The sequence below is a fragment of the Momordica charantia genome, assembly GCF_013281855.1.
Source record: "Momordica charantia cultivar OHB3-1 chromosome 8 unlocalized genomic scaffold, Mcharantia_2.0 BLBB01000008.1, whole genome shotgun sequence".
Classification (NCBI taxonomy): domain Eukaryota; kingdom Viridiplantae; phylum Streptophyta; class Magnoliopsida; order Cucurbitales; family Cucurbitaceae; genus Momordica; species Momordica charantia.
This window is the reverse complement of record NW_028275166.1, coordinates 11,130,362-11,259,413: the sequence shown is the minus strand read 5'-3', so window position 1 is coordinate 11,259,413 and position 129,052 is coordinate 11,130,362. Positions and strand designations below refer to the sequence as shown.

At 34.6% G+C, this 129,052-nt stretch overlaps 10 protein-coding genes across 17 annotated transcripts; 4 read left to right on the top strand and 6 right to left on the bottom strand.

The window, feature by feature from the left end:
* The first annotated feature begins 19,681 nt into the window (after positions 1-19,681).
* Positions 19,682-23,949, top strand: LOC111019920 (Raffinose synthase family protein). The gene is made up of 5 exons (XM_022296440.2): positions 19,682-20,511; positions 21,155-21,765; positions 22,160-22,337; positions 22,759-23,126; positions 23,257-23,949. The coding sequence occupies exons 1-5, from the start codon at positions 19,881-19,883 to the stop codon at positions 23,818-23,820; spliced, it is 2,352 nt and encodes a 783-aa protein (XP_022152132.1). The 5' UTR covers positions 19,682-19,880; the 3' UTR covers positions 23,821-23,949.
* A 3,149-nt stretch (positions 23,950-27,098) lies between these two features.
* LOC111019938 (zinc finger (CCCH-type) family protein / RNA recognition motif (RRM)-containing protein) lies at positions 27,099-48,197 on the top strand. The gene is made up of 6 exons (XM_022296457.2): positions 27,099-27,271; positions 27,422-27,464; positions 27,827-28,679; positions 29,255-30,451; positions 30,763-31,089; positions 47,528-48,197. Exons 3-6 carry the CDS (start codon positions 27,900-27,902, stop codon positions 47,924-47,926), a joined length of 2,703 nt encoding a protein of 900 aa, XP_022152149.1. The 5' UTR covers positions 27,099-27,271; positions 27,422-27,464; positions 27,827-27,899; the 3' UTR covers positions 47,927-48,197.
* Positions 31,099-33,635, bottom strand: LOC148209504 (uncharacterized). Its single transcript, XM_088127302.1, has 2 exons — positions 33,507-33,635; positions 31,099-33,421 (listed from the first exon to the last, which is right to left on the bottom strand). The coding sequence occupies exons 1-2, from the start codon at positions 33,633-33,635 to the stop codon at positions 32,951-32,953; spliced, it is 600 nt and encodes a 199-aa protein (XP_087983428.1). The 3' UTR covers positions 31,099-32,950.
* LOC148209503 (uncharacterized) lies at positions 33,699-34,984 on the bottom strand. The gene has a single exon (XM_088127301.1). The coding sequence runs from the start codon at positions 34,962-34,964 to the stop codon at positions 33,699-33,701; it is 1,266 nt and encodes a 421-aa protein (XP_087983427.1). The 5' UTR covers positions 34,965-34,984.
* Positions 48,198-51,813: 3,616 nt separating the features above from the next.
* On the bottom strand, positions 51,814-79,218 carry RST1 (ARM repeat superfamily protein). 3 transcript variants are annotated; one of them, XM_088127525.1, is made up of 25 exons: positions 78,737-79,218; positions 78,052-78,348; positions 77,814-77,897; positions 77,340-77,619; positions 76,959-77,215; positions 76,658-76,829; positions 76,357-76,544; positions 75,251-75,351; positions 67,054-67,129; positions 66,796-66,927; positions 66,629-66,710; positions 66,446-66,518; positions 62,303-62,474; positions 61,551-61,678; positions 61,365-61,456; positions 59,166-59,251; positions 58,884-59,099; positions 58,687-58,764; positions 57,738-57,920; positions 56,429-57,328; positions 56,053-56,349; positions 54,048-54,707; positions 53,330-53,480; positions 53,060-53,178; positions 51,814-52,255 (listed from the first exon to the last, which is right to left on the bottom strand). In XM_088127525.1, the coding sequence occupies exons 1-25, from the start codon at positions 79,127-79,129 to the stop codon at positions 51,866-51,868; spliced, it is 5,607 nt and encodes a 1,868-aa protein (XP_087983651.1). In that variant the 5' UTR covers positions 79,130-79,218; the 3' UTR covers positions 51,814-51,865. The 3 variants fall into 3 exon arrangements, with proteins under 3 accessions (XP_087983651.1, XP_022152150.1, XP_087983652.1); XM_022296458.2 differs by having other exon boundaries at positions 78,052-78,336; XM_088127526.1 differs by lacking the exon at positions 78,052-78,348 and having other exon boundaries at positions 78,737-79,217.
* A 2,824-nt stretch (positions 79,219-82,042) lies between these two features.
* LOC111019958 (Transducin/WD40 repeat-like superfamily protein) lies at positions 82,043-87,941 on the top strand. Its single transcript, XM_022296483.2, has 10 exons — positions 82,043-82,253; positions 82,527-82,627; positions 82,812-82,921; positions 83,010-83,076; positions 83,490-83,589; positions 85,296-85,412; positions 85,494-85,631; positions 85,742-85,823; positions 86,115-86,164; positions 86,445-87,941. The coding sequence occupies exons 1-10, from the start codon at positions 82,185-82,187 to the stop codon at positions 86,622-86,624; spliced, it is 1,014 nt and encodes a 337-aa protein (XP_022152175.1). The 5' UTR covers positions 82,043-82,184; the 3' UTR covers positions 86,625-87,941.
* On the bottom strand, positions 86,818-87,510 carry LOC111019959 (oleosin Cor a 12-like). Its single transcript, XM_022296484.2, has one exon. The coding sequence runs from the start codon at positions 87,508-87,510 to the stop codon at positions 87,040-87,042; it is 471 nt and encodes a 156-aa protein (XP_022152176.1). The 3' UTR covers positions 86,818-87,039.
* A 12,933-nt stretch (positions 87,942-100,874) lies between the features above and the next one.
* Positions 100,875-103,742, bottom strand: LOC111019975 (LOB domain-containing protein 25-like). Of its 4 annotated transcripts, none has more exons than XM_022296508.2 (2): positions 103,522-103,742; positions 100,875-101,795 (listed from the first exon to the last, which is right to left on the bottom strand). In XM_022296508.2, the coding sequence occupies exons 1-2, from the start codon at positions 103,557-103,559 to the stop codon at positions 101,252-101,254; spliced, it is 582 nt and encodes a 193-aa protein (XP_022152200.1). In that variant the 5' UTR covers positions 103,560-103,742; the 3' UTR covers positions 100,875-101,251. The 4 variants fall into 4 exon arrangements, with proteins under 4 accessions (XP_022152200.1, XP_087982997.1, XP_087982996.1 ...); XM_088126871.1 differs by having other exon boundaries at positions 100,875-101,791; positions 103,522-103,741; XM_088126870.1 differs by lacking the exon at positions 103,522-103,742 and adding an exon at positions 101,913-102,312 and having other exon boundaries at positions 100,875-101,791.
* Positions 103,743-113,250: 9,508 nt separating this feature from the next.
* MKK3 (mitogen-activated protein kinase kinase 3) lies at positions 113,251-122,063 on the top strand. 3 transcript variants are annotated; one of them, XM_088128011.1, is made up of 11 exons: positions 113,251-113,404; positions 113,501-113,682; positions 114,185-114,415; positions 115,215-115,433; positions 115,930-116,067; positions 116,179-116,346; positions 117,995-118,108; positions 119,273-119,380; positions 120,134-120,225; positions 121,275-121,665; positions 121,763-122,063. In XM_088128011.1, the coding sequence occupies exons 2-10, from the start codon at positions 113,581-113,583 to the stop codon at positions 121,633-121,635; spliced, it is 1,533 nt and encodes a 510-aa protein (XP_087984137.1). In that variant the 5' UTR covers positions 113,251-113,404; positions 113,501-113,580; the 3' UTR covers positions 121,636-121,665; positions 121,763-122,063. The 3 variants fall into 3 exon arrangements, with proteins under 3 accessions (XP_087984137.1, XP_087984139.1, XP_087984138.1); XM_088128012.1 differs by lacking the exon at positions 113,251-113,404 and having other exon boundaries at positions 113,526-113,682; positions 114,192-114,415; XM_088128013.1 differs by lacking the exons at positions 115,930-116,067; positions 116,179-116,346.
* A 1,190-nt stretch (positions 122,064-123,253) lies between these two features.
* Positions 123,254-127,845, bottom strand: LOC111019924 (Transducin/WD40 repeat-like superfamily protein). Its single transcript, XM_022296444.2, has 16 exons — positions 127,694-127,845; positions 127,473-127,588; positions 127,277-127,385; positions 127,128-127,192; positions 126,887-126,925; positions 126,430-126,526; positions 126,220-126,316; positions 126,053-126,116; positions 125,752-125,828; positions 125,567-125,639; positions 125,366-125,445; positions 125,148-125,232; positions 124,982-125,050; positions 124,832-124,899; positions 124,698-124,746; positions 123,254-123,880 (listed from the first exon to the last, which is right to left on the bottom strand). Exons 1-16 carry the CDS (start codon positions 127,824-127,826, stop codon positions 123,548-123,550), a joined length of 1,554 nt encoding a protein of 517 aa, XP_022152136.2. The 5' UTR covers positions 127,827-127,845; the 3' UTR covers positions 123,254-123,547.
* Between the last annotated feature and the right edge of the window lie 1,207 nt (positions 127,846-129,052).

Below are 129,052 nucleotides of genomic sequence, written 5' to 3'. Positions count from 1 at the left end.
TGCTGCAAAAGTTTTTGAACTTCGCGTTGTCAAACTGCTTCCCATTATCTGTCACAATGGCTTTCGGTATACCAAAGCGACATACGATATTTGTCCATACAAAGGACGTGACTCTGGATTCCGTTATGTGGGAGAGTGCCTCGGCCTCGGCCCACTTTGTGAAGTAGTCCACAGCAACCACAGCGAACTTGGTCTGGCCTTTGCCCAAAGGGAAAACGCCAATGATATCTACGCCCCACTGCGCGAATGGCCACGGGGCCGAGATGGGGGTGAGCAGCTCGGGAGGTTGGTGGATTATGTTTCCGTAGCGTTGGCAATTGTCGCAAGTTCTAACGAACTTCTTGGCGTCCTGGCTGAGGGTCGGCCAATAGTATCCTTGTCGGATCACTTTGGCTAACAGCGACCGGGCGCCTGAGTGATTGCCGCACACTCCTTCGTGGATTTCTCTGAGGACGTATAGGCCCTCTTCAGGGGTTAGGCATTTCAATAGAGGCAGGGAAAAGCCGCGTCGGTACAACGCTCCACTTCGGACCACGAACCGAGCTGCTTGCCTTGCCAACCTTCTGCGCTCCTTGGGGTATTGTGGTGAATTGCCCCTAATAAAGTCCACAATCGGGTCCATCCATGAGGACTCTGGAGCGTCGATCTCCATCAGATCTGGCTCTGAGATCGAGGGATTATCTAAGATCTCGACGGGGACCGACCGACGTCGGTCTCTTACGCTGATGCTAACTTGGCCAAGGCGTCGGCATTAGAATTTTCTGCTCGGGGAACCCGGCTTACTTCGTAAGTTCGAAATTGGACGAGGTACGATCTGACCTTGCCCAAATACTTCTCCATTCGGGAGTCCCTGGCTTGGTACTCTTCCGTGATCTGGCTCACAACCAGCTGGGAGTCGCTGAAGATCTTAACACAAGAGGCCCCCAATGCTCTGGCGATTCGTAGACCGGCAATAAATGCTTCATACTCAGCCTCGTTATTGGAAGTCCGGAAGCCGAATCTCAAGGCATACTCAAATCGCTCGCCTTCTGGTCCGAGCAAGAGGACCCCGGCCCCGCACCCCTTCTCATTGGAGGATCCGTAGACATAGATTGTCCCCGGTAGGTCGGACTCGCCAGGCTCGGAAGGTGGTGTGAGCTCGGCTATGAAGTCTGCCACTGCTTGCCCTTTCAACGCAGCTCTAGGTTCGAACTGGATGTCGTACTCACTTAGCTCTATTGCCCACTTCATCAGGCGTCCAGAAGCTTCTGGCTTATGGAAGATGTTTTTTAGGGGCAAGTTAGTGAGCACCACCACAGTATGAGCTTGGAAGTATGGTCTAAGCCGTCGGGCCGAGGTGACTAAAGCGAGAGCCAATTTTTCCATCTGAGGGTATCTAGTCTCGGCTTCGGTCATAGCCTTGCTTGTGTAGTAGACCGGGTTTTGCCGCGCTTCCTCTTGCCTGATTAGGGCCGAGCTGACGGCACTGTCAGACACTGCTAAGTACAATTGGAGCTTGTCCCTTGGCAGGGGCTTGGCGAGCAAAGGTGTCGAACAGAAGTAGCTCTTCAATTGCTGAAATGCTTGTTCACACTCTGCTGTCCATTCAAACGGCCCTTTCTTTCGTAGGACTTTGAAGAAAGGGAGGCACTTATCTGTCGATCTTGAAACAAACCGGTTCAGGGCTGCAATCCTGCCATTGAGGCACTGAAGCTGTTTCAGCGTTTTGGGTGCCTCCATCTCGAGCACGGCTTTAATCTTTTCGGGGTTGGCTTCGATCCCCCGGTGGTTCACCATGAAGCCAAGGAACTTTCCCGAAGAGTCTCCAAAGGCACATTTAGCTGGGTTGAGCTTCATTTGGTATGTCCTTAAAACTTCGAAGGCTTCAGTCAGATCGGAAAGATGCGACTTAGACCGCTTGCTCTTGACGAACATGTCGTCCACATACACTTCCATATTCCGGCCGATCTGCTTGGCGAACATTTTGTTCACCATTCTCTGGTAGGTCGCTCCTGCGTTCTTTAAACCGAAGGGCATGACCTTGTAACAGTACAGACCTTGGTCTGTTATGAATGCGGTATGATCTTGATCTGGGACATGCATCTTGATTTGGTTGTACCCAGAGTAGGCGTCCATGAAAGTGAGCAGTTCGTGCCCGGCTGTGGCATCCACGAGCTGATCAATCCTCGGCAGTGGGAAGCAATCTTTCGGGCATGCCTTATTTAAGTTCGTAAAATCTACGCACATTCTCCACTTTCCGTTAGATTTTTTAACTAATACAACATTGGAGAGCCACTCGGGATACGAAATTTCTCTTATGCATTTAGCTTTCAGAAGTTTGCTAACTTCCTCAACAATTACATCACTCCTCTCCTTGTTTATATGTCTTCTTTTTTGTTTTACAGGTCGGAATGACGGATCTATGCTGAGGCGATGCGTCATAATCTTCGGGTCAATGTCAGGCATGTCCTCATGGGACCACGCAAAGACGTCCGAGTTGGATCTGAGGAAGTGGATTAGCTCCTCTCTGTCGGTGGCCCCCAGCTTGGTTCCTATGCTTACTTGCTTCTCGGGACTAAGCAGAGGAATAAGCTCGAGCTCCTCAGTGGGTGCGACAAACTCCCTCCTCGACAGGTCGGCCTCGAACTCGAGCGTCTCATCCCCACTAGCGAGAGTTTCGATGGCGCAGACCGATGAGCCTTTGAGCGCGGAGGCATAGCACTCCCTCGAAGCGGTCTGTTCTCCTCGGACCGTGTCCACGCCATAGGGGGTGGAATACTTCAAAACTTGATGAAGTGTCGAGGGAATGGCCCGAAATGAGTGGATGATGGGTCTCCCGAAGATGGCGTTATAGGCCGATCTACCGTCAATTACCACGAACTCGGCCATTTGGGTGACCTGAGTTTGGTCCTGCCCAAGCGTGACCGGCAAGTTGATGCAACCCTCTGGGATGACCGATTCTCCAGAGAACCCAACTAGCGATGTCGGGCTTTTCTTCAATTGCGACCTCGTCCATCCCAGGGCGAGGTAGGTCGGTAAGGACATGATGTTAGTAGATGCGCCTCCGTCTACCAGCACCCTCCTGACCACCACATGATCAATCAAGGGAGCGATCACAAATGCATCATTGTGGGGCAGGTGGACCTCCTCCAAGTCTGCACCGTCGAAGGTGATTGGACAGGTTGGCCTCTGCTCCCTGATGATGCACACCTCGCGTCTGGCTGCACGAGCTAACTCCTTTCTTTTATGTCCGGACTGACCCCCGCTTGGCCCTCCGAAAATGGTATTGATGACCGCAGGTCGGTCAGTGCGCCGAGGCGGCGTCCTCGAACGCTTCCGCTCTTCCTTTTTCTCTGCCGAGCTGGTCCTGGGCTTTCCCACAAATTTCTTGAAGTAGCCATCTTGAATTAGATCCTCAATTTGGCACTTCAACTCCCAGCAGTCCGACGTGTTATGGCCGTGCTCCCGATGGAAGCGGCAATACTTGTCCTTGCTGCACCTCTCCAGGGCTCCCCGAAGCTTCTCGGGACGTTTGAGTAGTTTTTCCATTCCAGACTCCTCGATGTTCAGGATCTCGGAAATTGGAATCGTGGTCGGGGTGAAGCGTTCGTAAGGTCGACTCCTGGTAAGTCCGTTCTCCGCCCTTCGATACTCAGCTCGGCCGCTGAAGAAGGATCCCTTGTCCTTGAACTTGGGATCTGTATTTTCTATATCTTTTCCACTTCTGCCCCGGCCGATCTTTCGTTCTGGTCGGCCGGTTTTGGTTCGGAGGAGCTCCTGTCCGTCGATGACTTTCTTCGCCCTCTGAAGCACCTCGGCGAAGGTGGCCGGGGCCTCCTCTCCAAGCTTCACAGTGAGGGCTTCGTCGGCTAGACCGGTGAGAAAATACCACATGGCCGAGTCATCGGAGCAGTGTGCGACCTTCAATTGCTCCTCCTGGAATCTGGTGACATATTCTCGCAGCGTCTCACCCTCCTTCTGTCTGATGGTGGCGAGATGGGTCGTTGTCTTTTTGTCATAATGTCGAGAAGAGAACTGGGCGAGGAACTCCCTTCTCAGCTGAGAGTAGGTCGAGATCGACCTGGCTGGCATTGCGTCTGATGCCGCTTGGAAATCCATGAGGCCTTCAAAGACCTCAACATAATCCTTGGGGTCCTTCGACCCATCATAAGGCTTCACGGTAGGAGCTTTGAACTTCGGAGGGATCGGTGCTTCCAAAACGTCCGAGGTGAAGGGCGATTCTCCCAAGTCGCCATCGTTCAGTGGACCATCTTTCTGCTCACATTTGGCCTTTAAGGCCTCCACCTGGGCGTCGAGCTGGCCCCTCAGCTGGTCGAACTCCTCCCTTGTAATCACTCCTGCAGGAGTTGCTGGGTTGCGAGAGGATTCAGCCTGCTGGTTGGAGCTCCTGTGTGAGCGGGATGGTGACTGTCCTTTTCGGAGAGATGAGCCTCTCCTCGGGATGTTCCTCCTCGAGTAGGCCGAGGTGGGAACCCCTTTGCTTGTGTATGTCAACGCGCGTCACTCGGTTCTCAGATCGGGACCCTGCGCCTGCAGCTAATATCATTTCGTTATACATTTCCTCCATGGACCGCATTTGCGTGCGCATTGCCTCCATTTCTCTCTAGAGTACGTCCAATTTCTCACTTGTCGGGGCCGGGGCTGGACCCCGGGCGCCCTTCTTAGAGGTTCCACCTCGGCCACGGGTGGCTTTGGATGTCCTTGGGGGGTGCGCAGGTGGTAGAACAGGCGCGGTGATTCGTGCCGACCTGCGGAGGGGTTCTGTTGCTAGACCGTCGTGACCTTGCCCCTCTACCACTGCTGCTCCGACCTCCCTCTGGTGGGCATCGCTGGCAGCTAGTCTTCGATCTGCCGTATTGGTCGAATTTGCGGGTTGAACCATTTTCGCTTGCGTGTTGGTTTAAAAGAATTGGGATGACTTAGATTGTCGTCCCCACAGACGGCGCCAGATGTTTATGCAAGGATATGCACAACAGTGTATTTCTGAGTGCAGCTCGAACTCGGCCTCCGGACCGATCTGAATACTTGGGCGGACCTGCACAAAAAGGTGAGCACTCCGACGATCAAGTCAATATAGGTCGGATTCCCAGTTTAGTTCGAGGTCAGAAATCATCGTACCTGATCGTGGAGTGAGGTCCTCTACTTATGGGTGGTAGTCCCGCTAATCTCGCGACGGTTACACCCGGTAATCTCAGGACCGTCGGTTACACCCGGTAGTCTCGGGACCGACGGTTACACCTGATAATCACGCCGCTGACAGTAGCTCACATCGGCCCCCACCGAGCTTCCCGGTAGATCGGACCTCGGCCAGGTTCACCTCGGCTCTCATACTTAGCATCTGTCAACGCTAGTGGTGGTGATCTCGGCGGTCCGAGCTGGGCATGACTCATGAGTCATCTTGGAGCACTAATAGGGGTCCTCCACGTGTCCAGGGTATAATCTTCCCCAAACACATGCTATCAAGAGAAGAAAAAATAAATGAACTTTTCTTATTGGATAACTTTTTCTTCCTCTAAATTTGCACCGATTCACTTTAATTATTATATCATATAAGCTTATTATCAAGTAGTTTCAACATTACCAAAAATGTGGGAGACTAAATTAAAATTTTTTAAACCATAAGGACTAAAATATATCTTTAACTGCCAAAATTAGTATAATTCAATGACAATTGATATATATTTTCGACCAAAAGGTTATAAGTCAAATTCTCACCTCTATATATTGTACTAAAAAATACGTATATTTAACCAAAATAATATATCGAAGAAGAACATACCATTTATTTATTTAAAATATAATACTAAATTGTATACGGCTGAATTAGTTGGGATATTATATATTTATTATCAAATGCTCAAACCTCCACCTTCATATTGTTGATTGTAAAATAAAAGTTTCTATTTTTTTCCCTCTAAATTTCGGTAAAAAGTATGAGCCACCGACACATATATCAGGAAAGTAACTTCATTCATGCAAAATGGAGTCTTAAGGGAACTCAAAAAGCCATATTTTATTAATATTTTTCTTTTGTTTTATATTTTTAAAGAATAAGCTTATAAATATTAGTTACACGTGTGTATATTTATTTTTTTGTTGTTTAATTTTAAAATCATTTTCAAATACTCCAAATTTTGAAAATTTAAACGTAGTTCTAAGAGAAGTAAAAATATTATAAAAAATCATTAAATATGGGAGGGAGAATTGAATTTTCAACCTTAAATGTTTTGTTTTTCGCTCAAATTAGTAATTATTATTTCTTTTCAAAAAAAATAGTGATTATTATTATTTGTTCATTAACGATTCTCTTGAAAAAGAAATTATTAATGATTTGCCAACTTAAAACATTGCTATATTTGTGATTATTATTTATATTACTAATGATTTGCCAACTTAAAACATTACTGTATTTGCAATTATTATTTAAAAATTATACTTTTTTTATGTTTTACAAAGAAACAAAAAGAATAAAATAAAATTATTGTGGACATCGATGGGGGCTTACGAATTGGGCCCATTAAGAATAATAGGTCCATTTTGGGTCATCCCTAATGGGCCGAACCTATTGGACAAATTCGGCCCACTATGGTATCCACTCGAAGATCCTGAATGCACCCGACCCAATATTAGCTCTCCGATCCTCTCACGATATTATTGCCTATTTTAATTCTTCAACAAAAATTATATATAAAAAACTAATATTATTGTTAGACTAAAATTTAAACAACATAACATTCAGCCATAACAGTTAAATTTGTTGTTTATTTATGAATTTTAAAAGTGTCGAAATTTCAACTGTATGTCTATTAGGTCGTAAAATTTAAAAATTTTAAATTTTATGTACAATAAGTCCCTAATATAATCAACATTTTAAAAATTAATGGAGCTATTAAAAATAAATTTTATTTTTATATTTCGATTTTGTATCTGATAAAATCGTACATTTTAAAAAATGTGAATGAGATCAGAGATCTATTAAACAGAATATTGAAAGTTCAAGGAGTTAAAAATTAAAAATTTAAAGAGGTTTATTAGACATTTTTTATAGTGCAAATAGTTGTTAGATATGAAGTTGGAAGTTTAAGGACTTATTAAACACTTTTAAAGTTTCGAAACCTATTAGACACCCACCTAAAAATTTAGAGACTAAAAATGTAATTAAATTATGTTAGTGGAGAGTTTAGAAAGTTTAAATTTGGAAAAACTATGTTAGTGTACTCGTTTAAGTATGAGTTTAAGATAAAATTATGTGCGAGGGGCTTGAACTCATGAGCTACTATTCAAAGCTTGTTGGTTTCTCCAACTAAACTCGGGTTTGACAACTCCTACTCCTCCCCAAAACTTAGGAACCCACCCTAAGCTGAATCCAACCCCGAGACACCCCTTTAGATTTTAAATTTTATGTTTAAATAATAAATAATAAAAGTAATTGAATGTTGAAGATGTGGCTTACCATTGATTCCTATTTTTTCTTTTTAGGAAAATAAAACATTTTCGTGGCTCAAATTTGAATTTAATTTCTATATGGTCCGTAGCTTTTAAAATGTGTTACAATTTTATTATTGAGTTTTGAATTTAGTTTCCTCTAATATCCCTGTTTCAAAATATTACACTTTTTCTCCTATGTTCTTATTCATGCTCACTTTTGGTCCTGACATAGTAGAATGGATAATAATCCTAGCATAATGCTAACTATATAATATAATGCAAATAAATCCATTTAATATTAATTTTTATAATTTATTTGGTCACATGTAAAGATATTTATTTTTATGACATTTCAATCTGTAGGGTCTTTTTTTAAGTGTAATGAAATAGGGTGGTGACAATTGTCCTTGAAAGTCATATGCAATGCTCATTTAATAAAATTGTATTTTCAAAATCAGGAACTAAAAATATATTTTATCTTAGATATTTTTATAATGTTAAAGATCTAAACTGTGCGTAACTATTTAAAAGAAAGTGTGCATAACTGAAAACTCAAAATTCAAAGAAAAAAATGTTAAAACTCTGAAATTTAAGAATCAAATGGGAACTAAACGCAAAATTCATAAGTAAAAGTGTAAAACATTTTGAAATTTATGGACCAAATGGAACTAAACTCAAAATTTATAGTTAAAAGTATTGTTTGAGCTCGAAATCACCGAACTCGGATGGATAGTAGATCGGATGGTATAGGGATGAGCTATTGGCCAACTGTTCAACTCATTTCCAGAGCAGACCTGCAAAACAAAGTTAGCATTCCGCAAGTTAGTTCTAATCCAAGATAACTCGCCGATTTTATCTAGGATTGCGTACCTTGCATTTAAGGCAAGAGTTTCCATTTATAGAAACTAGGTCCGACAGGAACTCTGACACACCCTAAAAATGCGGCGTATTGTTGAGGTCGGAAGAGACAACGTTACGGACTTCGCCCGAGGTCGGCTCGACCTCGCAGGTCCTACCTTGACCGCCGACCTAGGCGTTTTGGAGTCTATTCCTATATTTCGCTTGCGCATTAATTCGATTATCTTCTTCAATCATGACACGTGTCAGGTCATAATTGATACCCAACAAGTATAAACATTTTGAAACCTATGGATCGAATAAAAACTAAATTCAAAATACATCATTCTTTTATTAATAAAATGCATTGTTATAATATGATATGCTATGAACGAGAGAAATGAATATGATATTCATACTCTGGAGTCTGGATTATTCAAATTTGATGTATTTTTCTAATAATACAATAAGAAATCCCCATTTTCTAAAATTTAAAATAATAATAATTACAATAAATTGTTTGGATATTTGGCGACAAACGAAGAAGCTATTTTCCTTATTCAAATATCACCAATCAATTTGGTTGTTTTGACCGGTCGTCGTTTTGAAAGTGTTAAAGGACTGTCGGCGGTCGTTTTGAATTCGGCGCGGGCTTGCAGATCAGAATTCAATAAATTATAATATCTGTTTTTTTTTATTTTAATAAATTATATATGGTTCCTAATATTTTAAATTTCTCAATTATTTTATAATTCTCACCTAGGTCATTCCTAAAATATATTGGTTAAAAAATATTTGTAGTCTTTCTTTAACGCGTAACAATTTAGTCTATGTAGTTGTACTAAAAAATAAAAAAACAAAAAAATTTAACCCCTACATTCTCAAGTTTATAACAATTTAATTTAGTTTTAAACTTTAGCATGTACAAATTTAGTCTATGTTGTTCAAGATTTGTAACGACCTAATCTTCATTGTGAAAAATTTCATCAAAATTAAGAGTTGATGTAGTGGTTTAGTCTTTGTAGTTTATAAATACATTTATCCCTTGTCAGTTTATCAATCTACATATGTAAGAAATTCCATTAAACATTAACAACATTTTTCATACATATGATATGGAGTAAATTGTTACAAACTTTAAATAATATTGATTAAATTGTTACAAAAATTGAAAGTATTAAAGTTTAGAGGCTAAATTATTACTTCTGTTGAGGGAGAAATTCGAGCACGCATTGGAATTCAGGAGCGACAGCGAGGTGTGGGACTACAGACGGTTATCACTGTACTCTGCACAAACGTACAGACGCGTCGCCACCACTGCTGTACAAAGAAGATGCTGAGGACTGTAGCCTGAAACCTGCAACCTATAGGTTCATAAACCTATGGATGAAAGCACCGCCACAGTTTGTTGGGAACGTTCGCTCCTCCATTGGAACCTCGTACAGCTCGACACGCTTAGACGTCCGCAACCATCGTCCTTCCTGGTTGGCCATCTGCGCCTATATAAGGGAAAGACTTCTACCAATATCAAGTAAGTGAAAAACTTGTCACTTAAACTTCAAGGTATCTACTCTTATTTTCTTACTTTGATTACCGACTTGAGCGTCAGCGTACATTAAGCAGGACATCGCACTACCGTCGAATTTTCTGGTTGCAGACTCATTTGCTCATCGATAAACACTCTCATCCGAAGAACACGTGGACCTCCAAAATTCGCCAACAACAACTTCCATACAAGTTTAGGACCAAAAATGTTTTTTAACAAAAATCTACTAAAATTTGTTTAAAGCAAGTTAATATATCATTAAATTTTATTTTATTAACACATTCAAACATACATATAAATATAACTCAAATGTTTGATGTATATAAAACTCAACTCATTTATTAGTGAACTTCGACTAATTAATCAACCAAATTTATTTCTTTCACACTATATATATATATTCAAATGTCATGTTTACCTGTCAACTATATTAACAAGATGATAATTTAAAGATACATAAATTTTTTTACGTGTCAAAAAGTTTTAGTACATTTTCTATATAGAATAATTTAATGGAAAGATTGTAATATTCTAGTGAGTACTTCCCAATGTTGTAGTTTTTTAATGCTCTAAAATAATCTTGGATGGTAAAATTTGAAAATTATTTAACGTAGTATATGAAATTAGAAAAAAAAAACATAAACTTCAAATGGTACTAAAATAATCAACGTTTGAAATCAAAGTAAATTGTTATTTTTTTTCTAATATGAACATATCACACGCGGACTCTTTTTTTTCTTTTTTTTTTTTTGTTGTTGAGAAAAGTGGGATCAGCTTATCCGAAATAAAAGGAGCCTACGTTAGTTGTAAAATCGGATTGGGACACGTTTCGGCTTGTGTCCAAACACAGAGGCCTCTTGACTCCGTCACAATTAAGTTTCATATTAGAAAATTAATATTGTATAAACTTAAAGAGAGAATCCTAAATCTAATCCAACTACAAAATCTAGAAAGCATGGGTTGATTTCAAAATTCAAAATCTCACTATATTTTTAATTATATGTTGATTTGAAAAATAAATTATTCAAAACACAAGAATAAAATAAACAAGAATGATATTAGATAAAATGAATAAAGTAAATACTATATCAATTGAAAATGGTTCATTTAATTAAGATATTACTAAATTTAATATACGTCAGTCACGTTTATAATTTTATACTTAAAAAAGAAAGAAATAGTTTTGCTCGGTAAAAGTATACCTGACTTATTTTCTAAGGAGCAATGCGCGCATTGTGGTAGGAGCCTAAATGAATTAAGCATCAACTTACTGTTTAATGGGTAAGAGATCATATATTTGTTATTGTTTTAGCACTTTATTTCTAAAGCTTATTCTCATTTTAATTTGTTCTTATTTTTGCAACTTTAGCTGCGACTTATATAGGTGAATCTATAGAGGGTCATATTTGAGGATTCATTCATTCTTTTACTGATGCAACGTAGTGAAGTCCATTTATTATCTTTCTACCTTTGTGTTGAGCTTCTTTTTCTTTTCCTAATAAATGGTTTCCCACGCAAAGGGATTTCTTTTTAATGAGCGCACAAAGTGAATTTACCTCATTTTATCAACATGATAGTTTCTACATAGAAAAAAATCTCAACTATTTGAAATGATTTATGCATTAACATAGTAGTAGAAAGAGTATCGTGTTGCATCCAGACTGATCAAACGAGGTGTGGGATTGTGAATTTATTTTATTGGAGAGAAGAAAAAGAAGGCGTTAAGAAACCCTCGTGGCCTTGAGATCCATTTATCCTTAACCTTTTAAGTATTATAGGCTAAAACTTATGTGATTATTTAAGTAGCCAACAAAAAAGTCAACTTCAAGGACAATCAATCAAGTTAAGCAAATAGCGCCGTCCCTTGCCTTGCTTCTTGATATTTGCAATTATACGGTATATATAATAAGCTACCTAAGACATTTGTAGAAGGGTTGAGAATTAAAATTAGTTCAGGACAGAAATAAAGAAAACTCCAACCGATGAAAAAAAGAATTCATTTCTATTAAGAAATATAAATGATTACAGAGATGATAGTCAATTTAGGACTTAAATTTACAAGAAAAGAAAAGGCAAGAATTAAACTAGAATTGCTAAAATATCTAGAATTTAACCAAATGAAAAGATAATCCTAGCACAAGAGCTTAAAAGGAAAGAAAGCTGAGAACTCAGGAAAATCTCCAAAAATTGAACTCAAGTTTTGCGAATTAGAAAAGAAGACAATATTAAATAGCTCGGAAATAATTGACATATACATCTCCAACCAAGAGGTTATGACTTCGATCCCGACCCATTTCTACATATTATATTAAAAAAAATATCAATCTATAAACTAATATTATTAAATTTAGTTGATATATATATATAAACATCAACCTAAATTTCTTAAAATTTACCTCTAAGGTTACACACTAAATTTTAGAAATTAATTCAAACTGGTGAGTTAAACGTGTATAATACTTAAACACATTTCTCTATGTAACCCAAATACAAGTCGCACAAAATCAGGCTTTAAACTCCAAGCCATACAAATACAAATAGGAAGTCCCTCAATTCGCAAAGTCCTTCAAAAGTATTTTTGGAAAATTTATTTTTAATTTTCAAATTGGTCTTTCTCAATTAACTTTTAAGATTTTCATTAAATTATTGTTGTATTAACATAATTATATATATTTTGAACTTACGGCTTAGAAAAAAATGAATTTTATTGATAGACAGGTCTAATATTAAAGATGAACCGATGTAATCTATCAAATAGCATATGATTGAAATGTATCTGTTCAAATATGGTACCCGTACTTCCAAAATATCTATTTTAGTCACTATACTTTCAATTTTTATTTATTTTAATCTACGTACGTTCGAAATTTTCGTTTTGACACTTATATTTTAGAAAAGTTACCATTTTTGTCTCTTTATTTTTATCTCATTTATTTCAATTAAAATTAATTTGAATTAAAGATTAGTTCATATTGTGTATAAACTTTGGGTTAACATTTTGCAAATAGGAACTAAAATTGTCACTTTTTAAAAGTACAAATACCAAAACAGACGTTTTTAAGGTATATAAACTAAAATGAACAAAAGTTGTAAGTACATTAACCAAAATAGACATTTTGAAATTACATGACCAAAATTATAAAATAGATTGATTTTTTATTTAATATTATTATTTTTATTATAAAAGATATTAATTTTTATTTATTTGGTCAATACAAAAGATTTTATAACATTTTTAAATATAGATATAAGTTTGTTTTAATTACTAACAGATAATTAAGACGAGAAATGAACAACTAACACGTGGCAAAGGTCGGTTGTCGGCATTTTACCAGTAAGCGCGTGACACACGCCCGAAAGACCAAACGAATCCTCTCAGCAACTCCCACGTGTACCAACACGTGCCAACTGCTACACACGTGGAGGTTTCTCATTCGCCCGCTGGGTTGTTGAACCTCCCGCGAGTAGTTATATCAAACCGCCACGAAACAGTTAACACCTCCACTTTTGTTCTCTTCGTTTGCTTATTTTTCCCGGCCACTCACATTTCTGAAGGTGACGTCATAAGATCGGCAAAAAAAGAAAAATAAAAAATATTTTTTTAAAGAAGAAAACGCTGTCGTTTCAACTCTACGGTTGTTTACTTGCCGAGGAAGAATGCCACGTGGCAAACATCGTCTTTAAATAAAATATTAAAATAGAGAAAAAAGTATAAGGTCGGTGGGGATGGACCAAAAAGTGCTCCACATGGCAGTTGTCTTATGCAGGTGGGTCCCACAAAGTATATAATTTTTTGTTTGGAATTGTCAAAAAAGAGGAAAAAAGTGAAAAAAGAAATAATAATAATAATAGTTGGGCCCACGGTATCTTGAGGCCGCAAAAAGCCCATAAAAGAATATTTATATACTTTGTAAATATTTCCTTTTTTTTTTAATAAAAGAATATTTCCTTTTTTTTTTCCTTCGGCCTTCTCCCTCAAGTTGATTCAATACTAATTTATTTTGATACATAGTTTTAAATTTTTGATTTATAGTGCCTTGTAAATTAAATTTGATGTTCTAGTTCGAGGTTTTTTTGGTTTTAATTTTAATTTTTTTGTTACAATTCAATACTAGACTAAGGTTTGAATTTAATAAGAGAGGTTGATAATGTCTTGATTAATTAAACTATATTCAGATCGACTATTAAGACAAATTTTCAATTATTATTTATTTGAATTGAATAACTTGACGTTGATGTGAAGACCAACAATTTTGGTTTACATGAAATGTCAAGAAATATTAAAAAGTTATATATATATATAAAGATTAAAGTTCTTTTATTAATTCAAATATTTTTGTGAATTTATGTGGTGTTTGTAAATTTTATAATTTTTAGACAAATTCAATCAACATTCATATTTTTATCGACATCTACTTATTGAGAAAAAATGTGCAGAGTACTTTTTATGTACTTTGGCTTGCCTTTGTGTTATTATAGAACTTTTAATATGATATTTTATATTTAAAGATATTTTTTATATTTATATAATTGAAAATAAACCGTTAATTTTCTCACAAATTGAGTCGAACTTCATACAAATTTGAGCTTTAAGCCTCCATTTAAATGAATGAAATAATGCCATATCGAGCATAGTTAAAGAGCAATTGACATATATCTTCAACCAATAGGTCGTGAGTTCGATACTCCAACTCATATATTATACTAAAAAAAAGAAATGAAATAATATTATTTTCAAAATCAATTACTTACATTGATTTGTTAACTTGTTGAAAAGGTAATGATGTGTAGCCTACTCATTAAAAGCTCATAATTGCGAAACTTTGAGGTTAGAAAACAAAATTTTAAGCTAAATTCAAAACAAAAGTTAATGTACTAGAAATGACTGGATTTATAAACTAGTCAATTGTCAATTGCGAGTATCGCTGATTAGAAGAAAAATATCTGAATTTGAAACCACACTCCCACGTGTTGTACTAAGAAAAAAAACTGGTCAATTACATCTTTATTCTTATATTACTTTTAGACATAAATTTACTTTTTGAACCCTACTCAAAATGGCTCGAGGGTTGCCGTGGTTGTTTTGATCTACTTTATAAATTCTCCGTTTACGATGAGAATCCAATTTTGTTGCACTTTTAATAATTGAAAAATAAATATGTTTGGGAAGTAAGAAAAACCACCCCTGAAGGGCGAATATAACTAACCAACCTTTTCAAAAGTTTTTAACTATTTACGAATTTTTTTTAATGAAATTTAAGATATATATATATATATATATTTATGATTTACATTTAAATATTATTTTGGTCAATGTATTTTATATTTTTGGTTTATTTTGGTCTCTACACCTTTAAAACATCTGTTTTGATCTTCGAATATAAGATACCAATTACTATATAAAGATTTAATCACTCACGTCACATTTATTGTACTAAAAAAGCCTTTGTTTGGTTTTGTCTCAGTGCTACTAATATCTATCTTGGCTTTCCAAACAAGATTTCAATAGATGGGAGTTAAAAGTATAATGTGAAAGATTTACTACACTTCTAATAACTATAAAACCAATTTAAAAATCTTTGTATTAATTTTTTTTTTTTTATTTTTATTTTTTTTTGCAACGTACCACTAATTTCTTAAATAAATAATTTATTTGCTTTCCAAAAAACAATTTTAAAAAAATAGAAATTCAACAAGTTGACCTTTTTGTTTCCTTATCATGGGGTGGGTATTATACCTTACAATAAAACAAAACAATTATTATTTTTATTTTAGAAAATGAAATAAAATTCCATAAAAAAGCAAAAGGCTTTTTAGAAAAATTCCCCTAAGAAAATTCCATCCATGAACTTCAGAAGAATAAGTGATTCTTTAAGAAAATGATTGAATAATGAATATTCATAAAGATATGAAATTCTTGTCAACTAGAAGAGGAATAAAGAGGAGAGATTGTAATTTCCAATTATTCCACCTCTTGTTTTGTTCAGGTTAAAGATCCTATATTGAAAAGATTAAGGAACTAATAAGGGTTTATACTATATAATTAGGTTATTTCTCTTATGATCCTCATGAATATAAAGAATTATGACGGTTTTGCTCGTACTACTATTTGGCTGGATAACGTTTGTTCTAACTCCCGACTATTGATACAATCTTTATTTACTTCAGTGATGTGTTGTCTCGTCCGTATCTTTTTGCTGTTTGTTTGTTTTAGTTAAATTATTGACTTTTTATTGGTATTTTTGCCGCCTTTTGGTGGTGTTCCTTTTGTGCTAATTAGATCTTCTTTTTTCCTTGAAATATACTTAACTTTTGTATAAAATTGAATCAAGTTTAATTAAGGAAAAGCCTAGAAAATTTTAGAACTTTGGTCCTCAAATAAGGCAATAGCAATTAATGCATGTGTCGCCTTCATGCATTTGCCTTGATTCCATGGGAATTGGGGGATGCTAGTGTGGGAATCCATTCAAATAATAAATTTTGGATTTTTAACCTTCTTAAAAAAAATTGAAATATAGGTTTTAAGTATTATTTTGCTCATGGTACGTTTCAAAATTTTTATTTTAAGATCCCTATACTTTAAACTTTTGTTCATTTTAGTTTACTTTCGAACCGTTTATTTTGGTCATTATACTTTTTAAAAGTGATTATCTTAGTTCCTTCATTTCTATTTTTATCTCATTTCATTTATGACACTTCATTCATTAAATTTCTTGAAATATAGCCATAAATTTGTATTAAATGAGTTCACTTATGTGTCAAAATTTTGTTAAGATATTGCAAAAAGAGATAAAATTGGTTGATTTTTAAAAGTACACCTACCAAAATGAATGTTTTGAAAGTATGGTAATTAAAATGAGCAAAAGTTGAAACTCCATGGGCCAAAATAAATCAAAGTCAAAAGTACATTAACTAAATCATATTTAAACATTAAATTTATGGCGTCTGAATTTACATGTATTTAGATTGTACAAAAGTATAGGTTATTATAAACGGTGGTTGTATAACATGTGTTTTAGTTTGGATTCTGATTTCTAAAAGTATGTATGGTAAAATGTATGTTTCATTAGCTCTAGTTTACATAGTTTACCTTTATATCGCTAGTGGAATTAGCAAATTTGTAAAAAAAATTTAGAAATTCGACTCTATCTATAAGTTGTACTAAAAAGAAAACATATAAACATGGTTAAACATTCACAGCATGTGAGGATGTCATTTACATTTTTTTTTTGGACATCTGTGAGTGTCTAGGGTAATTTACGCACACATCGACTCAACCATCTAATCCTACAATATTTGATATCGGAAAACACAAAGGAATTACTAATTCCTACGGTTGGTGACCCTAAACCCTAAGCCCTTTTACATAATTTTAACCATTAAATTATGCTCGAGTTTTAGAAGTAGCTTGACACACTAGGTTTGTGTACTCATAGATTATAGATTCCTCCTACCAATTAGTTTTAATAGTTTTGCTAGATTTTTGTACTATGAATAAGTATTTGTTTTTGGATAATTTTTTTTAAAGAAAAAGTGTTTTTAAATGAAACACTTGTTTTAAGCATTTTTAGAATATATATATATTTTGCCCCTGTGCCTCTATCTGATGGCGGCACATTCTAGTAACTTCATACTTTGCTAAATCAATTAAATATTTCATTTGACAAAATACTCTAAATACTTCAAATTAATTACTTTTGGTTACTTAAAAATATGTTTTTTTTTTTGTTAAAATCGTTTTAAAATTAATCTAATGGTCGCAACAAATTTACCTTAATCATATTGGGGCTTAAAACTACTTTTTAAGCATGAAGACCTAATTTACAAAATAGGTAAATTTGGTGTGATTTGAAATTATTATTATTAGCCAAAGCGAGCATAGTTCCGTGTGCGTCAAAAATAAGTAAAATAAAAAATTTCGATGTAGCAATACACTATATCAAGATTAAAAATTTTCACTATTTAATATAAGTAGTATTATGTACTCATCATCAAAATATATGTGTGTATGTATGTATATACATATATTATGCACTCAAACAAAATATATATATATATATAACATAATTTTTACTTTTTTTGTTTATTGTAGTTTATATTAGGTTTGCTTTTGAGTTTAACTTGGATTATACTTTTTTTTAAAGTTTTTGGAATATTTTACTATATTTGAAAATACATATTTATTTTAGGGTGTTTTTCCGTAAAATGTTTCAAGAAAATAACTATTAAAAGAAATTAGATTATGAGTTTAGTTGATGAACTTTTAACTTCGTGTCTAATATAAGTTTTGAATTTAAGAAAGTATTTAGTTAGATTTTGTGTCAATATATTCTAAACCTCCTAGTTTGAATGTAAATAGATTCCATGGTCTATTAAATCTTTTTAAAAATAATAAATCTATTAGACATAAAATTAAAATTTGTATCTAACAAGACTTTAAACTTTCAATTTTGTTATAATGTCAATGACTTATTAGATATAAAATTGAAAGTTTATAAATCTATTAAACACAAATTGAGACTAAACTTGTAATTTAATCTTAAAAAAAACAATAATTTTTTTATGTTAAGAAATACATCCCTGTATTTTTGTTAAAGTAAAGAATTAGTCCCTAAACTTTAGTTTGTAACACTATAGCCCATGTGGCCTGTGCTTTTAAATTCGTAACAATTTAATTCCTTGAACTTTAGTATATAATAACTTAGTCTCTATGGTTTAAATCTTTTAAACATTGAGTGTCAATTTAGTCTTTGAACTTTAGTTTGTAGTAATTTAGTCCCAGCACTTTTAAATTGGTAAAAATTTAGTTTTTGAATTTGTATGTAACAATTTAATCGATGTACTCTCAAATTGGTAACAATTTAGTCATTCAACTCTAGTATGTAACAATTGAGTTCCTATAGTTTAAAATTTGTAAACCCTTGAGTGTCTATTTAGTCTCTCTAGTATGTAACAATTGAGTCTCTATAGTTTAAAATTTGTAGCCCTTGAGGGTCTATTTAGTCTCTGAACTTAGCTTGAAATTATTTAGTTCAAGCAATTTAGTTTTAAACTTTAATATGTAACAATTTAGTCCTCGTACTTTTAAATTGACAATAATTTAGTCCTTGAACTTTAGTATATAATAATTTAGTCCCTGTACTTTCAAATTTGCAACAATTTAATCCTTTAACTTTAGTATGTAACAATTCGGTCCTCGTACTTTCAAATTAATAATAATCTAGTCATTGTGAACTTTACGTTGTAACAATTTAGTTCTATAGTTTAAAATATCATCAAAACTATAGTGCTTATTTTTTATTGTAAAACGAAGTCGTTATAATTTATAAACTCGTATAGTCTCTCATCTGTTTATTGATCTACCTATATAAGAAACTTAACAAAAAAAAATCAGGACAAGGACTAAATCGTTACAAATTGAAACTACATCGACTAAATTATTACCAATTTGAGAGTAGATGACATTACAAATTAAAGTTTATGGATTAAACCGTTATTCTATGACTAAAACTATTTTTTTTACTTTTTATTTATTTATTTTTATTTGAAACATAATTTCCAAACAAGTTGGAGACATTCTCAAAAAAAACCTTTCGAGGGTCCGGTCCAAAAGTGGATAATTTAATTAAATACACTTTCCCCACGACTATTTTTTTTTTTTTTGAAAAAGAATATTTTAAAACAATATTTAAATTACATTAATAAAAAAATAAATCTAAAGCTTAAGAAGAAGGTGGCGTGGCAATATAAAAAATTCAAACCCACCGTCCAGAGAACGTTCCATTTCACGGGTGCCCGTATCTATAAAACCAAATTCTTCCGCCATTGTTAACCTGCAACTCTCTTCCAAGCTTTTTTGTTCAAGAGAATCAAGTAAATTAAAAGCTCCCCTTTTTCCTTTTCGATCCTCAAGAATCTGTAATTACAAAAAAAAAAAAACCCATTATTCCATTTTCCCTCTCTATATAATTCTTGCTGTGTTCTTCTTCTTCACATCCCACCGCGAAGGAAAAAAATCAACCCATTTTTTTATTAAGTCCTTGGGTTGTTTCTTCTTTTCTTCTGGCAAATGGCTCCCAGCTTGAGAAATGGCGGCCGCAACGACGCCGTTTCGTTTGATGGCTTCAACGACATGTTGTCTCCGTTCTCGCTCGACGGGTCGGATCTCACCGTGAACGGCCATTTGATCCTCTCCGACGTGCCGGAGAATATCGTCGCCACTTCTTCTCCATACACTTCCATCGATAAGTCTCCAGTTTCCGTCGGATGCTTTGTTGGATTCGACGCGTCGGAGCCCGACAGCCGACATGTCGTTTCCGTAGGGAAACTGAAGGAAATCCGGTTCATGAGTATTTTCCGGTTCAAGGTGTGGTGGACCACCCATTGGGTTGGCCGGAACGGCGGCGACCTGGAATCGGAGACCCAGATTGTGATTCTTGAGAAGTCGGATTCCGGGCGGCCGTACGTTCTGCTTCTCCCTCTCGTCGAGGGGTCGTTCCGGTCGTCGATTCAGCCCGGCGACGACGATTTCGTTGACGTGTGCGTCGAGAGCGGCTCCACGAAAGTCGCCGAAGCGTCGTTTCGGAGCGTGCTGTACCTCCACGCCGGCGATGATCCGTTTGCACTGGTGAAGGAGGCGATGAAGATCGTGAGGACCCATCTCGGAACTTTCCGGCTACTGGAGGAGAAGACGCCGCCAGGTATTCTAAAATTACAATTCTAATTCAAAAACTTACTTTTATTTTATTTTTCTAGCATTAAAATTGCAGTAATTGACGTATATTACTAAGATGTTAAATAATTCTTTAACGTTTTTAACTCCACCCGATTCTTAAATAATAGTAACTTTAAGTGTCGTTTTATATTTTGTTTTATATGTTTTTCAAGTTTCTGATTTAAAAATTTATGCTGGTTTTGTATACTTTATTTGATAATTTTTCAAATATAGTTCATGTATATATAATTTTAGCCAAAACTTTGAAAAATAAAAACAAACTTATGAATTTTTTTTTTCTTTTAAGTTTGCTTAGATTTTAAAATTGTTTATAAAACCTATGTAACAAAACAAAGAATATAGAGGCGAAATTAATATTTTTAAACTTAATTTTTAAAATCAGTAAACAAAAGAATTATCAAAGGAGATCTTGATAATCCATATTTATTCGTTAAGTGAGTAGAGACATGCCAACAAAAAAACACCACGTCAAAAACTTAGAAAATTCAAAATTTTTATAGAAATTTTAGGTCGAACGAGAGGACAAATGTCGTCATCTGGCTCCTTACTTTTTGGAGAACAGTAGATTCAAAAAATCGTACGTTCATATATTGGTTGTTGTGTAACAGGCATCGTGGACAAATTTGGTTGGTGCACGTGGGATGCATTTTACCTCACAGTTCACCCGCAGGGGATCATAGAGGGCGTGAAGCATCTGGTGGACGGCGGTTGCCCCCCCGGTTTGGTTCTAATCGACGACGGCTGGCAGTCCATCGGCCACGATGCGGACCCAATCACCAAAGAAGGAATGAACCAAACCGTCGCCGGCGAGCAAATGCCCTGCCGGCTCTTGAAATTCCAAGAGAACTACAAGTTCCGGGACTACGTGAACCCCAAGAAGTCCGGCGCCGGCGCCGGCGCCGGCAACAAGGGGATGAAGGCGTTCATTGACGAGCTGAAGGGGGAGTTTGAGACGGTGGAATATGTGTACGTGTGGCACGCTCTGTGCGGGTACTGGGGAGGGCTACGGCCGCACGTGCCGGGCTTGCCGGAGGCACGTGTGATCAAGCCGCTCCTCTCGCCGGGCCTGCAGAAGACCATGGAGGATCTCGCCGTCGATAAGATCGTTTACCACGGCGTCGGGATGGTCCCGCCGGAGTTGGTTGATGAGATGTATGAAGGCCTGCACGCCCATTTGCAGGCCGTCGGAATTGACGGTGTTAAGGTCGACGTTATCCACGTAAGATCCTTTACTTTCCTTAACTACATGTTCGTATTAGTTCAAAATATTAACAAACAAATAAGAATAAGGGCAAAGTGCAGGGGTATTTTTGTAACTGTACTTTTCTTTTCGGAATATAGAATTTTTATATATGGTAATTTTTTTTCGCAAGTTGTTTATTTAATATCTATTTTCAAAATTTATTAAATATTGTATTGTTTTAAGAACAAATTTAGTTTTGTTTTCTAAAATATACTTGTTTAAAAGATTTGAGTTCACGACTTTTTAGTCAAGATAGGTTCCTTAACCAATTAATATGTCCAGATTAACTTAAAATATACTCGTTGATAAAGTATTTTAGTTAAAATACTATTGAAAATTTTTAACTTTAACTTTTAATTTGAATGAACAGTTATTAGAGATGTTATGTGAAGACTATGGTGGAAGAGTCGATCTAGCGAAGGCGTATTTCAAAGCAATGACGAAGTCAGTAAGAAAGCATTTCAATGGAAATGGAGTTATTGCTAGTATGGAACACTGCAATGACTTCATGTTCCTTGGCACAGAAACAATCTCTCTTGGTCGTGTTGGTATGCAACCTCTCTTGTCTTGATCCTTTAGTACATAGCTTTATAGGTCTATTAAAATTATTAATAATTCAAATTATTAAAATTATCAATAATTCAAATTTTTATAAATCATACTATATATATGTATATATATGTATATTTTTTGAAGCACATGCTAACATATATATATAGAAAGGAAAATTGGAGAAAGGTTTTCTGTTTTAATTATTAACATCAAATTATCCATAATTCCAAATTTGGGTAAGGTGGGGCCGACAGACCCCTGGCAGTACACGTCACCAAAATCTGAACTAATAAAAACGTATTTTTTTTCTTCTGAATTTTCTTAATTTGCAAACGGGTCCCTTTTTAGTATCTCACTGGCGATCATGACGTGTTATTCCAAGCATCCAATTAACAATTGCCACTTTTCATTTGATAGGTGACGACTTTTGGTGCACTGATCCATCTGGAGATCCAAACGGTACATTTTGGCTGCAGGGATGCCACATGGTGCACTGCGCATACAACAGTCTGTGGATGGGCAACTTCATCCATCCTGATTGGGATATGTTCCAGTCCACTCACCCTTGCGCCGCCTTCCATGCTGCCTCTCGCGCCATCTCCGGTGGTCCTATCTATGTCAGTGACTCTGTCGGAAAACACAACTTCGAACTCCTTAAAACTTTGGTGCTTCCAGATGGCTCGATCCTTCGATGTCAGTATTATGCCCTCCCGACTCGTGACTGCCTCTTCGAAGATCCCCTGCATGACGGTAAAACCATGCTCAAGATATGGAATATCAACAAGGTAAGCGTCCTATTACAGTTTCATAATTATTTGTAATAAATATATTGACGGCTCAAAGAACCACTAGACCCTATTATTAAAATAACTTAGTATACCTATCAAATAACACAAATATAATTGTTCTTTGTAGTTCACTGGAGTTATTGGAGCATTCAACTGTCAAGGAGGAGGATGGTCACGCGAGATACGACGCAACCAATGCTTCTCTCAATACTCAAAGCGAGTTACCTCCAAAACCAATGTAAAAGACATTGAGTGGAATAGTGGCGAAAATCCTATCTCCATTGAAGGTGTGAAGACCTTCGCATTCTACCACTACCAATCTAAGAAGCTCACCCTCTCCAGGCCCTCACAAAACATCGACATCGCCCTCGATCCGTTTGACTTTGAGCTCATCACCGTCTCGCCAGTCACCACACTCATTGAAACCTCTGTTCAGTTCGCCCCAATTGGCCTTGTTAACATGCTCAACACAGGTGGTGCAATACAGTCTGTTGATTATGATGACGACCTAAGTTCTGTTGAAATCAGCGTTAAAGGCACAGGTGAGATGCGGGTGTTTGCGTCAGACAAACCGAGGGTCTGTCGTATTGACGGTGAGGATGTCGGGTTCAAGTATCAAGATCAAATGGTGGTGGTCCAAGTGCCATGGCCAGGATCTTCTGGCATTTCCGCTATCGAGTACTTATTTTAATTTATGTAAAGTTTGATTATTATTATTATTATTATTAATATATTTCTCTCCAAAAGGAAAATGCATGTAATTTGGAGAGTAAGCGAGTGGATTTTCTAATAAGAGTACTACTTTTTTATGATTTATTAATCTAATGTTTTCTGACCTTTTATTTTCCTGATATCAAAAAGCATTCTTTAAATGCTCTGAGATTTTTTTTTTTAATTTTGGGCTGTTAGTTTATGTTGATCAATTATCATATAAAATTAAATATACTAAATTTACCATTATTTAAAGTTAATAAATGAGTAATAAGTTATTATAAAAATGTTATATTTACAATGATTTCTAAAATATATCTTTTGATATTGATACATATATGTAAATATTTACAAAATTTTGGGCTTATTGGACCTTATTCTGAAGTGATATTTTCATTTTTGTCTCGTATTTTTCGGGTTTGAGATTTCTAATAATATTAAACTTACCATTTTGTCTCCTATATCCAAAAAAGGAAAAACATGGATGGAAAATTGAAATTCTGATATTGAATATGGAAAAAACTTTCTATATATAATTGTTGTATTTACTACTTTCTTCTAATGTTTTTTTCATGTTTTCCATATTTGTTTCCTAACAATTGAAAAACAAGAAAAAGCACACTCTCCTCCCATATTTGTCGGGACACTCATCAAATTTAATTCGCAACAAAAGAAGTAGTTCATATATATTTATTAAGATTGTATCAATCTTGGTCGAGTCTTTTTTTTTTGAACTGGATGCTCGTTCAAGTTTGTTGGACTCTGATACAATTCTAATATTTATAGAGTTTCATCTCAAAATCAATTGGCAACGAAAGGAGAAAATTTTTTGGGTATATGTTTTTAGAAATATGCACCGGGTACTATTTTCACCATTGAATCTGAGGTGCATAATGCGTACTAGGTATATATGAATATATATATGGTATACATTAAACAAATGTTGTCGTTTTTTTGAAAAATTTTAGGATGACAATACAAATGAGGAAACAACACGAGTACCTGTTTATGATATTGCCAGAGTCGAATATCAATGATGACTGAATTTTTTAATTGATTTGTTTGAAGAAATAGGACGTAGGTCAGTTCCTCGCAATATATATACTCACGATGAAATGCCTTTAAAAAACGAAGCAAACGTTAAGACACAACTCGTCAAATAAGACGCGAAGAATATAAATGAAATGCACGTGAAGGAGGAATAAATCATCGGAATACATATTGTTTAGTAGGTTGAAATGGTAGAAGTAGTAACACGTGTTGTAATAGTAAATATAAGTACTTGGTATATTTATCAAAATAAATAAACAGCATAATATTATACGAAAAATAAATACTATGTATATTTGTAAATAAACAAATAAACATTGGTAAGAAAAATAAAGGAGGTGTACATTGTTGAATAACATTAAATGAACTAATAGTGGTTTGAACAATAAATAAAACGATATATTTAATAGTCTTATGTAACGCTCTAGGTCTAGGATGTGGATCAAGAATCGGAATCGGATTAGACACCTAATTGTCCCGCCATCTTCTGCAACATGGTTGCGCCATCGTCTTTATCTGAACTACGTAAAAAAGCGAAGACTATTCTTACAGACTAACACTCACAAACTGAAAATTACTCAAAGTCAAGTACGTTTAACTTTAGAATTTTCATGATCGAGCCATCGAAAAAGAAGGTATACCTTATTAGTATAGGTAGTGACTATCAATTTTTTAAGTCTTTCTTAATTATGCTTCTACGATCTCTCTCATTCAGATGTGGTACTAGTTTCATGTATCAATTCTCTCTAATTTGACATCATGTTGAGGGTAAAACTCGAGCAGGTCGCGTATCCGCTTCTCAGCGAATGCGGGACAACGTATGATCACTTTCCATAAGCCGGTATCGCCGAGCAGGACACACGTCCTCCTGCGATGGAATGATGGACCACAGACGGTTATGCCCCGTACATAACTGCCGCAGGAGGCGTGCGTTGTCGGTATTATTGGCGCACCCTACAGCTATAGGGGACGAGTCCCAGAGCCACAGGTGGTGTTACCACCCCATGGCTGTCGAGAGCATGTTCCCCGATGCTCTCCGGACGACACGTCGTGTCGTTGCCACCTCTAACAGTCGTCCTTTCTGGTTGGCCACCCGAGACTTAAAAGGAAGGACTCTCATCTCACCAAGTAAGTAAAAAACCTGTCACTTATACTTGTGTCTTATTCCTATCTCTTTTTCGATGACTAACTTGATTGTCATAGTGTTTTAAACAGAACACCGTACTAACGTCGAGTAATTTCAATTTCAAGTTCACTCATTCCCTGATCGGACTGTTCGTTCGAGTGATACGTGGCCTACGACCGTAATTCGTCGCCAAGACATCACATGTCCACCATCTTCTACGTCCAACAAACTTTTAACGAGTAGTGTAAGTATTAAAAATGTTACGCAACTACATAACTTTGGATGAAGACAAAAACCATAGGATTCACTATATTTAAACATGAAGAAATTCAACATGCTTAATGCTTGTACGAAGATATGATCTGGTACATTTACATTTTATTAGAAATGAATTATGAAAAAACAAGCAACGAAGATATATTTTTCTTACCCATTTTATTATGTTAGAAGAATATAAGAATGGTTAGTGCGATTTTTTCTGCCTTTTTTTTCAGATTTTCTATTTGATTTATTAAACATTTAAAAATTGGTAAATAAAAAAAAATATTTTTATTACACGTTTGATTTATTAAACTTTTAGTTGTTTTTTTTATATTAAATAAAAATATCAATAGATGTACAACACATGTCTTGATTAGAAATTACATCAAAATTAAACTAAACATAAATTTAGTCTTTCTATAATAAATACCTTTTAAAAATATATCCTATCGATAAGAAATGTCCCAATTAATTACCTTAAGATTAGTCTACTAAAAATAAAAAATAAAATTAGCATAATAAAAAAGATAATTTAGAAAGAAAATAATTTCAATTTCAATTAAACCAGAAGTCTAGATCCAAAAATTTTCACAAATGTGGATATTTGTGAAATATCCACGTGAAAAAAACTACAATTTCTGCACAATTAACGAGTAACGGGACAGCTTGCTCAGATTTTGGGCCTGGCCCATGTTTACGGCCCATTTAATCGCAAATAGCAGGCGCCAGGATGGGGCGAATATACAATTAGCAAAATTATATGGGAGGAAAATATAATTTTGTTAATCTTCATTTCCCATTTCGTGATTTTCGTAATTCTATTTGGTGTGGTACCATCGTCGTCTTCTCTCTCTCTCTGTCTCTCTCCCCTCTCGGTCTAGAATCCTGTTTGCTGTTCACAACTCCGAAGGCGCCATCCGAACTCAGGGTTGCAGAAACCCTCACGTTTCTCTCCCTGGACCTCCGCCGAATCGTCACCGCCGGCCGTTTCATCGTAAGCTTCTCTCCTTTGCCTCCTTTCGAGTCCGGACGATCTTGTGTTTTCCGTCGGCTCTATTCCGCTTCAAATGCCCTTCGTTTTCTCACCTTAGCTTTGTTCTCCGCTAATTCTTGGGGGCGAATTTCCATGTCTGACTAATTGAAGCGTTTGGAGGCGATCTCTTGATCAATTCTTCCACGAATATTCGGTAACTCCTTCGTTTGTCGTTTCTTTACTGTTTTTGTGTTTCCTAGTTTCGGGGACTTCGTTTTTGTTACGCCTGGAAAATTTTGAACTGTTGTGTTTTTGGCTTCATTAGTTCGCCGGTGAACTGATGGATTTTTGGGATTTTCGGGCTGAATTCGATGCTGGGTAATTTGAACTATGCTGTTCAGCTGTTAACTAGTGTGCTTCGTATTTCATTAGGGAACGGATAATTGATGAATGCGGCTAGATTGATTTCTTTTGTATTTGGTGCGATGGTTTTTAGTCTATTGCTCTATTTGTTGTTCCCGTCGTTTAAGCCTAATTGATTTTTTTTTTTTTTTTTGTCTTTCTTTGTTCCATTAGGTTACAATAACTCCATAGTGATTCGTGTCCTGGACAGCAATACGTGATCGTTCTGGTTATTGCTGGGAGTCAAATGGAACTGAAAGTTTCATATCCTAAGCCTGGCATTTCTTCCTCTGATTATGTTAGTGATCCTGAGGAAAAGGATATTAGTGATGACGAAGATGATGATCGCAACCATAAGCATCGGAGGCGGGAGACACGCTCTCAATCTTTGGAAAGAGACACTCGTGAACATGTCTTGAGGCCATATGGAAAGCGTAATAAACCTTTTGAAAATGGACGTAGTTTTAGGGAAAATGAATCTCAAGCAAGTGAAGCTTGGAAATCGTTTAATACTCCCAATTTCGAGAAAGACATCCCTGGGAAGTTTGATAAAAGACGCTTGGGTGCAGTGCCAGGTCCTCGTTTGACTGGGGATTTCAATCAAAGGATAAGGGCAAACCAGACATTTTCTGGTGACCTAAGTGCTGGTAGGGGAAGAGGAAGGGAGCCTGGCACTTGGAACCAGTTTGATTCAAGGTTTAGTCCTGTTGATATTGCTTCCCAAATTGTTCACCATGGGTCTTTTCCTCCTAGTCTATTTGCCGGACGGGGTTTACCAAATGTTTCTACTGCACAAACTGCACCATGGAATGCATTTGGATTACTACCAGGAATGCCGAATAACGGGCTTGAAACGATCCACTCCATTGGTTTGCAGGGAACACTTAGGCCTCCAATCAATCCTCCTCTAAATATAGGAATACCTCGCCAAAGATGTAGAGATTTTGAGGAACGTGGATTCTGTCTTAGAGGTGACATGTGTCCAATGGAGCATGGTATTAATCGCATCGTAGTTGAAGATGTCCAGGTATGTCTGTTGCACACTGTACTGTATTTGACTGTGCTTGACACATGATTAAAAGAAACGAGTAATTTGTTTGGCCACTCGTATAAACACCATCCGTGTTATATTACATCTTTTAAGTATAATTTTTAACATCTTGATTATATACTTTCATTTTTTTTCCTTAAATTATATAAAACATAAATTAAGGAGGTTCTGGCTATATCTCTCCAAGGTATCGCCAATTATTGGAAGAATTGGTTATGGTGTTCTTAGATTTCAAGGTTGCTTCTTATTTATCTTTTTTTTTTAAAAAACTTCAAAAATTACATAAGAAAATTTGTTAAAACTAACCAAATATTATGTTAGATCTAGAAATTGCTTGATAGCAAATGGAAAATATAAGAAATATAATTTCCTTTCCATTTACATTTATTTTTCAGTAGAACCTTATTGTAGATCGTGCATTATAAATAATCTTACCGGTCAGCTTTTGGGTTGTTTCTGGCCTATGTTTTACCTGAAAATAATTTTCTCTCTGCTTTTGGATGTATAATTGTATATCTAGTTCTAATGAATTTTATGTCTTTCATTTGCAGAGTCTTTCTCAATTTAACCTTCCTCTGTCACTTCCAAATGCACACCTAATGGGGAAAGCTACTGGATCTTTGCCAGCAGTTAGCACATCGTCCACGTCAGTAATGAGTGGCAAAGGATTGCTTGGAAAAAATAGCAAGCCTGGTGTAGGAGATGATTCATTGGGCTTTGGTGCATATTCAGGTTCTGGTTGTGCAGCTGAGGCTGACTTGTATGATCCTGACCAACCTCTATGGAACAACAATTGTCCTGAGAAATCAAATGCACTCTCAGCAATGCATTCATCAAAGATCGATGAAGTTGAATCCTTGATGGGTGATGATCCTTCTGATCGGAATCAGGTTAGGAAATGTGATGCTGCTGATAACGGATGCACAAGTAGAACAACTGCAGCTAGTGGTTCACAGGTTACTAGTTCGTCTATCTGGGGTAGAGTTGGGTCAAGAAATAGACAGGATGCAAAAGGGAAAGTTGATCCAGTTGTAAGTTCCTCTGGTTGTCTTGAAAATGAAGTGAAGGAACACAATGAGGTACTAACTAGTGTTCAAGGAAATTCCCATCAACAAAAGCACATGGTTCAGGATGATGCTCACACTAAAGCACAGAGTGATACCATGCGTACAATGCGGAAGCCATCTCAAAAAGCAACGCGTACTCTATTTGTCAATGGTATTCCGCAACAGAGCAACAAAACAGAGACCCTTCTTTCTCATTTTAAAAAATATGGGGAAGTCATTGACATTTATATTCCAGCCAATAGTCAACGGGCTTTCGTTCAGTTCTCAAAAAGGGAAGAGGCAGAAGCAGCTCTGAAGTCACCTGATGCTGTTATGGGCAATCGTTTTATCAAGCTATGGTGGGCTAATCGTGACAGCATTCCAGATGATGGTGTAGGCAGTAATAATGGTATTCATGTACCTCCACGGCATATTGCAGCTGCTTCACTTCCGTCTCTTGCTATCAAAGGAAAGAACACTGGCCAGGTTCCCACTTCAAAGGTCAGCATTCCCCATTCATTGGATTCTTCTTTAGCTGCCGTGGATCACTCTCATGCTTTCAATAGCCCCAAGGTTTCTTCTCCTTTGCAAAAGAAACTAGAGAATTTGGAACAGTTAAAGGAGGAACTCCGAAAGAAGCAAGAAATGCTAGCCATGAAACGGAATGACTTTAGGCGACAGTTAGACAAACTTGAAAAACAGGTGAAGTTCTAGCCCTTTATAAGTTTCAGTTCTCGTACATGTTTGACCTGAAGACTATTTTTATTAAGACATGGCCATGGCCTCTACTCTTGGAGGAATAAGAGAAGGTTAAAATGAAAACCCACTCCAGCCAGGAAATTAGAATTTAGAGCCTTCATATCATGTCATCTCTATTTAATTACCCCTCAATTCTTGGCTTTAACCTCCATGTACTGATACCTTGTTGTAAAAGTGCAATACTAGTCTCATGTGTTACTACTGCAAGCCAATCTACCGTTTCTTTTATTTTCTCATCTTGTTCTCAATTACAGACCACAGGAAACAAAGCTGAAGCAGTCATTGGGTTCTCTGCAAAGCGGCTTAAAGTGGGAGTAGAAGCTGATGTTACTAAACTTGTTACTCCAAAGGCCAGCGATTCTGGTATTGCTTCAGCATCACCACATACTGAGGTTAATGGGGAGAATGTTGAGTGCCCTTACCCTGAGCCAACTACATCTACCGCACAACAGGAATCCTCAAAGTTTGGGCTTGTTCATCCATTGGCATCTAAATCAGCTTTTGACATTGATACAAAGAAATTGGACAGCTGTGCTACTGGATTTAGAATTGTTCCTCCTTTACCAGCTGAATTTACCAATGTATGTCCTACTATCCCTCTATATCAAGACCATTTCATTACAGTTTAATTGGCACAATTTCTGGAATCTATGATGATGCTATAGATATTGTCTTTTGAATGTTGTGTTGGGTAGCTTAACAACTTGAGGTATCTACCGTTGTCTCTAGATTTGGTCAGAGGACAGTATTATCTGTAAATTGGTTTGCCTTTTAAGGATGTTACGAAAGGTGAGATCCCTGAGTTGCAGCAGAGGACTATCCAGATAAATTAATAAATAATAAGGAATGTGATTGATATTCATTTTTTATTTCAAGTAGTTAGTTGTAGTTCAACGGAAAATTATGTAAAGCTTGGATGCTCTTTTTATTCGTTTGTCCAATGTGATCAAATAGGTGAAATCCTGCCCCTCTTCCCAAGAACTTTCAGCACCCTTAAAACCCCCCTTCTTTCCAACCATACATCACTGGGTAATTTAGGTTGTTCTTGGAAATATAACGGAATATTAAGATTGTGGGGGCGAAGGAGACATTTCCATGATTATTGGAAAAATGAGAATCACAATTTACAAGTGTAGGCTGAGTTGTCCAGATTCCAGTTCATTCTATTAGATGACTAGTTTGACCTATGAGTTGTCCAAATTAAGCACCGACGAAGAGTTAAAATAAGAAAGACAATTCTCATAGACTGAATTGAACTCCTCTCCATGCAAGGAACATCATTAACAAGGAAAAAGGATAATGGAAAGAAGCCAACCTCAAACTAGAAAATGCCAAATAGCTCTAAAGTGAACCAAAAATTGAACAAGTGGCAGAAAAGAAAATTTCCAAACCAAGAAACCAACTGCAGAAGGGCCAGGGGAGAATCTTGAATGACCTTGAAGCCAAAACCTCTTAAAAACCAACAACCATCATCCAAGTCTCATTTCCAGCACAGTTTCTTCAACTCCAACTGTCATTGAGTGAGGTGGTTTCAGAACTAGGTAGTTGATGAACTCTATGGATAGCCATTTCCAAACAAATGCACAAGACCTCCCTACTTCTACTGGAATCAGATTTTGTTGTCATCACACGTTTTTAAAGATCAGAAATTCAACTTTCTCTGTGCATTTACCATAAGTATCCAAGGACTACTGATTTGTATCTTGATGGTGGCAAGTGAGCCACAAAGGCCAAATTCCTCACCCCAAATTGCCAACTTCTTACCTTGCTAGTTGTTTGCCAAGATCCACTCTCTCTATTTTATTTTTTCTTTTAAAATATTTTGTGATTGTGGATGATTGCTTTTAGTAGGCTGCTTTTAAGGGAGTTCGGATTTTGAGTTTATCAAAGGAATTTCAAGTTTCTCTTCTTTTCTTCCTCCTAAAGAGAGCAACAAGAATTGTAGACGTGTAACTTGATTAGGGTTAGTTTTCAAAATAAAGAAAAACATTATTTTGAATGCAGAAAGTTTGTTTGTAAGAATAATTATGAAAAACAGTTTTCAAAACAAAACATATAAAAATGGATCATAGTCTCTCATCTTCCCTTCCTTACTCTCTCCCCCTTGAATCCCCTGTCGACCTCCCATGGGCTATGACTACATCGAACATATTATCAGTGTTTTCGAGGCGCAAGGTGCACCGCAAGGCGACGAGTCCTTTGATCGCCTTGAGGCGAGAGGCGATACAAAGGCGACACTCGATTGAAGCGAGGCGCACCTTGATAAATAAGTAAAAATTATATATATAGTGCATAAATTACCTTAAAAAAATCAATACCAAAATAGTAAATGTCAACAAGATGCATAAAACAACCAAATTCTATAAGTTTAGTTCCAAATAAAGACAAGCAACATTAAGAAATTGTAGAGTCTGAAATAGAACAAACAGTAAATATAAGTAATCAAAACTCATCATCTTCATCTAAATCTAAATTCTCTTCATCTTGGACGTCCTCACAATCTTCCTTTTTCAATTCTTCTTCTTCTTCTTCGGTGTCATCATCATCATCACTAACCACAACTTGCACTGATTTTCGAACTCTTGAAGTTGTAGGAGCGGGAGTAGCAGGCGACTTTCCTTTAGATCTTGCATATGTTCTAGTTTGCCTTATGGGTTCTCTAACACCACTAGCCTCGGCTACATCTCCCCATGTGAGGTCGTCATCATCAAAGACCAACTCATTTTCTTCTTGACCATCTTCTTCTTCGAGTGTTCCGATCAACCATTCATTACTTTCATCAATATGATCCAAAGTAATTGGATCAAGTTGGTCTTGTAGAGTGTAGCGCTCTTTAAGTGCTTGGTTATATTTTATATAAACCAAGTCATTAAGACGCTTTTGCTCTAACCTGTTCCTCTTCTTGGAATGAATCTACAGAATTATTAACGATGTAGAGTCAAAAGTGGGTTTTTCAATCTTCAACTAACAAGGGAAAAACCAAATTATTCTCACTTACGTGTTCAAAAACACTCCAATTGCGCTCACAGCCAGAAGCGCTGCACGTTAGACTAAGGACTCTCATGGCTAACTTTCGTAAAATCGGAGCATTAACACCATAAAGAGACCACCATGCAACTGTGCACATATTAAACAAATGATTTAGAATTTTAGTAGTTCAAACTTAAATATGTCTATTATTAATTTAAAACTAAAAGTAATAAATAATGTCATTACCTGGTGTTTTAACACCCCTCGTCCTTATTGCTACATTACTCGAAAACGTGCCTTTTGCTTCATTGTACAATTCTAATTCAATTGAACATTGAACTTGATCATCGATAGATGGTATTAATCGTTCTATAACTTTGATCAGACCATCCATGACCTTAGGATCTTGCATTATTCTCTCTTTGTTGTCATAAAAAAGAGATGGATTCAAATAATATCCGGCTGCATGTAAAGGCCGATGAAGTTGACAATCCCACATTTTATCAACAATCTCCCAAATCGGTCTATACTTCGCCTCATTTCCATTAAAACCACCCTTAATAGCCTCCATTGCCCTATTCATAGCTTCGTAAATATAACCCATAGCCGGTTTATCACCATATACTAGCCTCAACACACGAACTAAAGGGCCCGATGCTTTCAAAGTATACACAACTGAATTCCAAAAAGATGGCATCATAACGGTTTCAGCTGCTCTCTTCCCCTTTGGGTCCTTCGCCCATTTAGAGGTGGTCCATTTCTCAGAAATAAACATCTTCCTCAAATTGGCTTTATTTCTGTGAATACTGGCTAGGGTTAAAAATGAAGTTGCGAAGCGAGTCACTGCTAGTCTTACCAATTCATGTTGGTTAGTAAATTCTCTCATCATGTTTAGCACGTACAAGTGGTTGTAAATAAAACCACTAAGTGCCACAGCCTTCCGAAGACACCTTTTCACCTGCTCAATCTTTCCAATATCCTCCAAAATTAAATCTAGACAATGAGCAGCGCATGGTGTCCAATATAGATGAGGTCGCTTGGCTTCTAAAAGTTTTCCAGCTAGGACATAGTTTGAGGCATTATCCGTCACAACTTGGACAACGTTTTCTTCTCCAATCTTCTCCACCATTCCATCTAAGAGTTGAAAAATCTTTTCTCCAGTTTTGATGCATGAAGATGCATCGATGGATTCCATAAACAACGTTCCAACAGATGAATGAACTAAAAAGTTGATTAGTGTCCTATCCCTCCTATCAGTCCACCCATCTGACATCAGCGAACAACCATTTCTCTTCCATTCTACCTCATGATCGCCCATAAGATTTTTTGTGTACTGTACTTCTTTTTTCAAGTACGTTACTCGAGCTTCATGATAAGAAGGAGGTATCAAACCAGGGCCAAATTGCCCCACAGCTTCTAGCATCACTTCAAAACTTCTCAAGCGAATAGTATTTAGAGGAATACCTGCTTGATATATCCAACGCATGATGAATTGCACTGTAGCATCTCTCCCCTCTTTATCATATTTTTCATTAATAGTTGATTGCTTCAACCTCTTCAATCGATTTCTATCATCAACAACTTTTCCAGGGTGTTGATAAACAAATTTATCTATTGGCCCCTTTGGTCGCGGTGGTTTTAACACTGATGGACTACAAGAGTTACTACTTCCACTTCCACTTCCTCTCCCTCTTCCACGCATACTACTCACATTATCACCTGTGTTTATTCTTGTTCGCTTGTTCATTGGGGTTGATGTTGATCTAGATCCACTACCACTACCACCAACTACTTCCATTTCATCTTCATCATCTTCTTCAATCAAAGTTAAATCTTCATATGTTGGGAGGGTATTACTCTCTTCCCTTCTTGCTTTTGTTCTTGTTTGATACTCCTTCAATTCTTCTCTCACATTAGTTGGGCATTTCAAACATGCCTTTACATTTCTATTTCCCCCAACCAAATGGTTTGTTGCTCGGCAAACTCCACCTTTGGTAATTTTTCCACAAAACACGCATTTGCACGTGTTTGTATCTTTTGGATCATCCAATATGATGTATTGCCAACCGGGATGCTTGCGTTTGTTTCCACCTTCTTCCATCCTAATATAATTCAAATTTGGAAGATAAAAAAAAAATGTAAAGGAAAGACTAAAGAGCCACTGTGAAGTGTGAAGAAAGCCAAAGATTTAGAAAAATTTTGTGTGAAATAAAAGAGAGGAAACGAAAAGGAGAAAATGAGATATAAGAAATTAAAAAAAAAAAAAAACCTACGAACTATCGCCTATCGGAGTGAGCAGCGGCGGCGGCGGGGGCAGACGGCGACGGTGGTGGTCGGAGACGGGGCAGACGGCAACGGTGGTGGTCGGAGACGGGGCCGGCGAAGACGACGGTGGTCGGAGATAGGTTGAAGATGAACTTCGAGAGGGAGGCAGAGGCAGATGGGTTTCGTTGTCGAGGAAGGGAAGGGTTTTTAAAATGTAAAACCCTTTAAAATTAAAAAAAAAAAATAATAATAAGGCGATCGCCTCCTTCATTAAAACGTAAAACCCTTTAAAATTTTAAAAAAAAATAATAATAAGACGATCGCCTCCTTGAAGGAGGCGATCGCCTTGCCTCAGGCGACAGGCGCCCAAAAGGCGAGCGCCCGATTGAAGGCGCTCGCCTGGGCACCTTGCGGGGCGCACCTGGGCGAAAACGCCTCGCCTCTCGCCTGAGGCGAGCGCCCGGGTGCGCCTCGAAAACACTGCATATTATATTATTGTAGTGGAAGAAAAAAGTCTATTGTGAAAATATTTAGATGAGACTGCCTTGTTCTAGATTGGACTACATTAAGGGGCCTGATAAACCTTCCCCTTACCCACAAGTTATGAAGAGAAGATAGATTCAAACTGTGTTCTTTGGGTGGAAAGAACATAGAAGAAAAGAGGTTTTGTAGATGTGATGGTAACACTTTCCTTAAATGGAAGCACAAGCAACAAATGAGACCCACATATGCCTTATTCCAAAGAAGGCCAATATGTCCAAGGTGAAAGACTTCAAGCCAATAAATCTGGTTACCTCCCTTTACAAAGTTTCAAAAAAAGTCCTAGCGAATAGATTGAATAAAGTTTTGCCCCTGATCGTTGATGATGCTTAGGAAACCTTTGTAGAGGGATGCCAGATCCTAGATGTTATCTTAGTGGCTTTAGAATGGCGACCTGAAGGCTAGAAAAGAAAAGGTTTTTGTTTAAGCTTGATCTCGATTTGATAATTTCATTTGTGTTTATGTTGGTGATTTATGATGTGAATTAGGCAGGGAAGGTGTCTGACAAGGTAGATTGGGACTTCTTAGATGTGGTTTTGGAAAGTAAAGATTTCTGCCAGCGGTGGAGAATGTGGATGAGGGGTTATATTTCAATGGTAAATTTTCCTGTGTTTGTAATTGGTAAAATCCTGCCCAAAAGGGGCTTAGGCAAGGGATCCCATCTCTCCTTTCCTTCTTACCATTTATGGAGACTCCCCTGATATCGAGATAAGGTTTATTAAGGGCATTAAGTTTGAGAGTAGGGCCAGTGTTTTAAAAAGCACGCCTGGGCGCACGGTGCCTCACCTTGAAAAGGTGAGGCGAAATGAAGGAGGCGTGCCTCCCTTGAAGCCATCGAAGCGCAAAGCGCTACGCTTCAGGGGCTTCTGTAAAACTATAAAAAAAAAAACCCTAATGCTTGCATTCAGGGTTTTTTTTTTTTAAATCTCAAAATGGGCCCAAAGCTCATAATCTTTTAAATTTCCAATCTTTTCCTTTTTTGGAAAAGATCTCAATGTTTCCATAATCTTTTCAATTTTCTCTCCCTCCATTTACATGAATCCCTTTAATATTCTGTGATTTCTCTCCCTTCCTTCACATGGAAGGAAATGTTTTTTCTATAACAAAATCTCCACACAAAAGCTTTCTATCTCTGTCATTTCTCAACCTCTTCTCTCTCTCTTTTTCTCTTTATAATGTTTGAACTTTGAATATTATTTGGCTTTTATATGTTATATATGTATATTTATATTTTTTTTATTTATCTTTATATATAGTGCGCCTCGTGAAAAAAAGCCCGCGCTTTTTTTTTGTGCCTCGAGCTTAGGCTCCATAAGTCTATTGCGCTTTAGTGCACCTCGAGCCTTTTAAAACACTAAGTAGGGCATTGGAAGTGACTCACCTGCAATATGTTGATGATACCTTAATTTTTTACCATAGGGAGCTTGAGGTCCCTCACAACTAGTGGTTCTTGTTAAATCTTTTATAAAACTGGTAGACTTGGCTGCAAAGAATCTTTGCCTTTTTTTTTAATTCTTTTTTATTAAAAGACAGAGACTATGTATTCAAAAGAACAAAGGAGATCATCCACCCCCAAAAGATAAAGAAATACAGCTTTCCAATCATTCACAACCATTTGAAGACTAATTACAAAAGTATTTCTTGTGGCTTGTTGTCCACCAAGAAGCTGTACGCTATACATCCATATAAAAATAATTCACTAGGGACTTCTTATCTTGAAAAGCCTACCATTCCTTTCTTTTTAAATGTGCCAAAGCAAGGTCCTAACTGCACAGTTCCAAAGCACATAAGTTTTGCCTCTCATGAGGCCTCTACAAATATTCTCCAAAAACAAATCATCTATTTCTTGAGGGAGGCACAAGAAGAAAACCAACTTCGAGCGAATGAAGGACCAAACCTTAAGAGCGAAAGGACAGTGTAGAAAGATGTGATCCACTATTGCTTCACTACTGTTGCACAGACCACACACTAAGGAGAAAGATTGCAATGTGGAAACCTTTTCTGTAATCTCTCTGTCGTGTTCACACTTCTGTAAAATAAGGACCACGAAAAAACTTTTACTTTTTTAGGAACTTTGAAATTTCATATATAAGTCACCGCTTCATTTTTATTTTTCATTATTTATTATTTATTTTTTTTGGGATAAGAAATGGAGATGTATTAATCACAGAAAAAGAGGAAACAACCTAGGGGCAAAGTGTGTAGATCACCATTCCCCAAAAAATGTGACATTTTTAGGAACTTTGAAATTTCATATATAAGTCACCACAGGAGCCTCAAATTGTAAGGAACAAAAAGGGTGATTTTGCCAAATAGCTGCCGTTGCAGTCTGCCCTCCACAACATTCTGTCCTTCCCTTGCCCAAGTTTCAAACGTGGCAACATCTTGGTGAAGGAAGCCCACCTTCTCTAAAAAAGATTTCTTTGGAGGCCAAGGTCTTAGGTATGTGAATAAACCCAGTAGTCAATGATTATGGCCCTTTTTCTGGAGGATAAGCCATAGAAATTAGGGAAGGTGATGGAGAGAGGAAAGGGTCAACTCAAGTGTCTTCCCAAAAATGCACCCTTTTCCCCTCAGGCACCTTAAAGACCAGCAAATTCAAAAGGCACTCTTTATTTTTGTCTGTATATCCATGAACGACCTCTATACGAGCCTTTAGCTACTTTAGTCATCCAACCATTTAGATCAAGGCCATAAATCGCTGCTATAACTTTGTGCCAAAGGCTATCCTCTTCATGGGCAAATCTCCATAACCATTTGGGAAGAAGAGCACAATTCCTCTGCTTCAAGGAATCAACCCCCAACCCTCCTTGCTGCTGGGGAAGCGAAGTGCACTTCCAATCAACAGGGTGGTTGGCCATCTTACGAGAATCCCCTCCCCAAATGAAGTCCCTCATTATCTTCTCCATCATCGAAAACATGGCACTAGGAGCCTTCAAAATCGAAAAGTAGTAAACAGGGAGGTTTATGAAGACCGCTGGAGCTAAAGTAAGTCTGCGTCCTTTTGAAAGCACCAAATCCCGCCACTTTTGAAGCTTAGCTCTTCGTAGTTGGATTCACGGCTGGTCTTTGTACAACAAATTTTTCGGTTATTATTAATGGAAGGCCTAGAGGCAAGATAATGGCAAAAAGGGGAATTAGACTAAGTGATCCCCTCTCTCCTTTTCTTTTTACTTTGGTGAGAGATGCATTGAGTATATTGATTCATTTTTGCCATGAGAAGAAAATCCTTAAAGGGTTTTCCTTGGGAACAGATGCTCTAGAGGTCACCCATCTCCAGTATGCTGATGATGTTTTGATTTTCAACCCTTTGTCGGCGCAAATCTTGGAAAATTGGTGGGGAGTGATCAATTTTTTTCTTGATGGCTTTGGTCTCTCACTAAATGTCTCCCAAAGAGCGGTGATAGGCATCAATTGCAACCCCTAAAAGACTGGTTTCTAGGTTTCCTCCTTTGGTTGCAAAGTAGAAACCTTTCCCTTTTCCTACTTGGGCTTTCCCTTGGTGGAAACCATAGGCTCATAAGTTTTTGGGATCCTTTAATGGACAAAAGGCACAAAAGAATTCAAAATTGGAGACCCTGATATTGTCCAAGGGAGGAAGGCTCACACTAGCAATATTATTTTTCGATCCTCAAAGCCCCGACAGCAGTGATGAAGGCCATGGAAAAATTGATAAGGGATTTCATATGGGATGGGGGTTCTCACAGACCGATAGGGAATCTGGTCCAATAGTCCTGGGCAGCCTTACCAAGCAATCTAGGAGGGCTAGGTGTGGGTTCTCAACCTCAGGAACAAAGCTCTCCTAATGAAGTGGCTGGGGCGCATTGCTATGGAAGAAACAAGTTTGTGGAGGTGGGTGATTTTAGCCATTTATGGAGTTTCCCCCTTTGGTTGGACAATGAAGACTTGCAAAGGCTCTTCGGTTTGATGGCCGTGGATAATATAGAAGGTCATCGTAGAGCTTTTCTAAATCTCACTCTCTTCAAGGTCTCCATGGGGAACAGAGCCAAGATTCAGGGAGGGCTAGGTGTGGGTTCTCTCAACCTCAAGAACAAAGCTCTTCTAATGAAGTTGTTGTGGCACTTTGCTATGGAAGAAACAAGTTTGTGGAGGAGGGTGATTGCAGCCATTTATGGAGTTGGCCCCTTTGGTTGGACAATGAAGACTTGCAAAGGCTCTTTGATTGGAAGGCCGTGGATCGATATAGAAGGCAATCGTAGAACTTTTCCAAATCTCACTCTCTTCAAGGTCTCCACGGGGAACAGAGTCAGATTCTGGGAAGATAATTGGGTGGACTCTACCCCGCTTTCCATCTCCTTCCCCGATTTCTATGTTCTTTCCTCTAAGAAAGGGATGTCGATCACAGATTGTTGGAACTCAGAGGTCTTGACTTGGGATTTCGGTTTGAGAAGAAATTTTTTTGAAAGAGAGATTTTTAGATGGGCTCCCTTTACAGTGAAGCTTGATGGAGTGGTGCTAGGGTATGGACGAGACACATTGTGGCGGAAGGCGGATAGAAACGGAGTTTTTTCAGCCAAATTGACCTTTATGGCCCCCATGACTCCTTCTCCGAGACTGAAGTCCTCTACAACACATTTCAATTGAAATTTTTGGGTTCCCAAAAAGGTGAAGGTTTTCTGTGGTCATTGTTCTATAGAGGGGTAAACACGGCAGAGAGGCTCTAGAAAAAGCTCCCAGACTCTTTTCCCCTCAGTTTGTAGTATGTGTCTACAAGAAGCAGAAATGGTGGACCATCTTTTTCTTCACTGGCCGGTAGCTTTCAAAGTGTGGTCCCATATTGCTTCGCTTTTGGATCTTTACATTTGCCTCCCTAAGAAGATTGATGAGTTTATTAGAAGGTTTTGCAGGTGTCGCTCTTAAGGGTAAAGATTTTGTTCTTTGGAATTGTGCGGCGAGAGCCTTGATTTGGCTATCTGAAAAGAAATAAATAGTAGACTTTTTGAAGATAAAAATTTATTGGTGGATTATTTTTGTGTGAATATTCGGCATATGGCTTCTTGGTGGGCTACTATTCACAAGAAGGTTTTTTGTAATTATAGTACGGATTCGATTATACATGATTGGAAAGCGGTGATTGTATAGTTCTTAGGGGAGGGTTTTCTCTACCCTCCGGCTGTCTTTAAGGATTAGAGGGAGGACTTTCTTTAACCTTGAAGCAAGGACTTCAGCTATAATTTTGTGAAGGGAGGACACCGAGCTTATTGGCCTAAAGTATTTAACTGAGAGGGGCTTGTTCTTTTAGGGATTAAACACATATAGGTTTCGTTTGTTCACCTATTTATGATGCCTTTCTCAAAAAGTCTTGGAACACCTTTACTAGATCTGGTTTCAAGATGTTCCAAGCCTTTTTTAAGAATTTGTTGCTCATCCCATCTGTGCCAAGAGATTTTAAGTTCCCTGAATGGTCTTTCCCAACCTCACTCATAGGAGCCCAGTCATGTTCTTGAAAATAAGGTTGGAAAAGTAATTTAATCTTTCTCAATCTTACTATCATTAGATAATAAGCGTCCCTCTTGTCTTCAATCATTGAAATGACATTTCTATTTTTCCTGAGGGAAGTGCACCTACAGAAAAAAATTTGAGTTCTTGTTCCTTATTTTAGCCATGTGATTTTCTTTTTTGGGCCCACTGCCTGTTCTTTCATCAGCATATCTATCAGCTCCAGCTTAAATCTCTTATTCTCATTGATTTCCTAAGCTTTAGAAGTGCCAGCATCACGGAGATCTATGGGTGTGATCCCAATGGGTGGAAGACTGAAGGCAAATTAGGGGAAATGGGAAGGGCAGGATTTGGTTGGAGATTTCTAAACTTAGCAGTTGTTTCTTCTCTTTCACCAAATTTTTAGCTAGCAATGGCTTGGCAGCTCGCATATTTTTTTTAGGAGGACTCTGGGCAGATCAGTCTCCATTAGCCATCAAATTCCCTGGGGCTGGCAATTCGGGAGCGAACCAGATGCATTATGGCATAACGTGATTGTAAGCTTATACGGTGAATCTGAGTTGGGTTGGTCCTCGTGTATTATGAAGAATGGTTGCCTTAGAAGACCTTGGATCAACATCTCTCGGCATTGGTTGCACTTGAACAAGTTTCAACCTTCAAACTTGGTTCTGGCGAGCAAATTCTGTTTTGGGAGCATAAATGGGTTGAGGATCAGCTTCTTAGGGATAAATTCCCAAAGATTTTTAGGCTCTCACTCTTGCCTTCAGGGACAGTGGCTGATTTTTGGGATTCTCATACTTTGTCTTGGAAAATTTTTACGCGGAGGCTATTAAAAGATGACTAGATGGAAGAATTTATCTCATTATTGTCCTTGCTTCGTTCTTATTGATCCCTAGCAGTGTTCCGGTAGCAGAAAATGGTCGTTGGGCAGTTCGGGGTTATTCACTGTTGATTCAATTTGTAAGCTGGGCAGTGATATTTCTATGCCAAAAGCCTTATTCAAGGCTATTTGGAAATCCAAGAGTCCAAAAAAAGTGAGCTTCTTTACATAGATTCTTCTTTATGGGAAGGTTAATACTATTGATGTTCTTCAAAAGAAGCTTCCAAATATTAGTCTATTACCTTCAGTCTGCTCCTTTTGTTTGGCTAATGAAGAAAGTATGGCTCACATTTTCTTCTTTTGTCCCTACGCAAGACAGTGTTGGAATTTTCTGTTGGAAGAATTCTGGCATGGGTTTCTGGTAACGAGATGGCGGATAATTTTGTGCCGGTTACTTATGGGGCCTGTGGGGCCTGTTTTGAATCCCAAAGCTTCTGTTCTTTGGTTTAACGGAGTAAAGGCCCTAGTGTAAGAGACGTGGTTTGAAAGGAATTTGAGGATTTTTGAAGATAAGAGACAATCTCCTTTAGCTCGATTTGATCTTTTCAAATATAAGGCTTCGCAATGGAGTTCTCCATCTCCCTTATTTAATCATTATTCTCCTAGTTTGATGTGCTCGAATTGGAGTGTTTTTGTTGCACCTTACCAAGTTTCTTTTTCTGTATTATTTTGTTTTCTCTTTGTATTGTCCTTTTGCTTACCGTGCCTGGTGCTTTGTCCTTAGCGAACTGGGACTGTCTATATGCCTTCCCAACCAAGCAGATCATTTGCTCTTGGAGAGTCTGCAAGGGTTGGGTTTCAAGTTTTCAACAGAAAACCTAAGACCCTTTGGTTGTGCACCTTATGCGCTACCTTTTGGAGTATTTGGAAAGAAAGGAATTAAAGAATTTTGAAGGAAAGAGTGGACCAGCTGATTCTTTTGCCAAATAGTATACAACACTTGCCTTCTTGGTAGAGTGCAAACTGCAAAGGTTTCTTTTGTAGTTATAGCCTATCCATGATAATTTTTTTGTGGAAAAAAACAATTTTATTGATGAGATGAAATTACAAAAGATTGGTCCCAATGCAGGGATTACAAAAAGCTATTCCAGCTAGATAACATAGAGTAAAACCTATAATGAGCCTATCCATGATAATTAGAAATTGGAAGGCTTTCTTTTGAGTTATTTAGGCCCTTTGGCGTTCTTGCAGTTTTTGTTCTCTTGGTCCCCCTGGGAGAAAATAAAGGCCTTTTTTCTTCTCTATTTGATTTCCTCCTTTCACATCCCCCGGTCAGCAGCCAAGCAATTCCAGAAAATCATTTGCCAAGACTTAATGACTTAAATTCAGGCAGCTTTATTCTTTTTCTTCTTAACACCTTCATATCACTGGTTCAGTGGCCAAGCAATTGGAGGAAATCATCATAGGCTTTCTTTGGGAATGACCCAACAGAAGTAGTAAGAGGATCTTGTTAATTAGTAAAACGGTTATTCCCTTCCCTCACACTACCCTGTTAAAGCTTTTTTCCCTACATCTCTTCCAAAGACTAAATGACTTAAACTCAGGCAGCTTTCTTCCTCTACTTTGACTTAATGACTTAAAATTTAGGCACTCTCAGGTTGCTTCACAGCAGCCTCTATTCGTAAGATTCCCTCTTATGCTTCTATGCCTTCAGACTTATTTAAAGCTATTTGGAAGGCCAAAAGTCCAAAGAAGGTGAGTTTTTTCACTTGGATTCTTCCACGGAAGGGTTAGCACAGCAGACATTCTACAAAAGAAGCTGCCTGGTCATGTTCTTCTGCCTTGAATTTGCCCACTATGCCAATCCAACGAGGATAGCTTGGTTCACATTTTTTTCCTATGTCCTTTCGCTCTGACAGTGCTGGGAATTAATCTTTGAAGAATTTAATTTGACTTGGGTCTTTGGAAACATAGCTGCTGATAATATCCTTAAGCTTCTTGGGGCCAACCTCTAATCCTAAAGTCAACCTTCTTTGGCTCAATGCTACAAAGGCATTACTTTACAAGCTGTGGTATGAAAGGAATCTCAGCATTTTCGAAGACAAGAGACAATCTCCGGAGATGTGTTTCAATATAGCTAAGTTCAAAGTTTCTCAATTGTGTTCCTTATCATCTATTTTTAAAAGTTAGACCCCTAGTTTGATATGTTCTAATTGGAGAGTGTTTACTGTACCCTTTTAAGTTTTGTTATTTTTCTTTTCTCACTCTTTCGAGAGTTTGTATCTTTGTACATTTTGTTCCTTTTCATTATTTCAATGAGAAGTTAGTATCTTGTTAAAAAAGGAAGGAAGGCACACCATGTTAATTGCCAAAAAGGTCATTCCCCTCACACGACCCTGTTAAAGATTTTCTCCCTCAATCTCTTCCCAAGATTTAATGACTTAAACTCAGCGGCTCAGCCAGCTCTCTTCCTCTTCTTCGACTTAATGAATTAAAATTTAGGCACTCTCTTGGAATGGTCCAACAGAATAAGGAAGGCACACCTTGTTAATTATCACACTATGGAGCTCTCAACGTTGGAAACATAAAGAAGTGAAACCAAGTCCTTCTTTCCAGGTGAGTATGGAGGTACTTAAATGATAAAAGCCATCTCTGTAGAAAATTCATATAGCCAAATATAGTTAATTGACTTTGACGCTTGGCCTGCTAACAAGAACAATAGATTCAAGGGCCATATTCCACCGCAACCAACTTATGGGATTACAACTTTTGCTTCTCAAGGATGGGGAAATACCGAGCGGATGGCCCTATCACACAAGCTCTCTTTGATACCTCTTTCTCTTGGAAATTTGAAGCAAGAAGGATTCTTAAGGAAATTGAAGTGGAAGAGTTCAAGTCTCTTCTTGATATTCTAAATTCTCACTTTCTTTAAATGCTTTGGAGGATGAAATCAAGTCGATTCTTGATTCTTCAGGACTGTTTTTGGTGAAATCATTTTCAAGATCGTTAGATCGTTAGAGGTAGGTTGGTCATGAAGGATTTTCAAGTTACCTAAATAGTTATTGAAAGCTTTATGGAAAACGGGATGCCCAAAGAAGGATTTGGTAATCTCATGTGAGTGACTATTGTTCCATTAGTCCCCTTTTGGTAGGGCTGGTATACAGTTTGGTAACTTCCAACTCAAGTTTGAACCCTAGAGTGAAGAAGCCTTCTTCTAAGACAAGTTTGTTCCTTCTTATGGAGGTTGAGTCGAGGTAAGAAACCTACCTCTAACCAAATGGAACCTGGATACCTTTCAAGTTTACTGGCGTTGCTTGTGGAGGTCTTATTTGCAATGAAAAACCTCTCGAAGGACTGGATATGATGAAGTGAGCCTGAAAATCCAGAACTTCATGGGCTTCATCCATTAAAAGTCTCCTGGCTTCCATCTCCATCTAATTCTTTTAAACCAAATGAGCCACAAGGTAATAAACTTCACCCCGATTTAGCCTACTTGAGTTCTCTTTTTGTAAGAATGTATGAATTTAGGAAGGTAATCATCATGTTAATTGATCCTGGAACATTGTATTTCCTTTTCATTATTTCAACGAGAAGCTTGTATCATAACCATGTTAATTGAGATTTCTTCCTTTCGCCACATGTAACTTTAGGAAAAGGAATTACACCTTACCTATTAGCTTAGTGGTGGATATGGGGGTTTTCCAAAAAGAGGAATGCTCTAGCATTTAGATCATGTCGTCCAGCAAGTTTGTTGAGGAGCTTTTTGTCTGGTTACTTGCTGATGCTTTATATTAGTTCAAGGAGCCTGTGGTATTTTATGCCTTGGTGCAAGAGTTTGAGAAATTGGATCAGAAAATTTTCATCAATAAAATAAAAATTTGCGATAGAAGTTCCAAGTAACTGCCAATAGAAAAATACACACCGCCCAACCAAATGAACAAACGAGAAAGAACTCTCTCCAGAAGGGATTCCATGAACCTTTTTTTTTTTAACAAGATACTAACTTTTCATTGAAGATATGAAAAGGAACCAGATGTTCAACGATACGAACTCTCGAAAGAGTGAAAAGAAATGCAGAAAACTAAAAAGTAATTACAAAGGGCTAGTAAAAGCACCCCACAAAAGGGATTCCATGAACCATGAATCAACGAAAAAGCTACATCTTCAAAAGTGCAAAAAGGCTCCAAATAAGAGCAACATCCTAGAACTTCTGAACCGAGAAAGCCATCTGCAAATAAAATAAGAAAAACCAAACCAGAAAAAGACCAATGAAGGGACTACATTGAAGCCTAAACACTTTTTGTAACCACAGATACCTTAACCCTAACCTTATCCCACTAAAAGAAAACAAAGGCTTCACAACTACTGCTTCTTCTTCGAGGCTTTCTTATACTTCAATGCTTTTTTTTTCTTTTTTCTTTTTTTTCCTATTTTCTTTCCATTTTGATGTCAGACCATAAGTGAGAAAAAGGCCTGATTAAATTTGGGGAGATATTTCGGTTGAGACTTCCCATTTGAGTGGTCGTACAATTTTGAAGCTCAAGTCTAAAGAAGGTAAAGGTCCTTGTTGGACGTGATGCCTTTGGTGGCAGGATTAGGGGAATCCTCCTTGTTCTTCTCGATTCGGTGCTATTTGTGGCTGAAACTAAATGTCCTAGAGAATCAAATAATCTCTATTCCATTCACTAAAGGATATATGTAGATAAGTATAAGGTTGACTTCAAGTAAAGAATGTAAAAGGATAAAATGATTACAATAATACAAAATATAATATGCGTACGAGCCGTGTAGAAGTCTTGTTAACCAATGCAATCAATCAAGGATACATCACCTCTGATAAGAATGTCTTTGTTGAAGATTTTTTTCAACTGCCTTCATTTTGTTCTTTTCTTGATTTTTTGGTTGAACTTTGCATTTGGGCCATCTTTAACCTAAAGCTAATTTAATGTTATCATTTGTTGTAGGTGGATGTGGTCAAGGAACATTTCTCGTCGTTTGGTGATGTTTGTACTGTCGAACTAGTTTCGGAAGATGACAACCGCGTATCAAATGCATCAAATAACTGCTCAGCTAATGTCACTTTTTTAACTCGTCATTCAGCTGAAAGGGCATTCGAAGATGGTAAATGCTGGCAAGGTCAGGATTTGAAATTTATATGGCTGTCTTCTAGTGGCAAAAACCCCGACGGCGCTTCTCCAGAGGCATCTCGAGATGCAGACATGGAGCCTGAAAGCGAAGCAGAAAGCATTGTTTTCAAGGAAACCCCAAGAGACGAAGAAGAATCCGAGAATTCAACACGAGACAATGATGTCGAGCCTTCGGAAACAGGTAAAGTTTCACCAGTGATAGAAAGCGAGACATGATTGAAGCATTTTTACGATTAGGAGGCGTTTTTTTTGGGAGCATTTTTCATGCCGAGTTAAAATGTAAAATTAATGGAGGTTTTTTTTTCTTCCCTTTTTTTATTATTTAGTTCAGGGAAAAACTGGCTTAGCAAATGTGAAAATTTGTTTTTCATTTCCAACCCCCCTCTTACTGCATTCATGTATAAAGAAAAGGAGTCTCTGATTCCCAACTTCTACCAAAGATATTGATTGAAATAGTTGATTGAATCAAATATTATTTTTTAGGTTAGTTTTTAGGAGCAGACATGAAATTAGTTTTATAATTACTTTTGTATTCAATCTCCAACCCAATTTCAGAGTCTTGATGTAACTATTACAATAGCAATCCCATTTTTTTCCTCCCTATAACTTGTGGGGCTAAGAACCAAAAGAGGGTTTGGCTTGCAATTTTTGCAATTTTGTGTGGTGTAAAATTTAAAAAGTTCAATTTATATTTGACATTTAAGTTTGTATGTATGGTTATGAGTTATATAAATTCATGTTATCTAAATTTAGACTTGGAAAGGCCCATTCAAGTATAACTTGAATAACTCAGTAAGTCGACTTGAACGTAGTTCAAATGGTTATCTTCGATCGTTAGTCTTTTGTTGCCATAATTTGATTCTCAACGGCTACCATTGAGCTTCAATTAGTATTTTGTTTCTATACTATTCACTCGGGATTTTTGGTCCAACACTTTCAAAGAAACCATTCCACTTTCATTTTTTGTTTTCTTGTTTATTTTAGTTTATGTATTTTCATAGTTCATATATTTTAAAAACGACCCTTTTGGTCTCCATTTGTAAAATTCTAACATAAATTTTACACAACAGGATCTTTTAATACCCATTTATAGTGAATGTAGTGTATTAAAATTGTAATATAAAGACAACATGATCTTTTAATACCCATTTATATTGAATGAAGTACTGTATTAAAATTGTAATATAAAGAAATGTGATAGAGGTGAAAATGAAGAAATTACAATGAAAATTGTAATATAAAGAAATGTGATAGAGGTGAAAATGAAGAAATTACAATGGTCACTTTAAAATGTATAGAAATCAAAATGAACAAGGTATGAGAAATAAAATAATATTTAAAGCAAAAAATAAATAAACATTAGACTTGAAAATTACCTTTCTTTTATTTCCTTTTTTTGAAAAGGATTTTATTTCCCTTCATTGTAGACAGATAAACTAAATAATGTTTTTATAGACCTAAAATTTTATAATTCATTCATAGAAGTTCATCACATTTAAAATTTTCAATTTCAGGCTTTAAAATCCTTTATTTTTTATGGGAGCTGTTACCCAAAATATGATTTAACTGATACAATTTTGTTAAAAAAAAATGGTAATCCTCTGTTTAAAAAAAAATAAGAAATTAATGTAAGATCCATTAAAAATTAGTGCAGAGATGTACTAGTTTCATTGTTAGTATTTCAACATTTTGAGCGGCAGTTTGTTTCGTGGAAATCTAAGATTCCCATTAGATGGGGATCTAGATTCTTCAGTGGTGGAGTGTTCATAGAAAAGAAGGCGTCGCCAAACGAATGACAGATTTGGATGGAGTCTCACTTTGATGCTGGGGAGATCCATAGATCTGTATAGAGTCCCGCTCATATATCTCGAGGAAGAGTACGAGCGCTAGCGCTAGCTCGCTACGGCTTACGCAGTTGATTGGATCAGATTACCCAAAGGGCTCAAATTCCGATCAACAAGTTGGAGGTATGGCTGAGTGGCTAAAGGCATTGGTTTGCTAAATCGACATACAAGAAGATTGTATCATGGGTTCGAATCCCATTTCAAAAAACCTTTTAAAAGTTTGTGGAATGCTCAAATGACCCACCTCTTTTAAATGTGTCCAAATGACCCATTGGAATATTTAATTAATTTTAAAATGTAGCAAAATTACAGTACTACCCTTTTGTTCAGAAAACAAAACCATTTGCTTTACCTTTCCCCCTTCCTCGTCTTTTTCAGCCCAAATTCGTCGTCTCGATTTTTCTTCGTAGTCCCTTCGAATTTCTTCTTAATTTTTGTTTCTCTTGGCGATTGGCTTCAATTTTATGTGTGTTCAGGAGTTGAATGGTTGTTTATTTGCGTTGATTCAGTTTTTCGATGTTTAGATGAACGAATACATGTATAATATTGCATCAATTTAGGTTTTTTTCTGTTGATTTTGTTTTTCTGGTGTTCTTCTTTGTTTCGTTCCCTGTTTTTCGTTTATGTTGGAATTGAGGTCTGTGGCTGTGGGAGTTTGATTTGAAATGTTTGAAGTGGTATGGTGGGAGGTTGAAGATGAAGAAGTATTTTCAATGAAGTGGGATGGACCTCGAACGAGGTTGAAGAGATTTGAAATGTCGCTCAAGGTTTAGTAAGCCTCTGTCATTTTTCTCGGGCTCGACCTCGGGCGAGGTTGAGCCCGAGGTAATTAAAAGAGGCTGAACCTCGAGAAACCTCACTCGAACCTCGCCCGAGGTAATTGAAAGAGGCTCAACCGCGAGAAACCTCACTCGAGGTTGAGCCTCTTTCAATTACCTTGGGCTCAACCTCGCCCGAGATCGAACCCGAGAAAAATGACAAAGGCTTAGAAACCTCGAGGTTGCATCAACTTTTTCTATCACCAACCGTTGACCTCAGACGAAACCTCGCCCGGGGTTCATCGTTTCTTATGAAACTCGGTCGGGAAATCATAACTCTCGCCCGAGGTTCATAGTCAACTTTAGCAGAATCATGACGAAATACGAAACTAAATTTAAAAATGACAACATGTTTCAAAATCAAAGCAAACAAAATAGCAAAATTACTTTTCAAATGTAGTCCAATCTTAAGAAGAAATCAAAAACAGCAAAATTAAAGGCAATGGTTGTTGTGAATTAAATGATTCCCGGGCGGGAATTAATATGACCCCGACCGAGGTTTTTTCCAGCGGTGATGTCTTATAATTAAGGATATTTTGGTCATTTCATCTCCTCTGACACATCATTAATGCTTAAAGTAGGACATTTTGACACATTTAAAAATGGTGGGTCATTTGAGTATTCCATCAACTTCAATCTGACACATCATTAATGCTTAAAATAGGACATTTGGACACATTTAAAAAGGGTGGGTCATTTGAAGATTTCATAAACTTTTTTGAAGGTCATTTGAGTCAATTTCCCATATATTATAAGGGATGTTAACATGGGAGACACCTAATATGTTTCTGTTTCCAAGATTTTCATGATGAGTTTTTTAAATTTTTACCCTACATTTTTTTTATATGTTCTCTTTCATCCACTTTTAATTTTTAACTTTATATTTTAAATAAATTAAAATTATCTTTTTAGAAAAATATTAAAGTTGAAAAAAAATTTATATTTAATATTTTTTTATTATATTAATATTAATTAATTTGTTCGACAAAATACCATATAAAAATTAATATATATGGAATTAATAATAAAAAACAAACTTTTAAATTAATAAAAACAAATCTATAATTATATTAAAGTAATGTGTAAATAATATAAATATTCGTAAAGATATTTTGGAATATTATATAATTTAGAATATTCCCAATAATAAATCCTACAAAAACAAACATCGCAATCTAAATATTTCCAAACATCCTTATAAATTTCCATACAAAATAAATGTGGCTGTCTAAAGATGCTAGACGTCTGAAATATCTGAAGATGTCGGACATCTAGATTCCAAAAAGGACAAACTACCTAAAAGTTATGCTTGATGGTTCATATTATAGTTGGTAGTTAATTAAGTAGTGGATGAATAGTTGTAAGTTGGAGGATTTGTAGGATTAATTGCTCAGTGAAGGAGTGCTATTGGTTAGGGAAAATTCAATTAGTAGGTTAGTGGTGAGTTATTTACTTTTTCTATAAATACTTATAAACATTTCTCATTTCACGTATCAGTAAACAAAAGTTCTTCCGTCGTACAATTTCATGTTCATGTTGGCAAGCCTAATCTGCCTCTCCAATGGCAAGAAGTCCTTCAAAGAAACACAGGTATTATGCATCACATGTAACAGAGAGACACCTATGTCAATTTCACTTTCATCAATAGCTTGGGAGCTATGTGCACCATCCACATTTGGACTGTCGGTGACCGAGTAATAGATGCGCTCAGTCGAGGCAAGGAGATGGGAAGCGACGGGCTCTACAATGGAACCCCAGCCAGATACGGATAGAAGAGAATTAAGGGTAACCGGTAGATCGTCCAACACGGCACGAGGGTCCAGAATCAGTAAAGGCATGTATTTGCAGAAGCCACCTGATAGTAGACCAAGAAACTGCAGTGCCTGCAGGAGAAAAACAGCAAATTCAAATGGTTTTAGATTTGGCCACGGATTGGAACCAAATAGCTAAAATAGATTGAAAAATAAAAGAAAGTCATTCGAGGTATTTCAAACCTCCCCTCTGTTGAGTATTCTTACTCAAGCCTTAAACCACTCTAACAATTACCTACCTCCATCTCTTCGTCTCTTCCCTCTCACTCTATTTATAACAACTTTTCCTAACAACTTCTCTATCTAATTACTAAAACACCCTTACTATTATTCTACAAATAACCCTAATTATTCTCAAGGTCATTTCTATCATTATCACCTGAACTGTATTTTTGGGATGTACTGATATCTATGTTCTGCAAATAAATTGGAGATGATAAACTTGAGAACAATCAATAAAATCTCTTTTATTGCATATTGCTGGAAGGTGCAGAAATAAGAACCATAAATCTGCCTGTTTTTACTTCTAGACTTCCAGTTCACTCTAAATGACAGCATATAGACAACAATGAATCCTAATGGCATATACTTATCGATACTTCCACCGATTCAACTTGTTTTAACCATGGTTCATGTTGTAATATAATTTTTTTTTTTAAAAAGAAACGAACTTTCCATTGATAAATGAAAAGGAACATAAAATGTTCAAAGATACAAACTCCCAAGCAATCCAGAATAGCAAAAATAAAAAGACAAAGTATCATCATGTGTATATCTAACTAGGGAAAAGGAAAGCCCCCCAATTAGCATATATCAAGTTGTAATATAAATATTAATGTGACTGTTTCATCAAAGGACTGAGTCGTTATTGCGTACCGTGGAAGGATAAACTGACACACAGCTAATTTCCACTGCATCAACGAGCCATTGCCTCTTGACGTTTCCCTCTGCAAGTTGAACAGCTGCTGCAACCTCAATTAGTACATCCCACACATCTGCAAATTAAAGGTTCAGGTAAGCTTTATAGCAAAGTATGAAATATCTCTGTATAGAAACTAATTCTGAAACGCAATTATCCCTCCAATTTGATAAACTAAAAACTAATTATGTAACTTTGTTCCCAAAATTTGTCCAAGGAAGCAGAACCTTGTGATTTCAAGTTCAGCATCAGGGTTTTCATTTTTCCCAGCTCGCTCAGTGGGAGAGAACCATTCCTGATCAGCTTGGCTTTGGCTTTCATCTTTTTTAGAACTTCAAAAAACTTTTCATCTCTTGATACTAGATCCTCGGGCGAAATCTGCACATGGCACTTCCAAGTCAGGAACACAAAAGATTAAATGAAAAATTGAAAATTCACGTCTCCTCGTAGATATGAAAGTCGCTATTTGATCTTAAAAAACGATTAACAAAAAGATGGTTCTGCACAGGTTTTACTAACATAGACAACAGGTGTCACATGCACATGGATTTAACACCCACAACGAACACAATGAAAATTCTCTAGAAAATATGGATCCAAAGCCAATAATAAATATTTCTTTTTAGGTGGTCTAGGAGCTGCAACTCAATCAATTAGTTATGAAATACCAGTAATTCCATGTGTCCAATCAATATCTCAATGTGTGATTCATGGAGACATAAACTTCTCCCACCCTTTTTTTTTTCAAGAAAATGGAGCAAAGAATTGCATAGATATCTTCATTTTTATATTCATTATTCAGATTTATGAACTAAATTAGATAGTTATATGAGTGAAGGAAAACTTAAATAAATAAAAATTAGCAATCATAATTTTGAGTCTTATTGTCTATTTATAAGAGATGAGTAAGAATAAACATAGGCACAAAGAGGTGGAGTCATGTACCTGAAGGAACTTCAGCAACCATGTCTGCCGTGCCTTGCCTAGGCATCGTATCGCCTCGAACCACTCTTTTGGGGAGTGTACCTCATCTACTTCTGTGTTGGTACAGGAGGGCAATGTGGGTAGCATGGTAAAAAGAGCCTCCATCAAGTTTTCAATATGAGATACGCATTCTAAGGAATCGAGAGAAGCCTCTTCAAGACATTGGTAGAGGCCCTTCCAACATGAGATGCTTAATAAGTGCTTCTCATAATTGTTATAGAGTTGATCCGAGTAAACAGAAGGCAAGTATCTTGTCATGTCATCAAGAAGTTTCTCAACCCTCGAATTGGAGAATACTTTCACGAGATCTGCCAGGTGAATGAGCAGACATGACTGCAGATTAAGCACAAGTTTCCTGAACCTCGAGATGTCGGAGAGCTCATCAAGAAAAATAAGTAGTTCGTCGAATTGGTTTGCATGTGCTAATGAGAACTTCAAGCATTCCTCCTTTAGACTACCCTTTCTAAGAGCAGAACCTGGTGGCGGCAATTCAGAAACTTGATCCTCATATCTTATGCAGCGCCTGATAATTGCTCCCCAGTCCAAGGTTGGCAATCTGGGAGCTTGAGAGAGACACCGTAATGTGGTTACTACGGTGTCAATATGTGTAGTTGCAACTGTCTGAAAGTTTGAAGTATTAGATTTTTCAGACTAAGCTTTTCAACAAAATAAATTGTACATGTAGCTGACAAGCCCCCAGAGAGCGACAAATTGCTTCAACAAAGTATTACTAGGCATTAATAAGATTTGTTAAGGTCACCAAAAGACTTTTTTACGGGAACAACGTTGACGATATTTTCAAACAAGAAAAAACTTCTTGGTTAAAAATATGAAAATTAATAACTGTTCAGGATACAAACTCATAGAGTAGAGAAGAAAAGACAGAAAACGACAAAACAAGATAAGGAAAGCTCAACAAGGAGCAATAGATCCAGGCCACTTAAAGAACAATTGACAGTTGATGCTCAAACTAAAAAATCCCCTGATTCTCTTTTCAATTGATGAGAAGCAACTCTCATTTTTATCAAAAGGCAATTACATAGGAAAGGGGGACTAACTTGCCAAACAAACACAATGAAATTTGGAGAATACAAAAAACTCAGAATTGTTGATTTAATTAACAAGCTTTGGAACAGGATGCAGGGAACTTTTGGAAAAGTTGATCAGAGAGTAATAGCTACAACTTTGAAGAAAAATGTATCACCACTACAAGAGTCAAAAGAATTTTTTTTTTCCCCTTATGTGTTTATTCTGTCAGCCAATTTAAAACTCCTTTCTCTAATACCTTGGATAAAGAGAGAATAATTTATCCTCCCCCTTTACCTATTACTTTCTTTGTTATGAATTTATTTCTTATCAAAGAATAACAATAATAATAATAATAAACTACAAGTTCTTTTAGGAGGAAAAAAACCCCCAAAACTTCCATTGCAAAAGACTCAAAGAAGCGGTTATAGAGTGCCATCCAAGGAGCCAAAGGACCTTAAAGAAAGCTACTTAAATTTGAAATTGCTAGTTCCAGTCAACATTTTGGTATAAGCTCCTTTAAGAAGTAGGATCATGTGGAGTTATCGTTGTTGCTTGTGTTTGGATTTTTTCGTATGAAAAAGCTTCAAAGAAATGGACTCTTTGTAGCAGTAGACATTTCAGTCACTATGTAGGTCAATCTCCTGGGGTGCCCAGAATTATGAAGTGAAATTAGAGGGATTTGACCCTTAAGTAAAGAAAAAAGGAATTTAGTTTTCTGTAGGTCTTGAATACATTGTAAGGATGAACCTTCCATTTTGATGTAACTTAATCTATCTTATACTTCAGCTCTAATAAAGTTTATGACAGGTGGAAGGAATGGTCCTACTTGTACACAACTAAAATATTTAAATACTAGATGATGCCAAATATATGTCTGAACGTATGTATGATTCATAGATTCAAACAAGAGCCAAACAGGAAATCAAAAGAAACTTACCCGTGAAAGATTCACTTGCATTAGCAAATTGCATAGTCTCATAACTACACCATCCATTTGGAAATTTTGAGGTATAGATCTGGAACCAGCTACATTGGTCTCATTTAAGATCTGAAGCTTTGAAAATTGCTTTGACCAAATATTATGTCTAAGGAATGAAACTGCCCATGCTGCATATTGCTGCAATTGGTTGTCATCAGAATTCTGTGCAACAAGATACATCTCTTGCATCAATGACGTCAACAGTGGCTCACAAACGTGACTTGAAAGTAGCGGACCCATAAGATGAGAAGATTCCTGTTATGAAAATACATTTTTATACCAGGAAACCTATTAAGAAAATGAAGAAAAACATAGAAGTAGAAACACATGTTACCATTAGGTCATGTTCAGCTTGCACTGATGACGTTGTAGTAGGATGCACATTAAACAAACTTCCAACGCCCACCCCCATTGAATTAACTACTCCAAGCATTCCGCCAAAATGGATCATCGGATTGTATGGATTAGAATAACACCTTCTAAATAACTCCAGCAACTCCTTGACACATCCAACTTCAATAGAATGCACCCCCTCATTTAAAATGCAAGCAAGAAGGTTCCCTGCTCCTATGCATGATGCCATCATCAAATTCTGGTGGGATGTACTAGATCTTTTAACAGATAACAATTCGGATATAATCTCCTTATATGTGTTTACTAGATGGTCAAGTTCATTGCCATTAATCAACTCCAATCTATGACAAAACATCATTATGGTTGGTAGTGCGAGACAGGATCCAACAGACAAACTTCTGCTAGCATCTTCATCAAATGAACCAGAGCATTGAAGCACAGAATTTCCATGAGGAATCCATGAGGTAATCAAGCTTTTAATCTTCAGGACAGCATCATATTCTCCAGCTTTGTATATTGCAACAATGGTGTTAGCCAGACCAAGAATTAGTCCAGCAACACCCCACACTTCTTCTTCTAAGTCACCATTCTCATGCAACAGCTGAGCATCTACACTGATATCGAAAGAATGCACTGGAAATAGCACCGAGAGATCTTCCAACATATCTTTCGAAGATTTTGTGAACTGACATATCATCAAAGATAACGCCCTAACTATAGCTCCAAGTAACTCTACTTCCTCTATCTTGGTTGTCTGCTTATCTTTGTCCAACTTAGATTTATCAACAATTTCAACCCTGGAAAGGAGATCATGACTAGAATAGCCTAACCCAAGACCGCAAGCTCCTTTAACGAGGATGCTTTTGCTAACACTCAAAACCTGAAAATGAGATTCATGTCATTTAACGGAAAAAATATATAAAATTAATAGTAATCATAACCCAATAAGAAATTTGCAACTTTTTTATTTGGCATAATGTCATGCAGAACTAAATATTCATCTACTTTTAAAGAGCACTCCGCACGGATATAGATATCATGTTTAAGCATAAGCCCAAGGTCCTGACTATCCTATCCCTGAATTGATACCTTAGCATGTAACTGTAACACAATCAATTTGAATCATGGCTTACATACACACCTTATTGTGACACTAAAAGGTCGTACATGAAACATATGAGGCATTTAAGTTGAGTTGTTACTAGATATCTCACGCAGTTATCATACTTAAAGATTCTTTAGAACACATCATAGAAAAACTTATTCAAATTCATCAAGGATCTGCATACCTCAAGAAGTCCAGAGATGTTCTGAAATTTCAATTTATGATCAGTGACATGTAGGCAGCTGGAGATTATTCCAAGAGATATAGCAGATGGCCATTGACGATGCTCGTGCTCATACTGGAACAACCAATTTAACAGAAACTTGGAAGCAGTTGATTTCACAGCATGAGCAGACTGAGGCAAGACCTGATAACAGATAGGAAAGCCACAATGACATTTGTGATATTATCATCACTGAAATATGTGTTTCCAATTAAAAAGAGGGGAAAAAAGATAACATAAAGGAAATCCATACATACTATTAAAAAAATAAAATTTTTAAGAAAGCTCAGATTCTCATTAGTGATATTGTTAAAGTATTAATAAAGAATTAAATTTATCCTAACTCATCCGCTTAAGCTTTTGGGTTCAATAATGATTTAGTATGGCATGAGAGCAAGAGGTTCGGTGTTAAAACCTCTGGAACGTCACTTCCTCTCTAATTAATATTGATCATCGTTTGTTAGGCCTTATGCAAATTACCAAGTCCACGGTGAGGGAGTGTTGAAGTATTTATAAAAGATTAAATTTACCATAACCCATAAACTTAAACTTTTGGGTTCAATAGTGATTTAACAGATATTTACTAGATGATCCCTACAACAACACTAATAAGGCTGTTGTTATAGGCCCACAAATCTAAAAATGCACAAAGATTAAAAAGAATTAAATTTACTTCTTAATGCCATGGCAAGGAATAGACTCTGTTGACCTTGCCATCCTTGTGATAATAACATTTCCATACAAATTTATACTCCAAATTATTAACCACAGTTTGTATTGAATACCAGAAACAATGATAACATGATATTCAAGAAACTTTAACGAAAGGCATGGACATTTTGACAGTCAAATTTAAAGTTGCTCGAGAATCAGATTGTAGAACAAAAAAATTTCTGGAGCAAATTATTACCATACAAAGTGCACCCATAGCAAGGGCCATATTCTCAGCAGATCTAGGCAAAGCTTCTTCAGCAGCATGTATTACAATCTGAATGACAGGAACAAGAACATTACTACTATAATTTCAACATTTTATGAACTGTTGTACATAAATGACATGAAAGTAAAGGTACAACTACAAAATGGAGAAGTAAAGGCAATGGGAACCTTCAAAATGTCATTAGCAGCTTTACAAGTTTTATCTGACATAACTGCAGTATCTCTAACATCAAAGGACAAAATTTCAGACTTCAACCAGCGTTCCATAAACGGTTTCCATGATTCCAGGGCTAAGACAGCCATGACAATGTTTCTTGAAAGTTGAAGAGATTCAGCAATTTCACACAGTGCATTCTCATAACTGGCATGTTTATCTGGTGTTCTCTGAACAAAAAACTGTCATGTTAATGGAAAGAAAAATCTTTCAAAATGATAATTATCAACTCTTACTCTTGCTGGATCATTCCCTTTTCTAGAAGAAAAAGAATGACATAGTAGGGCAGCAGCAGGCAGTTCCTTGACATTACTTCTGTTCCCTGGAAACGAATATAAGAAATTTAAAAATTTACACAAATAAACACTGTATCAATATTCATGGGGTTCCATCTCAAATCAATTGGCTATGAGAGTAGTCCATGTCTATTATAAACCATTGCTAAGTCCCTTCTTTTATCAATGTGGGATCCTTAACATGCCCCCTCAAGATGGTGCCTCTTTTTGGGTTCACCAATCTTGGATCGGATCCCATTTTGGACCGAATGCTCGTTGGAGCTTGTGGGCTCTGATACCATATCAATATTCATGGGGTTCCATCTCAAAACCAATTGGCTATGAGAGGAGTAGCCCATGTCTATTATAAACCATTGCTAAGTCCCTTCTTTTATCAATGTGGGATCCTTAACACACTGGAAGCAACAACTTCCCAGATGAAATGCTTAAACTAGTAGACCAAAATTTCAAATTGAACCCCCGCCTCCATGAGGAAAAAAGAAAAATCATAATTTATAGGATATAACCTTAAGCCCTCATTTAAAAAAATATTACTTTTGCTAATTTTCAAGTGTGATTTTTGCATGTCATTTCTCTATTTCATCTTACCAATTCGTTCGAGTATGATTGACTTACAGTTGTTTTACAAGGTTACCATTTTTTTTAAGATCAATATTCAATATTGATTCCATGAATTTGTTAGTAACTTGGTAAAGATAAACATTTCATCTTCTCTTGAACATAAACTAGTAAGTAGTAACCAACCATGAAATAATATATATGGGATTTCAATGAATCACAAGTGTTTTTCTGAGTGTGGATCCTATTTTAATGGGAGTGAAGTCACACATTTTCAGTAGTGTAGACTCCTCTGGCTCACAATTTATTGGACAGGAACATATAAAATTTCAATTCAAGTAATAGATAGTACAGTCGATATTATTACCCAACAACCAACTTGAATCATTAAAATCAAACAAAATAATTATTACAAAAGGGATCCCTTCACCCAGGACTTTCATAACTAATAAGAAATACAGATGATATCTGGTGAGAATGCAAAAAACATAAAGAACCTATAAGTTTAATTTTTACATGTGTAATTTATTCAATTTGATTTTAGCTAGCTCTTCAATAACTAGCTAAAATAACTTATTTTGCTGTCTCACTAGCTCTTCAATAAGATTTAGCTAAAATAACTTTCTCTAGTTTATTGACACGCCTTTCTGCTTAGTTTGTGATGCAAACTGTAGATAAGACTTTTATTTCAATTGATTCGCTTGGTTACAAAGTTACTGGTATTTCTAGATGTATAAACCATAACTAACCTATTAACAACTAACCAACCAACTAACAAAAAACCTTAAATGGCTATAAATAGACTAGATGGCAGCCTTCAACGGCTAGTTTATTAGAAAGGGGTAAATTTTCAAAGAAACCCACTACATCAGTATGTTGGTCTGGTTTCAATCTGATGCAAGTGATTTTTTTGTTCAGTCCTTTTGGTTGTAAATGTTTTGTTATGGTCCTTTGTTTTGTGTTTCCTTGAATTGTTTGTGGTAATGCACATTCAGTTGTATATACATAAAATGATAGGAATAGGATAGCAAGATTATCTCAAGTTGATAAAGTCAAAATCTTGCGGACAAAGCCATAGGACCCATTTATAGGAGGTTAGTTTTTTTGGGTGAGGAACAAGTGGTGAAAGTCTTTTGGAAAATTGCATTCTTGTTTCTTCCTCTTGGACTGCTTTGCATAAGAATTTTTGTGATTATATCCCTTCTTTAATTTGTGCCAATAAGAGAGAATTTTAACATTTTTTGGCTATTGCAGGCAATTACATTGTATATTTCATTTATCCAATGAAAATTGGTTTCTTATAGAAAAAAAATATATATATAAAAAATTCTTTTGGATTAATCTATTATTCAAATTTTAGTGGGATACTAGTTAAAATTTACTAAAAGTGTGAGTGGTGTTCTTTTCTGCTCAGGTTGTTGGTGTTTAGTTCTTTGGTGTAGTTTTTCATAAACTAATTATTAATGATCTCTCCTGATTGCATTAAAAAACTTAGGAAGAAAAATTTCTCATACTGCAAAAATAAGAGACTATAGCGTGAAATCCTTGTACGTGATAGCTACGTCATAAATCATATAATACCTGATGAAAAGAGAAGACGAGGAAAGACATCTAGTAGCTTCTCAATCTTACTTCCTGCAACTCTCTTCTCCTTTACCAGTCGTCTTCGGTTACTGGAACACATTGGGAGAGATTTATTAAATATCAGAACTTTTTTCCCGAAAGAAATTGAAGCAGGAATAGATTATAATAAATGCATATTTCAACCTGTGCTCATAAGCTATAATCTTGACCAGAAGATCTTTTATGGCACTGAGGATGTTCAAATCTGTCTCGGTAGAAAGAAGCGACGTGCACCTTTCTTTGAAATCAGAAATATTCTCGAGAAGGGGCACCTGGGAAAACATGAGCAACAGAACCAAAGGACATAAAAAAGGTGAATAAATAAATTGAATGAATGTATTGTTGCCAGACTGACTACCAAAAAGTATGTGACATTGTTGATGTCATAAATGGCTGACAATGTTCAAGACAAAGGGGACTAGTCCAGGTGTTGAACTTGGTCATTGAAAGATCGCCAGTTATGTGATCCAAAAAACACATCTCTATGTTTTAATCCAAATGGAACGCGTTCTTTGTGAAAAGAATAAGAGATCATCGATCATGGTTCTAGTGAAGAAGGTTATGAAAGAAACTTTACAGACGATTTCAATAATAAAGGTATAGCTTAAGATTATCCGGATGGTGGGAGGTTTAGAAAATCAGTTTACCATACATGGGGAGATAAGGAATATGGTTTATCGTGTGATTAGGCTAATCGCCTCTTTATGGGCATTCAATATAGTACTTGTTTTTTAATCACAGCCAGTAGAAATTATTCATGTAATCCCAAGACCTATTCTTAGGGTCAACCCTAGTCACACATACTGTAAACATAGCACATTAATACAGTTGTTTATTTTATCAAAGAAGAAAAAGGTCGCTAACAACTTGAGAAATTGCTCCCTCTTAAATTTTACCTCATACTGTGCTAAGGCATCAAAAGCAGAAGCCTTAGCCTTTGTCCACTGTAAATCGTGTTCACAACTAGTAGTCGATGTACCAACAGCAAAAAGAATTCTTATAATGTCACTTGAAGCATCCGGATAGACTTCAGCATCAATCGCACCCCACCTGAGAAGATTGCAGAGACTGCCGAAAAACCAAATTGTCCTCTTAAAAGGATGAATAACACAAGTAGTTACAAGCTAAAGTTAACAACTAAACGATTTCACAGTGTCAACCAAATTGGAAAAAGTATTTGTCCTTTAAAAATTGATATTGTTAGTAACATCAGTTATAAATAAGATCATATTAGGAGATACTGAAAAAGAAAATACATCGGCTTTGTTATGAAATAGTTTGATTAAATAAAAGAGGTAGGAAGTCTGATAGGCCACCATTTAATTACACTTATACAAGAAGGGTTTATGAGTCTGATTAGCCTGCGGGGACAGGCTGCTTCTATTATCAGAGAGGCACTGACACATAAAGCCACCTGTCCCATGATCTACCCAGCCCGCACATACTAATTAGACTTGCAAAACCCTTCTTCAATTTGTTGATCAGAGAGTGCAGATGCCAGATTCCTCTGAAGTGTTATCTTGTCAACCTCTATTATAGTAGTTCCTATGATCATTTCATTTCCCTCATCTTGCACAAGAAGATTTAGAAGTATCACTACCTCAAGAAGGTTAAGAATGTTGATTCTGATCCTCATCCGATTATTGTGGTCTCTGTTCTAAATATGGCATAAGTACTCACAATAGATTGCATGCTAGACAGCAAAATAGATGCCTTATGTAACAACCCGTATTTTCTAATACGGTCATTCTGACAAAATGCGGAAACGTAACTTTCAAGAAACCTTAAGAACAAAAATTATTCAGCGGAAGCAATTTCTTTACAGAATTTTTCTAAACTAACTTAACTAAATAGGAGGATGACTATCAAACTCATGCCAGTATGCTAAACTTCACCTTCTACCAGAACGATCATTCAATCCTTCATCTGAAAAATATTTAGGAAAACAAAGATGAGTACAAAAATACTCAATAAGCAATTTCCATATCGAATTTCGAAATTCATTTTCCTTTCAAAACAAAACTACGAACAAATCAAAACTTTTAAAGTCCTTTAAAATGTTTAATACAATTTTCAAAACTTTCAAAATAAACTAGATTTTCGGAAACAAAGTCTTCAAATAAGATAAAATTTTCAGTCAATCAAAACAAACTTTCATTCTTTCATAACAAACTTTAATTCGATCAAACTTCAAATCCTTCAAAACAAACTTTCTTTCAATCAAAACTTTCAAACTTCATTCTAAAACACTTGGTACAATTTTCCAACTTTTGAATAACTAAATCATTCAACATTAAAACAATCTTACATTCATTCATACTTTCAAAATCAGAGTGGAAGGTTGCATTATTTGGGTAGCCTACAGAACATATGTGGTTACCCGTCGGTAATACCAAATCAATCAGAAGCTTCTATCAGAGTTGTCGAAATAATATCGACCAGAACAGAGTTGTCGAAATAATATCGACCAGAACAGAGTTGTCGAAATAATATCAACCAGAACAGAGTTGTCGAAATAATATCGACCAGAACAGAGTTACTTAAGTGTGAGGTCATGTGAGTGAATAACACACACATGAATCTTCATTCCCAAGGAATGCCAAACCACAAAAGTGTCCTCCCACAAATAAGCCAGAACAGAAATCCATCAATTCTAAATTAGGCTACTACCCCAAATAAGCAAAACGTTCCTCAAAACAAAATCATGGCATATCCGGATAGCCCTATCAAATCAATCAAAATATCTTTCAAATAAAATGCAAAACAAATACTTACTTTCAATATTAAATTAATTCAAAACATTGAAATAATTTAAAACAAACTTTATCAATCCTCTAAAACATGATTTCAAATATTTCACAAATAAACAAAATATCAATTTCAAACCTTTAAATAAATCTAAACAAAACTTTATCAAATCATTTAACAATACTTCAAATACTTTGCAAATAAACATAATTTCAATTGCCAAATTAGTTTTCAAATCCATAATAAAACTTCAATTTCATATGCAAGATATCAATTTCAAATCTTCCTATCAAATCCAAAATACATTTTAGTTTTTGAAATACGACAAATCACTTACAACACTTTTCGAAGGGATACGGTAAATAACTTACAACACTTTTCCGAAGGGATATGACAAATTACTTACAATACTTTTTCGAAGGGATATGACAAATTATTCGAAGGATACGGTAAATCACTTACAATACTTTTTCGAAGGGATACGGTAAATAACTTACAACACTTTTTCGAAGGGATATGACAAATTACTTACAATACTTTTTCGAAGGGATATGACAAATTACTTACAATACTTTTCGAAAGATACGATAAATCACTTACAATACTTTTTCGAAGGGATATGACAAATTACTTACCTCTTTCAGAAATCCTACGAATCTAATTTACTTCTTCCTGGGTAGATATCAACTTAGAGGCCTAGAAACAACCAATATCCAAAATCAATTCTTAAATCCTATCCAAGGATTTAAAATTCAACCAATTACTAACTCAAATCCTATCTACCCAATTTTCCCATTCAAAACACTTTTTTATGTAAAATAATTAGGAAAGTATGGATTTGGGGCTACAAAACCAGATCTGAAAACTAGGTTAAAAAGCCTCTAAATTCAACAATAACAAATTTTAAAACTAGAAGAATCGATATAAATCAATACGAACAAAATTTACAAAAAGGTTCTCAATAAAACCAGCTTAAAAACCTTCTAAACAATTGAAAATTTGGGGATTTTAAATCTGAAAAATTTTCTGTTTTATAAAATAAAACTTCCAAGAATTTTCCATAAAACAATTAACAATTTATTGATTTTTATAGAAAAATCAGATCTGAAAACTTTATAGAAAACCTTTAAATTTTGGTAAAAACATATATTTTTTCATGTAAAAATCATAACAACAGACTATAATTTATAGGATACAAATAGGTAAACTTTTTATGGAAAAAAAGTCTCAAAATAACTCAAAAACAGTTTCATAAACAAAAAGATTCAAATCAAAAATTCTGGAAAATTTTTAGGATAAAAAGTCCTTACAATCTTTTATTCTAAAAAACAAAGACCTCAAAACTTTTCCCAATAAACTGAATTAAAGAACTACAAATCAAGAAAAATAAAACTAAAACAATGAGAAGAAAATCTTACCGATCTTTGAGAGAAAATACCAAACTCTTCTTCTTTTCTTTTTTCTCTTGGAGAGAAAACTAGGTCTAACAGTTTAAGAAAATAAAACCTAGGGTTTAAGGGCTTTTATAACAAATCCTAATGAATCCTTATTTAAAAAGGATAATAAAAAGATAAAGATTTAATAAAACTCTTTCTTTTTATTTTTTTCAAATTCTGAGAACAACTTATCTTTCAAAAATAATTTCTAAACCATAAAGGTTTATCTTTGAGAAAATAAAAGAAAACAACTAAAAAATAATAATAATTTAAATATATATTTATATTTTTTTTCGGTTGTTACACCTTATCCAAGGCAAGTGCGCTTTGAGCAAAAAGGCCCTTGAAGAGGATGCTTCTCATATATTCCACTTTTACTCTCTTTGGGGAGAAGGTGGTTCAGGTTCGGTGCCCAAATGGCCTTCCCTTTTTGTCAGAGATTTATTTTTATCCTTCTGAATGGTTTCTGCCTTCGCAGAAATGATATTATCTTGTGAATAAATGCTACTCGGGCTTTTTTGGAAGGTGTGGTAAGAGAAAATTGTAAAATTGGAAAGGATAGGAAGGTTGTTTAGAAATATGGGATACTATTATTACTATACAACCTCCTACTGGAGTGTGGTATCTTAAGTTTTTTTTTAATTATAGTATTATTCCCCTTCTTATGTTGTCCTCAACTGGAGGGGCTTTTTGCTACTCCATTCGTCCGGCTCTGCCCCAGTATATTTCACTTGCTTAATAAAATTAATGTCATATATAAACTATAATAATTTCTTTGCTACATCTATATAACCACTCTTTCCTCATTTTCTTTTCGTAAAATCCAAGGGTGGTTCGTTGGGAGCAGTGACTAACCTTTTTGCAAGAATTGGATTTGCAGAATAGTCCAGTGGATATTCAGCAATGACTTCCCATGCCGTGTAAAAATCTGAAAAGTTTATTGTAGACTACTTAAGTCTAGACTGTCTAGTTCTTAAACTAGAAATAATTTAGATATTAATATATTATAAGAAAATAACTTATAGATAGTAAGTTTACCAATTACATCAGCTTCACATAGATGTGCAAGGCCTTGAAATCCAAGAGCTTGAATCCTGGGATCAGGGCTTTCAATACATGCCTGTTGATTGAGAGAATATACTAAATCCATCTGGAACAGAAGTGTAACAAAAAAACAAATATATAATGGTTTCCAAGAAACCTACCGAAACAGACAAGATAAGGTCCACACCCCTATCTGCATCTTTTCTGCAAACATCTCGAATTGATGCAGCCAAACTGAGACAAATCTCTCTCTCCGAAGCAAAGTCAGAAAATCCCTTGGGAATTAGGACTGTCTGCATGCACAGTGAAGAAGCAATGCAGCATTATTGCACAAATTGATATAGGTAAAAAAATGACCCAGCCAACAACCCCACCTCCCAGTTCCCAAGCACTAACAAAGAAATATGCACACAACTTACTTGCAGACTCCCAAATACACGATCATTGATTTCCCAGGTTTGACAGAGCAATCGGGTTGCTGTAGCATATAAAACTCTGGATATGAGAAAACAATCACAGTTTAGAAGGAGATATCTGAATAAATAGTAAGCCAGTGAGAATGATAAGAATATATCCTCCCTATATATGTTTTTATATACCATTCCTGCAGAATGAATACTTTGACACTTTTAAAACTGACCAGAATATGTAACAGAACAATGATGATTAAATAATCCTAACTTCTCATCCATGACTAGAGCGCTAGAGGCCTTGTAGCTGCTGCTAAATGGGCAATTATCAAGGATTCTATTTTGAATTGCATCCAGGCTATACTGATCCTTGTTGAAACAAAACTCTCTGCTATTGTTAGTGAAGTCAATACGGAGCTCTAGAAACAGTGGTTGGGCATTTTGGGAGCTTAATGTTCCTTGGGTGTTATTCTTGTCTAGTGGAGGGGCTTCATTTCTTTGAGGGAAGTTATCTAAGGTTCTTCCACCATCTCTCCTTTCCTTCTTACCTTAATTGGAGATTCTTTCAACCGCCTTGTAAATCTTTACTGTGAAAAAAGGATGATTCGAGGCTTCGAAATAGGCAGAGGGAAGGAGCTGGTTTCTCATTTACAGTATGCGGATGACACTATTATCTTTTGTCCGGGTTTCAAGGGTAATTTGGCAAGATGGTGGAAGATTATCTCTTTATTTACAAATGTATCTAGGATGAAAATTAATCAAGCCAAAACCTCTCTTATTGGGCTGAATATTCCTGAGCAGAGAGTAGCCTCGAAAGCTGCTCTCCATGGATGCGGAGTTGAGAACCTTCCCTTTACTTATTTGGGGCTCCCCCTCGGTGGGAACCATCAGGCGATAGCTTTTTGGAGACCTTTCGTGGAAAAGTTTAGAATCAAGATGGATAAATGGAAAAAACGCTTGCTTTCAAACTGTAGAAACTAAGGTTTGAGAGAACCAGATAGATCTTATTCTCATCACTGAAGTCTATATATATAGACAAATATACAAAGTTGACCTAATCCTAGAAGGGGAAGGTAAAGGACAAATGAATACATATTATTTACAAGAATGTAAAATATACTAATATATACTCTAACACTCCCCCTCAAGTTGGTGCATATATGTTAATTATACCCAACTTGTTAGAGAGATAATCTATCCGTGCTCCCGTCAATGCTTAGTGAAGATATCTCCTAACTGCTCTTCAGTCTTCACATATCCTGTAGCCACCAATCCTTGCTATATTTTCTCACGTACATAATGACAATCAACTTCAATGTGTTTGGTTTGTTCATGAAATACTGGATTAGATGCAATATGGAGAGCTGCTTGATTATCACACCAAAGTTTCATTGGAGTGGTGATGCCAAATCCCAATTCAGTCAAAAGCTGATATATCCATACTAATTCACACACCGACTGTGTCATGGCTCGATATTCTGATTCAGCACTTGAACGTGACACCACATTTTGTTTCTTACTTTTCCAAGAAACTAAATTACCTCCAACAAATACACAATATCCTGAAGTTGATCTCCTATCTTCCTTAAAACCTGCCCAATCAACATCTGAAAAACATTCAATATTAAGATGACCATGATCTTTATATAACAAACCACGTCTAGGAGCACCTTTCAAATAACATAGAATATGTTCCAATGCGGCCCAATAGTCAGTCGTATGAGAACTCATAAACTGACTCATAATACTGACTGGATAAGCTATGTCAGGCCTAGTAACTGTAAGGTAATTCAGCTTCCCTACTAACCTCCTATACTTCTCAGGATCTTTCAACAACTCCCCTTCTTTTGTAAGTTGTAAATTAGGCATTATTGGAGTACTACGTGGCTTAGCAGCTAATTTTCCTGTTTCAGTTAACAAGTCAAGTACATACTTTCTTTGTGACAAAAGGATCCCCTTCTTGCTCCTTATTACCTCAATTCCTAATAAGTATTTCAACATTCCCAAATCTTTAGTATGAAATTGACTATGAAGAAAAGACTTGAGTGATAGGATGCCTGATGAATCATTACCAATAATCACAATATCATCAACATATACAACTAGTAAGATAACACCAGACTCAGATTTTCTATAAAAAACAGAATGATCTAACTGACTCTTCTTCATTCCAAAATTCTCAATCACCTGACTGAATTTTCCAAACCATGCTCGCGGACTTTGTTTCAACCCATATAAGGATTTACGAAGGCGACATACCTTTCCATTCTCCCCCTGAGCAACAAAACCTGGTGGTTGCTCTATATACACTTCTTCTTGAAGATCACCACGGAGGACTGCATTTTTAATATCAAGCTGATGCAAAGGCCAATGGTGAATAGATACCAAGGAAATGAATAACCTGACAGAAGCCAATTTAGCAACCGGAGAAAAAGTATCAGAATATTCAATTCCGTAAGTCTGCGCATATCCTCTAGCAACAAGGCGAGCTTTCAAATGGGCAATTGATCCATCCGGATGAACTCTAACAGCAAACACCCATTTACAACCGATAGGTTTCTTTCCTGCAGGAAGAGACACTAAATCCCAAGTAGACAATCATCTCCTCCAAGATAGCAGCCCGCCAACCAGGATGAGACAAAGCTTCATGAACAGTTTTAGAAATAGATACAGATTCAAGGGATGCAATAAATGAACAAGTAGATGATGATAAATGGTTATATGAAACAAAAGAAGAAACAGATAAGTACACTTATGCTTACCTTTTCGAAGGGCAATAGGAAGGTCATCACTCGTTCCTGGATCCACAGGCAAAGAAGCTGCTGGTATAGGGCATGAGTCTGTAGGAGGCGAAGGTTGCTGAAGAAGAATAAACTTGAGTAATAGTGGGGAGAGAAGGATCAGGTGCAGAGGGAGATGTATTGCTAGGAAGCTCTTCAGTAGAAGTAGAGACAATAGAATAGACAAGCAAGGTATCATCTTCCTGTGACTGCTCCCCCTGACTGGTACTCAAGGACGATGAAAAAGGAGTATCTTCAAATAACGAAACGTCAGAAGAGACAAGATATCTAATGAGATCAGGACAATAACATCGATACCCTTTTTGAACACGAGAGTAACCAAGGAAAATGCATTTCAATGACTTAGGGTCTAATTTGGTGAGCTGGGGGCGAACATCCCAAACGAAACAAGTGCAACCAAATATTTTAGGTTTAATAGGAAATAAAGGTTGTGTAGGACACAGAGTACGATAAGGTATTTCACCCTTACGAACTGACGAAGGCATGCGATTAATCAAGAAGCAAGCCGTCGAAACGGCATCAGCCCAAAAGTATTTTGGAACATGCATTTGAAACATTAAGGCCCTTGCTGTTTCGAGAAGATGTCTATTTTTCCTTTCTGCAACTCCATTTTGAGACGGAGTATCAACACACGAGGATTGATGAATAATACCATGTTCACTTAAATAGGAGTTAAGAGCACCAGAAAAATATTCCTTAGCATTATCACTCAGTAGAACTTTAAGAGAGCCACCAAATTGAGTTCGAATTTTAGCATGAAAGTTACGAAAATGAGAAAGTAACTCAGAACGATGTTTCATCAAATATAATCAAGTTACACGAGAGAAATCATCGACAAAAGTAACAAAATACCGAAATCCATTTTTGGACTAATAGGACAAGAACCCCAAACATCAGAATGGACTAATTCAAAAAGAGCATTAGCTCGTGTATTGACTCTAGGATAGGAACTAAGACGATGAAACTTAGCAAATTGACATGACTCACAATCCAAAGAATGCAAACTATGAAATTGATGACGGAGACTCTTTAACACGGAGAGAGATGGATGACCCAAACGACAATGTTCTTCGAAAGGAGTTGACACTCGAGTGCAAACGATAGCTGTAGGTATGTGTATCAAATGTGTAGAGGCCATCAGATTCACGCCCTTTACCAATAGTCTTCTTCATTGTAAGATCCTGAAATAAGCAATAACCAGGAAAGAATAAGACGCAACAATTGAGATCACGAGTAAGTTTACTGACAGAGATCAAATTAAAAGAAAATTGTGGCAAATTTAAAACAGAGGTCAATGAAAGAGTTTTTGAGAGATGAACTGTGCCAGAGCCAAGAACAGGAGAAGTGGTGTCATCCGCTATTGTAACATCAGGTAAAGATGTAGATGGTGAAAAGGTAACAAATAAATTGGGGTTACCTGACATATGATTCGTAGCACCAGAGTCAATGACCCATTTTGACGCGGAGGAAATAAGACATTTATTGGTATTACCTGAATCAGCAATGACAGTAATTGGAGGATGATGCCATCAATGACTCTTGATACTGTTGGAATTCAGCAAACTCTTCCGCAGAAATCGTTACCATTAATTTCTTCTCGATCATAACTTCAAAATATGGACACAAAAAAAAACTGAAACAGACCAAACCAAATCTGAAGGAGGAAAGGAAATCGAACCAAACCAATTCAACAGAGCCAAGTGAACCAAACCAATTGAACAGAGCCAAGTGAACCAAACCAATTGAACCGAAACAAACGAACAGGACCAGAACCGGTAGAAATCAGACCAAACCGAACCGAAATGTGATGAACCAGACCGAACCGCTTGAAACCAAACCGGTTGAACTGGACCGCTTGAACCGAATTGCTTGAACCAGACCTGGTGTTTTCTGAAACCAGAAACCCTAAGTGCTACCCCACAACAACCAGAGGGGCGAAGGCGATTGGCGGTGACGGAAGTGCGAAGGACGACGAGACGAAACCCACGAACAGCAATTGGAAAACAACAACGTTGGCGAATCAGCAAACAATGACGGCAGCGGCGATGGGTGGCGGCGACAGTGGGCGGCAGCAGCGGGCGGCGGTGGTGGGCGGTGGGCGGCGGCAGTGGTAGTGAGTTGAGTTGGATAGCAATGAACAAAACCCTAATGGACAAAATCCTAATGGGCACAAAACTCTAATGGACAAAACCCTAATGGGCACAAAACCCTAATGGGCAAGAAACCTAGAGCTCTGATACCATGTAGAAACTAAGGTTTGAGAGAACCAGATAGATCTTATTCTCATTACTGAAGTCTATATATATAGATAAATATACAAAGTTGACATAATCCTAGAAGAGGAAGGTAAAGGACAAATGAATACATATTATTTACAAGAATGTAAAATATACTAATATATACTCTAACACAAACTGACTTTGGCTCAATCGGTCCTGAGCAACTTACCTACGTTTTACTTCTCTCTTCGTAAAGCTCCTTCGAGTACTACTTCAGATTTGGACAAGATAGTCAGAGATTTCTTTCGGAAGGGGGGTCCTCTCACCCCTGTCGGAATCTTGTCAATTGGGATCAGACCTCTTTACCCGTGAAGCTTGGTGGCTTGGGTTTCAACGCTTTTAAACAACGAAATAAAGTCTTGTTGATTAAATGGTTGTGGAGGTTTATGAACGAGAATGAGGCCCTCAGGAAGAGGGTGATTGCTAGTATCTATGGGGTGGACACAATGGGGTGGTTGTCTCTTGTTCCTAAAGGAAGAGCTAGGGGAAGACCGTGGCACGATATTGCAAAGCTGAGTACTTTCTTCCAGAAATTTCTGCAGTTCAAAGCCGCCAAAGGGGATCGTATCCGGTTCTGGTTGGATTGGTGGATCGGAGATCTCCCTTTGGTTCAGATTTTTCCAGATCTCTTTGCAGTCTCCTCGAAACAACAAGCAACCCTAGAAGAGTGCTGGAATTCACATCAGAACGGCTGGGACTTGGGCTTTAGAAGAGACCTCTTCGACAGGTAGCTAGCTTCATGGGATAATCTTGTCTAGATTTTGGACCCTGTGTTGTTAGGAAAGGGGTTGGATAGCGTGGTCCGGACTTTGGAGAAGGATGGGTGCTTTTCTACAAAATCTTCCTTCTTAAAACTGATCGAGACTAATCCCTAAATCCCGAGTACTTTGATTGAGGGAATTTGGAAGAGTCCTGCCCCTAAGAAAATTAAGGTGTCTCTTTGGTCTCTTGCCAACAGAGCCTCAAACACTCATGAGCGGCTTCAAAGAAGATGCCCAGGGTGGTTTCTCTCGCCATCTATTTGCTGTCTTTGTTTGGTCAATGGAGAAACAGTGGATCATATTTTTCTACATTGCCATTTTGCTGGAAGGGGGTGACAGAAACTGTTAGATTTTTTCTCCATATCCACGTGTTTTCCTAGAAGAATTGAAGATTGGCTGCTAGAGTGTCTTCATGGTTGGAGCCTCAAAGACAAACGTAAATAGTTGTGGGGTTGTGCTTTCAGAGCCTTGCTTTGGCAGTTGTGGCTAGAAAGGAATAGTCGTTCCTTTGAGGACAAGGCAAATTCGTTTGATTCTTTTTGTGATAGTGTGCATATTACGGCCTCTTGGGGGTGCTATAGGAACATAAAATTCTTTTGTAATTACAGCCTCTCTCAAATCATTCAAGATTGGGCTCTTTCTCTTTATCAACTAATTTTCATCTGTCACATGGCTTTTTCTGGGTGGATTTTGCTATTTACAGCATATCTTCTAAAGCTGCTAGGGTCCCTTTCTGGGTTGAGCTAAATGATCTAGTTGGTCTCTGCATGCCTTATTGGGGAGCTCAGAGGAGACTTTTATCCAGTGAAGTGGCCTAGTGACAAGTCTTTTAGGGGGCTACTAAAAACAGTTTGTTAACTTGGTTTATAATGCTTTTCAAATAATTTAAAGAAATTATTCTGTTATTTAACCCTCCTATGAAGAAAAGTTTGTGGTTAAATTTGAGAGAGGCTTGCATCAAAAGATTGTCACAGACAGCTTTGGATCATTTCCAGTGCTGCTTGAAACTGGATATTTGCTTTATAGCTCCCCTCCATTTGGGTTCAAAACAATTACTTATAGGGGGTACTCAGCCTTTTCTTTCAACGAAAAGTTTAAAGATCTTGAAGGCATTTTCAAGGTATAAAACAAAAATTATTTTAGCAACATTTATACTTCAGAAGTAGACCGTCATCAATGATATTGGTGAATTGGGCTCACGGGATGAGACTGCAAGTCTTTTTGAAGAAAGGGAAATGTCACCTTAAAAGGTTAACTTCAAAGCCCGGTCTAAAGAAGTGGGTTTTTTAGCATAAATATGAGAAACTAGTTTTCATTAGGACAAATAGAAGTACAAAAGGAGGAGCCTTAAAAGAATGAACTACACAGACAATTGAGCAATACAAAAAAACAAAATAAATAAAGTACAAAATTACAAGAGACTCCTCCCGTTATTAGCAATAAAAAATAAAGGACAATTACAAAACAAGCACCATCTCCACCTTGTGTCCAAAATTTTGTTTCAAAGTTTCACAGCAAAGTGGCACCTCCAAAAATACATGATCCATATCCCTTGATGTCCTCTTGTCTTGTCAGGACAACAAGTCTCCCCATATTTTCAAAATAATATGATATTGTCCACATTTGGCCTAAGCTCACATAAATTTGCTTTTGGTTTCATCTAAAATACCTCATACCAATAGAATACTTTATTATATAATATGGATCTTCCCCACTTCAAGCCAATATTACAAAATATTTACTCATGGGTGGGACAAGTTCTTCTATTCTGGTTCATGGTTTCTATTGGCTATATGATTCATCTAGGACAGAGATTGAGCTTCAAGAAATAGCAAACGGTATTTTCAATGTACAAGTGTATAACTCTTCAAGAATTTCAATTGCACTTTACATACACCATTGGGGCGAAAACCATGGATGAGTCTACGATGTTTAATCTTACTAAGGAAACCACTAAGCTTGAAATCTGGTGTTCATAATTTTGGTCTTCTAGATCAAGGAGGATTGGGATGAAACGCTAAAGAGGAAAAAGAGACTAAATAGAAAAGATGGCTGAAGGCTTGAGAACCGTGTTTAAAGAAGAGTTGCTATGGAGGCAAAAAATGTGCATTCAAATGGCTTACAAAAGGGGACAGACATTCTGGTTTTTTCTGCAACTATGCTTCAACTGAGCAGAGGAATTCATTCATTCATTCATTACTGAAGTCTTTAATGAGAGAGGAGTCAGCTTTGTATATTTCATTTATTAAGAATCACTTATCCTATAAAAGATTATATATGAGGAAAAGTGGCTACTGGCCACAAAATATGTACAAATAAATGTAAGTGAAACAAGACCATAAAGATTTTCTTTTAAGGCACTTACGGTTTTGAATCCTTGCGAAGCATTGGTGAAATAGCTTCAACTATGAATGGAACCATTTCACTATGAGAAGCAAGGCATGGAAGTATTGCCAAAAGTTTAAGCTGTGCATCAACATGAAAGAAGTATACGTTCATATATTTAAACAACAAAGACAAATGATGTGTCTCTGGAAAAAAAAGCAAATATTCGAAGTACTAATTATCCATGCCATATATAAGAGTGAGGATAGTGTACTGGAGAAACTTTTTTTTTTTGGAATAATGTCCATAGACTTCCATTAAATTTCTATTGAACCTCGTTTTATAAGCGAACAGTTAAAGTTAACTATAATAGGTAAATACAATAAATTTATATCAAATAATATATTTTCTCACTATATAATTTTTAAAATCAACTATCGACATTAACCAAAAAAAAAAAAGGAAGTAGAATTCTTTTCTTTTTTTTTTAAGTTCTATAAGGATTCAGATTCTTTTAGAAAATAATAGGACCAGATTAGCATTCAAGAAGCTAAAAGGGTCAAGAGGTCCAAAATGTGTCCTAACATCCTCCAACATCCTGAAAAATTCATATATTTCTATCAAAACAAACTTCCCATTCAAGAACCGGATTATCACTCCTCCAAATAACCTGAGCATGTCTCTTGAAATTAGGACCATAAAGCAACAAATTACGGAAGCTTTAGTGTCCAAAGGAAAACAGTCTTCTAGGTTGAAAACCTCAGACAATCTGTTCCGGTCTTTGAGGGGACAAGAAAACAGTCAAAGAGAAGATGGTTGATTGATTCAGCATTGTCATTGCACAAGGTATGCTATTGATTTGATTGCTAGGCCCATTAACATTATTGTTAGTATTGATGTCATTAATTTCTTTTTCTAATATATATAAATATGTATGTATGTATGTATTATAATAAGTTGATGCTCAATAATTTGTGGTAATCATGACAGCAATATTGTGACTAGCATCAACTCAACTCAAATGAATATAAAGACAATCTTGAATTGGAAACAAATTCATTTAAAGATCAAATAACAACCTAAAAATATCACATGCAATCACATTCTAGAAAACTAGTAAGATCTAAGTGCAAAAAGAAAACTCACCACCATATCCTGGCGATCAACTTCTTTCCTTGAAAATATATTACTGTAAAAGAGGACTAGAAGCAACAATTGAAATCCAATTTTTGGATCCAAAATTCCGATTGCAGCTAGTAACTGTACAGCATCACTCGCCAATGAATGATGTACCACCATAACGGCAGTGATTGCACTTACGAGGAAGGGCATTTCTGTACAGGCAAATGATACAATAATATCAATCACTTACCCCATCAATCCAGGGATGCCAAAATATAAAAATTGTTATGAAGAAAACTCATCAAGAATAGGGTTTTTCTTTTACCTGAAACAAATAATTCCTCAAATTGAGAGAGGGGCAAGAGTGATTTCCGCCTATCAACAATCCATAATGAGTACTCTCTTAATTTATGTGTCCAACACTTCCTGGGCAAATCATTATCATCTTTGCCATTACTCTGGCCCAAAAAGAACCTACTGGATAGTGAAGAAAGTTCCTGAGATAAAATGGTTTGAACTTATCAAATGTCAGTCACCATTTCAAGTAAGAATCCAATCTCTGCAGGTTTAGGCGACCATTTCAGGTTATACAAAGGAAAATACTCAAGACATATTATAAAACTGACCTGGAAACGTAGCTTTTCCAAAAGCTTAACAACAATAGATCCAGGTGTGCTAATCGATGGAAAGTGAAACCCCCTCTCCTTTACAACTTCATCCTTTGTGGTCATTGATAGTGTCACCAAAAACTTTTCTAATATGGAAAGCAATTCAGTTGCTGCTCCTTTAATAGATTTTGAAGGAGATGACATGAGGCTGATGGCAGGAAAGACAAATAAAAGTTCTTCACTCGGAACAAGTGTCCTCGTCCTATTAGGAACATCTGAAAAACCACGAGCAATTATATATACAACAGAACGGCAGTAAAATGGCAACTGTTGAAAGAAATTGAAAATTTGAAAACATAAATAAAAGGTAGGACACATTCAACTGAACAGCTTACATACCATGTTCAGCTTTCCACCGCAAGAGGGAGAGAAGAAGTTTCAAAATCAACAATTGCTCATGCTCTAGCTCTGATTTTATGAGGATTGTAAATAACGATGGGAAGGCTGAGGATAGCTTAGGTACATATTGCATCCCGAGGTCCTTTTGTACCAACAGCAAGTATTTTGATAGTTCAATAATGCGCTCAAAGCCAGAAACATGCCTATCAAGACATGCATATAGGGAGAGAATTGTATCTAGAAGTTCTATGCTGCGTTGTTGAGCCTCCATTATGAGATGCTAAGCAGGGAAAAAATGAAGTCGAGAGAGAGATTAAAATTTAAAACTTTATAACTTAATTCAAGACAGTTCCAAACTATCAACCAGTTTCACTAAACTTACGAACTTCAGTGAAAGCAAGAGTATACACAGACAAACAAAATGACAAAATAACCTATTATCTCACTGCGATAAAGAATGAAACTGCTGCATACCGATCCATTGGTGACTAAGAGTTTTAGAACCACAGTACAGGTATCCACCAAAGATTCCACCAGATGTATGAAGTTCCAAAAATCCTGCAAGATTATGAAGAACTCTAATAAACCTCGTTGGTACAAATTAAGTGCAATTATTCGTATCTTATGCTCATTGTGGAAAAAATCTTAAAATGATAAATATAAAGTAGATTCGAATCAGCACTAGAAATAATCTGCCTCTGTTCCAACTTACTTCTAGAGTCTTGCATGGGACAAACTTGAGGCTTCGGGTTAACAAAGCAAATAGAGGCATTGCCTCGTGCGGAAATGAGCAACAAACAGACATAATTGATGATATCAGATTCCGTGAAAATGATGAAGATGATAAGCCTGAAGACTGTGTTCTTAATATGGAATAGTTCACAAATGGGCTTAAGAATTCTCCAACAGCCTCCATTCCCAGTGACTTCTTCTGTACCATAAATAGCGGAATTTGGTGCAAGAGCTGGGCTTGGACATCAACTCGACAAGACAACACCTGCCACGCACCCTAAGTTTATATTAACCAGCGAGAACTAGATTACTCATTATTCAATTTCTTCAACCGATATAAGCCATAGCGATCTCATGAAATTGAATACAGAACCATATGATCTACTCTCAAATTTTATAATCCTATAGCTTATAATGAAAGTAGCCATTGGGATCATCTAACCCAAGATAACACAACATGTTTGATACGATCAACATCAGTGAAGTCTAAACTAACTTCAGAATCCACAGAGGAGTGGTTTACCATGATTCAAAAGTATGTCAATTCAAGAAATGAATCCTTCCCAATAGAAGATTTAAGCTAACCAATCAAACTAAACGACAAACTAAAGCAATCAAGAATTCAAATGAAAATTACAAAAGTAGAGAGCAACTTCTTCTCTTACCTTAACAAACGGATGAGTTTCCGTCGAGCCAAACTGCCATTTACCATTGTGTTTCCGGAATCCAAACTGAACTAGAAATCCCAGTCCCTTGACGAACACGTCAACGAACCGCGATTCCGATCCTTCAAGAGCAGCTTGGAGCTCCATCAGGCCGCGATAGACGTCCATTTGCGAATCCTTGACGAAGCGGCAGAGCTCCCGAACGGATTGGTCGACGACGGCGGGAGAGGAGTGGAGTAGGCATTGGGAAATCGCTTCCCTTCCCGGCCCGGAATCGGAGTTGAGATGCTTCGGAGCAGTTCGGAGCTTGCAGAAGATTGAAGTGACGGCGAATCGTTGAAGCGACGGCTGTGGAAGCCGGAGTTTCTGTAGCAGAGAATCGTAGGAATCCATGGATCAGTAAACTGAGGAAGATTTTGCTTCTGAGGAATTTACAGGAGAAGACTGAGAGTAATTTGTTAACAAATTTGAAAAAATTGTCCGAATTCCAAAGGCAGATTCTGCTTATAACATAATTTTAGCAGTTTAAAAATTGCACTATTAGATAAATTATTTTGAATTTTGTTACCTCTTATTTGAATTTTCTTATCTCCTACCAACAATAGGGATGAATTAAATAAATTTTAATTTGAAATAATTAGAAAAGATAAATAAAATAATTTTTTTTATCTCTTCTTTTGATTTTTCTTATCGCCTGAGGGATGAATTAAATAAATTTGAATTTGAAATAATTAGAAAAGATAAATAAATAATTTTGTTATCTCTTATTTTGAAATGTTCTTATCTCCTACCAAAAATATGGATGAATTAAATAAATTTGAATTTAAAATAATTAGAAAAGGTAAATAAAATAATTTTCTCTTATTTTAAATTTTCTTCTCTCCTACAAAAAAATATGGAAATAAATTTGAATTTGAAATAATTAAAAAAGACAAATAAATTACTTTTGTTCTCTTATTTTGAAGAGAGGATAAATAAAATAATTTTGTTATCTCTTATTTTGAAAAAGATGGACGAATTAAATAAATTTTAATTGAAAATAATTAGAAAATATTAAAAATAATTTTAAAAAATAGAATATTACAAAAAATTGACATAACCCATATGTAAATTAGTTCGGGATAGTATGGATTCGAATACCTAAATTCATTGCAAAATATATAATAAAAGATCTTTTGAATTTTATTAGTGAACAATGTGAATACATCACGTAAGTTTTAATTAGAAATGATGAAAAAATTTAAAATAAAATAGAGGAAAAGGAAATTTTGCTTTAGATGATGCCATCTTAATTTTTTGAAAAAATAATATATATGTAAAGATAGCTTACGGTCGTGTGCGACAAAAGAATCTCATCAAAACTTCCAATTTAAAATTAAAAGTTAAAAATTATTAAAAAGTGAGTAGTTAAAAAAAATATTTTTGAACGTTTCTGTCCATTCCTTGATTTACTAATTTATAAACTGCATCATTAATAATTTATTATAAATACTAAATTAATTACTATATATAAATAAATATTATGTTTTATATTATATACCTAATGGATTATATGGATAAATTTTATTTTCCTAGTTTGCCCTTTAATTTTAATGTTCTCTTTATTATTTTGATGACAATCTTGACATTTCATCTCTCTCAAATTCCACTCACTCCTCTCCCCCCAAATTCTCTCAAATTCTACTAATTTTCCCTCCCCACTCTTCACGCCACCCTCCAATTTTTTCTTTTTCTTTTTTTCCTTATATTTTTAATACCTTTATTTAAGTTAAAATGAACCAGGTACAAAATAAGGAAGAGAATGAAAAATGTTTAAATAAAATTGTTGTCACTTTATTCCTAAAAATTAATCATAAAATTAATGACTTTATTTTTAATTATATCACTAATAATTTTCAAAAGTTATAATGTTTTAATGCTTAAATAATCACGTTTAGACAAAATGAAAAGAATAGGGAAAGTTTGAATAAAAATTGTTGTCAATTTATTTATAAAAATTAATGACTTTATATTTAATTATATAATTAATATTGAAATTTCAAAAGTTAATATTTTAATGGTTAGATAAATATGTTTACAAAAATAAAAACATATTAAAATGAATAATTAGATGCATTCATACATTAAAACGAGTGGATAAAAAAAATTAAATGACAAAGATGTTAAATTTTGAATTTAATAATATTTTGTCAATTTATTTTTAAAATGTAATTATAATTTTATAACTATAATAAATATATTAAAAACATCTACTCTATTTTGTAAAATATATTTAAAAATTTTTATTTTTATATAAAATTTTTTACTTTTAATTATATCACTAATAATTTTCAAAAGTTATAATGTTTTAATGCTTAAATAATTACGTTTAGACAAAATGAAAAGAATAGGGAAAGTTTGAATAAAAATGGTTGTCAATTTATTTATAAAAATTAATGACTTTATATTTAATTATATAATTAATAATGAAATTTCAAAAGTTAATATTTTAATGGTTAGATAAATATGTTTACAAAAATAAAAACATATTAAAATGAATAATTAGATGCATTCATACATTAAAACGAGTGGATAACAAAAATTAAATGACAAAAATGTTAAATTTTGAATTTAATAATATTTTGTCAATTTATTTTTAAAATGTAATTATAATTTTATAACTATAATAAATATATTAAAAACATCTACTCTGTTTTGTAAAATATATTTAAAAATTTTTATTTTTATATAAAATTATAAAATTTAAAAAATAGGCCACTCATTAATTATCCATAACTATTAAATTATATTAATTTAATTTAAATTATAAAATGTAATATAGTTTTGTTTTAACTCATATTAATTAAATAATTATAAAATGACTTTTATTTTCCAACGCTGTAAAATGACTTTTTTTCTTCTTACAATGATTTAAACTATTTTTCTTTTCTCTACTCTTCCTTCTTCCTGGATTTTTTTGGTGATAAATCTTTAGTCACCATACAATTTTTCTAGCTTTAGCTTTTACTTCTTCCTCCGTTTTCTTTAATATTATCAATATTTTCACTTGAACTTTATTATTTTCATCAATAATGGTTTCACTATCGTCATTATAATTCATCTAAACTAATTCATCTAAACTGTAATTCCATTTGCTCCTATAAAATGAAGTTTTCATTATAATTTATAACAAAAATACACACATATATATTTTTTTAAACAACTAACAAAAACTTATTTGAAAGTATTGAAATACATGTAATGTTCTTGTTAAATTTTTGTTTTCACATAGCCGACCAAATATATATTTATATATGTATATTTTTTCATACTCAAACATTCGAAAGAAAGGGTTTGGCGTAAAACCCCAAGCACAGCCTGAACCCCTGAATTTAAAGAGCAGACGATCCGATCCCGGGAAGCAAGGAAGGAAAACAGGGAAGCCGCCGCGTTCCGTCGTGTCGAGAACATGGCGCTTACCGAGCTCGACGATGTCACGGTCCGCAGCATGTCAATCGGAGCTGTTTTCTCCGACTTCGTGAGCTCCGCTTCCCCTTTTCTTATCCAATTCATCATCATCTTACTTTCCTCCTATTTCTGCCGTCTTTCTGACTGTTAAAGTCTCAAATTCTGAGCACGGTTCAATTTTGATTATCTGAACTTCCCGGCTTTGGAATTTCTGTTTCTACCGTATTGAGAACACATGCGAAGTTGAAAAATAAAGTTTAGTTGGAAAATTACTGTTTAGGATTTTGTGTTTTTGTAGCTGTGGGAAATTTGTAAATCTAAAGTTCCTGTTGTCTTCGCACAGGTTGGAAAGATAAATTCACTTGATTTTCATCGCAAGGAAGATTTGCTGGTGACGGCGAGCGAGGATGATTCCGTGCGACTTTACGATATTGCAAATGCCAGGTTAGATTTTCGCAGGATTCACGTTATCATAAATACTTGTTAGACTAGAACTTTGATTCAGCATTCCTATGTTTTTTCATCCTTATGGAATTCGAAGATTTTTCCATTTGTTCAATTGGATGGACAAGCCAAACTAATCAGGTCCGGAGGATTTAGTTTATACCCTAATGGCTAACGATTTTAGGTTACTGAAGACCACATTTCACAAAAAGCATGGTGCTGATCGTATATGCTTTACCCACCATCCAAGTTCTGTTATATGCTCCTCAAGATACAATTTGGATACTACTGGAGGTAGGTAAATTTATTTGGGTGTTTGAAATTTATGTAGCACTTCCTGACTTTGAGTAGTAACTGCATTTATTTTGTTTTTTTTTTTTAGAATCGTTGCGATATCTATCAATGTACGACAATAGGTGCCTTCGCTACTTCAAAGGGCACAAAGAGAGGTACAATCTAATGGCTAATGATAGACGAAGAAAGTAAAATCGGGTTCTACTATATTTGAAAAAACAATGTGACTAGTCTGCAATGGAACTGTCAAATTTTGCACCTTTAGCATTAACTTTGCCTGAGACCTCTTAGAAGATTCCTTGTGATTTTTACTTTTCTAGGTAGATGTTTAAGATGATTTGCTTCAGCTGCACGTTCATATGCACGATTTGTGCAGTATGTATTAGTAATCAAATAATTTGAAATTCCCCACCTGCTTTCCTTGAGAAACCTTGGGGATCTCTCTATGATTTTCGGAGTGCCATTTATAAATTATTAAAAGAAACTGACTATCCTTTGTTTCATTTACAATTGAGATACTTTTCTGATTACTTCCATTTTTTCCTCTTTTTTTCTTTTTGATTTGCAGGGTTGTTTCACTCTGCATGTCTCCAATAAATGACAGCTTCATGTCTGGTTCTCTCGACCACAGTGTCAGGATATGGGATCTTCGTGTAAATGCTTGCCAGGTTGGTTTCAGATTCTCATGTATTTACGCTTAACTTCCTTTAGAAAGAGTTTCTTCGAAGGTAGAACTCCGTATACTCAAAACTCTAATACAATATTACACTAACTGAAGAAAATGGGCTAACTGCAGGTTTGGTTGAATGGTTTTTAGTTATTGCATGGATTGAATCTTGTGTAGGTCCCGGACCATTGATACTAATACTCATCTTCCTATCGATAAATCGGGTAGGAGTGTGGCTAGAATAAAACTTGACTGGCTCAACTTTAGGACCACGAAGCTAACTTTTTTCCTTTGACTGGAAGTTTGGAACAGGGTATCTGTTTCTTGTGTCGGTTCCGGGTCGGTATAAACACCATATCTAGTTCTCCTCCATTGCTTAGCACCTGCTCCATGAGGTTGTCACTCACAATAAAAAGTTTGCATTCAAAATTCAATAGAAGCATTACTTTCACTTATTAGTAAGTGTATTAAATATTGAGAGAGTACAAGTATATTTAAGTCATAGATATATAAGGCATACATGTGAGCCCAAAACTAAAAAGAGTATATAATTAAAATAGAGGAAAAAATGCGACCTTTGGATTTAAGATATTTCGACTTATACACATAATAATAGAAAAATATATATATATCTTTTTTTTTTATGTCCGTGAGTGTCCAAGCAAGCTTACGCACACCTCGACTATTTTCACGGGGCAACCACCTGACCCTACAACATTTAGTACCAGGAAACACATCGGAATTACTAATTCCTAAGGTAGGTGGCCATCATGGCACATAATAATATATATTATAGCAATTAGTTCGGATAATATATTTTTAGTAATAGCAGGGATATGTAGAACGTTTTTTAGTTCTAGTTTATGATCATCAATTGAGGGTAGGGATCCCTATGAATCCCAGTAACTTTTAGTTAAAATTGGTCACCAGAGTTCCCTTACTGCTATAATTTAATTCATTAGATTCGTATGATCTTTTACATTGCTACCGGCATCACTGTAAACAAATCCTGCTGGATCTTAGATGTTAGTTGCAGTTTTCGGGGCAACAAAGAAGGCAGAGATACTCCTTTTTTCTTCAGGTCTCAACTTTCAATGTATTGGTGGTCAAAACATTAATATCAAACTGCTGGTCAGCGCCCAAACTTACCACATACTTATCGTGTGGGTTTTGAATTGTTTTGTTTACCTCTATGAGGTGATATATACCACCTCTTTAATTTCCTGGGGCATATCCTCTTCCTTGGCTTTTGTTTCTGGGATCTGAGATTGAAACTCGATGGTTGGTTGTGAGTTAGGCTTAAGAATGGTGAGATCTGTTGTTGCATCGGATGGGTCTCGGTTATTTTGAAATGTGGTTGAAATGTAGTGGAGCACCCCATGGACACGAGTACAATATTTTCCTTTTGCCACGTTATGGTATCTCTCTAGCATTTATTTAGCAAGTAGAACAAGTAGATAATATTCGAGATCCATTCCTGCTAGAACATTCAATCAAATATCTCTCAGGAACTCAATCTTATACATATTTTACACCAACGCAGTACTCGAATGCACGTGAATAGGAAAAACGGATAAGTGTCCTTGCCCGTTGCGGGTAAATGAGCTTGTGTCTTAACACTACCCAAAATTAAAATTCTTAATGCCATTTTGATTGCAATTTGTTCATTCGCATGAATATGATTGTTCTTACTTCCATAGTTTTCAGGGAATCCTTCGCTTACGTGGCAGACCTACCGTTGCGTATGACCAACAAGGCCTTGTGTTTGCTGTGGCAATGGAAGGAGGTGCTATTAAGTTGTTTGATTCACGTTCCTACGACAAGGTTCATGCCGGAGAAACATTACTTCATTTCTTAATAGTAACAAACATTTTTTCTATTAGTTAATCAAACATCCAAATACAGGGACCCTTCGATACCTTCTTAGTTGGTGGGGATATGGCCGAGGTCTTTGATATCAAATTTAGTAATGATGGCAAGTCTATGCTCTTGACAACTACAAATAATAATATATATGTTCTTGATGCATATGGAGGAGAGAAGGTTAGTGCGCATGCTTGCAATTTTAAGCTTTCTATGTTGCTAATTTACAGTTAAAAGAAACATCTTCAATGTTGTTACCTTCCTTTTAAGCGACCTTGTATCTCGTACAGCAATGTGGGTTCAGCTTGGAACCGTCTCCCAACACAACCATAGAGGCAACCTTCACTCCAGATGGTCAGTACGTCGTATCAGGTGAGAACTTGTACTTGCTTCTGAACATTGCATTCTTCAACCGCCATTGCTTTTCTTGTTGATTTTTTTATCCATTCCCGATTTATGGTACCTCTGAGGCTGCTATCATTCCTCACTTTGCTCACAAATGGTATTGGCTTGAGCAATCTATTAAACGTAGTTAAATGACTTTGTTTAAATAGCTATTTTTCGGTTTCAATCTATTAAACATACAATATCCCCATTTCATTTCTTATGTAATCTTGGACATTATCAGAATCGAAACTAACAAAATTTATATTTGTGATGAAGGCTCGGGAGATGGAACCTTGCATGCGTGGAACATTAACAAGCGAACTGAGGTGCTTATTCATTCTAAATGCGTATTGGCCTTTTCAAGTTAGACGGGTTTAAATATTCACCCGGTTAAAAACATCTGATATGTTTCTGAAAGGATCATTGATCAGTTCATAAAATATATTTCTTTTTATGGTATGGTGAAAATTATATTAATAATATCAATGAATCTCGCAAGGGAAAGTGATCACGTCGCCTCCTTTGATTCCAAAGACTAATCTCTCTGATTTGTTTAGTTTAAATTGTTCAATAACGATTCTGATTTTGATCAATTGTAATTTGTAGGTTGCAAGCTGGAACAGTCACATAGGCGTTGCCTCCTGCTTGAAATGGGCTCCTCGCAGGGTCATGTTTGTTGCCGCCTCCACTGTCCTCACATTCTGGATCCCCAATAGTTCCAAGTCTACAGGCGAGTCGGGTATGGAATTCGAAGCTCGTTCTCAAGCAGAACATATATCTCAATGATAGGGCATAATTACAAGCATTCTCTACTTCGGATTATTAAACAGTCAAATAACTCTGACAAGCCTTAGCTTACGTAGGTCAGCTAAATAGTTTATGCATATGAATTGTTTTTGAAGTTCAAATTTAATTCTCTCTTGATTTGATTTGGGGAAATTTGGGTGTTCGAGTGGAGAGAGGGAGAAGGAGAGAGAAGTGAGGTTCAAATGACCAATGCATGTGTAAGAAGTAAGAACAGAGGGAGAAGCTTTACACTGGAAGTAGTAGAACTGCAAACTAAAGCCCGCATTCTTGAAATAGCTCAGAAGCGAACTATCCTAGGATTACTCAAAGAAACACTCGAAACCTATGATTCCGACATTGACATGACTACAGGATTCAAAGACAGAACCCTGCCATTTCCCTCGCCTTCCTCCATTCACGTCCTCCTCCCTTGTTCTCGGGACCTGCTTTGAATTTCCTGTCCCAGCTCCTTTGTCTTCTGCCCCACAGAACCAGCCATATCCTGCATGCGCCTCTTAGCTTGGTCAATCTGATCCGGCATGAACCCGGTGACCTCGCGTAGGTAGTCGTAGGCCCATGTGAGCGAAGAGACAGCCGTGAGCCCAAATGCCCCAGAGGTCAAGAAGGCAAGGACAGCCAGACCAATGGTTAAGATTGCTGGCACTATAACGGGGCTGAAGATGATGAATACCGGAGTGGAGACCACCAGGCCGAAGAGCGTGACCGCCAGCGTCAAACCGGCGAGTCCTAGCAGCAAGCCGCCGAGAGGCACAAGGGTGACGACGGCGAGGACTGTGGAGGCTGAAGGGCCTCCTCCCTTGGCGCCGCCGTCGTAGCGGTGGTGGGGATGGACTTGGATCTGGTGTGGTTGTGGACGATCAGCCATTGCTTGGGTGGAAGGAAAAGAAATGAAGAAGTTTGAAGTAAGAGAAAAGTTGGATGGTGTTTATAAAGCGAGGGGGAATTGGCAAAATGGTGACACGTAGAAGTGAGAATGGTGAGTAGGGGCTCTGCATGGGAAACAAGTTTCATTTGGAAACATAAATAATGAATTTTTTTTAAGAAGATTATGATAAATGAAATCTAGATAGAACTGTTATGTCTTGGTACAGAATTGGCTGCTTGTTTCTGATGCAGAAAAATTGTCAGTCGTTTTGATAGGTATGTTTTAAATTTTAGTTGCTAGAGGAAAGTGACAAAGGGTTATTAGGTAACCTATTTGGTTTTTGTAAGTCACCGGAATCAGCTAGGAATATAAATGTACAACAAGTGTGGTTTTGGTGGGCCTAGTTTCAATTGATTTTGGGTTTAATTTTAGTTTTAGATTTTATGATCTTGAAAATTTTAATTTAGACTATTATTTAGTCGAACCTCATAAATTCTTATAAATTTTCCAGGACGTTACTATTTTGACACACTTGTTTATGAAATAATGAGTTTATATTTTTTAGGAAATACACTTTTTGTTATGAGTTTGAAGATATATTTTCATTTAGTCATGGTGTCTAAAATGTCGACAGTTCGGTTTTCAACCTTTTAGAACTATTGTTTAATGGTTGGGGGTCAAATTATCAATTTTTGAAATTCAGGCCTCAATAGAAATCTATGCTCAAACCCAATGACTAAAAGTGTATTTTACCCTATTTTCTATTTTGCAAATAATGTTAGCGGAGGGTTTAGGGTTGAGTGAAAAGTATAAGGAAATAGATGGACATTAAAGTTGGGACATTAAAGTTGGATAAATGATAGTTTAGAGATGATTTGTGAGATTTAAGCAAACTATAGGGACCAAAGTGAAATGGATCCCACGCTATAAGACTAAATTGAAACTTTTAAATCTTAGGACTAAATTGAAACTTTTAAATCTTAGGGACAAATTATAATTTAACTTGTTGATTTTTCCTATGTGATAAGTAAGGAAAGTTTTATTAAAAGTATAATCTCGGCTTACAAAGTGTAAACTTGTGGCGATTTGAGAGGGATTAATGCTATATACCAATTTCAATACTTATGCCCACTTCAATGTCTATTGAGATTAAAAAAGTGAATTTGAACCATAAATATTGACCTGCTTAATTTTCTAAATTAAAAATGGTTGGTAGTATCTAGATTCATGAAATTTTATCCTAAAATCAATTGGCAATGAGAGAAGTAGTTCGTATATTGTAAATCTTGTTAGGTCCTTTGATCTATCTTTAGCAAGTTGTTGGATAGGTTGGTTTTGATGTCGATTTTTCATTTTTACTAAATCAAGGTTGGTTCGATATCAATTTTGATAAGAAAAAATTGAATTGTTTTTGTACTTTATAAGTAAAACAAATGATAAAATAATGCTGTTTCTGAAAACTGGAAAATGAACCAGAAATTTAAACTAATTTTCTTTTTTCCTGTTGCTTCCCAAATTTATATACAATTTTGAAAAGAATTACAAATCTACTAGGTGGATTGGTCTTGTACGATAACTTTATATCATCATTTATTCCCTAGCTATCATGTCATGGTGAACACTAAAGTAGTAAGACACGTAAGTAGGTCAGTTCGAGTATTGATCAATAAAGTAACTTATACATTTAAAAGAATTGAAAACTTATCTAAATGATCTTTTACAAGAATCAAACAACAAAATTAATTGAGCATATTTTAGCAGTTAAGATATCATATTTATGCCCTTAAAGAGACCTAAATCTCTTAAATATTCGAATTCTATAGATTAATATAGGTAATCTTTTTATCTTCATCGTGTTTGCAATTTGTCTTATATCAAGTATAACGTTCAAATTTTAATATAATGATTAAATAGAAGAGTGTTGTCGTTTAGGATCGAGTTTTGTCGATACAAAAACCCAATTTTATTTAGAAATAAATTTATGAAATGTTAAATTAACTAAATTTCAAAAAGTTAAATAACAAACGTAGGAATATCCTCCTATTCTTTTTGTGGGCTTTTTAGTTCTCAATGAATGATGGTTATATATGCACACAAATTGATCAATTAATCTAACTAGGATATAGGCCTAGAAATGCATAAATTTCATTTCTCTCTCGAGTGCAAGCATAGTCCTCACAAATTATGAACTCCATATCCCTATTCAATTTCAATAATTTGAAAATGCTTTAATCTAAGTTTCGAGCACCTAGATGTTGACCATTTTAGTGTGAGAGTCATCCTCATAGTGTGACTTCTACATTTAAATCTTATATAAATTCTCTTGATTTTCTTCAATTTTTTGGGTTCTTTGGAATAATTGATCATTGGGTTATAATATAATCCAACGTTTTAAATTTGATTATGCAAATAATTAGCTCGAAAAGTGTGCAAGTAATTTGATTTCTACTTGTACATTTATTTTACACATGTGAATGTCCTAATCAGCCTTTAAATTCTAGTTAGTATCTTCCATTTGAACTCCATTCCTTTTAAGCCTTTCACGAATTACCAGGCCAACTCATAATGATTTTTTATTTATATGGTGGTTTTATTTTTTCCCCAATCGTAGTAAAGCTTCAATTGAAGACAATTTTTAATTAAAATTATTTGTTGATAGATGGGAATTTGACACAGGCAGTTCTGGGGAGTTTTGTTCTATTTTGGTTCTTAAATTTTTCAGATTAGTACATAGATAATCTATTTAGAAATCATAATTACGTAAAAAGATGGGAAAATATATAATTTACACTTTTGTCATGAAACAATCTCTAATTAGATGGTACCCATAACACAAATTATTAGTGTATCCTTAGGATCCATCTCAATATTAAATAATTATTAAAATTTAGAATTGATAAATATAGGATCAAATCCGGATACTTTCCAAAATTAAAAAAAATCCTAAAAGCCCATAAATCCATCAATTTTCGAAACTCACCCCTTTCTTCTTCCTCGTTTTTCTTTTCTTCCTCTAATCGTCGGGTTTCCTTCCTCCGACCCTCCATTCCTCTTGTCCGATCGTCTATTCCTTTTCTCCGACCTTCCTCTTCTCCAACCGTCTGTCTTCCTCCCCAACCAACTCCGCTTTTCTTTATCGCAAAAGTATTTCATCTCCGGCCACCTTCGAAAAGAGATTTCTATCGGTTCTTATTCTTTGGGCGTTTCTGCCTGTCTTTGTCTCCGGCAGATGTTTGCTTGCTTTCATCTCTGGCCGCCTCCATTTTTCTTAGTCGCCAGAGCAGTTCATCTCCAGATTGAGAGGTTTGCATTCCAAAGAATGTTTTCAATTTCTGATTTGGTGTCAAATATTGTATATGTGAGGATATATAGCAAAAATAAATAAGAGAGAGGGTTAGAGAAATTTGACACCGGGAATTTTTATAGTGGTTTGGTCCTACTCCACTTCCCAAGCACCTCTTGGGTTGTAAATTGAAATTCTGACTCTTTCCACGGTAGGATTCAAACCAGTACACTGCTTTTCACAAGAGCAAAGACGGATCACACCGTTACAATGAGTTGAAGATTTTTAAACACACACTTACAAACTCTCAAATAGAGTAAATATACAAATTTGAGCTCGCAAAAATTTCAATCCTCACAACAATAAAATTTCTCTCACAAATAAGATGGAAAGAAAAATTGAGAACTTGGAGAGATTAGTAAAATGAGAATTTTGAAGTTATGGAGGATTGAAAATAAGAGAATTGTTGTATAATTTTGAATGAGAAGTTTAATTTAAATAGAGGGAAGAAAATGGTAAAAAAAATCAAGTTTAATTTTGAACAATTAGATCTTAATCATTAAAAACGAAGGGTTAAGATAATTTAAAAAAAATAAATTAAGAATAATATATATAATATATATATATATATATAACAATGATGAAATAAAATAAAATATATATGTATAATGAAATAAATTGTTGTGTGTGCGTGTGAGCTCCGATTTGTATGATCTAACAATCGTTGGAATCGTTGTGTGTGGGTTCTCGGGTATTTTTCCTTCCAATTTGTTTCGATCGTAACTTCTCCGTTTGAGCTCCGATTTGTATGATCTAACAGTTGTTGGAATCGTTGTAACGAGCTCTACGCTGTGGACACTTTAAAATACAAAAAAAAATGTCAATAAATAAAATTAAGTTTGTTATCATCAAAACATTAATTAATTAATTAATTAATTAATTAAAATTAATTAATTTGAGATTAAGGTCAAAAAGCCAACATGATATGCGGATATATACTATAGGTGATTTTGAATGTATATATGCAGATATATAAGTGGATATATACTGTGATTTTGAATATATTTTTTGAATATGCGGATATATGTTTATCGAGACTTCAAAAGATGTTTCTGTGAAGATTGCACCAATGTGGGAGTGAATTAAGGGAAGATCAATAAATTAAGGTTTTGAAGGGGTGAATAAAGGGATTTGTGTTGAAAATTAGTATGGGACCCACAATAATTAAAGGATTATGATAATAATTTAAGGAATTAAATCTTTTATATTAAAAAAAACAAATAACTATAATAAATGTAAATACAATAAATAACGGTAAAATCGAAATTAAAATAAAATCTTACATGCATAAATCTAAAAGTGTAAAATTGGAAAAATTTAGACATTTTGTGTAAATAAGTTTCTAAAACAGCTCTCCCAAGACATTATCGGTAAATTTTTATATAGACACTTTTTTTCGCATAGATTTTCGAATATTCATAATTGTTTTCTTTTAGTATGGTGTTTTATTTCTTCAATTTTTACATAGTTATTTTCTTTTTGGTCCATTAATTTTTAAATATTTTATTTTAGTTTTTAAACTTAGACTTTCATTAATAATTTATTGTAATCTAACTCCTGGGCCACTAATGTGAATTTAAGTAAATAACAAATATGCATCTGATTAAGCAAATCGTATTTATGTCAGATTTTTTGTTAAGTAATTTATAAATTTTTTTAACATCAATTACTAAAATAGTTTCTTCATACAAACTGAACTAAATTGAATGTTTATAAGATTAGAGACCAAAAAGTAGATAATTATATATTTATATAAAAAGGATAATTTAGGACTAAATAGATTCAAAATCTTTTTAAAGTTTACAAAAAAATAATTTTTGATCTTAGTTTTTTTTTCTTTTGAAAAAAATAAAAAACTATTGTTAGTTTTTAAAATTTGATAAACATACTTTTAGAAATCAAATTATAGAACAAATATAATCTATTCTATTTAATCTTTTATATATGCCTATATGGCAATTTAGAAAGAAGTTATATGGAAAGGAAATCTTTACAACACAAACACGATCAGGTGTGTGCCAACCTAAGTATAACTTAAACGGTTGAGATATCTACTCGTTCATTTAATGTCTGAAAGTTCAAATCTCCATACTCTGTATTCGTCGTAAAAAAGATCGGGAATTTCTCAAATTTTTCTAGAAGAAACCTCTATTTGGGCCTAAATATTGGGGCAGAAGTCGGCCCATAATCCAGTACCTTGGCCCACCTGATGCTTTTTAAGACTCTCCCAAAAAAATCAGCACAATTTTAAAAATATTTAGTAAAAAGATTTTTTTTTAAAGAAAAAAACCTCAATTTAAGATCATTACAAAAGTATTTTAAAAATAAAAGTACACTCTTTTTAAATTATAACACAATTTTGAAAGTATTTAGTAAAAGAAATAAAATATTGGTTTACCAATAATCAATTGGATATATTTAGTTTTCGGTCGGGAAAAATCTATGATTATAATCAATCTAATGAATTGAATTACGATTATATTTTATAATAAATATAAAACTTTATATTTGTCAATACCACTGTTTAGGAATAGTTTCCTCTTATAGTACAAAAATTATTTTGATATAACGTTACAATCTGAGTCATTTTCTACATCTAATAATTTCGATAAATCACTCTCATCATTGACGAGAAATATTCAAAGCATTTAAATTATTCTATAAAAATCTTAGTTGGCGACCGAAACCTTCTCATTTCTAAAATAATAATAATATGCTTACTAATCGTCTTCTTTAACTAACATATGAGTCTACTTAACTACCATAGTTTGTATTTAGAATATTTTTTTTTGGAAGGATCAATTTTTAATAAAATAAATCAAATCAAATCAATAATTATTTAACAACACGATAATGTTTGAATCAAATAAATTATTTTTCATCTTCTCATTTAGTCAACTTCAAGCATTGTGACCAAATATTTGGTTTAAAAACTCAACCGACTTTTCTTACCAGAGCAAAAATGCCTATTTTGAATTAAAAGAAAAATCTAAGTTGATTTAAATTAAATTAAAAGAAATAGGTACAAATTTCAGGATAACTACCTATTTAAGGTTAAAATCTTTCAAATTTTCTAACAACTATATATTATAGGGTTGAATAATTGTCCGGTTATATTAATCCAGACAAAAAAATTAGTTTCAACGCTCACATATATTAAAAAAAAAATTGTATATATATAAAATGTGTGGTCGACCATAATTTTTGGGTGTCTTTTCTTAAAAAAATGAATTATTGAAATCCTATCATGAGAAGAAATAATAAAACTTAATTTCACCATCTTCTCATTTAGTCAACCTCAAGTCCTTTGGCCACCATAGTCTAAATTCAAAATATTCCATTAAAAAAATTGACTTCATTTCTTTCTTTTTGGGAAGAAAAAAAATTGACTTTTTTTCAAACCAAAGAAAAAAAATATCAATTCTTAATAATAAAAAAATTAATGTTCAATAATAATAAAAAAATTTAAAACCAATCAAAAGTTGAGGTCCAACATAGTTTTTGGAGGTTTTTTCTTTTAAAAAATAATTACTAAAAGAAGGATTGAATGATGAAATAATGAGAAATTTTAATTAATGAAATAAGCAAATAAATATGACAACGGAACTTTTATCCAACTAGAAAATCGTGAGTTCGAATTCTACTTTGCGTAATTCTCATCTTGAAAATCTAACTCCATGAATATTTTTGTCCTCAATTCTAATCCCATTTTGAAAGGGACGGGTGGAGCCTCATGAAAACTTGAATCTATGAAAATTTTTACAATTCCTAAAAGGATTCAAACCAACGACTCAAGAAAAAGTATACTGAGATTTGATTGTTTGACTTAAACTTTAGTAGTTATTATTAGGTTAAATATCGTTTTAGTTCCTCTACTAGTTTTGGTTCATTTTGGTCCTTTTACTACGACCAAAATATTTATTTTGGTTTCTGTATTTTCAACTATGGTTCATTTTAGTTCTTTTACTGTCAAAATGTTTGTTTTGTTCCTGTATTTTTTAAAAATTACCATTTTAGTCTCTATTTGTAAAATTTTAACACAAATTCTATATACAACGAAAATTCTTTGATTTAAAGTCACCATTACATTTAATAATATATTGAGGATAGTATCGTGTTGAAATTGTAATCGAAAAAATGAGATAGAGAAATAGAATGAAGGGACCAAAAGAATTACTGTCCAAAATTAGAGGAACTAATACAAATGTTGGAAAATACACCGACTAAAATGAATCAAAGTTGAAAATGCTTGATCAAAATGGACATTTTAAAAATAGAGGGACCAAACAACTAAAGTTAAAAGTACAAGAACCAAAATAGTATTTCAACTTTATTATCATTATTTAAAAGTAATTAATACATGTTTGGATTAATTTAAACCAAACAAAATGTGAGGTTGAGCATGATTTTTGGGGTTTTTTTTTCTTTGAGAAGAAAAATGGAATTACATAATATGATCAAATGCTTGGAATTTAATAATGAGAGGGAAAAAAAAGGTGTGGGAAAGGCATAGGAATGACAAGACATCAAAATTCTGTTGAAATGGCATGTGCAAAGCCCACCATGGGAGATTGGGGATTCCTTCACTCCTCATCAATCAAATCAATTCAAATTAGGTAAATTCTCGATAGACGTTTGTGACTATTTAAAAGTTGACGGTTCGATTCATATCTCGTGCACTATTACCATCTAAATATAAATACAACTCAGTAGATAAGATATCTATTACCATTCAGGATTCGACGGTTTGATTTTTATTTGAGTGAACTAAAAAAAATTCAAATTAGAGTTCTCATATATATTTTCCTTGAATTTATTTTTAATTCACGTATTTTTTAGTTTTTGTTTCAATTTTTGTACTTCTTATTTTTATCGAAGCTTATCAAACGTTATGATGGTTAGAAATCTAAATTTAAAAAATAAACGTTTTTTAGATTTAGTTTTTGAACTCTTAAATTTTTTTTCGTTATTATTTAAATATATCTTAAGTCGTTGCCATATATAAGGAATAATGTAAATCAAACATGATAAATTTATAAACTTGACGAACGAACCAACTGACATGATATTTTGTTTTAATAGAAATCGAGAATATGACAAGTCACATTTATTATATTATTCAAATTTTAAGATATTATTTTGATTAAATATTAAATAAATGGCCTAATTAGTTAACACTATTTTAGAGTACAATTAATCCTTGAATGAATTCCTATAATTTTTTTTAAGTACAAATTATATAACTAACAATATTATTTTCACTTATGTCTTCATATAGTTTTTATAACATTAAAAAAAATAAAATTTTGAAAGCAAAAAATAATTTTTAAAAACTTGTATGTGTTTTTGAAATTTAGTTAAAAATCAAAATATATTTGGTAAAAAATTACTAGTGAAATTGTAAAAAACAAGTATAATTTCTAAAAATAGAAAACTAGAACAAAATGATTATCAAGTGGTCTCTTAATTTTATATTTCTATTTTTCCATTTTATGGATAATATATCACGGAGATTTAAAAACTTTCGAACCTAGCTATAAGGAAGTTACTAATTTTCTTAATTATCGAGCTAAATATTGACAATCATAAGTTGAATTTCTATTACTACCCCGTTTTTTTCTTTGATGTCAAACAAGAAGTGGGAGTGTCGAGAGTTTGAAACTCCGATTTTCTAAAGAAGTCAATGTCGGGAATGTGACCAGAATCAACTCACACGGCCAAAAAAAAAGAGAATATCCATAATATATAAGTAATAACAACTATATCTTTTGATACAAGGTCTCTGGACTGAAATTAACCAAAAGCAAACTCTGACATTGTAGAATATGAAGGTGTTTGTTGTCCCCGACAATAATACCTTTGTAACAAGAACGACAAGTCGATAATGAAATATTTTGAAATACATTTATTAAATTGAAAATGTATTTCAAACACGAGGATACCAAGGTTTTAAATGTCGAGGAAATATCAGTAAAATGTAGATGTACATGAATATTTTTTAAAAACCAATAAAATCCAAGAAATTCATAATACATACATATATATAAATGAACTAAAGAACCTTTCATAAAAATCTATTCTTTTTTAATTTTTAATTTTTTATAATTAGGGGTTGGAACTTTTATTTCCCTAAAAATTTAAAAATTCTTATGTTAATATCAGTAATATTATGTTGACGTTTTTTCACAAATATCGAATCATCTCTTATGTTAATATCAAACTCAGTATACATGGAAAAACATACCCAAGGAGGAGACTAAAGAAAAAAAAATAATCAAACACATTTATTTGCTTTTTTTTTTTAATTTAAGATTTGTTTATTTTTGGGTGGGGGGTTGGGAGAGGGCACGTCTTGGTGTCGCAGCCGTAAGACAATAGGTACAGTAGGGGATGGTTATAGGGTCGGTGGACCTTTTCTAGGGCGGTTCCTGTGGGTCCCACATGTCCCTTATTTTATTTTTTTATTTCTTAATTTTTTATTTCAACTTTTATTTATTTATTTATTTTTTGTTGGGCGAATAGACTTTCGCTATTAATTTTCTGTTGTTTTGCTTCGGTGATATTTCGGTTTAATGGTTTCAATTTTTTTTTCTAAATTTATTCTTGAATTCTATAATTCAAATGGGTAAAATTTTGAAATCAATATTTTTATATTTTTAGTCATTAAAATTTTGAAATCAATATTTTTATATTTCCAGAGAGTTTAAAATTTAAAATTTTAAAATGTAAGGAAAAATTAAAACTGCATGACGAGATTGTTTAATACATCATACATTAATGTTTCTTTATGATTATTAATTATTATATTTGTGAGGTAAAAGTAAAAGTAATCAAACGCTAATTGCTAATTAAAGTCGTGCAAAACAATTTTTTGTTTTTAAATAAAACTAATTTTAAACCCATATGAGATTTTTTTTTTTGGGAAAGATATTATTAAAGGTTGTTTTAGGAAAAAATGAAAAGGAAAAAAATTCGAAATAGTACGTTGTACTTCTTTTTATTATTGTCTAAATAAATTGTCCTTGCGATGACTTGATTCGTTCAAGTCTCTAACACAACCAAACGTCAATCTTAATGATTATCTTAACATCTCATGTGACTTGTTATGTTATGATTAAAGTGACAAAGTTACTCAAACAATGAAATGAACGTCTTTTAATTTGCTCGACTGTGATAGAGCCAAGAATCAATATCTCAATCAAATGCTTTCCTAGTATACCACACTAATTAAGGGTCGGCCTTGTGTATAACCTCCAACCTCTCTTCGAGTTAGACGTAAACTAACATATTTGCATACGACGATTATAACACTTTATTTATATTATCCAAGTAGTCAATATACTTCTTTTTATTATTGTCTCAATAAAGTGTGTCTTGGTATAACCATATAAGGACTTGATTCACTCGCGTGTCAAACATAGCCAAGCGATTAATATCTCATGTGACTTGTCATGAGACGACAAACTTGCTCAAACAATGAGATGAACATCTTTTGTTTGGTTATGGTAGAGCCAAGAATCAATATCTCAACCAAATACTATGGCCCAACACATACCACACCTAATTAAGGGCGGGGCTTGCATGTCATCTTTCTTCGGTTTAGACACAAACTAACATATTTGCGACAACAACTAATAACACACCTTATGTGTGCATCGTCCAAGTAATTAATGTACTTCTTTTTATTATTGTTTAAATAAATTGTCCTAGTATAACAATGTAATGGCTTGATTCACTCAAGTGTCTAACATAGCCAAATGACAAATTCCGATGATTGCCTCAGCATCTCATGTGACTTGTCATGTGATGTCTAAAGTCACAAACTTTCTCAAACAATATGAAAGCTCTCTACTCGGCTATGGTAGAGCCAAGAATCAATATCTCAGCCAAATGTCACCCCAACAATATGCCACATTAATTGAAGGCCGACCTTGTGTACATATAACATTTCTCTTTTTAACTCAGACACAAACTAACATAAGCAATGACTATACAACATCTTATGTATTCATCACCCAAGCAGCTAAAAGAAACTCTCGGATGCATGCATTTGATCTAATCTACGAGCAACTTATATAGTTTTTAGTAGAAGATTTGACAACGATCATGTCGTGGTATAACCATAGAAAATATCCCTATAAATATATCACTTCCCCTTTGAGATTGCACATCTTCCTAATTTGACATATACACCATGGTCTTGTCCTTATTTATTATGTGTAGAATTAAACATCGTCAAATAATTATAACTTCTTAACCTTGTTTAAAATAAGTATGAGTTACTTTTTGTCAATCAGCATTACTCATTGTTACCATGATATAGATTTTTAACCCAATTATATATTATCCAATAGGGTATATATCTTTTCACAATAATTGCTATAAATTTTCATAAATCCTATTGTTTTACACAATAATTATTAGAGAGTATTGCACTTAAATTATGGTGAATATTTTAGTAATTTTTTTATTACTCTTCATATTATTTTTTTTTCTAATTATCAAACATCTCACATATGCCTTATTCACCCATAATTATGCATAATCTTATATTTAAAATTAACACATTAAATTAAAAAGTATTATTTTTTAAATATGACACAACTAATTAAGTTGAAGATGCACTCTTCTTATTCGTTTCAAATAAATGAAGAGTTCACTCAAGACTTTTTGATTTTTTTTTCTCTCCGTGACTTGTTAGGTTACTAATAAAGTTATATATATATATACACTTTAATTTTGAAAATAGAAATAATCTAAATCTGTTGATGTATACATTTCGTTGTCTAGAATTATAATTTGGATGATTCCAATTTTTTCTTGTTTCAAGAACAATAGTATAATAAAGGTTATATCCAAATCAATGGGTGATATCTAAAATAATCTAGATAAAGACCTAATTCAATCCTATTTCAAATTGTTTCCTTAGGATTTAAGGACAATGTTTTTAGGGTTCCTTTTTTTCTTTTTCTTTTTTTTTTAACACTTTTTGGGAGCAAAAGTCAATAAAATTACAGTTCTACCCAAACTTAAAAGTCCTTGTCCAATTAAGAAAAAGAGGGGAACATGAAGGCAAATTTAGCAAGTTGGTAATATAAAATATTCAAAGATTTGATTCCCCAAAAGGGAAAAAGGTGATAGCTAGAAAATTTCATGTCTTTTTTTTTTCTTTTTGAGTTTTTGTCTCTAAACAAATTATAGTAAAAAAAAAAAAAGAAAACCCACATTTTTATTGATCAATAACTTAATTCATATTTTGTTAACTTTTATATATATAGTACAACAGGATCGAGATATATTTAAACTTTTATATTTATTTTAGGTAAATTCTTAGACTTTCAAACCTTATATACTTAAGTTCCTTAAACTTTATAGGAAATTAATTTCTATATGATGCATATGACTTATTGTGAGATCATCTAGACTTAGACGATACTATAAAAAAAATTATTAAAAAAAAAGACAAAAATGATTGTTTATAAAATTTTAGAGACACATTTATAGTATTTCGAAATATAATGATCAAAGTAAAATAAGTGCCAAAAAAGTTTAGAGGTTTAAAGAAATCTTTAAACTTCAATCTTCAATTTTAGTTTCTTTGTCTGGAAAGAAAAAGAAAAAGCATATAAATTTAAATTTGAGACACGTCGCCATAAAATAAAAGAATAAAACAAAAATATATGCGAATCCTTTCATTGGAGATTGAGAGATCAATTTCATACTATTAATTTTTCTCAAAAAAAAAAAAAGAAAAAATTGATACTATTAATTTAGCAATTAAATTTGTTCTCACACAAAATTCTATGGTTATTTTCTATAATAAATATAAACAAAAGATGTGTTAAAAATAATTTTAATCAATAAACACTTGAATATATAATCTACAAGTAAATTCAAAATCATATCGAAACTAAGATGAAAAACGTTAAATTTTTTTCGAGATAACCAACCAGACACACAGATAATTAACAACTCACAATTCAATATGCATTATATGATTAAAATATATTCAAATTACAACTAAAAGAAAGAATCCCACCTCATATATATATAAAAAGAAAAAGTAATATTATACACAAAGATGACAAGATAAACCATAAGAATAGAAAAATGGTCACAATTTGAACTCCTCTCATCATTCCAAGGAGGTACTTAATTAAGATGAGAAACCCTACAAGGGCATGGCCAAACCTTAAAATATACAAAAACCACATATTTTTATGTAGGGATAATTACAAATTACACCCCTATTTAGGCAAAATAGGGGTGTAATTTGCAATTATCGTTTATATTTATTAATCAAAATGCATAAAGATTTCACACCCCTATCAACATATATATATAAGAATCTCTTTGTGATGAGATCAAATTATAAGGATATATGATAAATGGGAAAATTTACTTGTATTCTCCTCCTTTGTCATGGCCATCTCCACAAGGGCCATTGTTGTTACTCCATGGAGAAAAGTAGAGACCAGAATAGTAGTGGCCATAGCTAGAGGTGGAGGAGCTTCCCTCATGGTTCGTAGACGACGACCTCCGAGCGTATTGTGAGGACGACGACGGGGACGGGGACGGAGCAGGGATTTCATTGCAGGCATAGCGGATGAGATTCGCATTGGTGGCGTCGAGTTCTTTCTGGAGCTTGATGACTTGCCTCTGGAGGATGGAGATGGCGCCTACGCAGCCGTAGACGGGGTCTTTCATCCTTGCCTCGGCCTCGTAGGCGAGCGAGTTCACGGCGTCCTCGCGTTGGTGTGGCTGGACTTCGTTCAGCAGCTTGCTGACATTGCTGGCGCCGAAGATCTTGTGGACGTTGGCAAACTTCTGCGGCTCCTCGGGCGGGAAGTACGGGGCAAAAACGCAGTCCGGTAGGCATTTTCGCCGGAGGAACTTGCAGGCTGCGCAGGGAGAATTGGAGTAGGTGGAAGAAGCCATCTTCCTACCAAGAAAAAAAAAAGCATGAGAAACAAAGAAGAGGAACAAATATAACAAAAAATATGTAAGAAATAAAGATGTTCTGGAGCTTTAGTGAAATTGGGGTGTGTAAAAATTGAACCTTTGAAGAATTGGAGGCTAAATTTTGAAGATTTTGTAGGTCTAGAGAGAGAAAGAGAAGAGAGAGAAGATAGGGAGTAGTTTGAGACCAGGAATCATGGTTTAAATATTAAGGTTGTTGCTGAAAAAACCACACACACACTGCTGAATTCTCTCTTCTTACAGCTATGCGACAACCTTAAATTTGTACCCTTTTTTTTGGTCTGTCAGAGCCGTCTGTGTTACTCTTAGGATTTATTTTTTCTTCTAAATTTTGCATTTTCGGTATCTCGTAAGGTCTCTAAATACACACCCTTTATTGTATTTCTTACACACACACAACATAAAATCTTTTAGGGTTTTTTCTCAGCTCGTGATTTTCATATGGGTCTCTTCGTATAGATTGTTCGAGTTCGAACAATCTATACTAAAAAATAGGTCATAGAAACACAAATTTACGTAATCTTTATTTGATTGGTAAAAAGTTACTATGTAGTATAAAAGGTAGGGTTTTTATATACACATATATAAGACGAGATATTTATGAAGTTACGGTAAGACCTAACAAAGTCATAAATAGGAAAAAGTAAAATCACATATCAAATACAAGCTTAACTTTTTAATCCCGAGATATACACATCTTTAGCTATAATCTAAGCATAACTGATTAGCAGATATATAAGACACTTATTACCCATCTTAAAGATCGTTAGTTTTCGATATCCGACCCACTTACTTTAATTTTAACCCAACAAGACAAACAACCCTTAGAAGAATCTTGGTTTAAATAGTTCAATGTATGTGTATCATTGGTTGATATCTCTCTTGACGCAAACCTTATTCATCATGTTTTAGAACTAGCTAGGAATATATAAGTCTATTTGATAACGTTCAGGTTTCTTGTTCGCTATAGATTCAAAAATGATAAAACAAGATTTTAATTTATGTTGGAATAAATTGGAAACTCGAGAACATAGGCAAAAAACTTGTTTGGGTTGTTTATAGAATTTCTATATAATTTTAAGAATGTTTCTAAGAAACAACCTAAATAACTATCAAATGCTTAGATTATTTCTTAATAAAATTAGAAACGTGAAATAAGAAACGTACGTGAATGTTACCAAACGAATCTAGATATATATACTTCCAATTATATATTGCTCTACATGATTTGTTTTGAAATTTAGAGAGAGAGAGAGAGAGAGAGAGGAAGGAAAGAAAAGATAGGTTTTAATTTCCCTGTTGAGAGGTGAGGGTTTTCTCCATAAAATTTGGTAGAAGGTCACTGGCCTCTTCCTAATGCATGTCTGTTGTCCCTAAGTGTGAAACTTGCCCTTTCTCTCTCCTCCCCTTACCTCTTTGTCTCTCTCTCTATTTTCTCTCTCCTACACACAAATTGCCCTCTAAAAGGGTAACCTGCCCTATATCTTCTCTCTACACACACCAACACAATCTCTCTCTCTCTCTTTTTTCTATGCATATATTTCACTTCTCATAATCAAAACAGCAAAGAAATTCCCAAAAAAACAAGAAAAAAAGGAACAATACCAAGCATTTAACTGAGATCTAGAGAGATGATGAGAAAAAAATTGATTTCAAGAGAGAGAGAGAGAGAGAAAAAGGCTAATTACCAATAATTTTTTCTCCTTTCTGTAAGCTGTTTCAACATCTCTTGTATGAAAATCTTAAGGAAAATGAAGTTGAAGCCATAGAGGGGAGAGAGAGAGAAGAGAGAGAGAAGAGAGAGAAAAGCAACAAACTTTATTACTGGGATATCCCTAAATAATGTACATGTGAGAGAGAGAGAAATAAAAACCCTAATTGGGTGATAATAAAGGAAAGAAAAAACCTGCAGAAACAGTGATGAGAGCAAATGGAATTTTTTTTTCCTCACTTTTGAAAGAAAATTGAGAAAGCAAAAAAGAGAGAGAGGGAGAAAAAAGGGATAATAAATAATTTAAGGGACATAAAGATGAAAGATGAAAAAGACAGTCTTGAGTCCTTTTAATAATGTCAATGTCTCTGTTGAAGAACTTGACATATAAGAAGCAGCAATTTTCTTTTTCCTTTTGTTGTTGGGAAAATATTGTCCTAAAACATCATTCTCCGACATGTGTTACAACCCTTTTTAAATTATAAATATATAATGAATTGGAAGAGTTACTCCATTAGATCTTTACGATGAATCTAACTTAGCCGATCCAGGTATTACTTACAGCTTATTAAAAGGTGAAGGTTCGAATTCTCCGACTTCTTTATTGAACTTTAAAGAAGACATGTTTATGTATAGTTTAGGGAAGTTAATTAAATAATTAAGATTTGTCCCAAATTTTTTAAGCATGGTATTTGCGGGCTAAGCTTATAAATATGGTGGAGTAACGATTGCTCGAACTTCCTAAACAAAGCACTACAAGAAATTAGACTTTCAACGAGGTGTGAACATCGTCGTAAAAAAGATCAAACTGGTATCTAGTTCTTCACTTGCAAAACTCGAGTTTTAACAACTACATTTATAACTTAACTTGAAAATTGATTAGAAAATTATAATAATATGCAAGAACTATTAATATATAATTCCTCTTATTTACGATGAGTCAAAGTTGCGTTGGTATTTATATATAATTTTTTTTATCAAGATTTTGACTAAGTTCGTGGAGCTCCGATTCTGGCTGGACTGACTCTCCGAATGAGCTAAGGTGATAGCAAGTAGAGAGACCTACATAAAAGAGAGTGAGCATTCTGACACTCAAGTCGGTAGTTTGGTCGATCTAAACTCGAGAGAGACTATAGTTTCGTGTACTTGAAAATGAGACAGATCAAAAGGTCATTATTTATAGTCGAAGCTTCCAACAAAGGCTCCAACAACTTCCTAACATTCTAAGAATCGCAGCGTGTTGTCGTAGATTATGTCGAAATTATGTGCCTGCAGAAGTACATGTTGATCGACTCAGTTGATAACTCAGGCATCCAATGTACCAGATTTGGGCTCAGCTCAACTGATAGCTCAAGTGGTCGAGACGTGAGACCTGATCGACTTGGCATGGAACATGGGTCACGACCGTCTCCAGTAGTTCTCGGTTCAGCCTCTTACAAAGGTCTGAACTGTAATCTCCTCCATGTGTGGATCTTCATACTGACCCATCATTATTGAGCATATCACATGTCGACATGTGACGGTAAAGAAATCACCTCCAACATAATTAATTACTATTCTCAACGGTTGACCCTATTTTTTTAACCTCACAAATTGCTTAAGTTAGTGGGTGATTTGATTTCTACCCATCATTGAAATTGAAATGAATAATTTTCATTTTAGTAATTTATATATATATTGTTTTTTTTTTTGAGAAAAGATATATATATATATATATATGCACTTTAAGTATATTTGGAATATGAGGAATTATATATGAAAATGCATTAAAAAAAATATATGGGGAACCTATTCGCAAAACCTATTTTTGTTCTCTAACCTATTAGATCATACTATGTAGTTCTATTAATCTAGTACTTATTTGAGACATGTGAGTTTAAAGGAAAAAAAGAAAAAGAAAAAAAGATCATAGATTCTAAGTTCTAATCAACCAATCATTTTTTTAGTACTCTCACATAATTAATATCTATGTTGTAACGATAAATGACATTTTAATTACAATCATATGTGGATCGGAATAATAATATAATATATATGTGTGTATATATATAGAGAGATAGATAACATTTAAATTGTAATAGATATGGACCGTTAAAGTTATCTACAATTTAAAGTAAACTTGATATAGAAACAACACACACAACCGTTCTAATCTTTTGACAATTGTAATTTATTTTAGCGTAAATCAAAATATGTAAAACTAGAGTCAATTAATAATATCTTGTATCACTCTTGGGTTAAAGCTTCGTTATTAAATAGGACAAAATATATTTTTGGTCCCTGAGGTGTGAGGTAGGTGTCTAATTGGTCCCTGAAGTTTCAGAATGTACACTTTTGGTCCTTGAGGTTTAAATTAGGTGTCAACTTGGTCCCTGAAGTTTGAGAAATAGTTCTAAATGGTCCCTAATTTTTTTTTACTGTTATTAACTAATATTAACTAATATTAAAATGACATGGCAAATTGCAATTAAATTGTTTATTGTTGTTGGTGATGTGGCAATTTATATTAATTAAATTAATTAATATAATTTGTCAGGTCAGCAATACAATAAATAATTTAATTGGTTAATTAACAGTAAAAAAAATCAGGGACCATTTAGAACTATTTCTCAAATTAGGGACTCATTTGAAAACTTGAGGGACCAAGTTGACACATAATTTAAACCTTAAGGACCAAACATGTTCATTTTGAAACTTTAGAGACCAGTAGACACCTATCTCAAACCTCAGGGACCAAAAACGTATTTTGCCCTATAAAATAAATATATCGAAATTAGCAACAAAAGAAATATTTACTCGTATATTTATAGCAATTCTTTATATATCAATATTATATAAAGTACATCTATTTTTTCAATTGTCTCGCCTATATATAATTAAGAGAAATAGGAACAAATGACCATGGTAGCCTTTTAATATTCTATAATTAGTCCCGCTTATATATCTAAATTTAGAAAACAATAATTTTTAATTTGAAACAAAAAAGAAATGATACGATATAGAAAGCTAGGATTTGAAACTAAAACACCTTTTATTTTCTCTTTCAATATTTTTCAACATTTTATACTGAATTGCTACAAAGTCCAAGAAAATAAATAGACAGAGAAATGCAAGATTTTAAATGCCGATGAAAATATCGAGACCTCAATTTCATGGAGATATCGATAAAAATATTATGTATATATTAGTGACATTTTGTTAATATTTTTCATATTTTGTCGATTTTTTTATACAATAATAGAAATGTTGATTTATCTCTCATGTCGAAGTCGAACTCATGAAAACATAGACATATCGATGGAAATGTCGACGTATCGATGGATATTTAGAACCATGGAAAAATGTTGCGAAATTTACATCTTATTGTTCTTATTCGACTTAGTCTTAGACTTCTCCTTTTGAAATTGAACCAAACATATTTATTAATTAAACTTCATAACCGAAGATATTAGTAAGTAACTTTGGTCACTTGATTAATTAATTTTTAATTTCAAGCGAGAGACTTATATATGAAGATCTTCTAAATTAAGTTAGCCAATCAATAAAATTAAACAAATCATGATATTAAGATTCCTGCCGAAAGGCAAAAAGGGTATAATATTAACTAGATTTCAATATAATGGAGTGGAGAATTTCAATGATTGATTTTAATTTTTCCTTTTCTTTCTTTTTAATTTTTTTTGTTATTATTTTTGTTATTATTTTTTTTTAGTTTTGTCGTTGGCAAAGGATAATACTTTAGGATTCTCTTCTCTGCAGCCTTTTGTTAATGATCCATATTTATCAACATATATTTAATATAATTAGATATGCACAAATAATTCTAATTCTTATTATTTAATTAAATTGGTGCTTCCTTTTAATCATTAATTTGTCGGTTAATATATTTTTTTCATTTAAAAAAAAGATCATTTGATTTTCAACCCAAATCATGTGCATGCATGATTGTACAATATTAAAGCTCCATAGATATAATTCATAAATATATAATTTGGATTCAAGTCATGATGTGCTTTCATGATTGTACATTGAATCTCTCTCTCTCTCTCTTATTTTCTTTCTCTATTTTCTTTTATTTGTTTTTTTTCCTTTGATTTCGCAGAATGGATGTCGTGTGGCTTACGTTAATAGATTCATATAATCGAGACTCATTATCTAGATTGAGCAACACAGTAACTAATGTAGGACTCGAACACAAGGTCCCCTCCTAGCTAATTATAGGTGATATGCATAATAAGACTCCATATCTTTATCACGCCATTCTCAAGGAACTCATTTGTTTTATATTAATGAAAGAATTTCTCTCTAACTTATCATTGATATATAGTTTAAGATTGAAATTATATTTTTGTCTCTTAGCTTTTTGGTTCTCATATATCACAAAGTATTCTCTAGGTTGGTTCATCTTGAATTTAACATAGAATTAATTAGGATTATGATACATTTTCTCAATTTTTCATGGCTAATTTTTTCAATTGTCTCTTTGATTACTAAATGTTGAAAGAATGAGGATGTGTTTTAAATGCTATGAGATTTTAATGGCAACATAATTTCCTAATGGGTATTTGTGAAAGTACAAAAATGACCAAAAGCCTATAATATATTCCAAAGAATAAGAGTACTATAACATTATTCATATAAATAAAAATGATATATCTATTGTTGTGTGATTTAAATGAAGAACGACTAGCAGATTATAATGTGCATCGAATTAGTACGAGTCTAAAAATTGGTAAGAATTTTAATTTAGTGAAGAGAGCACACACACCACCTAGATATAGAAACCTTCACAACGAACGTGCTCAAACATCTAGTGAGACTAAGACATGTGGTTTCACTCGGGAGCCACGAAAACATGGGCTTTCGCGTCTCACCTCATAGCTTTGATCTTGGTGATCTTCTATGTATCATCTCGTAGCTTATATGATCTCACTTGATCGAGCTAATGCTTGGTTCATCTCACTCATATTATGGTATGGACTTTTGAATCTCACCTTATATATATAGCTTTAGGACTTTTAAGTCTTACTATATAGCGTCTTATGGTTTCGCTCGGTGGAGCTCTAATCCCACAGGCCTCCTCTATCGGTTTCCAAAATCTTACCTTTGTAGTTTTTGCTTTGAGCTTCTAGATCTTACCTCATAGCTTAGTTACTAAATATTTAACAATATACACGCTTGTACAACTAAAATTCATAATGGCAGTATTCTGCGTAAATTACCTTTAATTTTAAAAAACTTTACCTGCAATACTATCTAAACCTCTAATTTTAACCCTCCACGTTAAACTAAGAATTTTTAGGGATAATATTTTTGTATTATATAAAATAATATTAAAAAATTATTCTCAAACAAGTTATTATTATAAATATTCTTGAACTCATCCATCTCTTCAAACAATAATATACAATATATGTGTGTGATTTCAACTTGCTTACTCAGACCATGCTATTTTTGGAAATATTCTTTATTACTTAAATTAGAACTCTTAATTTTCCAAGATAAAAAATTTGTGAAATGTTAGGCATTGCTTTAGCCTTTTTATTTATTTTTCTATAATTATCTTTTAACTTTTGTCACGAAGAAAGTAGTAAAATAAGTATATGCTTCTGTGGGCGTGTGAATGGAGAAATATAAATAATTATATTAATATTTTATGTATGAGTCAGACTGCATTTAAACAAATTAAAGGAAACAGAACAGATGCAAAGAATTATATTCTTTTTTTTTTTTTTTTTTGTGCTTTGGAGGATTAAAGTAAAAAAAAATGTGTAAGATTCCCTAATCATTAGAGGTGCAATAATTGGATGGTTGCATTATATTTACTATTTGATCTATTAAGTACATAAATAATATATGTATCATTAAAAGAATGTTAAAATACTACATAAATAATATATGTACGATTAAAATAATGTTAAAATACTAGTTTGATCCTTGTACTTTTGACTTTGATTCGTTTTAGTTCTTATACTTTTAAAATGTTCGTTTTGATCCCTGTACTTTCTACCTTGGTTCATCGTTCATTTCACTCATTGTACTTTGAAAATGTTATTCTGGTCCCTGTATTTTTAAAAAGTGACAATTTTTGTCATTTCATTTTATTTTAAATCTGATTTTTTCTATCATAATTTCAACACCACAATATGATCAATATATTTCTTACAACGTAAATATTACTTTATACTAAATAGTTTCCGTTATGTGTAAATTTGTGTTAAAATCTTACGAAGATGGACTAAAATGATCACTTTTTAAAAGTACAGGGACAAAAATGAACATTTTCAAAGTACAAAGACTAAAATGAACCAAAGTTAAAAGTATAGAGACCAAAATAAACAATTTCAAATTACATGGACTAGAATGAACCAATGCTAAAAATACAATGACCAAAATAGTATTTTAACCTTAAAAGAATATATAATATTGTATGGATTCTTTTTTTTAGTTCGAACAGTTAGCAAGATGGGAATCGAATCATCAAAGTTTGGACATTATTTGGACATTATAATAGTGTCTTAGCTATTTGAGTTATGTTGGAATTGACATTTTTTATGGATTTATTCATCTCATCGTTTGATACAATTCATTTCATAAAGTATGTTCATTGATTAGATAGACCATTAATTATCCTCATATGAACCCTAAGACAAGTGTTTTTTTAATATGTATATATGTCTGTGTCGTGCATTGGATCTATTAAAATATTAATATGAACATGCTTTGTATAATATCTCAAATTTGAAGTGAGCCCATATTTGGTTTTGATAAATGTAACTCGTTTTATTTGAAATATTTTACTTTTGTCAAATAGTTTGATTTAGGGGTTGGGGCAAAATTTTACCTTTACATATAATCTTTCAGTTAATTCTAAAAAATTTTACCTTTACAAAAGTATTAATCCGCTATTCAGTACGTCTTGGCTAGAACAATCGTCATGTTCATACTAGCTTACTTTTTTTTAATCCTAAAGTAGCATAAAAAAATCCATTATTATGATTCCTTCGCATATAAATTTCTTATCATATGTGTAATAAGTTGCACTTTCATCGACTCTCTTTCACTTTATATGAAAGAGATTATTGAAATTCGTTTATTTTTTTAAGTTCAAAATACGTGGAGAGTGGGAATTCAAACCTCTGGCCTCTTAATTGATTATATATATTCTAACTAGTTGAAATATACTTAGGTTAGGGGGATTATTGAGGGTCTGTTTGGTAACGCTCTTGTTTTATATTTTTGTTTCCTCATTTTTAATAAATAAAAATAGAATTGCATGGCTCCCAATACGTATGGATTCAAGAACTATAAAACCTTGGTTTGAAACAAAATTGGAAACGGGAACAAGAAACTTGTTTTTCTTGTTTTCAAAATTTCTATACAATTTTGAAAATGCTTCTAAAAAATGATAAATAAGAAACATAAATAATTATCAGCCTAGGTTTCAATTCGAAGACCAAAAAACAAACTGAAACACAACGTTACCAAACAGGTCTTAAAATTCTATAAATGATATTATTGGTTGTTTGGCAAACCACAATGATCTTAATGTACGTGGTTTGCATCTACTATTGATATACATCGGTGAACAAAATAATAAGTATCAAATAACACATGATTTATAACTGAGTTAATTAGAAGAGAACGAGTTCAAACCTCATGATCACTAACTACCTTCAAAATTAGTAATTCCTATATTTCCCAACACCAAATGTTGTAGGGATGAAGCGGTTGCCAAAAATACTGGAAGAGGTTAATTTTCACTCTACTGAAATATTTTAGCCAACCTTAGACTTTCAATTTTATCCATTTAATTAACTCTAAATTTGAAAAAGTGTTAACCAGCTAAATGGCTTTTCCCAAACTAAATTTGAAAATTCTCCATAATCCAATTAATAATTTATAAAAAAAAATTTAACTAATAAGATATCTAAAATCATATCTAAAGAAATACACTGAACTCAATCATGAAAATACTCGAACCTAACCATAAAGTCAAGCAAATAAAAACCGTGAAACTTAGCAACAATATACTCAATTCCAACTAATTAAAAATATTCAAATGCCATTAGAATAATCAGTACCTAGTGTTGGAAGGCATTCTCACCCTTATACGTGGCTTATGTTGGTTGGATCCCTCACAGTATACGTGGCAGATGTCGTTTATCTCCAAGTTTAATCACTTCGGTCACATGCATGTGCCTGAGGTCGAGGTTTTGCATCGCCGAGTCGACCTAAGCTCCTTCGGGTTAGCTCTTATCCATTTAGCTTAACTGTTTAACTTCACCTCGGCTCAGTCCCAGATTCTGACAGACTCCACGACAACCTGTATGGTTCATGGCAACCTTAAAGAGTCGTTGAGGTGCTGTTGGGACGGTTGTCGGGGGAAATCGCCTATAAATAGACCCATTCACTCCCTCTCACAGGTATGCGAACAATCTGATTCTCTCCCTAGAGTTGATTTGGATATTAGGGCTCGTTTGGTAACGTTCCCGTTTCTTGCTTCTCATTTCCAATTTTATTAAGAAATTTAAGTATTTTAGAACTACCTTTGTTTATTGTTTCTCCTTTTTTGGGAACATTCTCATAATTGTATAGAAATTTTTGGAACAAACAAAGCAAGTTTCTCTTTTTTGGTTCTCATTTTCAATTTGTTCCAAAACATAAATAAAAATATTGTTTTATCGTACTTGAATTTTTGGAGGTTGAAATCATGCAACACATTTTTCTTCATTAAGAATAAAGAAATAGAAACAAGAAACATGAACGTTACCAAACGAGTCTTGGCATTGAAGTACTCACTCTGTTTTGCATGTCTTCTGCGTGTTTTCCGAAACTCATCTTCCAGCTCATCTTAACTGATCCGACGTTCGCGAAGTTGGTCATTTTCCTGATCAAACACCTACAATAATATTAGTCTCATCCAACTACAAGATTACTCCCAAGTTCCTGACTAGTCACATGTCTTTAAAAAAATAGAAACGTATATCTTCAATACCTACAAAATTAGTCTAATCCAAACTCTAAGTGTATTAATTCCACTACTGAAGCGTAGAATCTAATTTACACTACTTATTTAAGTATAAAGTTTAAAGGATAAAATTCAAATTTCAAGGTCGAAATTTACTCAATCATCTCAATAAGGGGTAAAAAAAGGAACTATTCCCAAAAATAGTGGATGAAAAGAGAAGGAAGGTGGAAAAAAAAAGACCCCAGATTTAAATTTTATTTTCATCCACTAATTTTCATAAGTAACCATTTTAATTACCTAATTTTTTAGTTCGAATATATATATATTTTGACATGTCAATTCACACAATATCATAAGGTTATTTTTTTTTTAATACAACATGTAGAGTGGGGGTTCGAATTCATGACGTCTTGATCAGAAATAGACATCTTAACCATTTGAGCTATGTTTGGTTCGGTCATATTGATAAGGTTAATTAGGAAACAATGAGTAGCAAGTGGATTATAAAATGATAACATTATATTAAGAGTAAAGATATTCTTTTAATTCAATTGAAAGTTCAAAGATATTGCATGAGTTCGAATTTTTCCGTTTCAAAACTACGTCGTTTCAACTAGCTTCCTACAGTTTACCGGATTACATTAGTCCTTTACACGACGTCGTTTAAAGTTTTCAAAACCGATACGAGCTCGGTTCCACGTGGTGAAATATGATTGGCCAAAGCAAAAAGGCCGTAGTTTTCCCAAACTGTAAGCAAAATTCAGCTACCCGTCTTCCTCGATTTGGGGCGCCGTGTGACATGCCCGAATCTTTACAACCAAATTTATCGGAGAACCGCGATCCTTGAAGAATTTTCGAAATAGTTTTTCAAATTTCAATTCTGGCGTGGGTAAGCAATTCGATCGCGTTTTTTTATCTTTCATTTTCCTATTCTCAATTCTCATCATTTTTGTTTTCTGTTCTGTTGGTACATTGTTCGTGTCAGGTTAATCTCCCGCAATCAGTCACTCTAAGCTTCGAACTGTGTCGATCACGCTGAGAAAATAGTGCAGAAATTGTTCGAAAATGGCGGGTCTTGAGGAACTAAAGAAGAAGCTTACTCCCTTGTTTGACGCTGAAAAGGGGCTTTCTATGGATTCCACTGTGGACCCTTCTGATTCCTATACGGTAACCTAACCGCACTAAAAATTTCACGAAAGGGTTTTTTTTTTCCTGTTTGTGTGTAATTTGAATGGTTTCTCCCCTTAATGGTTAATAACACAAATAAATGATTAAATATACAGTAACCTACAAACTTTGTACTTCTAGTTGAGTGGAGATTTAATATATAGTATCAGAGTAAGGTCATATGTTTGAACCACTATAACTGCTATAATGTCATCTCTCAGCTGAGTATGAATGAATGATTAAATATATCGTAACCTATCAACTTAAGCTTTAACTAGGTTGAGTGGTGATTTAAAATAGTGTCAGAGTAAGATTTTTGTATGTAAATTTTTGTGATGTGATTTTCTCTCTAAACGATATTGATGGTCACTTGTGAGTCTTGTGCTACTCGTTAAGAATACGAATGAATGATTAAATATACTATAATCTATCAGCTTAAGCTTTTAGGCTGAGTGGTGATTGATATTGGTCCTTGAGAATTTATTTCTTGTTGTTTCTGAAGTTTTCAGATACTGGGACTGTGAATCTGCTGAGCCGATCGTATGGGGTTTACAATATTAATGAGCTAGGGTTACAAAAATGCACATCTAGTGAGAGGACGTATCGATGTGCTTCCCATGAAATGAGAATATTTGGAGCCATTGGTAGTGGTGCTAGCAGTGTTGTTCAGAGAGCTATCCACATTCCTGCTCATCGAATCATGGCATTGAAGAAGATCAATATCTTTGAAAAGGTTTGTGATTTGGTATCTTACTGTTTCTTTGCTGGTTGACTTCTGCTGCCTTTTGGCAATGACTTATGATGAATGTGTTGTAGTCGGATGTGTTGATGATGTCATCTTTGAGATGCATACAGCACATATCCTAGTTTCAATGACTTATGATGAATGTGTTGTAGTATGATGTTTCGAAGTTGTCATCTTTGAGAACGTTTGTGGTCCACAAGCCAGCATAGTTGAAACTTATGATCTTACTAGGAATATCTTTATGCTCTTGGTGTCGGACTAAGCTTATATACCATAATCAACATTTCTTGTCAAGAAAATGATAGGAAATTGATGTTTTAAGTTGGCAGCTACCATTGTTTGAATTCATAACTTAAAAGATTATGGTGTCTGCTCAGAGGCCAACACCAGCGCCCGGGCGGTCGCATGCTTAAGCTTAAGCCTTAGGCATCGACGTAGGTCCGCGAGGCAGATGTTGGGGGCTAAGGTACCACATGCCCCGCCCCTTGGCCAACATGTTGTGCGACGTGGACTTAGCTGGCACTTTCCTATCGTTGACTCGAATGTATGTGCCACACCCCTCCATTGGGCAGGGGAGTATAATGTTGAGTCGAACTCGAGGTGGGCTTGTTGGGCTATGGCTACTTGGTCCCTCGGGTTTTTTTTTCCCTCAAAAAAAAGATCATATGAGTACACAACATTACAATTTTTTTATCAACTACTATGGTGGTTATATCTAAGTCATGATTAACAGTATTTCATTTTGTATTTTTAGTGAATGATTTTTTTTTTTTTTTTTGCATAGTAGGAGAAAAGACAGCAGCTTCTTACCGAGATAAGGACATTATGTGAAGCCCCATGTTCGGAGGGTCTGGTGGAATTTCATGGTGCGTTTTATACCCCTGACTCTGGCCAAATAAGCATAGCTTTGGAGTACATGGATGGAGGGTCGTTAGCAGATGTCCTGCGTTTGAAGAAATGTATACCTGAGCCTGTCCTTTCGTCTATGTTTCAAAAACTTCTTCATGTATGGTTTTCTTTTTCCCTTTCTCAATCACTATCTCCTAAATGCTTAGAACTTATTTCAACATTTTCATACTTGTTATTTGATCCTGAACTTGGCTTGTGCCCAATATCCGTGTACTTTTAAAAGTTTTCGAATAGGCCGATGAACTTCTAATTTTGCGTCTAATAAGTTCTTACCATGAACTTCGTCAATTTAACACTTTCACCACCCAATGCCTGAACCACTTGCCACGTAATTCTTCAATAGCGCAATTAGTGCACTACGTAAGCGTAAAAGTGATATAGTTAACATAGGAACATATAAGCATAAAATTTAAAATTCAGGAACCTATTAGAAACTTTTTGAAATACAAGGACCGGATGGACACAACATTGAAAGTCATGATCTATTATTTTAAGTATAAGAACTTATTATACACAACCCTAAAAGTTCATAGACCAAACTTCTGATTTAACATTTAGTTCTTAAATTATTGCTCTTTTCATCTTGGTCTTAGGGACTAAATTACCTACATGGAGTAAGACATTTGGTTCACAGAGATATAAAGCCAGCTAATTTACTCGTAAATCTAAAGGGTGAAGCAAAAATTACAGATTTTGGCATAAGTGCTGGCTTAGAGAATTCAATGGCAATGGTTAGTTTTTACTAGCTATCATTTTTACCTTTTTCCTTGGTCTTGTTAACCTTTTAATTTGGAAAGACCAAGAGAAGTTTTTGCTAACATAGTTTTGGACATGATAATTAGTGTGCTACTTTTGTTGGAACTGTCACATACATGTCACCCGAGCGAATTCGAAATGAGAACTATTCTTATCCAGCTGATATTTGGAGCCTTGGGCTTGCACTCTTTGAGTGTGGTACTGGTGAATTTCCATATTCAGCTACTGAAGGCCTAGTGAATCTTATGTTGCAGGTATGAGCTAGCTAATGATCAAAAGATATCATATTTTTCGTTTACATGTGAATTTCACTAACTTTTACTTACAATATTTCTTGAATGTTGGATGTCATTTGCTCATGAATATACTTGGATGAGCAGATCACCTTTTTAACTTAAGTATCTGATGTGGGAAGAATAATATATTAGGTTATATATTTATTTAATTAAGTAATTAGTTTTATGCTAAATATACCTAATGGTTCTTAATCTTTTAGGTAATTCTCAATTTGGTCCTTAATTTTGTGAAATTCTCAATTGGGTATGTATCGAAAATTCTCAATTACGTCTTTTTGAGAAAAAATTGTTAAATTTTATTAACAAAATGCTCGTGTCTCATAACATATTTGGACTCGTGAATATGTCACTCGAAAGATATGGTTGGTGGGATTTTACTAATGCACGTGGGTTGAATTTCATGTGTCTAATAATATTTGAGTTACATGTCCACGTATTCAAATATGTTAATGAAACTATAATTTAATGAATTGAGAATTTTATAAAATTAAGGACCGAATATGTTAGTGTTCCCATCTTTGTTGGGGGAGGAAGGATTCAGTAGCTTGGCCCCCTAGCCTGTCTAGGAGGTTTTCCTTTTCCCGTGGTTCTTTTTTTCTAAAGTTGTGCATTCCCTCGCCTCCCCCTTTTGCTCTGTTGTTTGCCTCAGCTTTGGAAGGTTAAAATTCCAAAATATTTCAAACTTTTTGCTTGGACAGGTCTTACCTGGGAAAGCCAATTCCTTGGACCATATTAAAGGTGTTTTTCCTTCTTTTTTGGGTCACAGTGGTATGTGCTTTGCAGAAGTGCCTGGGAGGATCTTGATCCTATTCTGTTGAATTGTCGGGTTCCTCAGTCTATCTGGGTCGTTTCTTCGAGTTGTTTGGGGTGGTCTCGGCTTGTAACAAGGATGGTTGTTGATGGAGGAGATTTTGTTGTTCCCACCCTTTTGGGATAAGGGAAGGTTCCTATGGTAGGCTTGTTTTTTTCTTAATGTTTTGTGAGGGATTTGACTTGAGAGAAACAACAAAATCTTTAGGGGTTGAGAGATTCAAGGAGAATGTTTTGGAGCTTAGTAGATTTAATACCTTCTCGTGGATTTAAGTTTCTAAGATTTTTTGTAATTATCCGTTAGGTGTTATTCTTTTGATTGGAGCCCCTTTTTGTAGGTTAGTCTCCTTTTGTCGGGCTGGTTTTTTTTATGTCCTTATATATTCTTTTATTTCTCTCTATGAAGGCTCGGTTTCTCGTCCAAAAAGAAAAACCAAAAATTAATGATCAATCAAATTTTTATGAAACGACGTAATTGATCATTTTTAATACATTAAAGGTTAAAATTGAAAATTTTAAAAGATTATAGACCAGATTGAGAAGTAATTAAAAGATTAGAAAATATAGTGTATATATCGCCATAGTTATTTAAATAGCCTCTTTCATTCATAAATAGTCAGCTCTTTTTTTATATATATTATTCCATAGTTTTAGAGAATTTTTCTCTCAACTCTAAAGAGATTTTACCTCTCTTCAGGATAGATCTCCCATTTGTTCCAGGCCATCTATCTAAATCTGCTGAATCAGTATTGTTACATTCTTTTTGTGGATTCTGAAATATTTTGCTTTATGATAGATTTTGGATGACCCATCTCCGTCGCCATCAAAACAGAAATTTTCACCAGAGTTTTGTTCATTCGTCGATGCCTGCTTGCAGAAAGATGCAGATGCTAGGCCAACGGCAGAGCAGGTTAGTCTATGTCATTTGCATTCCACTGTCAGTGCAAATGCTTTTAAGTGATCGCTTGTTGCATTTAGTTGTTGATCAACAATTGGGTTTTCCAAAGGAAAGGGAGAAAAAAAATTCCTCATTTTGGAAGAGTTAAATGTTGAGAATATATTGAAAAGGTTAGATTTACATTATTATCAATTTAATTTTTGTGTTCTATGGTAATTTAACATATTATGAGAGTAGGGTGTTGAGTTTGAAACCTTGCAGTGTCCATTCTTCCCCAATTGATGTTAATGGTAAGAACCTTAAGATTGTGGGTTCAAGCTCCGTGGTGGCAAATATATCCCTAATATTTTAGGATTAGATGGCTTACAATGCAATTAGTACGACTTTGATAGAAACTAAATAACTAAAATAACATTGAAAGATAAAAAGGATAAAGAAATACAATAACTCTCAAGCTTGGAACCTACCCTCTTTGAGTACTCCCACTCAAGTCTAAACCCACTAAACTATTGCTACCTTCATCCCCTCCCACTTCCTCTATTATAACTAAATCCTACAAACCCTTTCACTACTTACCACTCTTAATATTTCTAACTACCCCAGGGTCATTCCTAACATTGAGGTGAACATAAGCTAGTTCGGAATCAGATACTCACTATACAAACCAAAAAATCCCACCTGATATTTGGTTCCTCATGTGAAGGAAATTGTTGAGACTGAGAGTATATTAAAAGGATCGAATTCATTCTCTACCTGCTTAAGCTTGTATCTTGTAGTAAGTTAGACGTAAAAGAATTATGAACTTTTGATGTACACAAAAATACTTTTGTTGGCAAATTAAATGGTGGTAAAAAGTTTTTAGTACCAATTCAAGCTTGATTAATCAGGTGGTGCCTTGAGAATATGATTACTAAGTCAGGAATTTACCCAGCAGCCAAAGACCGAATACTAAAATCGAAACCAGATCTAGATTTATCTTTTGGAAGATCTCTTTTTCTTGCTAGTTGAAGACCTTAAACCTCGAGCAGCTGAAGACTGAATACTAAAATCAAAACCAGATCCAGATTTATCTTTTGGAAGATTTCTTTTCCTTACTATTTGATGACCTTAAATCTCTTGTTATGTGCACACTGGTTCAAGATGGATAATGTTTTGCTTATGCTTCTCTGGTTGCAGCTGCTTTCACACCCATTTATCAAGAAATATGAGGATGAACAAGTAGACTTGGCAGCATTTGTACAGAGTGTGTTTGATCCAATACAGAGGATGAAGGACTTGGCAGATGTAAGTATACAGTAGCTCTCTCCATAGTCAATATTGCATCTTCAAGATTATGTATATCATTCTGACAGCCAGTCGATGTTCGATCACATCTCGTAATATTTTTAAATAAATGATAACAGTTCATGGTTATATATCAACAATTGATTATAGAACAGCAAAGAAAATAGATGAAAATGACGAAATATGGTTTTTGATAGGCCCCAATTAGATAAGTATATTCTATAGAGAGAGGAAGAGGGGAGAGCAGCTTATGTAACTGGGTCGTGAGGAAGTTGTGTTAGAGCAATGGGGCTCTAGTTAGTTAGATGGGCAAATATTAGATTTCGAAGTGTCGGGTATATTTTGGCTCGGGCACGAGAGGATGGTATCTTTTTACTAGTTTTGGGTAAGAGTTATGGAGAGAATAGGGAGCTCCCGAAATCTCCCTTAGCTCTTGTAATTCCTCTCTGAATATAAATAATAGAATCAAGGCGGAATCAGTTTCCCATTTTCCATTTTTTTAATTCTAGAAACTGATTTCAGAGTTTATACTATAAAATAACAATCTAAAACAGAATATAGTTTACATGTGCAGTTTTTAGATAGTCCCTTAAGGGTTCTAGGTTGAATGTGATGGAGCTTTACTGTTGAAAGGTGTTATATGATCATACAAGAACTTATAGAGTCTTAAATCTTTAGACTACACACCATGTTACTTTTGCTTTGTGAAAATGGATGCTGATTTCTCTTTTCTTGTTTTTTTTTCCTTACCAGATGTTGACAATTCATTATTACTTGCTTTTTGATGGACCTGATGAATTCTGGCACCATTCAAAAGCTTTGTACAATGAAAGCTCAACTTTGAGGTAATGAGTAGTTGTTGAATAATGTTTTCCCTCGTTTTCGTTTGAAAAATATGAGATTTTTAAACTACCGTGAGTTGACGTAATGATTATTTAGAGTCCAATGAGAAAGGTAAAGGGCTTATGGAGAATGGATTCAAACCATGGTGACTAGCTTCCTAAGATTTAATATCATGCGAGTTCTCTTAGCAACCAAATATAGTAGGATAGGTTATAAATTTCAAAAAAAACATGTTGGTTAAGAGAATTCCTTGACTTGTCAATGAGTCTCGATTAGAAAGATCTTGATTTTTCCACATTGATGTAAAGGGTTTATTTTTGTATATAAATGGGGGACTATGAACCATCATGGGATGACTCAAGTGGTCAATGAGGGCCAATGTAAATAGCAAAAGACTTAGAGGGAATGAGTTCAAACCATGGTGGTCACCTACCTAGGATTTAATATCCTACGAGTTACCTTGTCAACCAAACGTAGTAGGGTCAGGCGATTGACCCGTGATTAGTAGAGGTGCGCGCAAGCTGGCCCCGACACACGGATTCAAATATATATACATACATACATACACATTGAGAGACTATGGATGACTCATTGCTCATTTGATAACGATTTTATTTTTATTTTTTAAATTTAGAATTATTTATGTTTCATCCTAACTTCTTTGGATGTTTTTCACCTTAATTAAAAACACACTTGAATTATTAGCCAAATTTCAAAAACAAAAACTACTTTTTTAAGTTTTCAAATTTTTGCTTAAGACTTTGAAACCATTTTTAAAAGTAGATACCGAAGCAAAGAAATACATATGTGAAAATAGTATTTATAAGTTTAATTTTCAAAATAAAAAATTAAACAAAAAATGGTTATCAAATGGAGTTTAGAGGCTTGAACCCAAAGTTTTAGGAGCTTTTCCTTAAACATTTTGCTTCGTTACCAGTAGGGTCTCCTTAGGTTCAAATAGATTTTGATTTGTAGTTTTTCAAGATCTGTTTATCCTAAAAATATGGAGGGAGGTATTCATCTAAATGATTCATACTTCTCTTGTTTTCAGTTTTTCAGGGAAGCAATTTTCTGGTCCAAATGACATCTTTTCCACTCTATCAGACATTCGAAATACATTAGCCGGGGACTGGCCTCTCGAAAAACTAGTTCATGTCGTTGAAAAACTCCAATGTCGAGCTCACGGTCGAGATGGAATCGCCATAAGGGTGTCAGGATCCTTCATCATCGGTAACCAGTTCCTCATATGTGGAGACGGAGTACAAGTCGAGGGACTGCCAAATTTCAAGGATCTCTCCATCGACGTTTCGAGTAAAAGAATGGGATCCTTCCGGGAGCAGTTCATCATCGAACCGAGCAACCTCATCGGTCGATACTACATAGCCAAACAAGAGCTTTATATAATTCAATAAGAGCAATGCAACTGCTGTTTGATCATGATGGTATGTTCCAAGCCCCCACTCATTTGATTGACACTATTAAATGCTTTATGATTCTATCTTAGAACATGATCCTATGCAACTTTTTTTTTTTTTGCAGTTTGTGCAACATTTTGTGAATCTGCAATAAAATGGATCCATCTCATATGTAATTTTACTAGCTAGATTATCTATCGAAGCTACTCGATCGGCATAATTTAGTAGGCATGGCGTTGCTACCATTTCTTACGCCAGATCGAGTCATCTTCAAAGCTCAAGAAGGCATTTTGAGGCCTCTCTTATAGTGAGAATATAATCTAGCTTTTAGCTATCAATGTATGTTTTCTTAGTTATAAATGTAAATTATATTACTCTTTTTTTTTTCTTTTTGCTATTTTATCAAATCTTTCATCATTTCTACAGTTTTTTTTTTTTTTTCTTATAAGGAAGCTAGAGTATTTTATATTAATGTTATTATTGTTAGTAATGGCAGCAAATATTAAATAAAGATTTAAATCTTATTCTAATTCCTTAAACTTTCAATGGTTTGTTGTAGCTTAATTTTTAAATTTTAAAACATTTTACTTTAATCTGGATCTATAGAATAAAATTATTTTGATCCTTACAATTAATTCTTTTGATAAGTTATTGAACACAAACCCAAGTACCATTTTTAATTAAGAAAAGATTATAACAAATTATCTGGCAAATTTTCAAGCAGATTTAGATTTCTATTAAATGATTAATTACAAAAGTAACAATAAAAACAAAATTTATTATTTAAGATTTAATATTAAGAAGAATATTGCAAAGGGTTTAGAGTGAATGAACTTTCAAAACTTATTTTATTTTAGTCAAGATTTTTAAAATTGTATTTTAATTCTTAAATTAACTTATACTACCTCAAGATTATTGAACTTTTTAAAATGATAGATTGAAAAATAACTATATTAATTTTTACCATTAATTTTCTTTCAACCAAAGTTGATAACATGAGATGTGAACACATATTTGAGCGTATATATATATTTATATATATATTAACAACAATTTTAGGAAATGGAAAATCTAACCTCCAATTCGGAAAAAATGAATACATGTCTTATGTAGACTATTTGAACATATATTTAAGTAGCAATGCTTGCCTGTACTATTTTTTATTGCTTTTAATAGACAAATCCCACTAAATTTTTAGAAAAAAATACATCACATCAAAAAATCAACTCTTTTTTTTTTGTTTCTATATCGCCAGTTCATTCTATTTTGTAGACTAGGGAATCTTTATAATAATAAAGGTCTCTACCTATAACGAATGACAGCTATAAAAAAAAACAGAGAGAGAGAGAGAGAGATAGGGAGGGAAGGCTCTCAAAACCAAACAAAGCTAAAAAGAACATGAGAATTAGCACCATTCTTATGAGTGCTTTTATCTTGAAGAACCAACAAAGAAGTTGCCCTCTCAATGGAGCCCAGTTTCTATTTAGCATCATATCGGTCGAGAGAACTCCTAACATACGTATTAAACAAATATTTTTCATGTTTGAGCCACGTGAGTGCTATCTCCCAATTTCATGGACCAAATATGCAATTTAACATTAAAAAAGGGACAAAATAAGAAAGTTGGAAAAAATAAGATATTAAAACTATAATACTTTACAAAATTGCATCCCCTCACTGTACACTTCAAATACAATCCTGCACATCAGTACAAGACTTGCTACAAAAAAATACAAAAAATACCACATATCATCTCAGAACATCCCAAACCAAGGTATTCATTCAGACTTGCTGTTCTAAAGGCTTCTATTTGGACCCACCAGCAAAATTGAGGCAAATGGTGAGCTCTAAAAATGGATGAAAACGAAAATATGTACTCCAAAAATGAACAGAACAGTGAGGCCTGGTTTTAAGAAGCAACTATAAAGTAATCTCTGATTGTTTTTCTTTTCATGGAGGAAGATGGAGGATTTAGAACAGAAGATGGGCTTTTGGAAGTGGCTTCAGGGGTCTTCTCAAAGCTTTCAATTAAGTCAATGTCTGTAATAAATCTTTTTACCTTGGACTCTGGAGTGCCTAATTTGTTCTCCATGGAAGCTCTATCAAAGTATGAAGAAGAATCTGAAGAGTCAGAGTCTTTGGGGTGTTCTATAGTCGGCATCGCCATAATTCTCTTTCTGTTGCATGAAGTTGGCCTTTTACTTGAGTAGCCACTGTTTTTTTCAGCATTCCATATTCGAACCTATCAGATAATTTGCCAAAAAGAATTAAAAATGGACATAAATATAATCTAAGAAAATTTAAGTTTAAATACTATTTCCAGTCCCTTTTACCTTTTAGCTTGAGTTTATTTTGGTTCATACTTTTACGATGGATTTTATCTTTATCTACAAAATTTTAAGACAAATTTTATACTCATTGAAAACCTTGTACTACAAATTTATGGCTATATTTCAAGAAAATTAGAAGTGTATTGCTAAAAATTATAATTGAAAAAAATGAAAAAAAAATAATGAATGAACCAAAATACTCACTTTTTACCTGTACAAGACCAAAATGAACACTTTTAACTTTAGAAGTATAAAGACTAAAACGAACCAAAGTCAAAAGTATTATGGATCAAAATGGAAGTTTTGGAAGTACCAGAACCAAAATAAACCAAAACTAAAAATACATAAACGAAAATAGTATTTAAACCAAAAATTTACAAAATAATCTAGTGAATTTTGTGATTTTAAATCCCATTTAAGTTTCTAAACTTCTTACTATTATATTTTATTCCTTAAACTTACCGTCTTTCAAGTTAATTTTTGTCAATTATTAAACAGAAACTTAACCTGTCTTTTTGTTTACCTATCTAATGAGAGAAGTAAAACAGGTTTGATTCTTTCCAAATTACTAATAAATATCATGGGAAAAAAACTAGAATACTTTTTTATATTATTATTAGTTTAAAAAACTATGAAAAAATTTAGAGGCTTTTAGCAGTCAACCCAAGAAAGTGTGTTCAGAAGATAAGACATTCAAATGTACACCCTGATAGTATTTCATTTACACACCGTGAAATCATCTGAGGATGTCACAAACTTCCCAAGTTCAAACGAAGACCTGAAAGGGAATAAACTTATCAGTAGCGATTTAATAATCGTGGAGGGCTGAGTGAGACAAGTGGCAAAAGGTTCAAGGAAAATACCAATCCACCGCCGAAACTTCTCCATTATGATTTGTTAATGTGATGGGATCTTCTTGAGGCTGGTTTACCTGATGATTTTACACAGCTTTTAAATTCCTGCTATAATTCAACTATAGTATAAATAAAGCTTGTTATTAGAAAGAATCTGACCTGCCAAACGTGGGCATTTCCATCAGTAGAACCACTGAGAAGGTAAGAAGCATCAGGACTGACTACAGACTGCAAAACCAAGCATGAAACATTAAGAATGGAAATATATTCAAGGAAATTTTAGCGAAGGACGAGTAACTTCAAGCCTTGACAGGGCAACACTCACCTTTACGAAGAAAGAATCTATTTGACATCCAGAAAATGATTTCACAGGACCCTTATCCAGCTGAAGTATATTGTACAAATATATTCTGTTACAGAGAGAGGGAGTAAGATTACATCATTTTGTTATTTGCACTGCTGCTAGCTCTATAAAAATATGACTTGTGATTGAAAGAACTAGGAAACTGGAAAGTATGACTCGTGATTAAATGAGTTAATTACCTATTATCCATGCACGATGCTGAAAGAAATGCCCCATTTGCGTCTTGGGATAAGCTGGATATACCATGTAATCTCGTTTCCTACATATGAACAGGGTGGACTATAATTAGTCTCGAGACCTCATTGATACTCCAAAAATATATATTAGATGCCATTATATATTGGCAACCATTGGTTTGCTAAAGCAATATGAGCAATTACCTTGTCGCTGTATTTGGGTTGGCACCAAGTGATTGCATTCTTTAAATTTCTTGTATCCCAGAATTTCACAATGCTAAAGACAGAAAAAACTAACATCGGTAACATGATATGGTTTGGTATAGCTTCTGACAAGGAAATCTACTTCTAGCTCTGTACAAGACAATAGATGTAAATTCTAAACGCACCTGTCCACTGCACCAGCTGTGGCTATGGAGAGTTCATCTTTTAGGTAAAGAACAGAAGTTATGCTCTTCGAAGCAGACTGGAAGAATTGAAAGGCTAAGTAAGATATACCAATCACCAATGGCAGAGCAAAAAGAAAGAAAGTTGAGACTATAAAAATATGTTAAACATTTTAAAGTTTCTCTAATTTGCCTCTTAAATTTTCAGGATTGAAAGATTATATATATAAAAATTAGAGTGTAATCTTTTGACACCCTGCCAAGTGCCAACCAAATGATAGAGGAGAAAATGCCAACAGCAAACCTTTTGACGCCTGATACGCTTTGCATGAGTGGAAAGATGGGCTCCTTTAACTACTGCAGTAGCCCTGTTCAAGGTAATTTTGGGAATCGTAAGACCACTTACAAAATTTCACGCTTACTTAGCACAGAAGTTTAGTTAAAGAACCAAAGACCCCGAATCCTAATTACCGTAGGCACAGCTCCTCACTGCCAACTTTGGAACAAGAAGTGGTTCTCAAGTCCCAGAGAGCAAATGAGCCATCTCTTGAACCAGATACAATTATATCTGTATGAGTCAATGAAAATCAATCATTTCAGGAAAGTAGATCTTGTTCGCCCTCTCTCAGATATGAATGTTTAGACAAAATATTCTTGTGTAAAATAATATGAAATATGTACCATGATTAGTTGGGTGAGAAGATATGGATTTCACACTTCCTTTATGCCCTCTCAATATTCCTATGCATTTCATTTCCTGAACGTCCCATATTTTCATCTGCAGAAGTCGAATTGGAAGTTACAACTTACTCACAGATGAAAATTTGTGCCACATATCAAAAGTAGATATTTTTTTCTTGGTTAAGAGATGGGATTTATAGACACACGAACAAAAGAACAGCCTAGGAGGAATGAGAAGGCCCTTAAAAAAAACTAATGAATCAAAGCTTTCCAATCTTGAAGAATCATAGATAAGCTATAATACAAAAGAATCAAAAGTGCACACTACGTCTAAGATAATCAAAAGAAGCTTCAATTGCCTAAAATATTCTTTGATTTCTTTCCCTCCATATGGAAATGTAGAGGTGATGCTTAATAAGTGAATAAACTGATTTGGAAGCTAAATGATGATACTTACAGATTGATCTCCAGAAGCTGTAATCATCTGGGTATCTCCCTGAAACATTATCATTTCATGATTTAGGACACAGTAAACATTGTATAAGAATAATACAAATCGGCAATTAATTATATTCAAAACAGTAGTCTCAGAGAGATCAATTCAAGTATTCTGCTCACGAATAACATTACCATTGTCACGAAAATAGGAGAATTAATTCAATAACTGAAGTACCAAGATGATTGAACATGGGAACTACCTTAATCCAACAAACATCAAATACAGCATTGCGATGTGCTTCCCACTCACAGACCCTTGACTTCTCTGTATCAATTCAAAATAAAACTAAATCAACTAAAGTCCGCTATCTACAGGGCATATGAAATGGAAAGGAAAAGAGATCAAAACCTGAATTTTCCTGATGAGATGAAAACGACGAAAATCTGTTGCGAGAGTTGAACAGGCTTACGTACCCATCCTCATCCGATAGTGCAAACAAGTGGGAATTTGTTAACGTCTGCAAAAACACAAGTTTCACAATGCCCATATGAGGAAACAGAAACGCAAATACGAAACAATGCCAATATGCTCGTTGAACTAAAACCTTGCAGAACGAAACGGCCAATGGCGGCGTCTGGTCACCGTCGTGCTCAACGGCAAGAGCTCCGACTTCCTTGAAATTAAGGGCAATGTCAGCGCCAAAACGCGGCCGCTTCCGAACTGGGAAAGAGATTGCGGAGTGTTAGACAGTGATTTGAACAGAAAAACAAAAAGAAAACAAAAAATAAATTGGCAACAGCGATCTGCGGTGGAGAAAGAGGGAACCTCTGAATCCATTGAGCTCTCTGGAAGCGAGATCTTGGAAAAATGTTGGGGTTCTTGAGATCTCCATTGGATTAGCTCGCGGGAGAGGGGAAACAAAGAGGAAAAATGTTGAAGATGCATTAATGGCGAGCATCTGAAGAGGAGCGCGCCACTATTTGGCGCCATGGGCTGCGTTCAAATGGCGGGAACTTGAATTTTCCCTTTGTTCTGTCTTGGCGGAGGCGCCATTTTCATTTTCTTCTTATTAGAATTAATAAATTGGGTTTATTATTATTAGGTTTAAATACTATCACTTTCTGTTTCGTTTACTGTTTTCTATTTCTCGTTTTTTATTTATTGTTTTTAATTTTTAATCTTTTTAGAACTAAAAATATAAATACAGATATGTTTGATATAATCACTGTTTCTGGTTTCTTCAAAAAATAAATAAATAAAATATGTTTTTGATAACTATTTCTTGTTTCTTGTTTTTGTTTTGTTTTTGTCGTTTTTTATTTTAGGGACAACTTGAGATATGGCAAAAAAAAGTTATGAAAATAAGTAAAATAGTAGATTTGGATTTTTCAAATATAGCATTTTTTGTAACAACCGAAAATATATATTTATATATTTAAATTAGTATTTTTTATTTAGTTGTTTTCTTTATCTTCTCAAAAAATATAAATTTTTGTTTTAAAAATTATTTTTTAAAAGATAATTTGTTCTTAGAATTTAAAAAAACCAGTTTTATTAAATCTTTATCTTTTTATTATCCTTTTTAAATAAGGATTCATTAGGGTTTGTTATAAAAGGCCTCAAACCCTAGGTTTAATTTTTCAAAGTGTTACACCTAATTTTCTCTCAAAGATAAAAAGAAAATAAAAGAAGAAGAGTTCTGGTATTTTCTCTCAAATATCGGTAAGATTTTCTTTCTCATTGTTTTAGTTTTATTTTTCTTGATTTGTAGTTCAGTTTATTGGGAAAAGTTTTGAGATATTTGTTTTGTAGAATAAAAGATTTTAAGGACTTATGCCCCTAAAAATTTTCCAGAATTTTTTATTTTCATCTTTTTGTTTATGAGATTGTTTTGGGATATTTTGAGACTCTTTTTTGCATAAAAAGTTTACCTATTTGTATCCTATAAATTATAGTTTGTTGTTATGATTTTTACATGAAAAATTATATGTTTTTACCAAGTTTTAAAGGTTTTCTATATGATATTCAGATCTGATTTTTCTATAAAAATTAGTAAATTGTTAATTGTTTTATGGAAATTTCTTTGAAGTTTTATTTTATAAAACAGAAAATTTTTCAGATTTAAAATTCTCAAATTTTCAATTGTTTAGAAGGTTTTTAAGCTGGTTTTATTGAGAAACTTTT

What these genes read in the sequence shown, in the direction of transcription:
- LOC111019920 (XM_022296440.2), top strand. Translation starts at nt 19,881, where the DNA reads ATGGCTCCCAGCTTGAGAAATGGCGGCCGCAACGACGCCGTTTCGTTT. An exon ending in GGAGGAGAAGACGCCGCCAG is followed by an intron (nt 20,512 to 21,154) that starts GTATTCTAAAAT and finishes GTTGTGTAACAG; the next exon opens with GCATCGTGGACAAATTTGGT. An exon ending in AGATATGGAATATCAACAAG is followed by an intron (nt 23,127 to 23,256) that starts GTAAGCGTCCTA and finishes TGTTCTTTGTAG; the next exon opens with TTCACTGGAGTTATTGGAGC.
- LOC111019958 (XM_022296483.2), top strand. Translation starts at nt 82,185, where the DNA reads ATGGCGCTTACCGAGCTCGACGATGTCACGGTCCGCAGCATGTCAATC. An exon ending in GAGCTGTTTTCTCCGACTTC is followed by an intron (nt 82,254 to 82,526) that starts GTGAGCTCCGCT and finishes GTCTTCGCACAG; the next exon opens with GTTGGAAAGATAAATTCACT. An exon ending in CAATTTGGATACTACTGGAG is followed by an intron (nt 82,922 to 83,009) that starts GTAGGTAAATTT and finishes TTTTTTTTTTAG; the next exon opens with AATCGTTGCGATATCTATCA.
- LOC111019975 (XM_022296508.2), bottom strand. Translation starts at nt 103,559, where the DNA reads ATGTTGAAACAGCTTACAGAAAGGAGAAAAAATTATTG. An exon ending in GAAAGGAGAAAAAATTATTG is followed by an intron (nt 101,796 to 103,521) that starts GTAATTAGCCTT and finishes TTTTCTTGGTAG; the next exon opens with GAAGATGGCTTCTTCCACCT.
- LOC148209503 (XM_088127301.1), bottom strand. Translation starts at nt 34,964, where the DNA reads ATGCGTTGGATATATCAAGCAGGTATTCCTCTAAATACTATTCGCTTG.
- MKK3 (XM_088128011.1), top strand. Translation starts at nt 113,581, where the DNA reads ATGGCGGGTCTTGAGGAACTAAAGAAGAAGCTTACTCCCTTGTTTGAC. An exon ending in AGATCAATATCTTTGAAAAG is followed by an intron (nt 114,416 to 115,214) that starts GTTTGTGATTTG and finishes TTTGCATAGTAG; the next exon opens with GAGAAAAGACAGCAGCTTCT. An exon ending in TAGTGAATCTTATGTTGCAG is followed by an intron (nt 116,347 to 117,994) that starts GTATGAGCTAGC and finishes GCTTTATGATAG; the next exon opens with ATTTTGGATGACCCATCTCC.
- LOC148209504 (XM_088127302.1), bottom strand. Translation starts at nt 33,635, where the DNA reads ATGTGCACAGTTGCATGGTGGTCTCTTTATGGTGTTAATGCTCCGATT. An exon ending in ATTGGAGTGTTTTTGAACAC is followed by an intron (nt 33,422 to 33,506) that starts GTAAGTGAGAAT and finishes ATAATTCTGTAG; the next exon opens with ATTCATTCCAAGAAGAGGAA.
- LOC111019924 (XM_022296444.2), bottom strand. Translation starts at nt 127,826, where the DNA reads ATGCTCGCCATTAATGCATCTTCAACATTTTTCCTCTTTGTTTCCCCT. An exon ending in TGGCCGTTTCGTTCTGCAAG is followed by an intron (nt 127,386 to 127,472) that starts GTTTTAGTTCAA and finishes GTGTTTTTGCAG; the next exon opens with ACGTTAACAAATTCCCACTT. An exon ending in TTGATGTTTGTTGGATTAAG is followed by an intron (nt 126,926 to 127,127) that starts GTAGTTCCCATG and finishes ATAATGTTTCAG; the next exon opens with GGAGATACCCAGATGATTAC.
- RST1 (XM_088127525.1), bottom strand. Translation starts at nt 79,129, where the DNA reads ATGGATTCCTACGATTCTCTGCTACAGAAACTCCGGCTTCCACAGCCG. An exon ending in AAGCTGAACATGACCTAATG is followed by an intron (nt 56,350 to 56,428) that starts GTAACATGTGTT and finishes TTTTCATAACAG; the next exon opens with GAATCTTCTCATCTTATGGG. An exon ending in TGCAAGTGAATCTTTCACGG is followed by an intron (nt 54,708 to 56,052) that starts GTAAGTTTCTTT and finishes TCAAACTTTCAG; the next exon opens with ACAGTTGCAACTACACATAT.
- LOC111019959 (XM_022296484.2), bottom strand. Translation starts at nt 87,510, where the DNA reads ATGGCTGATCGTCCACAACCACACCAGATCCAAGTCCATCCCCACCAC.
- LOC111019938 (XM_022296457.2), top strand. Translation starts at nt 27,900, where the DNA reads ATGGAACTGAAAGTTTCATATCCTAAGCCTGGCATTTCTTCCTCTGAT. An exon ending in TAGACAAACTTGAAAAACAG is followed by an intron (nt 30,452 to 30,762) that starts GTGAAGTTCTAG and finishes TCTCAATTACAG; the next exon opens with ACCACAGGAAACAAAGCTGA. An exon ending in TACCAGCTGAATTTACCAAT is followed by an intron (nt 31,090 to 47,527) that starts GTATGTCCTACT and finishes CATTTGTTGTAG; the next exon opens with GTGGATGTGGTCAAGGAACA.